A 144,179-nucleotide genomic window follows, 5' to 3' on the forward strand; every position below is an offset into this window, starting at 1 on the left:
GGTCTGTGCAGGGGAGCATTTCAACCATCAGGCTCTTGAACCAGAGGGGATAACTTTACTTAAATTCACTCAGCCCATAACTGAACTGTCACCATTACCTATGGACTCAGTTTCAAGGACTTTTCACCTTATGTTCTGATAATAAATTATTGCTTGCTTATTTATCTATCTGTCTGTCCATTTTTATTTTATTTATTTCTGTAATTAATTAATAATCCCTCTGTTTGCATTTGCAGTTTGTTGTCCTTCACACATTGGTTGATACCCTGCCCTGTTGGTGTGGCCTTTCATTGATTCCATTGTGTTTCATGTATTTACTGTGATTGCCCACAAGAAAATGAATCTCAGGGTTGTATATATGTACTTTGATAATAATAATTACTTCCAAGTTTGAACTTTGAACTTTGTATCTTTAAAATTTCACTCCCCAATCATGTCATGCTTGGAGGTTTGCTGGCAGGAAGTTGTTTGTATTTCCGTGTTACTTAAGCTGGAGTAATTTTATTTTTTCCCTGTGAGAAAGAAACCAATTAAACTCCAAAAATCTGGCATGCTCAGGATTTCAATGGTGCTGATCTGGTAGGATTTCAATATTATTGAATGTTATTTCTAGTAATATTATTCCAACATACTTTCAAGCATTTTATTTGGTGAAACACAGGACTATAATAAGTATTTCAGGAAAAATTAAAGTGGAACATGCAAAGCCGTCGGGTCAGGGAGTGGAAAAGAAAATGTGGCAATATCACTTGGTGAGCCAGGTGTCAAACAGTGGGGACCTCTGAGTCGTTGCGTGGTAGATGATCCGATATTCGACAGTTTCCTGGTGGTTGTGCATCATTTGGAAAATTTGAGCAGACACTTCCTGTCATTGAATAGCCACTGCTTGAGAAATAGAAGTAACTTTTATTCATTAAGCAATGCTGTGGTAGAAAAGAATCTCAGAGAAAGGCGTGAACTGGAATAAGGAAAGCGTTTTCTTAAGCACACTGAGGAAAGTTCACCACAGTTTCTCTCAGAAAGTTCATGACATCAGTGATGTAAATGATCAAGAGTTGAACTGCACTGCCAGAGCAAACACATATTCATTTCTAGCGGTAGAGAATATAAGAGCAGGGATGTGATGTTGAGGTTCGAGAAGGCATTCGTGAAACCACACTTGGAGTATTGTGTACAGTTCTGGGCTCCTTATTTTAGAAAGTAAATACTGACATTAGAGAGGGTTCAGAGAAGATACATGAGAATGATTCCAGGAATGAAATGGTTACCGTATAAGGAACGTCTGGCAGCTCTTGGGCTATATTCCCGAGTTCATCTTGGCCAATCGAGTCTCCTTTGCCATTCCATCATGACTGATTTATTATCCCCCTCATCCCAGTCCCCTACCTTCTCTCTGTAACCTTTACACCCTGACTAATCAAGAACTTATCAGGCTCCGCTTTCAATATGCTCAATAACATGGCCTCCACAGCTATCCATGACAATGAATTCCATTGGGTCGTCATCCTCTGGCTAAAGAAATTCCTCCTTATCTCTGTTCCAAATAGACGTCCCTCTATTCTGAGACTGTGCCCTCTTCTAAACTCCAGTGAGTATAGGGAAGAGCCATCAAATGCTCCTCATACATTAACCATTCCATTTCCGGGATCATTCTCGTGAACCTCCTCTAGACCCTCTCTAGAGCCAGCATGCGCTTTCTTAGATAAGGAATGCTCCCAATACTCCAAGTGTAATTACCCAATGCCTTATAAAGTCTCAGCATTATATCTTTGCTCTTATATTCTAGTCCATGCAAGATGAATGCTAACATTGCATTTGCCTTCCTCACCACTGATTCAACCTTCAAGTTAACCTGCAGGGAATACTGCACAGGGATACCTACGTCCCTCTGTACCTCTGATTTTTGAACTTACTCCCCATTTAGAAAACAGTCTAAGCCTTTAGTCCTTCTACCAAAATGCATGACCATACATATCCCTGAATTGTGTTCTATCTGCCACTTCTTTAGCCATTCTTCTAATCTGTCAGTCCTTCTGCAGACTCCCTACTTACTCAACATTACCAGCACATCCACCTTCCTTCGTATCATCCACAATCTTGGCTACAAAGCCATCAATTTCTTTATCCAAATCATTGGCTTATAACATGTAAAGAAGCAGTCATCATACTGACCCCTGTGGAACACCACTAGTTACTGGCAGCCAACCAGTAAAGTCCCCCTTATTGCAACTGTTTGCCTTCTGCCAGGCAGCAAATCTTCGATCCATACTCATATCTTTCCTGTAATACCACGGGCTCTTCTTAAGCAGCCTCACGTGTGTCCCTTTGTTAAAGGCCTTCTGAAAATCCAAGTAAACAACATCCACTGACTCTCGTCTGTCGATCCAAAGTTTAAAGTAAAATTTATTATCAGAGTGCGCACACACACACACACACACACGCACGCACGCACGCACGCACGCACGCACACACGCACACACACACACACACACACATAAAACCCTGAGATTTTTTTCTTGCGGGCATACTCAGCAAATCTGCTTGATGTTTGAAGGATCAGTGTAATCTCTCTCTCTTTCTCCCTCCTCCCTCCCCTCCCCTCTCTCTCCTCATTTTCTCTCCCTTCTTTCTCTCTCCCCTCTCTCTTGTTCTCTCTTCTCTCTCCCTCCCTCTCCTGTCTCTTTCCTCTCTTATCTCCTGGAAGAAGGTGCCTGTATTTGACTGGTCTCTCTCTCCCCCTTGCTAGATGGTGATGAGGCTTGGGTCTTGGGCAGGGTGTAATTGACACGGTTTGTGATTGGATTCTGTAATTTATGTGATGATGTTTCTGGTATTAGGTTACTCCTTTTTTTAAATTGCTATTTTGTGTGATTTTGATCGATCTGGACTGCCTCTGTGGCCTGTAGTCAATGAGCAACTCAACACTAAATTGAACTAAACTGAACCCTCCGAGACTGTTTCAATAACTGTATAGTCTGATGTTTTATCTTCTGTGTCTTTCACTCGATTTTTGACATTTGTGCGATTTTTTCTTTTTTTGCACGTTGGGTGTTTGATGTTTTTTTTGAACAGGTTCCCTGGTGTTTCTTTGTTTCGTGACTGTCTGTGGGAAGATGAATCTCAGGGTTGTATTCTGCATACATACTTTGATAATAAATCTACTTTTACCTTTGAATCCTTCACAATGGATTTCAACATTTTTCCACCACTGAAGTCAGGCTAATTGACCTATACTTTCTTTCTTCTGCCTCCTTCTCTGCTTAAAGAGTGGAGTGACATTTGCCATTTTCAGTCCTCTGGGCTTTACAGAACCTAGTGATTCTTGAAAGATCAGTACTAATGCCCCCTCAATCTCTTCAGCTACCTCTTGCTGAACCATGGGGTGTTATCCATCTGCTCCAGTTTATGTCTTTTAACTCCAAAACATAAAAAACAAATTGAAAGCCAAAACAGCGAGCTGGGAGTGCATTTCTTATTTTTGTTTTTACTTTCAGTGAGGCGCCCATGTGACGTGGTGGCTGGATGGTGGCTATTCACGTACTATTACATATAACCCCTAATGAACTGTTTTAAACAAGCAGGATGCTTAATCAAAGTATATTTACAACATTACTGAAATATTAAATAGACAACACTTATCCCTGCTTATCTATAAACATTGCTGAATACATCACAACTATATATACAGTTCACTATATAACACAGCTCCTACATCCAGGCAAACTGAGCATAGTGAATTGTAAAGTGTCCCATTCAGGCCTAATGATTTAATCGCTGAGGAGGCTTACTTACTCTTGTGGGATAAGATCTTTCCTGACAAGGGGGACCACTCTGCTTGGCAGGTGAGGCTTGTGGCTGGTTCTAGGGCTTCCTCTGTGGTGGTTGTAGAGTTGAGTCTGGGACTACAGGAAGTGGTTCTGATAGCAATAGTGAACTTTCCTCTCTAACAATTGACTCTGCTCTCCTCAACTGACCGATGTATCCTCTCCAGATGGAATCAGACAAAACCTCTACCGTGTGGGAGAGCAGTCCAATTCTGGCCTTAATATTTCTTAGTACCCACCCCTGACCACCTCTATAGTCCCTCTCCAGAATCACTCGTCCAGGACTGAGACATTAAACCTCCTTGTTTGAGGGCCTTCAATTTGACTCGGCTACTTGTCCTGTACACTCCTCACATGATGTTTGAGGAGATCCAAGTGTGAGTGCAAGTGACAACCCAGGAGCAGCATAGCTGGTGAGTTGTTGGCTGTGCAGGGGGCTGCATTACATCGATGGGGATGGGAGAGGTTCTGGAGGATTGGAGCGTTGCGGATGTTGTTCCTTTATTCAAGAAAGGGAGTAGAGATAGCCCAGGAAATTATAGACCAGTGAGTCTTACCTCTGTGGTTGGTGAGTTGATGGACAAGTTCCTGAGAGGAAGGATTTATGAACATTTGGAGAGGTATACCGTAATATGATTAGGAATAGTCGGCATGGCTTTTGTCAAGGGCAGGTCGTGCCTTACGAGCCTGATTGAATTTTTTGAGGATGTGACTAAACCCATTGATGAAGGAAGAGCAGTAGATGTAGTGTATATGGATTTCAGCAAGGCATTTGATAAGGTACCCCATGCAAGGCTTATTGAGAAAGTAAGGAGGCATGGGATCCAAGGGGACATTGCTTTGTGGATCCAGAACTGGCTTGCCCACAGAAGGCAAAGAGTGGTTGTAGATGGGTCATATTCTGCATGGAGGTCGGTCACCAGTAGGGTGCCTCAGGGATCTGTTCTGGGACCCTTACTCTTTGTGATTTTTATAAATGACCTGGATGAGGAAGTGGAGGGATGGGTTAGTAAATTCGCTGATGACACGAAGGTTTGGGGTGTTGTGGATGGTGTGGAGGGCTGTCGGAGGATACAGTAGGACATTGATAGAATGCAAAACTGGGCTGAGAAGTGGCAGATGGAGTTCAACCCAGATAAGTGTGAAGTGGTTAATTTTGGTAGGTCAGATGTGATGGCAGAATATAGTATTAATGGTAAGAATCTTGACAGTGTGGAGGAGCAGAGGGATCTTGGGGTCCGAGTCCACAGGACGCTCAAAGCAGCTGCACAGGTTGATTCTCTGGTTAGGAAGGCGTATGGTATATTGCCCTTCATCAATAATGGAATTGGATTTAGGAGCTGAGAGGTAATGTTGCAGCTATATAGGACCCTGGTCAGACCCCACTTGTAGTACTGTGCTCAGTTCTGGTCACCTCACTGCAGGAAGGTTGTGGAAGCCATAGTCAAGTCCAGTCAAGTCAAGTCAAGTCACTTTTTATTGTCATTTCTACCATAACTGTTGGTACAGTACATGGTAAAAATGAGACAACGTTTTTCAGGACCATGGTGCTACATGAAATAGTACAAAAACTACACTGGACTATATAAAAACAACACAGAAAAAAACTACACTAGACTACGGACCTACCCAGGACTGCATAAAGTGCACAAAACAGTGCAGGCATTACAATAAGTAATAAACAAGACAATAGGCACAGTAGAGGGCAATAAGTTGGTGTCAATCCAGGCTCTGGGTATTGAGGAGTCTGATGGCTTGGGGGAAGAAACTGTTACATAGTCTGGTCATGAGAGCCCGAATGCTTCGGTGCCTTTTCCCAGATGGCAGGAGGGAGAAGAGTTTGTATGAGGGGTGCGTGGGGTCCTTCATAATGTTGTTTGCTTTGCAGATGCAGTGTGCAGTGATTTACAGTGTGTAAATGTCCGTGATGGCGGGAAGAGAGACCCCGATGATCTTCTCAGCTGACCTCACTATCCACTGCGGGGTCTTGTGATCCGAGATGGTGCAATTTCTGAACCAGGCAGTGATGCAGTTGCTCAGGATGCTCTCAATACAACCCCTGTAGAATGTGATTAGGATGGGGGGTGGGAGATGGACTTTCCTCAGCCTTCACAGAAAGTAAAGACACTGCTGGGCTTTCTTTGTGATGGAGCTGGAGTTGAGGGACCAGATGAGATTCTCCGCCAGGTGAACACCAAAAAATTTGGTGCTCATAACGATCTCTATTGAAGACCCGTCAATGTTTAGCGGAGAGTGGTCACTCCGTGCCCTCCTGAAGTCAACAACCATCTCTTTTGTTTTGTTCACATTCAGAGACAGGTTGTTGGCTCTGCACCAGTCTGTTAGCCACTGCACCTCCTCTCTGTATGCTGACTCATCGTTCTTGCTGATCAGACCCAGAATGGGCATGTCATCGGCGAACATGATGATTTGGTTTGAGCTGTGTGTTGCAGCACAGTCGTGGGTCAGCAGAGTGAACAGCAGTGGACTGAGCACACAGCCCTGGGGAGCCCCCGTGCTCAGTGTGATGGTGTTGGAGATGCTGCCCCCGATCCGGACTGACTGAGGTCTCCCAGTCAGGAAGTCTAGGATCCAGTTGCAGAGGGAGGTGTTCAGGCTCAGTAGGCTCAGCTTTCCAATCAGAAAGGGTTCAGAGGAGATTTACCAGGATATTGCCTGGATTGGGGAGCATGCATTATGAGAATAGTTTGAGTGAATTTGGCCTTTTCTCCCGGGAGCGACGGAGGATGAGAGGTGACCTGATAGTGTGTACAAGATGATGCGAGGCATTGATTGTGTGGATAGTCAGATGTTTTTTCCCAGGGCTGAAATGGTTGCCACAAGAGGACACAGGTTTAAGGTGCTGGGGAGTAGGTACAGAGGAGATGTCAGGGGTAAGTTTTTTACTCAGAGAGAGTGATGAGTGCATGGAATGGGCTGCCGGCAACAGTGGTGGAGGCGGATACAATAGGGTCTTTTAAGAGGCTTTTAGATAGGTACATGGAGCTTAGTAAAATAGAGGGCTATAGGGAAGCCTAGTAATTTCTGAGGTGGGGACATGTTCAGCACAGCTTTGTGGGCTGAAGGGCCTGTATTGTACCGTAGGTTTTCGATGTTTGTAAGGTGTGAGGAGAAGTTGGAAAGTTTCTGATTCAGTGTTGGTGTAGTGTGTTCTGCTGACATTGCTTGCAGTGTGTTCTTTAAACTGTGAACAAAGCTTTCTGCCAAGCCAATTGTAGTTGGGTGGTATGGTGCAAATTTAATATGTCTTATTCCATTCATTTTCAGGAATGACTGAAACTGTTCTGCAACAAACTCTGGTCCATTGTCACTGACGAAATGTTTTGGAAGACCAGTCCTTGAGACGAGGTGTCTCAACACATGAGCAGTGTGACAGCCTGTAGTGGAGGTGATTGGGAACACTTCTGGCCACTTTGTAGCTGCCTCCACCTCATCCAAGAAATTAGTGCCCATGAATGGTCCAGTAAAATCCGGATGGATCTTCTGCCAGGGCAGCACAGGCCGATCCCAGGCTGGGAGAGGGGCTGCTCTTGCATCTTCTGGACGTGTTGGCATCCCGAATGATGCATGACAAACCATGCAATGTGCCAGCAACACTTTCATTTTGACTACACCAAGACAGAGTCATAGAAAAGAACAGCACAGAAACAGGCCCTTTGGCCCATCTAGTCAGTCCTGAACCATTAAAACTGCACTGGGACCAGAGCCATCCATACCTCTACCATCCATATACCTGTCCAAACTTCTCTTAGGTAGAGAAATCGATCATGTATGCTCCACTTGTGCTGGCAGCTCATTCTACAAAAGTTCCCCTTCATGTTCCCCTTAAACTTTTCACCTTTCACCCTTAACCCATGACCCATAGTTGTAGTCCCACCTAACTTCAGTGGAAAAAGCCTGCTTGCATTTAACCTACCCATATCCCTCATAATTTTGTGTATCTAATCTCCCCTCAATCATCTACATTCCAACGAATAAAGTCCTAACTTAATCAATCTTTCCTTATAACTCAGGTCTGCCAGTCCCGGCAACATCCTTATTAATTTTCTCTATGCACTTTCAACCTATTTCCTGTAGGTAGGTGACCAAAACAACTCACAATACTCCAAATTAGACCTCGCCAATGTCTTACACAAACTCAGCATTCTCTCTCCTGTACTCAGTACTTTGATCGGTGAAGGCCAAAGTGCCGAAAGTTTTCTTCATGACCCTATCAAGCTTTGATGCCACTTTCAGTGAGTTATGCACCTGTATTCCCAGATCCCTTTGTCCCACAACATTCCTCGGTGCCCGTCTGTTCACTGTGTAACTCTGGTTTGTCCTACCAAAGTGCAACACCTCACATTGTCCACTCAATTCCTCCTACCATTTCTCAGCCTAGTTTTTCAGATTTTCCGGCAAGCTCAGATGGTCTTCCTTGCTCTCCACTACAGCCCCAATCTTGGTGTCATAGAACAGAGTAATCCAGCACAGTCCAGGCTCTTCGGCCCACAATGTTGTGCCGACACTTAAACCCTGCCTCCCATATAACCCCCCCATCTTAAATTCCTCCATATGCCTGTCCAGTAGTCTCTTAAATTTCACCAGTGTATCTGCCTCTACCACTGACGCAGGCAATGCATTCCACGCACCAACCACTCTGAGTGAAAAACCTTCCTTTAATATCCCCCTTGAACTTTCCTCCACTTACCACACAAACTTCTGTCACCTTCCCTGTCTCATTCCTTAATAGCAGATCAATAATTGCACGTTCTCTCATTGGGACTTCTATGTACTGATTAAGGAAAGTTTCCTGAAGACAGCTGACAAACTATCCCATCTAGTTCTTTTACAATATGGGATTTCCAGTCAGTATGCGGAAAGTTAAAATCAACTACTTGTCAAAAGGGGGGTGTTAGGAATGGACCCACATGCAGGACACAGACTCTGAAGTACTAGGAACAGGGTAGGACACAACTAAAGGACGGGACAGATCGCAGACTAGGCTAGGGAAGCAGGACCAGGACAAGAGACTGGGAACAAGGAGCCTGGGGTGGACTCTGAGCCCGAGACTGGACAAGGAACCAGAACCTGGGTCTTGACTCAGGCTTGGACCCCAAACCAGGTGAAGACATGACAAGGCCTGGGTTCTTGGGTCTTGAGGCTTGAATAACTCGGAGGCTGGAGCTTGGAGGCAGACTAGGAACTGTACATCAAGATAGAGCTGGGACTTACCCTTCGACAAGCCGCAACTCCTCTTCAACAAGACACTAACATGAGACTGGACAGTACATAGACATAGAGCCTTGACTTATCCTTCGACAAGCCGGGACCCAACTTTCACACCACACCAAGGTGGGGCAGGTCCATCTGTCAGGTAACAGCAGAATGGCCTGACTTACCCAATAGAGGCAAAGACAAGACAGATTCCTCCATAGGGTAACAGCAGAATGGCCTGACTTACCCAATAGAGGCAAAGACAAGACAGATTCCTCCATAGGGCAACAGCAGAACAGCCTGACTTACCTCACGGGGCAAGGACAGGAGAGATCACCCCACAGGACAACAGCAGAATGGTCTGACTTACCCCACAGGGAAAGGACAGGAGAGATCACCCCACAGGACAGCAGCAGAATGGCCTGACTTACCCCACGGGGCGAGGACAAGAGAGATCACCCCACAGGACAATAGCAGAACAGCCTGACTTACCCCACGGGATGAGGACAAGAGAGATCACCCCACAGGACAGCAGCAGAATGGCCTGACTTACCCCACGGGGCGAGGACAGGGAGAGACAAACACTGAAGAACAGCAGACAGTTCCAACCCTGCATCGAGGTTGCTCCGCATCGCAGTTAAGGCCAGCAACCTTGTCTGGCTACAGAAACAACCGGATCCCTGCCTAGCTCAGAGAGGCTGACGGCCACCCAGCTGGCCCGGGGAACAGCCAAATCCATACCGCAATGACAGCTCCAACTACTGACAGCAAGGCTCCAAGAAGCAACGGTCCTCCAACACAACCTAAAGATGGCAAGTGGCCATTCTAGCCTTCCACCAGCCATTTGCTCCCAGGAATCTTGACAAGACAACCCCCCCCAACCACACTGAATCCCAGGGCCACTTATATTCCCAGCCACAAGATGAGCATCAGGTGCTTATGATTAAAGTCCAACCAAAACAAGGGACAGCTGGAGGACACGGAGTCTGCGGACCAGACCGTGAACCGGAATGCAGACTTCGGACCGGACCATGACACTACTATAACAATCTCATGTTTCCTTCAACAGTCTGTGACCTCTCTACAAATTTGTTCCTCTAAATCCCTGGGACGGTTGGGTTGTCTGTAATATAGACACATTAACGTGGTCATACCTTTCTTATTTCTCAGTTTCATCCATAACACCTCACTAGTCGAGTTCTCCAATCGGCCCTGAGCTTATCTGCCTTTCCTACAATACTCATTGCATTGAAATATACACAGCCCAGGACATTAATTGCACTATGCTCAAGATTTTGATTCCTGATTGTGTCTGAGGTCTTAACATTATCTGTCTCCACAACCCTTCCTCTACCTGACATCTAGCCATTCACCCTCCCACTTAAGGATGCTGAGGGTTTGATCCGAGAAGTCCTGAATCTTGCTCTCATTCACAGAAGCTCCTTTTTATTCCCCTAATTAATGATTTCCCTATCCTACAGCTCACCGCTCTCTCCTCCTCCTCCTTCCCTTCTGAGTCACAGAGCCAGGGACCTGATGGTTGGGACTTTCCTCTGTTAGGTATCTCCATCAACAGTATCCAGAGTGATATACCTGTGGTTGAGGCAGATGGCCACAGGAGTACCCTGCGCTGGTTGTTGAATCCCTTTCCCCTTCCCGATTGTCACCCATCTTCCTGTGTTCTGCACCTTGGGTATAACTACCTCTCTATACGTGCTATATATCACCTCTTCAGCCTCCTGAATGATCCAGAGTTCATCCAGTTCCAGCTCCAACTGCTTAACACAGAGTGTTAGAAGCTGCAGCTGGATGTACTTCCTGCAGGTAAAGTCGTCAGAGACACTGGGTCTCTCTGCCTTCCCACATCCCACAAGATGAGCTTTCGACCATCCGGCCTTGTATCCCTACTGTTCTAACTGATCAAACAGGAAGAAAGAGAATCAATAAGTAGACTGTGGGGGAGAAAAATCTACATACAGCTTTTTCACCTTCTCTCACTCAAGCCTCTGGTTGTTGAAGCCTCGAAGAACTGTTGCCTAAAAACCCCTCTCTAACCCTATCCACCCCAACTATGGCCACTCCACTTGCTCTTGCCTTATTTTAATTTGTTCTTGCCGATCAATCTGGCACGTAGTTCCTTCAGCTCTCAGCTCGGATGGTGCAATAACTCTCAATCCCCACACAAGGCAACCCCGGTGCTGGTAAAAATGTGGACCTGGGATTTCTGCTGCACATTTCAGCCATTTTGGGTGGCCACGTAGACCTGAGACAGCATGGGGTCTTTTCTGGTTTCCCTGTGTATCATCTCTGCCTCAACAAGCAGACTTTCAATTTGCTTCAGGGAGAATGCGTCAAGAGGTGTGTCTCTGTAAACGGGGCAATCCAGCAGAATTTCCATGCTTAGCCGCTATCTTGAATTCAATCTTGTAATTGTGTCCTCCAAGAGACAGAGTCCATCTCTGCCATCGTGCTGCTGCTGTCAGTAAAACACCCTTCTACAGATTGAAAATGGACACTGGTGGTTGATGATTGGTAATAAAGGTAAACTCTTTCTCTTACACATACTGATTGAAACATTTTACATCCCAAACAGGACTCTGTTAATCTGTGCATAATTTTTCTCTGCAGTGGTAAGGGAACATGATGTAAAGCAGGGGTGTCAAACTACTGGCCTGTGGGCCGCATCCGGCCCGCGAAGTGGTCCGACCCAGCCTGTGGGATAATTGGGGGTAAAAAAGTATATTCGCGATCATTTATTAGGTATCTGTACAGCAGCCGTACAATAGGCGGCAGTTAACCACCCACTGTGCATAAGCACTGACCACCCTGCACTGAAGATCTCTAGGGCCTGGTGATCTTATGTCGTCAGACACAGTATAAACACAGAGTACTCGGGTAAGTAATACCTGTAGCAAGGTGACTGTTTGCTGTTGTGGTTCAAAATGCTTTCCAAGAAAAGAAAAGTTGACATCGAAGGTTGGATATTCAACGATAATTGGAAAGATCGTTTTTTCTTCTGTGAGGTCAACGGCAAACCTGTGTGTCTGATATGCTCGTAACAAGTGGCTGTGGCAAAAGAGTACACCATCAAACGACACGCGGAGAAAAATATGACAAGTACGCAGGACGACTCAGAATGCAAAGCGTACCCGAGGTTGAAGCAGCTCTAGAAAAACAGCAATCAGCGCTCACCAAAAGTCGAGAGACTCATGATGGAGCTGTCAAGGCCGGCTGTATTACTGCCAACAAAATAGCTGCTGTGTCGAAGCCATACTCGGGGGGAGTTCATCAAAGCATGCAGGCTGACGGTGGCTGAGCTGGTGCGCCCTGAGAAGAGACAGGCTTTTGGTAATATCAGCTTGTCAAGAAATACTGTGGCAGAGAGAATCGGGGACCTTGCAGGAGATTTGAACAGTCAACTAAAAGACAAAGTGAAATCATTCATTGCCTTCTCTATTGCAATTGATGAGAGCTCAGTTGGGAATATTTATTCGTGGTGTTGATGCATCTTTGACCGTCACCGAGGAGTTTGTGGAGATGGTGCCCATGACAAACATCACAACGGCGAATGACATTTTCTCTAGCTTAACTGAGGCCTTGGACAGACTGGGGGTTGACTGGAGTCACTCTGTCACTGTGGCAACAGATGACGCACCGTCCATGGCCAGGAAAAAGGCAGGTGTTGTTGTGAAACTCAGAGAGAAAGTTCAGAGAGAGAATCCAGAGCAGGAATTCTGGAATTTTCATTGTATTATACACCAAGAGGCATTATGTAGCAGGAGCCTGAAAGTGGACAATGTCATGGATGTAGTAACCAAAACGGTTAATTTTATTAGAGCCAAGGGACTCAACCATCAGCAATTTGACACTCTTTTGTCCGAAAGTAATATTGGACACGGCCTACCCTACCACACTGAAGTCCGTTGGCTAAGCAGGGGGGCTGTGCTCAAACAACACACACAAAATGCTGGTGGAACACAGCAGGCCAGGCATCATCTATAAGGAGAAGCACTGTCGGCGTCTTGGGCCGAGACCCTTCGTCAGCACTAACCGAAAGGAAAGATAGTAAGAGATTTAAAAGTAGTGGGGGGAGGGGGAATTACGAAATGATAGGAGAAGACCGGAGGGGGTGGGATGAAGCTAAGCGCTGGAAAAGTGATTGGCGAAAGTGATACAGAGTTGGAGAAGGGAAAGGATCATGGGATGGGAAGCCTCGGGAGAAAGAAAGGGGGAGGGGAGCACCAACTTCCGTTAATGCCCCTCCTCCCCTTCTTACCCCATCCCTGACATATTTAGTTGTTTGTTTTTTTCTCTTTCTCTGCCCATCACCCTGCCTGTTCTCCATCTCTCTCTGGTGCTCCCCTCCCTTTTTTGACTACATGGTGACATTCTCTATTGCCCTCAACCTCCATGTTTGCTAGCATTCAGGATTGTTGCCATTGTGGGTGAAAGTGCATCCTTGAGAGATCTCATCCCTTGGAGAGAATCAGAGCAACAGAGCACAGCTGTCTTAGGACAGGAGCAGTGAGTCACACTTTCTACCAATAAAGAAGGCACTTAAAAGTAAAAATAGAAATGTAATTTAATTCTTTAATGTAAACGCTAGAGAACAAGCAACTGAACGGGGTACAGAGAGTACAGGTTCCCTTCTGTTCTTTAGTGGAAGCATCTAAACTGCTTCTACTTCTTCACTTTCTGGTCATACGTTCCCGCACCCTGGTAATTTGCAACGTAACCTGTATTTTCTGCTGTGTACTCCCTGCCACTGATCCCTTTGCCTTTTCCACTTTCATCAAAGCGTTCCTTGTGGGAACCCGTGTACTTAGAGGTGTCTGTCAATCTTTCAACAGCACCTGCTTTAGTTGCAACCTAGAAGGAGAAACAACATTGAAAAGGTTAGATATTTCTTTAAAAATGTCTGTCATTTTCACCATAAATTTGCATTGAGGTCACTGGTCCAATGGGTGAGATTACATTTTTATGTCCAAAACAGGTAAGAGAAACTACAAACTGCTGCATTCATACAAGTTCCACAGGAGATTGTGATTACATTTGAGGAAAGGTTTGAAGAGAATGGAAGTATTAGGACCTTGTGCTTCACCAGGGTTATTAAAATGGGAATAAATGATGCAAGAGCCTCGGAAAGTTAAAGCAACTTATGAACAAGGGAAAGTTTGGGCCAATCAGCCAAATATTCTGGTCTTTGAATGCAGCCAATGAGTAAGGAGGTATTCAAACCCCACCTGCCATTGACAGTACTAGGGTGAGCCTTCAATGTCCAGTGTCCGGATCAATATTGTGAGGAGAGATTGAGAGACTGAATGGAATATTCCATCCACTAGTCTTTCAGGAAGTGTAACATGTGAAACGGAAAAAATATATTTGGAATATGCTGCAAATGAAACGGTAGGAGTCAAACAGTGAGGTACTGTACTTAACGAAATTGACCGGAGCTAACTCAGAGTGATATCAGGAAGTTTTTATTCCCGTGCCAAGCCTAGTCAGCATTTGTAAGAAAGAAACAACATTATGTGGCAATGAGCGAATTGAGGGTTTTGAATGAATAAATTAAAATGATCCATGACATTTTTAACCCCTCACTGCTATGGGTGGAAGTTCCCACTTGCTTTAAAGAGACAACAATTATACCAGTGCCTAAGAAGAAGAATATGAGCTGCCTAAATGACTATCGCCTGGTAGCACTCACATTGACAGTGATGACTAGACTGAACTCCTGCCTCAGCAAGGACCTGGACCCATTCCAATTTGCCTATGGCAACAATAGGTCAGTGGCAGATTCAATCTCAATGGCTCTTCACACAGTCTTAGACCACCTGGACAACACAGACACCTATGTCAGGATGCTGTTCATCGACTATTGCTCAGTATTAAAGAGAGTCATTCCCACAATCCTGAATGAGAAGTTACATAACCTGGGCCTCGGTACCTCCCTCTGCAATTGGTCCTTGACTTGCTAACCACAACTTGAAGACCACAATCTGTATGGATTGGTGATAATATCTCCTTCTCGTTGACAATCAACACTGGTGCACCTCAGGGGTGTGTGCTTAGCCCACTGCTCTGCTCTCTATATACCCATGACTGTGTGGCTAGGCATAACTCAAGTAGCATCTATAAATTTGCTGATGATACAATCATTGTTGGTAGAATCTCAGATGGTGACGAGAGGGCGGACAGGAGCGAGACACCCCAACTAGTGGAGAGGTGTCGCGGCAACAACCTTGCACTCAATGTCAGTAAGACAAAAGAGCTGATTGCGGACTTCAGAAAGGGTAAGACGAAGGAACACATACCAATCCTCATAGAGTGATCAGAAGTGGAGGGAGTGAGCAGTTTCAAGATCTCTGAGGACCTAACCTGGTCCCAACATATCGATGCAGTTATAAAGTAGGCAAGACAGCGACTATACTTCATTAGGAGTTTGAAGAGGTTTGGTGTGTCAACAAATACACTCAAAAACTTCTATAGATGTACTGTGGAGAGCATTCTGACAGGCTGCATCACTGTCTGGTATGGGGGGTGGGAGGAGTGACTACTGGACAGAACTGAAAAAAACTGCAGAGAACTGTAAATTTAGTCACCTCCATCTTGGGTACTATCCTACAAAGTACCCAGGATACTTTCAAGGAGCAGTGTCTCTGAAAGGCAGCGTCTATTATTAAGGATCCCAGCACCCAGGACATGCCCTTTTCTCACTGTTACCATCTGGTAGGAGGTACAGAATCCTGAAGGCACACACTCAGCAATTCAGGAACAGCTTCTTCCCCTCTGCCATCCGATTCCTAAATGGACATTGAATCCACGAACACTACCTCACTTTTTCCAATATATATTATTTCTGTTTTTCATGTCTCCCTGTCCCGCAGATGAACACATTCCCATCTTCTTCAAGTCTTTACACTGCCTGGGTGGAAGTTGCTTAAGGACCATGGCTCAGTTGCTGGTCAACAGGTGAGGAAGAAATCAATAAAATCAGTCAACCTTCAGTTTGCCTGATGTACTATTTGTGGATAAACTACCGGCACCCCTAGTTGGTAAAAGACCATGAAATGTTAATGCACTGCAATTTGTTACTTTGCAAATGTACTGATGGGCCTACATTTTGTCAGGGGACTGTCTACTGAAGCCATGCGTTGGACCATTGCCCGTTACATATGGCGTCCTGAAGAATACTGAGCATGTATTCAAATCAAAACATACAATTGCAGCAGGTTCAGGGACCGACAGTGGTTCACTGCTAGGTGGGATTGCTGGGTCACACACTTGTGTTCCTCTATCAAACATGTATAGTTTCTAATGTTGATCCTCTGCAAGGATAATGCTGCAAGTAGCGGGGGATTCTTTCTGTCCAATATACCTGTATTTCATTCTCCAAGTAGTGAGCTGACTAAGATACTGAGTGAGTGGTCGGTGGAAGTGGCTGAAAGAAGCAGAGAATCCCTAAGCTCATGCCAATCATTAGCCTTTTCTTTCTTCTAATATCTGACTTTCCAGTTGTATTTTTTTTCTCCCTGACTTATGAGTCTGCGAATCTGCTGTTCAGCACCCTGGAGAATCTTCCCAAAGCTTCGCTACACTGCATGTTTACTTGGCTGCTTCCAGAAATATGCTTTTGACCATCTTGGTGCCAAAGATAGTTTGTCCTGAATGAAACATTTCATGGTAAAACATGCAATGGCAAGAGCACAGTCCAGGGGATTCAGGGGCGGGATGAATTCAGCAGCACATGAATTTGGACGGACTCACGGAGGTGGAAAGGAAAGTTCTAAGCTGCTTTCTGGAAGATATATTACAGGTACTCGTGAGCAAGTATTCCAATGGACAGACTCGATCTTCAAGCAGCCACCTACCACACGTGTTGCTTTGTGAAACCACAGAACTGTAGCCTGGTGGAACCATGCAGTTACCAGAGTAACTAGCACTTGTTTGTGGGATATTACACACTATGGTCATGTGGAAGCTGGGAATGGGAAATATTGTTGTTCCCGAGCGGGATATCATTTAAGTGGATCTGCACATTTCCACTCCCAGGCCCACACACTTCAACACTGCTGAAACCTCGAACACGTTGTGGTAAACCATGTATACCCGTCTGGACACGCCCCTGCTCCTCCCACAGACCCCTGTATAAAGGTGATTGGGGCACTGCTCCCCCCTCAGTCTCCGAAATGCCGTGCTCCATTTTGCTGCTAATAAAAGCCTATCGTTCACCTCCAGTCTCCTAGAGTTATTGATGGTGCATCACATGTACACACAGCCAATGAAATCACTTGGTTTGGGAAGAGCCACCAGCATTGTGAAAGTGGTGTAGATGGCCGGTTTCCATGGCAAATGACCAACATTCTTGGCCTGACTAATCAATGCATCCGGCATCTTATGTGTTACAGCTGTCAACAGTGATATTTTACAGATAATTCCTAACCTTTCCATGGACAGAAAATGTAACAGAGAAGAAAAGCACTGAACTGAAATGTCCTTGTACACAAATTAGATTCAGAATCTGGATCTTGGAGGCTGTGCTGGTCTTAGATCCCAACCCATGTGTTGTTGCAGAGCCCACTGTCATCTTGGACTGTGTTCTCAAGAATTCAAGAATTCAGGGTGATTTCATTTAAAATGTCTTCATTGAATGCCTGTCCTGAGGTTCATGTGCTTGTCCCACAAGACCTTATGTTCTGTTGGCTGAAACACCTGCGGTTACCATTGAATCTTTGACCACTTGCACCCGAAATGTTGGAGGAACTCAGCAGGTCAGACAGTATCTACAGAAGGGAATAATAAATTAACATTTCGGACTGAGACTCATGTTCATGAGTCATGTTCATGTTCATGTTCATGTTCATGAGTCCTGATGAAGATCTCAGCCTGAAATGTCGATACTTTACCTGCTGAGTCCTCCCACATTTTTGTGTGTTACTCCTGATTTCCAGCATCTGCAGAGTCTCTTGTGTTTTTGACTAATTGCAGTTGCTGGCAAATACTCCCAAGTGATTTGAGCTTTAAGAATTCCTTCAAAGTGAAGTCAAAGGATGGCAACAAGTACACTCAAAAAAGTCTTGGAACATTTAATCGCATATTGTCCTGGGCAGACTTTTCAAGAAGGAGTACACAACATATTTTGAGTAATTACTGTTCAGATGCTTTGACTCCATTGAGGGTGGGAGAGTACATCAGTCATACAGAAGCTCAACACAGTAGCAACTTTCCTACAACTCAAAGAGCAGAGTACACTGGTGCAGTGGGTAGAGCTGCTGCCTTCCAACGCTAGAGACCCCAGTTCAATCCTAGCATTGGGGTATTTGTCTACACTCCAGGTGCTCTGCTTTCCTCCCACATCCCAAAGTGGATCAGAAGATTAAGTGGCCATCACTAATTGCCCCTAGTATGCGTGAGAGAGTGAATGTATCCAAGCAACACAGGGATAATAGGATTGATTAGGATTGGAATTACTGGGTAGTTTATGATTGAAGCTGACCTGATGGGCTGAAAGGCCTTTATTCCTGCTCTGAACCACTTTGTAACATGCTGGACTGTAGTGTGTCCTGGGTGTAAACCGGCTAAGTTACCAATCCACTTGGAGGGACTTCATCTGCCCATCATGAAAAGCCTGCCATAGCAGCAAGTTTGATGGTTTGACTTGAATGGAAAATAATGGCCCCAGATGTCTCTTGACAGAGGGATTGATTTAAGCATTTCATAAAAAATAAGTTCCAAGTCTCATTTCAAGCTCTCTGCTAGAGAGTGCTCTCCAGTTGAACATTTCATCCATTAGAAATTAAGATCGCGGAACTGATCTGCCCAGTATTTTGCTGCAAACACACATGGTTGCTTTGAACTGACACCATATGCAAACATATCTGTAACAGAAATATGTTTCTGTGAGCACATACAGATGTACGAATGTGTGTGATGTGATCTGTACTATCTCTGTGTTCTGAGTATAAGTACTGTAGATAATATGCTCAGGAAGTCTATGACATGGCTGACAATTTCTAACAGAAATGAACCAAAGTTTGCTTCACTCATATTGGTTCCAGTCAGAAGAAGAGAATGATTTCGGAATTTTAAGGGTTCAGTATCTCAATATAAAAGCCAGAAACTCGAGGGAAATTAATGGAATCTTATGGATACATTTGAAACCAAATGATTCAACTTCAGATCTAAGTTTGTAATTAGATGGGGTCAACACACTTACTGTTATTCCAAGGTTAGCTGGGTCTTTTCCAGCTATTAAACCATAAATTGACTGAAGTGCATCTTCTTGACTTTGTCCTTTGAACTTCTTTGGAGCGAGTTCTCTCAGAGCTGCTTTAAACTCTTCAAAGTTGATCACCCGAGCTGATTTGGCCCTGGAATTAAAACATAATTGTAGATTAACTTTCTCTAATTGTTTCCAGATTGGACTGGCATTAAAAATTGTAAATACAAAGCAGGAGATATTGAAACTACTGAGCAGGTCAAACAGTGTTTATGGAGAAAAAAACTGAAATATGATTATTGCTCAAGAATCTATAACGTTAAATCTGTTTCTCTTTCATTTGATGCAACCTGATATATTGAATGTAACCAGTAGTTCTAGACTCATTTTTCTAACATCTACAATAGAATTATTGTTCAGCAACTGGACAAAGCAGCAAGGCCAATATTTATTGTAAATCCCTGTTGGCCATTCAGAAGTTACCTTGTTGAAATGTTGCAGTTCTTCTGGCGATGATATTCCAGCTGTGCTGTTGGATAGGGAGAGCCAAGATCCAGCTGCACAAAAGAAAGGTCAATATGTTTCCAAAGCATGTTGCTGTGCAATTTGCCAGGGAACCTGGAGTTTGAGATGTTCCCATGTGACCAATGCTCTTGTCTTTCATGGAGACAGAGGCAGCCTGTCTGAGAGGTGCAGTCAGAATAAATTAGAGCAGTAATGACTGTACTTTCATGGAACTTTCAGTAACGACTGATCTAATCTTCTCTGGACAGACTGTATCCTCTATGAGACTATTGTTATTCCTCTATGCGCCTTGTGGCGCATTGGGTGACAACCTTGCTGTTTTCTTGTCTATTTGTCTATTTATATGAGATCGAGTCGCTAGCTTGACGCTCAACCCAGCATGGATGGAACCGGCTGGATTTGAACCTTGGACCATTCACCTCAAAGTCTGGTGCTGATGCCACTACACCACTGATCCTGTGGCAGAGGGAATAAATATTTAAGGTGCTGATACAGAACTAATCCAGTGAGCTGCTTAGTGCTGAATGTTGTTGAAAGTCTTGAGTGTTGTTGGATTTGCATAAACCTTGCTACTTTCTGGTAGATGATGGAAGGACCTTGGTGTATCAGAATGTGTTTTGATTGTTGGCTTCTGATGAAGGGACCTCTTGAAGTGTCTCAGCTCAAAACACAGATGCTTTATTCCTCTCCACTGATGTGCCTGAACGGCTGAGTTGCTCCAGCATGTTGTGGTGTGTGTTGCTCTGGCTTTCTAGCAACTGCAGAATCTCCTGTGTTTATTAACTTTTTAGCCTGTTTGCACAGTTCTAGTATTCATGTGGCTGATCAAATTGAGTCTCTAATTGATGACGACCTCCAGCATATTGATGGCAAATGGGTTGCTGAAGATAATGCCTTTCGATGTCAAAGGTAGATGATTAGGCTCTGTATATGGGAGATATTCATTGCCAGGTGCTTCAGTAGCATAAATGTCACCTGCTACCTGTGCCTGAAGGTTATCTAGATCTTGTTGTGTACAGACAAGGATTATTTTGTATGCTGAGGAGTTGTGAATGGAACCGAACATCGTGAGGTCAAATGGACCTCCAGACTTTATAAGGAATGTCTTCAAGGAAGCTGTTGAAGATGGTTGGGTTGAGGACACTCTCCTGCAGAGATACCCTGGCACATCAAAATTTTCCTCAAGCTGCCCTGGTAATTTTTTGCCAATGCCTTAAATATTGAACCATCTGCTAATGGAAATAGCTTCCCCATATTTACCTTATCTAAACCAGATTAAACCTTGTACACCTTTAACAAATGTCCTCTCCACTGAGGGCAGCACCACCAATTCCTTCAGTAAAATCTTGAGGCCAAAAGTCCCTCATCCCTAGAACCATTCCAGTAAATCTCCTCTGTATTTTCTCCAGAATCTCCATATGTGTGGTTATCAGAACTAGATGCATGATCATAGTTGTGACCTAACTGGTGTTTTGTACAGTTCAACGTTGCTTTGTATTGCTCGAAGAATTCTGAATCACGGACATTTACCGCTCTCAAGAATCGGCAGCCATGTTACACTCAGGTCCTTTGGTTCCTGCATATCCCTTTGAAACCTGGCTGGATTTATCCCTGTAGCCTATCCTTACTCCCCAGACACAGTACTAAAATAAATGATGTTACATAGTACAGGTGTATATGCTGACAAGTAAACACACTACAGCGTACATTAAAGGGAGTTTTTCTGATATTTCATAGTCTGCATCTTTGCTCACTGTCCCTATAGTTCTAACACTGAATATTTTATGTGACCGAACGTCCAAATCCCTAAAGCTTTCCTGTAGTCCACAAGGCACAATCAGATGATCAGTGAAGCAAGGAGGTTGGCACCATCCAAGACAAGGCGACTGACAGTTTGCTCTCTCAACTCTACACTGTCGTCATTGATCTTGATGTTCAGTTGATTGCTTTGCTGGGGTGGGGGTGGATTAAAATGATGGATGGGTAAACTTTGAGAAGTGAAGTAATTTTATTATTTACTTTCCTCATTTGTTCCTTTCTGTTGGGTGTCCTTCAATTGTTCTGACTTTATGATTGTCTCAGGGCCCCTGGGAGTGGCAAACTACTGTGACTACAACATTTAGTCCAATCTGTGGGGATGGAATTGTAAGTGCTATCCTCGAGGATAAACTGGATGATAGAGAATTATGTAATAACATTTAATTAGTATTTGTTACTGTCACATGTACCTCGGTAGGTACAGTGAAAATTTTGTACCATCCGTACAGATCATGTCACTATAACAGTACACTGAGCGAGTGTCAGGAAAACAGAAGATGAATCATCACATTGCAAGATCCAAGGTTTGCATTGTCAAACTGGCTTGTTGTACTTTCTATTGTGAGAAAATTTAAGCAAATTTATGCAATAAAATGAGTACAAGCAGTTTTATTGAGCTTCACCCAGGGCATGCCCTTTTCTCACTGTTACCATCAGGTGGGAGGTACAGAAGCCTAAAGGCACACACTCAGTGATTCAGGAACAGCTTCTTCCCCTCTGCCATCCGATTCCTAAATGGACATTGAACCTGTGAACACTACCTCACATTTTAATATACAGTATTTCTGGTTTTGAATGTTTTTAAAAAATCTATTCAATATACATAATTGATATACTTGTTTATTTATCATTATTATTTTTCTCTCTCTGCTAGATTATTTATTGTATTGAACAGCTGGTACTAAGTTAATAAATTTCACGTCACATGCCGGTGATAATAAACCTGATTCTGATTCTGGAAGTGGCTGCTACCTACTTTACTTTCGAAAATAGAATATCCACATCAGTTGAGGTGACTGTTTTACCATCGATTACATTGCAGTCTTTGCACAGTTTGGACCAGTTTTTCCCATTCATTTCATTCCCAGTTGACTTAGTATCCCCATGCATTGCAAATTTTTTGAAAGACTCATGCAGAGCTTGCATATTTGTTGATGTTCCCGCCATTCTTCAGTTTTTGTGATTTATTCAGTTATCCTGTATAAAATAAAAAGAGGGATTTGAAAGGAAATTATCTAAAACTATTGGAAAAGAAATTGCATTCTACAACTGAAGATATGAGAAATATTTCCGATCTTTACACTGAAATTGCTTTACTGAGTAGGGAGTGCTTGATAAATGGGAAATACTATCCCCTCAGCCAAAATAGCTGATTAAACGTCAGCAAAGTTTAAAAGGCATTTAACAGACACATGATCAGGTATTCCTTGAAGGGTAAGATGTGACATTAGAATGGCATTTCAAACTACTGAATAGATGTATGTTAATGGGAGGGTTATGGGTCATATACAGATGGATGCACTGTTTAAATTAGCGTCGTGGTTGGCACAGATATTGTGGGCAAATGGCCTGTTTCTGTACTGTCGTGTTCAGTATTTCGTGTTCTGTGTTAACTGCTCAGACCTGTTAGAATGAGCAAGTACATGAGTGAGGAGCTTCCCTGCATTCCTTTGCTATTCAGCAGTGTTTGAAGAATTCTCAGACTCAGCCAAGCCAAAGAAAAACTACAGTATAACTTAATTCTTTAATTTTAAAACTGATAAACTTGAACTTTATTTTATACCTCTGAAATAGCTCACCTAATATCCTAAAGCGTCTACAGAAGGATCCTTCCTCTTGTTTGAATTTTTAAGGACAGCATTGACTTTACATGCTTCTGCAGCCATGGCAACACCAAATCTGACATCAAAGCTGTGCAATAAGTCAACAATGCCAATTGTCATCATCTGAATCCTGAGATCTAATTGGTGGAAGGATATTTTTCTAAATACTATGATTTGATTTTCGCCAAATAATTTTCCATGTTGTATAATATTTAATAATGATAATGGTGATAAAGTCAAAGGTCACTCATTAACCTTCAATGAGCCCAGTATTGTTAGTAATCACTACAATGTTCAATCTCCTTACTTCACTGCCCAGAGAGGTTATTGTAAATCAAATTGAGGGCTTATGCACTTATTTGGTTTTTGTAAAAAAGGTGTACCCTGTTACTTAGTAGATAGTGCAGAATGTAAGCTAGGAAGCTAATGAGCTCCAAACCCCTCTACATAATAACAAAATCAACTCCATTGTCATAGTCATCTCTGTATACCCATGACTGTGTCGCCACCCACAGCTCCAATCTGCTAGTTAAATTTGCTGAAGACACTACACTGATTGGCCAAATCTCAAATCATCGTGAGGCAGCCTACAGAGGTCATCACCCTGACACAGTGGTGTCAAGAAAACAACCTCTCCATCAATGTCACAAAAACAAAGGAGCTGGTTGTGGACTACAGGAGGAATGGAGACAGGCTAACCCCTACTGACATCAATGGATCTGGGGTTGAGAGGGTGAACAGCTTTACATTCCTCGGCATAAACATCACTGAAGATCTCATGTGGTCTGTACATACAGGCTTTGTTTTGAAAAAGGCACCACACACCTCTTTCATCTCAGACGGTTGAAAAACTTTGTTATGGACCCCCAAATCCTATGAAATTTCTACAGGGTCACAATTGAGAGTATCCTGACTGGCTGCATCACTGCCTGGTCTGGGAACTGTACTTCCCTCAATCACAGGACTCTGCAGAGAGTGGTGCGGACAGCCCAGCACATCTGTAGATGTGAACGTCCCACTATTCAGGACATTTACAAAGACAGATGTGTAAAAATGGCCCGAAGGATCACTGGGACCAAGTCACCCCAACTACAATCTATTCCAGCTGCTACCATCCGGGAAGCGGTTCCACAGCATAAAAGCCAGGACCAACAGGCTCTGGGACAGCTTCTTCTACCAGGCCATCAGACTGATTAATTCATGCTGATACAATTGTACTTCTATGTTATATTGACTATCTTTTTTTTTCACTCCTCGTGTATTTGAAAGATGTAATTAATAAAGTCAATTCAATTCAGTAAACCATGTGTCAGATGACCATTTTTTCCCATCTGCACTAATCCTCATTTGCTGTACTGCAGGTCCAGGTGCCTCTGTGACCTGCCGTGTCTAAGTACCTCTGAAACAGGATTACTGCATCCAGATACACTGCTTTCCGTGACAGTGTGTTCCTGATATCAATCATTAACTGTATATATAAAAAAACTTCCTCCTCAGATCTCCTTTAACATGCCTTCCTCTCACCTTAAACCTACGCCTTCTTTGTTTTGATACTCTGTCGATGGGAATATCTACCCTATCTATGCCTCATAATTTTATATTCTCCAGATACATACACTCAAGATTATTCAGAACTTGATCCCTGCATACAGAAGAAGCACTGAAATGGAGTAAATCAATTACATTGAGGAAAAATTACTTCACGCTTGATTAATCTATCAATAGTGTAATCATTTTTCAGTCAGCTTGTATTGAAATTCAAAGTTTCAAAGGTCAAGTTTAATGTCAGAGAAATGTATACAATGCACATCTTGAAATGCTTTTTCTTCGCAATTGGTCACTATAATAGCTATGACAGCCTGCAACATTTTAGTCGAATTGCCAGAAAGGAATCAAAAGGATAATTTTTTTACTTTCATGGTTTACAATGGCACAGAGAGCATTCACCCTCCTGACTTTCTATAGCAAACCCTTTACCCCTCTAACCTATCCTCCCCACTTACCCATCCGTTCCCCACAGATTTCAACATTGTAGTCACGCACTAGGTGTGATTTACGGGGCCAGCTAACCTCCCAACGAGCCGTCTTTAGGGCATGGGAGAAAACATGGGAGATGATGCAGACAACTGACCAGAGTGGAGGTCAGGACTGATTGTAGATCACCGGAACGGTGAAGCAGCAGTACTACCAGCCACTCCGCTCCTCCACCCATGACCAGAGCGGAGGTCAGGACTGATTGTAGATCACCGGAACGGTGAAGCAGCAGTATTACCAGTCACTCCGCTCCTCCGCCCGCGACCAGAGCGGAGGTCAGGACTGATTGTAGATACCGGAACGGTGAAGCAGCAGTACTACAAGCCACTCCGCTCCTCTGCCCATGCTCACATTGAAAAAATTCCAAAAACTGAGCTTAGCTAAAGAATCATCTCTTTTTCTCTCCAGTCCTGCCGAAGGGACTCGGCCTGAAACGTTGACTGTACAGGTGTTGCCTGGCCTGCTGAGTTCCTCCAGCACTTTGTGTGCATTGATCAGAATCAGAATCAGGTTTATTATCATCAGCATATGTTGTGAAATTTGTTCACTTAGCGGCAGCAGTTCAATTCCATACACGATAATATAGAAAGAACAAAAAAGGAAATCAATTACAGTAAGTGTATATCGTATATTAAATATTTAGATTAAAAATACTGCAAAACAGAAATAATATACATTTTAAATAAGTGAGCTGGTGTTCATGGGTTCAATGTCCATTTAGAGATCTGATGGTGTAGGGGAAGAAGCTGTTCCTGAATCGCTGAGTGTGTGCCTTCAGGCTTCTGTACCTCCTACCTGACAGTAACAATGAGACGAGGGCATGCCCTACATGGTGGAGGTCCATGTCCTACATGGTGGAGTCACCGCTTTTCTGCGGCAAACGCTCCTTGAAGATGTTCTGGATACTACAGAGGCTAGTACCCAACATGGAACTGACTGATTTTACAACTTCCTGTAGCCTCTTTCAGTCCTGTGTAATAGCCCACCCTGACACCAGACGGTGTGGCAGTCTGTCACAATGCTTTCGTAGAAGTTTCCGAGTGTTCCAGCTGACAGGTTTTGTTTTTACATTAATGCTCATCAGTTGTAGTTTTTTTTCTTTTGGTTGATGATCACAGTCATCTTACATTACATTTGGCAGCAATTTTTACTGGCAGCATCTCGCGTAGTCATCAACCACCTGATACGCAAGAGAAATGAACAAATCGTGCTGTGAAGGAAGATATTGTGATGGACGAAGGGGTAATATTGGCTTTTTGAGTCTGGAAACCCATTTGCAGTTTACTTTGTTACAGATTTGGCCGAGTTTTCAGCAGAGATGATTCTTAGAATAAATACTTGCAGTTGCCTATCTTGTAAGAATTAGACTCTGGGATATGAAACAAGCTGTTTGTTAATACAAAGTTGTACACAGGACTGAATGTTTAACTTTTGGCTGTTGTTATGGGTATAGTTTATCACAAGAGAACTAGCATATCTAATTCACAAGGTTAATCAAACAGCCTTTGCTTTGGCAATCCATTTGTACGTACATAACAGGAGCTGTGCTCTCTGTATTATTTTGTGTTCAAACCCACTGTTAGAGGTCCCACTCCCCACGATATCGTGAATAAAGCTCTCTTTACTACATAGACCATGTCTAATTTACTTGTGATCAACTTTAATCAAATTTCCTTAGCAAATTAATTTCCCTAACATGTGCAAGCAGTAAAAATCGAGCGAGAAACTCAGAATAAAAACCATCAAATCTCAGAGTCATTGAAACAGTCTAGGGATGCTGGTGGAACACAGCAGGCCAGGCAGCATCTATAGGAAGAAGCACTGTTGACGTTATGGACCGAGACCCTTCGTCAGGATGGGTCAGTAGGGATGTTCAGTTTAATTTCATGCTGTGTTGTTTGTTGACTGCAGGCCACAGAACCACTCCACCCAGATCAAAATAGCACAAAATGGCAATAAAAAAGGAGTAATCAGAAACACATATAACGAACTGCAGAGTACAAACCACAAACCATGTCAGTTAAACCTTGCCTGAGACCGGGAGCTGTGAGTGAGAGCGAGGGAGGGAGACCTGTCAAACACAGGCAGATGCCACTGAACACCCACTTGCTCAATCTTGCTCAACACTTTAATTGGCAAGAAATGGAGTTGATCATGGGTTGCCACCTCATCTCTAGGCTTCTTGGTCTCCAGACCGTTCACGTTGCTCAAAACCTCACCAAACTCCCTCGGAGACAGCAAATCGCCAGATTGCTCAATTGGCCAGAAAACACACCATCAAAATGTAAATCGCAGGTTCCAATTGCATGCAGCTTAGTGGCAGAATCATATTTGAAAGAAGATGTCAAAGTAGTTTTGCAAACTGTCTGAAGGGAGTTGCCTTTGGTCATGTTGTTTTTAAGCACCATCTTCTTCCACATCCAGAGAGAAGACCTAGTCTTATGCCTTCATTGACCAAGTGTGTTCTTCACAATGCATTTTCACTTGTGTTGAGAATAGTTAATTAAAAAAGTGGAGACAAATATGTGAATCATAAACACAAGGTAGTCTGCAGATGCTGGAAATCCAACATCCATAGCCTCCTCTTGTGCCAAGGTGTGGCCACACTCACGGTGGAGGAGCAACACATCATACTCCATCTGGGTAGCCTCCAGCCTGATGGCAAAACATCGATTTCTCCTTCAGATAAATAAATATGCCTTCCCATTCCCCTCTCTGACCTTTTCCCTCTTCTCACTTGCCTATTACTTTGCCCTGGGTCCCCTCCTCCTTCCCTTTCTCCAATGGTCCTCTCTATTCTCCAATCAGATTCCTTCTTCTCTAGCCTTTGACCTCTCCCACCTACCTGGCTTCACTTATCACCTTCCAGCTTTGAACTCATCTGGAAGCGAAGCCCTACTGTTCCCCTATGCCACTTGCTTTAAGAATTGATAACATTCAAGGCCTGCCACAGCTGTCGAGCATCTCTCATTGGTTCAATTTTGGTCGTGAATTTCCACTTCACCTGTGAGATGGCTTTCTGCAGATCATATCCGTAATTTTTGTAACTTTCTTTGTCTTCAGATTCTGGCAAATGTCGTGGAATTTGTTAACTTAGCAGCAGCAGTTTAATGCAATACATAAAATTGAAGTAAATAAATAAATAGATTACTGTATATGCATATTGGAAATTAAAAAATCTTGCAAAAATGGAAATAATGTATATTGAAAAATGAGGTAGTGTTCATGGGTTCAATGTCCATTTAGGAATTGGAGGACAGAGGGAAAGAAGCTGTTCTTGAATCGCTGAGTGTGTGCCTTCAGGCTTCTGTATCACCTACCGGATAGTAACAGGGAGAAAAGTGCATGCCCTGGGCACTGGAGGTTCTTAATAATGGATGCTGCCTTCCTGAGACATTTCTACTTGAAGGTGTCCTGGGTACTTTGTAGGCTAGTACCCAAGATGGAGCCGACTAAATTTACAACCCTCTGCAGCTTCTTTCAGTCCTGTGCAGTAGTCCCTCTTCTCCACCCCCCCCCCCCCATACCAGACAGTGATGCAGCCTGTCAGAATGCTCTCCATGGTACAACTATAGAAGTTTTTGAGTGTATTTGCTGACACACCAAATCTCTTCAAACTCTTAATAAAGTATAGCCACTGCCTTGCCTTCTTTATAATTGCATTGATATGTTGGGACCAGGTTAGATCCTCAGAGATCTTGATACCTAGGAAACTGAAACTGCTCACTCTCTCCACTTCTGATCCCTCTATGAGCATTGGTACGTGTTCCTTCGTCTTACCCTTCCTGAAGTCCACAGTCAGCTCTTTTGTCTTACTGACATTGAGTGCAAGGTTGTTGCTGTGACACCACTCTACTAGTTGGCATATCTCATTCCTGTACATCCTCTCGTCACCACCTGAGATTCTACCAACAATGGTTGTATCATTAGCAAATTTATAGGTGTCATTTGAGCTATGCCTAGCCACACAGTCATGGGTATATAGAGAGTAGAGCAGTGGACTAAGCATACACCGCTGAGGTGCGCCAGTGTTGATCATCAGCAAGGAGGAGATGTTACACAAATCCATACTGATTGTTGTCTTCTGGTTAGGAAGTTAAGGATCCAATTGCAGAGGAGGTACAGAGGCCCAAGTTTTGTAACTTCTCAATCAGGATGGTGGGAATGATGGTATTAAATACTGGACTATAGTCGATCCTGACATAGGTGTTTCTGTTGTCCAGGTGGTCTAAAGACATGTGAAGAGCCATTGAAATTGAATCTGCCGCTGACCTATTGTGGCCATAGGCAAATTGTAATGGGTCCAGGTCCTTGCTGAGGAAGGAGTTCAGTCTGGGCATGACCAACCTCTCAAAGCATTTCATCACTGTCGAAGTGAGTTCCATGGGGCGATGGTCATTAAGGCAGCTCACATTATTCTTCTGAGGCACTGGTATAATTGTTGGCTTTTTGAAGCAAGTGGGAACTTCTGCCTGTGGCTGTGAGAGATGGAAAATGTCCGTGAATACTCCTGCCAGTTGGTTGGCACAGGTTTTCAGAGCCTTACCAGGTACACGGTCGGGGCCTTCCACCTTATGAGGGTTCACCTTCTTTGAAGGCAGCCTAACATTGGCCTCAGAGACAGAGATCTCAGGGTCAATGGGTGCAGCAGGGATCTTCACAGCTGTAGTTACATTCTCCCTTTGTAATATGATGTTGTAATAGCCAGGAAGAAGCTATTGAATGTTTCTTAAACACAGACAAGGTATTTCTGACCTGTTAAAACATAGAAACATAGAAAACCTGTAGCACAATACAAAGTCGGTGATTGGAAATTTCTGTTCCAAATTTCACATATGTTGCTGAGTAATTTCAGGGATACTTTGGCTAGAATTATTGCCTTACCACAGACTTTATATAGAGGAGGAAGGAGCCTTCACAATTCCTTTTGTAAATGGTCTGTTGAATGTGTATTCAGAGCCTAAAGCAAAGACATAATGCTAATGATTTATGAGGCATTGGGCAGACAGCATTTGGATTATCATAACCAGTTTTGGGCCCCTGATTTAAGAAAGGATCTGCTGGCATTGGGGAGGATCCAGAGTAGATTCACGAGAATGATCTCAGGAATGAGAACTGTTTGATAGCTCTTGGCCTGTGCTCACTGGAGTTTAGATCTCATTGAATCCTATCAGCTATTGAAAGGCCTAGATAGAGTGAATGTGGAGAGGAGGTTTCCTATAGTAGGGGAGTCTAGGGCCAGAGGGCACAGACTTGGAAATGAAGGACATCCCTTTTGAGGAGATGTGGAAGAATTTCTTTAGCCAGTGGGTGAAGAATCTGTGGAATTCATTGCCACAAATGGGAGTGGAGGCCAGGTTATTGGATACATTTAAATTGGAGGTAAATGGGTTCTTCATTAACGGGGGTGTCAAATTTTATGGGGAGAAGGCAGGAGAATGAAGCTGAGAGGGAAAGTAAATCAGCTGTGATGGAAAGGCAGAGCAAACTTGATGGGCTGAATTGCTTAATTCTTCTCTTTTGTTTTATGAATTACTGAACACTTATAGATATTTGCACCATTGTTATTGTTCTGATGAGAGGAAGGTACTTTCCTGAAGGAACTGCTGAGTCTATTAACCATCTATCCAGTCATTCACAAACTGGAAGCCAATTAATTCCTTTGTACACCATCAAAGTAGCTTGTGTAAAGTGATTAAGCAACATTTAGAAGTGAACACACTCCAACGTTATTCACGGTAGTTTTCTGTTTTCCACTTAGCCATTTATCTGAAATATTGTGAACTCTAGTGTGAGAAGAACAAACATCATTCCAGACTGGTCAGCAGACATCTTATCAGATCCTTGAGGAGTTTAATGTTGTGAAATAATTGATTACTTTTCTTGTTCCCACCAAAAAAATTACAAGGTTAAAAATTGTACATTTTGACGTTTTTTTTATTAGCTGGTTATAATGGATGGATAAGAAAAGATATTGTTTGACTTGTGTATTGAATAAGTCCTTCCTTAAGTCAGTTTCTGTACTGTTTGAAACAAAGAAAACTTTATTCACCATGCTAGTGTAATTGTATAGTCCTAGGAAGCATTAGCCAGTTAAAGTCAATGTTGACGTTTATTATTGTACATCATAGCACAGCAACGACAGTCTGCAAACAACGGGTACTTTGAAACCATTCTCGGCTGTAGGCTAAACTTTATTAAAAACAGCTGTTTTATTGTTTAGATGAATGTGCAGTTTCCATGGAGAAACATGTGTTTACCAGAGTCACAGCCTGGACGTAGCTGAACTTTCATTTCCTTTGGGTGCTTCACCCATAAGTATCAAAGATGCCAAAGAATCTCATACACTTTATTGATTCTTCAAGTATCTTATCTTTGAAAAATTCTCCAAGAACAAGATATATTTAGCTTTAGGCTGACACTACAGTCGCTGGGTTAAATTTTCCCATTCTGGATGCCATGATGAAATCACAAATGAACTGCCAAGGGTTTCCCGTAAGCTGCCTGCTGCCTGCAAGGAAGTGTTCATGATGGATAACGACACCACAATGTAAATTTATCCTTCTGTCATGTGAACATTTCCAATCATTTGTAAACAACAAAGAAAACAATCATCATCAATCTAGGTTGTTAGAAACAGGGGAAGAACTCTTGGTAAATAGTACTGTGGTTTATTAGCATCATAGTAATTTTTGAGCGTGTCATTTTTTAAATTCAAACTTTTTTTAGATGAATAATATTACGTAAGCACCCATGCAGTTCATTATACTGCATGCTGTTTTAGCTTTCTGTCCATGTGATGTTATGGAATCGGATACGTGGTGATGGTAGAGGCAGATATACTCGAGACTTTTCAGAGATGTTTAGAAGGACACATGAATGTGGGAAAATGGAAGGAGACAGACATTGTGTGCACAGAGAGGATTAGTTTAGTTAGTCATTTAGATTACTAATTTAATTAGTTTGGCATAACATCACAGCCTGATCCTGTGCTGTACTGTTCTCCGTTCAATGTATTCTGTAGTTTTACTCTTTACACGAAGCTTTAAGGACGTGCAACAGAGCAGTCTATTTCCAAATTTAAAGTGTGCCAAGGAGGGTGGAAAGTACTTGTACAAGGTTTCAATGCTAAACGTACGAGGGGTGATTGACAAGTTCGTGGCTATGGTCGAATGAATCAATTTTAGAAAATCTAGCACATTTATTTTTCAACATAATCCCCTCCTACATTTACACACTTAGTTCAGCGGTCGTGGAGCATACGGATCTTGGACCTCCAGAAAGTGTCCACAGCAGGGGTGATTGATAAATTCATGGCCCAAGGTAGAAGGAGATGTGTTATACAGCTCTCATTATATGCACATGCAGTTCAACACTGAGTGATAATGCAGAAAGTTTGAAGTTAATAACTCATCTCCTTCTAAGGCCACGAACTTATCAATCAATCCTGATGAGTTATTAACCAACCTTTCTGCATGATCACTGAAACAGTTGACCTGCATGTGCATGTAACAAGAGCTGTATAACTGATCGCCTTCTACCTTAGGCCACAAACTTATCAATCACCCCTGTTGTGGACACTTTCTGGAGGTAAAAGATCCGAATGCTCCACGACCGCTGGACTAAGTGTATAAATGTAGGAAGGAACTATGTTAAAAATAAATGCACTAGGTATTCTAAAAGTGACTCCTTCTACCTTAGCCATGAATTTATCAATCACCCCTCATATCAATTGATCCTACTATGCTCCTATATTGTTATCAGTAAAGATTTAATTTTGCATAAAAACAATCACTATCAAAAATCTCATTAAAATAGCATAACTCATTCATCTGCCAATAATCTTATGAGCTGGGTGATGTCAGGTTATGGTATCTCACTAAGTCCCAGTCATTTACAGAGGCATACTTATGAGGTTCCCCTCCCGGTGATTTCGGGTGATTATTCATTACACAGTGGTTAGAGCATGAAATGTCTGCTTTGGTATCCTGTGCTGTACCCTTATGTGGTGTTAATCTAAAAAGGGTGCAAGAAGTAAAGTGAGGACATTAAAGCCTTTAGCTCCAACACAGGCCAAATAATGATAGAGGCTGGATAAATTTAAACACACTGTTTCCAGTTTGAAACTTTGATTTATTTCCTTGGTGCTGATGTATTGAGAATTTTGAAGCTATCATTCAGTATTTGCAGGGACTTTGTTGGCATCGACAAATATTAAATAAGAAACAAAGGTTTGAAATCGTGCACTCAAGGATTTGACACTGAGATTCATGAAGTTTCTATACTATAAAATTTAGCAGCTCCAGCTTGCAGTATGTTGCCACATAGGCCATTGGCTGGAATGCTACAAAGAGCTCCAGCAATACCAGCCTATCAAAGCAAAACTGCTTCTGAACTTGGAGCCTTCACCTTACAGTTAGATAAGTAGCTAAAAGTAAACATCAGTAATCTAAGTAAAATATTAAAGTAATTATTTCCAAGTTATGTTTAAAACTATAAGTATATTCTTTTTTATAATGGAGATATGAAATGCATTTCCATTATGTACTTTACCAGATAAATTGTAATTAATACCTTTGTGCTTATTTTCTCATTCTTATGTAGCTGCAGACACATGATTGTGTTAACACAAAAATTCTGTTAATGCTTTGGAGCTTGGGGTTGTGGAACAGTTACGCGTGGAGTTTAAATGCCAGACTAAAAAAGTGAGCGGGGCCTGTCAGAACTAGAGATCTCACTTGGTCACACTTAGTCACTTGACCAGGGCCAACAGAAAGAAGTTAGGTTTAACTGTGGGAGTGGCCAGTGTTGGAGTGGGCCATTGTGGGAGTGGGCCATTGTGGGAGTGGGCCAGTGTTGGAGTGAGCCAGTGTGGGAGTGGGCCAGTGTTGGAGTGGGCCAGTGTGGGAGTGGGCCAGTGTGGGAGTGGGCCAGTGTTGGAGGGGGCCAGTGTGGGAGTGGGCCAGTGTTGGAGTGGGCCAGTGTGGGAGTGGGCCAGTGTTGGAGTGGGCCATTGTGGGAGTGGGCCAGTGTTGGAGGGGGCCAGTGTGGGAGTGGGCCAGTGTTGGAGTGGGCCAGTGTGGGAGTGGGCCAGTGTTGGAGTGGGCCAGTGTGGGAGTGGGCCATTGTAGGAGTGGGCCAGTGTTGGAGTGGGCCAGTGTGGGAGTGGGCCAGTGTTGGAGTGGGCCAGTGTGGGAGTGGCCAGTGTTAGAGTGGGCCATTGTGGGAGTGGGCCAGTGTTGGAGTGGGCCAGTGTGGGAGTGGCCACTGTGGGAGTGGGCCAGTGTTGGAGTGGGCCAGTGTGGGAGTGGCCACTGTGGGAGTGGGCCAGTGTTGGAGTGGGCCAGTGTGGGAGTGGCCACTGTGGGAGTGGGCCAGTGTTGGAGTGGGCCAGTGTGGGAGTGGCCACTGTGGGAGTGGGCCAGTGTGGGAGTGGCCATTGTGGGAGTGGCCAGTGTTAGAGTGGGCCATTGTGGGAGTGGGCCAGTGTGGGCGTGGCCATTGTGGGAGTGGGCCAGTGTGGGAGTGGCCATTGTGGGTGTGGCCAGTGTTTTAGTGGCCATTGTGGGAGTGGGCCAGTGTTGGAGTGGGCCAGTGTGGGAGTGGCCACTGTGGGAGTGGGCCAGTGTTGTAGTGGCCACTGTGGGAGTGGCCAGTGTTAGAGTGGGCCATTGTGGGAGTGGCCAGTGTTAGAGTGGGCCATTGTGGGAGTGGGCCAGTGTGGGAGTGGCCAGTGTTGGAGTGGGCCAGTGTTGGAGTGGCCATTGTGGGAGTGGGCCAGTGTGGGAGTGGCCAGTGTTGGAGTGGGCCATTGTGGGAGTGGGCCAGTGTGGGAGTGGCCATTGTGGGAGTGGCCATTGTGGGAGTGGCCATTGTGGGAGTGGGCCAGTGTGGGAGTGGCCATTGTGGGAGTGGCCAGTGTTGGAGTGGGCCAGTGTGGGAGTGGCCACTGTGGGAGTGGGCCAGTGTGGGAGTGGCCAGTGTTTTAGTGGCCATTGTGGGAGTGGCCAGTGTGGGAGTGGCCATTGTAGGAGTGGGCCAGTGTGGGAGTGGCCAGTGTTTTAGTGGCCATTGTGGGAGTGGCCAGTGTTGGAGTGGGCCAGTGTGGGAGTGGCCATTGTGGGAGTGGACCAGTGTGAGAGTGGACCAGTGTGGGAGTGGGCCAGTGTGGGAGTGGGCCAGTGTGGGAGTGGCCATTGTGTGAGTGGGCCAGTGTGGGAGTGGCCATTGTGGGAGTGGCCAGTGTTAGAGTGGGCCATTGTGGGAGTGGGCCAGTGTGGGAGTGGCCATTGTGGGAGTGGGCCAGTGTGGGAGTGGCCAGTGTTTTAGTGGCCATTGTGGGAGTGGGCCAGTGTTGGAGTGGGCCAGTGTGGGAGTGGCCATTGTGGGAGTGGACCAGTGTGGAGTGGACCAGTGTGGGAGTGGCAAGCTGAGGCTATGGCTCAAGAAGTTTTTGCAAGGAGAAGCAGAGGCTGAGGCATATTTTCTTTCCATCTCTCTCTCTCTCTCTCTCTCTCTCTCTCTCTCTCTCTCTCTCTCTCTCTCTCACTCTCTCTCTCTCTCTCTCTCTCTCTCACTCACTCTCTCTCTCACTCTCTCTCTCTCTCTCTCTCTCTCTCTCCCCCCCCCACCCTCCAGTAGAGCTTCTCCTGCAGGATGTGGGAGAGCATGGAGACCTCCAGTGTCCTGGGCAACTACACCTGCAAGAAGTACATCCAGCTGCAGCTTCTTACAGACCGTGTTAGGGAACTGGAGCGGGACAGCCTTCTGATTATTCGGGAGAAGGAGGGGCTGATTGACAGGAGATACAGGGAGATGAAGTGCAGGACACAGGCAACTGGGTGACCATCAGGAGGGGGGAAAGGGGAGAGGGAGCCTGTGCAAGGCATTCCTATGGCTGTTTCCATCAATAACAGGTTTGGGTACTGTATTTGTCACTGAATCTGTGTCTGTACCTTAGAAGCAAAGTGGGAAGGGAGTTAAGAGGCAAACAAGTGATAGTGGCTTCATTGGTTAGGGCAACAGACAGGAGGTTACATGGGTAAAAACAAGATTCCCAGATAGAAGGATGCCTCACATCTCAGATCAAGTCCATAACTTTCTTAAGGAGGAGGTACCAATGACATGAGCAGGAAGGGTGATGAGGTCCTGCAAACTGAGCTCAGGGCGTTAAAGGACATGACTTCCAGAGTACTGATCTCAATGTTGCTACCGATGCCATGTGCTAGTGAGGCTGGATATAGGAAGATAGTGTGCGAGGGGGTTTCAGAGTTTTGGAATGGGACTCTCTTCCAGGGGAGCTGGGACCTGTATAGACGGGGTAGTTTGCACCTGAACCGGAGGAAGGCCAGTATCCAATGAGAGCTGCAAAGGGATGGGAAGCAGAGTGCCAGGGGAGGTAGAAGAGTGGCTGTGGAGAAAGTAGATGTTCAGCCCACGTACAACGACAGGTACTGAAAGATCAAATGTGGCACGAATAATCCTGAGTTGCACCTATTTCGATACAGGGAGCATTGTAAATGAGACAGGTGAGCTTAGTTGCATGACAGATAGATAGGGCTGTAAGATCTTCTGTTACATCGGCTTTCATAATTCAGAGTACTGTGTCTAGGAGTTGGGATGTTATGTTGAAGCTGTATAAGACATTAGTGAGGCCATATTTGGAGTATTGTGTGCAGTTCTGGTCACCGACCTACAGGAAAGCTATCAATAAGATTGAAAGAGGTCAGAGAAAATTTACAAGGATGAGGACCTGAGTTATAGGGAAAGGTTGAATAGGTTAGATTTTATTCCCTGGAGCATGGGCAAATGAAGAGAGATGTGACAGAGAAATACAAAATTATGAGGGGGTATAGGTAGGGTAAATGCAAGCAGGCCTTTTCCACTGGGGTCAGGTGAGACTAGAACTAGAGGTCATAGGTTAAGGGTGAGAGGTGAAATATTTAAGAGGATCTTAAGGGGGAGCTTTTTCACTCAGAGGGTGGTGCGAGTGTGTAACGAGTTGCCAGCAGAGTGGTGCATATGGGTTCAATGGCAGACTAACAGTTCAGTACAGACTAGATGGGCTGAAGGGCCTGTTTCTGTGCTGTAGTGCTCTATGACTCCAGCACTCTATTCTGCTGATGCTGGAAATATTGAGCAATGCACAAAAATTGTTGGAGGAACTCAGCAAGTCGGGCAGCATCCATGGAGAGGAATTCACAACTGACATTTCGGTCTGAGAGTCTTCATCAAAACAGACCATCAGTCCTGTTGAAGGATCTTGGCCTTAAACATCGATTGTTTATACTCCTCAAAAAATGCTGGCTGACTTGCAAAGCTCCTCCAATAGTTTGTGTGTGTTGCACAAAAATATTCCATTTATGTTTAACATAGGCATTAAATGTTTATTTTTAAAGGACTAATTTCTACATAAATTATATAAAGATTTAGCATAAATCTGGTGTTTCCATACTGAAAATCATGTTATATATTATAGTTACTTTCAACTAAAAGCTCGTTAAAGCTGAATGACTATATATTTTACTAAGTCTTCAGCAGGTTAACCAAACCATTTCCCCCATTTATAACAAGCCAAATAAACCAGAAATAACTTTTAACATGATTTCCCTTTTGCCTTTTCATCATATGTTCCAGCTCCTTTGTAGGCTCCCACATAACCTGTATTCTCTAACATGTCCTCTCGACCAATCTTCCCTTTGCCTTTTCCACCTTCATCAAAGCGTTCCTTGTGGGAGCCTGTATACTTGGATGTGTCAGTCAGCCTGTTAACAGCACCAGTCTTCGTTACTTTCTAAAAACAAAATAAAACTTTGTTAAAAGAAGAAAATTAAGTTAGAAGTTCATTTCATCCACTTTGTTATTTTCTGATGCAGTCAGGCCCACACCTGGGTTCATGACCAGCTCACAAGACAGTGACAATTATAGAATCATCATAATCAGAATCGCCTTTATTAACTCCGACATATGTTGTGAAATTTCTTGTTCTGTGGCAGCATTTGGCCCTTTGAGACTGTTCCACCATTGGATATGATCGATAATTCCAGATTGATTATTCAGTCAACTGATAAGGGGTTTTGATCCAAAATGTCAACTGTTCATTTCCCTGCTAAGATGCCACCTGACCAGTTGAGTTCCTCCTGCAATTTGCTTCTTGTTCTAGGTTCCACACATCTGCAATCTTTGTGTTGCTATTCAAATTCTGTAATGTATGTATTCCGTTTTCTTCCTGTATACCTTGACCCCTCTAGCCCCAAGGAGAATATTTAATTTCTTCTTAACTCTGTTCAATGATATGATTTCATTGCGGAATTCCATACTCTCTGAACAGCCTGTCCTCATTCAAATAACAGATGGAATGTACATGCATGTTAATCCATTACTCATAGGGATTTTATTAGGAAATACAATGTCTGTGATGAAATCACATAAAGAATTGGCAACAAATGTCACAGATACATGATTTTTTTGTTAATTTGTTTTTTATTCAAGTTCATCATCAAACAAACATTTCCATAAGATGTATTTCAGATACAGTACATATATATCATATATTCATATTTCCCACAAATCTCCACATAATATTTATCTGAGCTATACACTTATAGAAAAGTGTGGAAAGAAAGAACAAGCAAAAGGAGAAAACTGTGCATAAGTAAGGAGTGATTTTCTTCATACAACATAATCATTGATATGTGAGAATAAAATCTGGCTTATGAGATGTTAAGTAGTTAAACCATTTTTCCCAGTATATATCAAATTGTTCCAATTTATGATTAACAGATGCTGTTTGTTATCTTCTCCAATTTGTAAATGTCCATTGTAATTTCCATCCATGCACTTAAGGTTGGGCTCTCCTGTGATAACCATCTCCTGGTCAGAGTCTTTTTATCAGTCACCAGCAGTATATTCATTAAATATTTATCTCTTTTCAACCATTCATGAGGTATATACGCAAAATATATAGTCTTACTTTCTAAGGGTAGTTCACATTTAAAAATGTCTTGTAGGGTATTGTGTATCCCACTCCAATAGTCTTTGATAACGGGGCAATCTCAGAAAATATCATAGTGTTTGCATTTTGATTTCCACAATTTCTCAAGCAAACAGGGAGGTTACTATCATAATGGGATTTCTGAGAGGGTGTAATAAAATATTTTATCAAGTTTTTCCATCCGAACTCCCTCCATTTCTGTGAACTGGTACACTTCCATTGATATTATTGCCCATGCTTCCTCAGATATAACTATCCCTTCTTCCTTCTCCCTTCTCCCATTTTGTTTTAATGTATGAAGTCAAATGTGTTTCAAGATTTGACAAACCCTTATGCATGCTTGAAATGATTCTACTACCGCTATCTGAATAACGTTATCCTTTTCTAAATAGCTCTATCAAACATGTACTTGCCTTAGTTACATTTTTAACCCTCCTATTAACATACTGTCGCATCTGCAAATAACGATAAAAGTCTTGTTTTTCTAATGTGTTTCTCTTTAAGCATTTGAAAACTAAACAGTGTTCCTTCTTTCATTATATTGCATAGAACTGTTTTTCCTTTAGCTGTCCAGTCCTTAAATCTAGTGTTACGTACCCGTGACACATGACAGTGGTGTACTTGTCACGTGACAGTGGTGTTGAAGCTATACTGCACTTAAGGTAGTGGTCTCGTGATGGTGGAGTGATGTTATTTTCCCGCCAGTAGAGGTCATGTGACAGTTTTTTTTTACAGGGTATAAAAGGAGGACCCCTCCCTGTGAGGAGGGGCAGTTTGTGGCTGGATTTGCCATTTTGACTCCATGCCACTGCATGGTCCAATATTATGACGCAGTTTGGTTGAAAGATGGAGTTTTATTTAATGCCTAAAGTTTAAAAGGTCACTGCTGGCAATTTCTTTATAATACTGCCAGTTAAAAATCAGTGGAGAGTGAAGATCGGAGTTCAGGAGCTAAAAGATCGAGGAAAGTCGATTTCGACGGTGAAACAGGTTCGACCTTGTTTGATCCTCATTCAGAAGGAATTCGTTGGCTGTCCCTCTGATAACCCCTGTGAATAGCAGAAAGGGTTTGGGTACAGTTTTATGAAGGAAAGGTCAGTGCCTTTAAGCCGTTTCATTTTCATCTTCGTAAATTCTCCATGGGAAAAGTATAGTTCGACTGGGAACCACAACAACATGACATGAAAGAGAATTTAAATCATCTAAAAAGTCTCTCCTTTAATGGACTGTAAGCATTTTGAACTTTTGCAGGACTACTTTGAAGAACTGTTTTTGCAACATCGCCTTAAGAACTGTTTAAGCTGATTTCCGGTTACGTTAGTGGTTTGTTTACTTTTGGGGGGGGTTTGTTTTTCAGTGTTTAATAAATGTTTTATTTGTTATAAAAACCCCTGCCTCACTTATATATTTATTGTTGCTGAATCCGTAACACTAGCATTCGGTTTATTCAGAGTAAAATCCGAGTCATATGCACACCATTTAAGAATTGCAATATCTCCCTCTAGTTTATATTCTTTTATAATAGTTTTCCATATCTTAAGAGTCCATTTCACCCATAGGTTATCAATAGTATTTATGTAACTTAGTAGGTTATCAGCCAAAATTGCCTGTATGGGGATGGAAAGTATCCTCTCCTCAATGTTTTTCCATTGAGTGTCATATGATGGGTTGCACCAACATATCACAACTCTCAACTGTGCTGCAAAATAATAATCTCTAAGAGAAGGTAGGCTCCATTCCCCCTTTTCCTTGGCTAATTGCAAAGTTTTGAGACAAATTCTAGGCCTTTTACCTTGCTGTATATATCTTGATAACATCTTGTTTCATTCATTGAATTGATTTTGGTTGATCTCTCTATTGGTAGGGTCTGAAAGAAATATATTAGTCTGGGCAATATATTCATTTTAATGGATTCAATCCTTGAACTGAGACTAAAAAAATGAATTAGGTTCCATCCTGTTATATCTTCCTTAATTTTTTTATATATAGGCGGATAATTGCATTCTGATAATTTTGCCAAATCTTTTGGCATAATGATGCCCAAATATTTGAAAGACTGTTTGCTATGCCCAGGGATATCTACTTTCAATTTCTCTTGGTGGGCTATAGTTATATGAAAGTAAATGGGTTTTATCTATGTTGATCTTGTATCTTGATAATTGTCCATATTGTTCAAAGGATTGCATCAATTTAGGTAAAGAGTATATTGGTTGCCCTAGATAGATCAAAATGTCATCCGCATAACAGGCCAATTTATGCTCTGTCCCTTTAATAGTGATTCCGCTGATACCTTCATTTTGTCTGATATATTGAACTAGTGGTTCCAGATATAATATGAAGAGTAGCGGTGACCATGCACAACCCTGTCTTGAGCCCCTTTCTAGGGTAAAACTATTCAATAGTTATCTATTGATTTTAATCCTAGCAGTGGGGTTGTCATATATATAGTTTTAATAATTGTGTCATGTAAACCAAATCTATGTAAAACTCTGTAAAGAAAATTCCAATTAACCGAATCAAATGCCTTTTCAGCATCCACGCTTATCACTATTGCTTTAATTTTATTTTAGTGTCCTTCGTATATTGTCTTGTGTTTGGCGTTGTTGTATAAAGCCTGTCTGATCATTATGTATCAGCGTGGGTAGAAACTCTTCTAATTGATTGGCCATGATGGAGGTAAATAATCTACAACCTACATTAAGAACAGATATTGGTCTAAATGACCCACATTCCATTTTTTCCTTGCCTTCTTTCAGTGTAGCTGAGATTATCACCTCCTTCTAACTGGGTGGTGTTTGCACCTTTTTTAAAGCCCAGTTCAGCATGGGGAGTAAAACAGGAATTAACTCATTTTTAAATTCTTTGTACCCCACTGCCATATATCCATCTGATCACGGTGACTTGCTTAATTTAAGCCTACTAATTGCAGTTTCAACTTCAGTTATGTCAGCAGTCATCATTCTATTTTGTTCTTCACTTAAAGTGGGTAACTCTAGAGAATTCAGGAAGGTATCAATTTGGTTTATGCTTCCCCCTGGAACTTTGGAATATAGAGTTTTGTAAAACACTTCAAAAGCTTCTTGAATTTCACTTAGCTTATTTTTTTTATCACTTTTGTTCTTGGATCCCTAATTCTATGAATTGTATTTTCTGTTATCTTTTTTTTTTTCAGTCTCCACACCAGTATCTTCATAGAGTTAGATCCACTTTCATAGTGTCTCTGTTTCAGAAACATCAGATTTTTCCTGATTTCTTGTGTAGCCAAACTATTAATTTCATTCCTAGTTTAAAAAAAAAATCCTCTAATGTGTCTTGTGCCAAACTTAATTTGTTTTTTTTTCTAGCTCCTTCAACTTATTTTGTAATTCTTCTAATGCTTTATTCCTTACTTTTCTCCTAGATGAAGTTATCACTATAATCTTCGCTCTTAAGACAGTCTTCAGAGTCTCCCATAGAATGGGAGGTGAAACCTCTCCATTATCACTGAATTCTAAGTAAAGACCAATTTCTTCTTTAATTTGTTCCTTAAAATAGGGATCATTAAGTAGACTTGAATGTAGTTTTCGAACAGTATTCTTTGGTTGTAGGTCAAAATCAACAGATACATATATAGGTGCATGGTCAGTTACATCTATTGTCCCAATTCCACAGATGTTTATTTTGTCTTTATCTTTTCCAAATGTTATGAAATAGTCTGTTCTTGAATATAAAGAACAGGGAACAGAATAATGAGTGTAATCCCTTCTGTTGAGGAAAAGGTCCCTCCATATATCAATTAAACCAACATCCTCAAAATGTGTGTTAAATTTCTTATGAAAGGACTTTGGTTCATAGGCTTTTCTATTGGAAGAGCCTAACTTCAGTGTAATTGTAAGTTTAAGTCTCCCTCACATATCAAGAGACCTTCTTTTCCCTTTACCATAATATTAGTAATTTTCTGGAAGAAACTAATATTACTTCCTGGGGGGGGAGGAGGGGGGAGAGGAGGGGGGAGAGAGAGAGGGAGGGAGACTGTTTCCATCTATATTCCCCCTTATCAGAATATATCTGCCCTCCTTATCTCCCATTTCGAATACTTCAAAATTTAGCTTGCTTGAGATGAGAATAGCAACACTTCGCTTATGTCCTGATTTATATGAGGAGAAAAACAAATTAGTGAAGTCCATTCTCTTTAGTTTTCCATGCTCATTATCACTTCATATACTGTAAATGTCCTGTAAATATACTACATGGGCTTGTTCGTTCTTCATTTTTGATAAGAGTTTTACTGTATTTAATTGGATTTAACAGCCCATTAATATTAAAAGAAATAAATTTTACTTTGTCCTTAGCCATGTGTATTTATCTGTCAGTATATCATTAAAATTAGCAAAATACAACATAATCGATCTACGCCCTGAACAAATAAGAACCAAGAAACACGAATGAAAAAAAAGACACTGAAGGTGTGATTCCAAGGCTGAGGTCTCTAGTAGATGAGCCTGAGTCTAGCCGTGGGGGATCGCCTCTCCTACCTGTAAGTTGAGGGCCCCCACTGCAGTACCCATAAAATTAAGTGAACAAATCTGTGTCCATTACATAGAAAAGACTTCCCTGTGTATTCCTCCCATGTATATATTCTTATATAGGTGGGGAAAAAGGTGTGAATAAATGAATAAAAAAATAAAATAATTTAGTAATATAAAATGCAAATTGCGTTATGTACTACTTGAGATAAGTATAGCACCGTCTATTTTTGCTTCTGTTTAGTTTATCAACACTTTTGAAATTAGTCAGACCTTATGGCTCTTCTGGAGGGGGTGTCATCTGAAAACTCACAGTCTCTTCCTGATATTCTTCTCTCGCCCTCCTCCCGTCCCCTGCTTTCTCGATTCTCTCACTATTTCCTGAGCAGAGTGGGATAGCTGCTCAGCCAGGCTTTCCCTCGGTTTGATCACGCTGACAGGCAACCCTCTGGCCTTCATGTCTGCAGTCGCCTCTTCCATTGTCTGATACAGCCACGTCCCATCTTCATAAAACACTCGCAGTTTAGCAGGGTATGGAGTCTGGAGTCTAATCTTTCTTTGCTTTAACTCGCTTTGCTTCAGAATATTCTGTTCGGTTCTGCAGGACTGCTGGGGGGTAATCTTGATCAAAATATATTAATTTCCCATTCAAAAATACCCTCTTCTTCCCCCAGGCCCTGCGCAGAATCTCTGCTTTGGTTTTGTACCGAAGGAATCTGATTACTATTGACCGTGGCTTATTTCCCCTGTTTCCAGAAGGCCTCGGGACGAGCGCGCGGGGTGCTCTCTCAATGTCAAGTGCCATGGTCAGGAGAATCTCCAGTGTGTCCCATAGCAAGTTTTCTACAAACTCCACCATAGACAACCCCTCCGCTCCTTCAGGGGTATTATATATCCTGATATTCTTTCACCGTGACCTTCCTTCTTGGTCGAGTGATTTATTTTCTTGTTGATTTAACATTTATCATCTTACTTAACGTCCATTCCACATTTTGAACATGATCTTCCACCTTTTCAATTCATGTCTCTGCCGCCGTTATTTTTTGATAAACGTTGGTGAACTCTGACTTGATATCGTTTAATTGCTGTTTAATGTCTTTTTGGAATTCTCGTATCTCTTCCAGAATTTTTACTAAATTCGCCGCTTTGCCTGAACGAGGCCCAGCGTCAGCCTCGCTATCACGTGCTCATGTAGGAGAGCCGCTCGCTGCACCCTCCTCGTCCACGAGCTCCACAGTGATGTTTTTTTACCTCCATTCCTTTTCCCCATTCTTGCCCCCCTTATCAATTCAGATATTTTCAAGAGATCTAGTACTTGGCGGATTAAGAGGATGAAATAAACATTTTCCCGGAGGAGCTATTATTCTAGGCTGCCGTTCTGAACCATAACATCACTGGAAGCTGATACATAGTTTCTAAAACTGACCAGCCTTTAGCAACTTGCAATTTTAATTTAAATAATATCTAGTCTTATTTTAACATGTGAATGAATTGAACACACACATGAATGTTTGAGGAACTCAACAGGCAAGGCATCAATGGAAAAGAGTAAACGGTCGACGTTTCGGGCTGCGACTCTTCATCAGGATTTCCATCATCTGCAGATCTTTTTGTGCTTGTTGTCATGATTTGACATTTTTACACTGTAACCAACAGAAGAGATCCAGTTTTGATCAATGCAATTTTAGTTATATTTCACATACATGAATACGTTCAGTTCAGAGTAACCAATCATTTAAACACAAATAAACAGAAGAGATTCTACAGATGCTGGAAATCCAGAGCAGTACACACAAAGTGCTGGAGGAACTCAGCAGATTAGGCAGCATCTATAGACAGAGTAAACAATTTCATGCCAAGATCCCTCATCATTATTTAAATATATATTCACGTTTGCCCAGACAATGATGTGCAGGTTATATTTCCTCTAGCTGTAAGAAAACAGCAGAGAACAACAAGAGAACTGAAGCTCAGTGGGCCAAAACTGAAACAAGATGCATGTTTCAGCTCCAAAGACCTTCATCGGAACTCAGAACAACAAGATCAGTTTGTTCTGAGTAGTAGAAAAGATGACGGGAGGATGGGTAGAGCAAGGGGAGTCTTTCCGACAGGGAGAGAGAAAATTGATGAACTTGTGCTTTTTTGTCTGTGTGTTGTATTGTTAATAGTGAGGTCATTGAATATGCCCAAAAGGACATATTCCTTCTGCTTTCATGCTTAAGAAGTCCTGGAAAATAAAGGAACTAAAAACAAACCCCCTGTTAAAGATTAATCACTCCCAATAAAATTGCTGTTTGCTGATAAAAGGGAGGATTAGATAGCCAGAAGGCTAGATACTGTTCTGACCTGAAAAAAAAACCAATACTACTCAGGCAACAACTCTTCTGTGGGTCAAAATGAAGGAGATGTCTTGTGCTGTGGCAACCACCTTATGCAGGCACCCAGAGACGAGATGGGTGAAGGATGGCCCACTATAGACAGTGGAAGATCAGCAGTTCCATCAGAGGGGATTTGGGGTGAGTTAACATTCACTTACTTTTGGGAAGATCGTAATGTTACATAATCTGGTCACAGTGCTCGTGGTGTCAGCAGGCGGCAAGGATCATGAAAGTGTCAAGGTAGACTGGTGACGCCCACGTTGCCACTCACCTGGTTACACCTACCATCTGCCAGCTTGTACCCATTCCCCTACCCCCAGCTTCTCATTCTGACTTCTTCACCCTTCCTTTCCAGTCCTGATGAAGAGTCCCGGCTCGAAACTCTGAACTTCCATTCCCTGCCGTAGATGGTGCCAGACCAGCTGAATCCCTCCAGTATTTTGTGTGTTGTTGGTGGGAGGCTCCATAGATACCCAGAGGACAGTCAGAGTAAGTCAGTTACACGGGGACCAACCCATCAGTTCCAGGCGCCAAACTCCGCTGCCTCCGCAGCCTCAGGCACCTCATGAGGCCGTTATTCAGACTCAGGCTCCTGATGAAGGGTCTCGGCCCGAAACGTCAGCTACTCTTCTCTCACGGATGCTGCCTGACCTACTGAATTCTTCCAGCGTTGTTTGCAAGGGGGACGGAATGGTGTGTTTAAAGCAATGAACCTGATTGCAGTTATATGTTTGTATGGATGTAAACTTACAAAAAGACAAGGCAAGATTGTTTGTCAGCCTGTTCTTTTCCAGCTAAATACCATTAGACAACAGTTATCATACATGTGCAGATTCACTGTTCATCTTTAATATAGAAATGGACAAGTTAATGTCTGGAAAAGATATAGTGTACATAAAATTAAGATAAAACTAGATAAATCAATCACGATTAATGTGGTGTTACTTTGATCATCTTGTGAATTTTTCTGCACAAAACCATTCAAGGTATTTTTGTTTGCAACCGCAGAGGGAGTGGATCATCAGAAATTCAGATGCTCAAGGCACTAAGGCAAATAAGGACTGTAGTCAGAAATTCAAATGCACAAGGGATCCAAGACATTGCGGGGCAGTTTTGGAGAACCGCCTTACGTTTTCCTGCCTTATTTTTTAATGTCGCCTCATCCCCTGTCCTCAGCAACAACGTCCTGTGTCTGGTGATCGTATGATGCATGAAACATGCGAGGTGGCATTTCTTCCCTCGCTGGGGGATTTCTGCAGATTCACTCACCGTTACACCAATATTTGCTGGATCTTTCCCTGCAACCAGCTTGTAAGCAGCCGCGGTAGCTTCCTCCTTAGTGTGGCCTTTGAATCTCTTTGGCGCCAGCTCTGCCAGAGCACTTTTAAACTCTTCAAAGGTGATTATGCGAGCTGTTTTGGCCCTGTGTGTATATGTAATTAAAATACTTCATTTCTCATTTTAAAAATGGCCATAAGAATTAAATCATTATATCATTATACCGTGTTTAAAATGTGCATCAGTTAAACTTCCTCATATGTAGAATTTGGAATTTGCAAATCACTTGAACAGTTAATACTGTACTTTTCTTTATTGTATACACTTTTCAAATGAGACATCCATAGAAACATAGAAAACCTACAGCACAATGCAGGCCCTTTGGCCCACAAAGTTCTGCTGAACATGTCCCTACCTTAGAAATTACTAGGCTTACCTATAGCCCTCTATTTTACTAAGCTCCATGTACCTATCTAAAAGTCTCTTAAAAGACCCTATTGTATCCACCTCCACCACCATTGCCGGCAGCCCATTCCATGCACTCACCACTCTCCGAGTAAAAAAACTTAACCCCTGACATCTCCTCTGTACCTATTCCCCAGCACCTTAAAACTATGTCTTCTCGTGCTAGCCATTTCAGCCCTGAGAAAAAGCCTTTGACTATCCACACGATCAATGCCTCGCATCATCTTATCATCTATCAGGTCACCTTGCATCATCCATCACTCCAAGGAGAACAGACCGAGTTCACTCAACCTACTCTCATAAGGCCTGCTCCCCAGTCCAGGCAACATCCTTGTAAATCTCCTCTGCACCCTTTCTATGGCTTCCACATCCTTCCTGTAGTGTGGCAACCAGGAATGAGCACAGTACTCCAAGTGGGGTCTGACCAGGGTCCTATATAGCTGCAACATTACCTCTCGGCTCCTAAATCAATTCAACAATTGATGAAGGCCAATACACCGCACACTTTCTTAACCACAGAGTCAACCTGCGCAGCTGCTTTGAGTGTCCTATGGACGAGGACCCCAAGAACCCTCTGCTCCTCCACACTGCCAAGAGTCTTACCATTAGTACTATATTCTACCATCACATTTGACCTACCAAAATGAAGCACTTCACACTTATCTGGGTTGAACTCCATCTGCCACTTCTCAGCCCAGTTTTGCATTCTATCAATGTCCTACTGTATCCTCCGACAGCCCTCCACACCATCCACAACACCCCAAACTTTCGTGTCATCAGCGAATTTACTAACCCATCCCTCCACTTCCTCATCCAGGTCATTTATAAAAATCACAAAGAGTAGGGGTCCCAGAACAGATCCCTGAGGCACCCCACTGGTGACTGACCCCCATGCAGAATATGACCCGTCTACAAACATTCTTTGTGTTCTGTGGGTAAGCCAGTTCTGGATCCATAAAACAATGTCCCCTTGGATCCCATGTAACCTTACTTTCTCAATAAGCCTTGCATGAGCTACCTTATCAAATGCCTTGCTGAAATCCATATACACTACATCTACTGCTCTACCTTTATCAATGTGTTTATTCACATCCTCAAAAAATTCAATCAGGCTCATAAGGCAGTACCTTGACAAAGCCAAGCTGACTACTCCTAATCATATTATACCTCTCCAAATATTCATAAGTCCTGCCTCTCAGAATCTTTTTCATCAATGTACCAACCACTGAGGTAAGACTCACTGGTCTATAATTTCCTGTTCTATCTCTACTCCACTTCTTGAATAAAGGAACAACATCTGCAACCCTCCAATCTTCCGGAACCTCTCCCGTCCCCACTGATGATGCAAAGATCATTGCCAGAGCCTCAGCAATCTCCTCCCTCGCCTCCTACAGTAGCTTGGGGTACATCTCCTACAGTATTCCTACAGTAGCTTGGTCCTGGTAACTTATGCAACTTAATGCTTTCCAAAAGCTCCAGCACATCCTCTTTCTTAATATCTACATGCTCAAACTTTTCAGTCTGCTGCAAGTCATCACTACAATCACCAAGATCTTTTCCATAGTGATACTATATCTGCAGCACTATTATAATATAGTGTTGTAGTATTATAGTATTTGAAGTTTTAAGGAATATTATCTGATGTATAGATATTGACCCTAATGTAGAGATGAAGGGGTAGAATCTGAGGGGAGATTATGGGAATGTGGAGAGAAAAGGTAAAGATTAAAAACCTTTAAAGATTAGCTTTATTTGTGTAAGGGAAATTAATTGCTAAGGAACTTCAATTAAAGTTGGTCACTAATAAGTTGGATATGGACATTGAAGTGATTAGAGAATACCTTTATTCGTGAATAAAGGAAGAATGATTCTCTAACAGCGCGATTGACAAGTCTTCGAAAGAAAGATAGTCGCAGTTTTTTTTATACTGTGACGCACACAGAAAATCAATTACAAAGGTTAAACAAAGTTAATCCTGTGTGTTTGATCAATTCCCATGAAAATGCTGGAGACTGTCTCTTTTCTGCCCACAACACACACAGATAGGTTGTCAGAACAGCTTTGAAACTAGGATAGATTATTGCAAGCATCCTGAGAACACAGGCTGAAAGGTGAGTCTTTATTTATGACATTAAGAAGGTGTATTAAATCCTTAGACCCAGTAAGTCATTAAAGTACAAAAGTATAATTTGTTTTATATGTTTGTACTGGATATATGAAGGAAAACCATACTGTTTAATTGTCAGGAACTTGACTGCCTACAGGGTCCTCCCTACAATGTATGGTCATCTCTGTCTCCATCTTGCTTATGCTGATGTTCTGCACTAAGATCAGCACCAGGCATATTGTCAATTAAACAAAGGAGCGGGGTGGCAACAACTCAGATATTTTAACCCTTTATTCAGAATTTTCTTCCACAATTAAGTCACGTAGCCTCATGGTGTACAACAGTCGGCTAGAAAGTAGTACCACATAGGCTTGTGTTTACAGCGGTAGGCTAGAGGGCAGTACCATGTAGTCTTGTGTTTACAGCAGTAGGCCAGAGGACAGTACTGTGTAGTCTTGTGTTTACAGCAGTAGGCCAGAGGACAGTACCGTGTAGTCTCGTGTTTACTGCAGTAGGCCAGAGGACAGTACCGTGTAGTCTCGTGTTTACTGCAGTAGGCCAGAGGACAGTACCGTGTAGTCTCGTGTTTACTGCAGTAGGCCAGAGGACAGTACCGTGTAGTCTCGTGTTAACAGCAGTAGGCCAGAGGACAGTACCATGTAGTCTCGTGTTTACAGCAGTAGGCCAGAGGACAGTACCGTGTAGTCTCGTGTTTACAGCAGTAGGCCAGAGGACAGTACCGTGTAGTCTCGTGTTTACTGCAGTAGGCCAGAGGACAGTACCGTGTAGTCTCGTGTTTACTGCAGTAGGCCAGAGGACAGTACCGTGTAGTCTCGTGTTTACTGCAGTAGGCCAGAGGACAGTACCGTGTAGTCTCGTGTTAACAGCAGTAGGCCAGAGGACAGTACCATGTAGTCTCGTGTTTACAGCAGTAGGCCAGAGGACAGTACCGTGTAGTCTCGTGTTTACAGCAGTAGGCCAGAGGACAGTACCATGTAGTCTTGTGTTTACAGTGGTGGGCCAGAGGACAGTACCGTGTAGTCTCGTGTTTACAGCAGTAGGCCAGAGGACAGTACCGTGTAGTCTCGTGTTTACAGCAGTAGGCCAGAGGACAGTACAATGTAGTCTTGTGTTTACAGCGGTGGGCTAGAGGGTCAGTATCATGATTCGCTGCTGATGTAAGCATTAAGCAATACAGGCACTCAGTTCTATAGTCTCACAAATGTATTTACCAGAATCAGTTGGCCAAAATCCTCCATCATTTGTCTGATGTACGTCAAAACGCGTCATTTACATCAAATCAGATCAGTGAGGATTGTGTTGGGCTGCCTGCAAGTGTCGTCATGCTTCTGGCAATAGCAGCTCACGCCCACAGCTCACTGACCCTAACCGTACATCGTTGGAACGTGGGAGAAAGCCAGACACATTGGACTGTTGACACTGACTGCCCCGCTACCAGGGAAACATGGTGTGGGAATAGAACTCCTCTGCAAGTTAACATAGTCAATGGGCTGAATGGCCTTCTGTGGTGTTAGAAGGAGATACAGAAAAGTGAACTCGGCTATTGCATCAGTCATGATTGACTTTCATGTTAACCTGAGTAAGTGTGGATATCAGTCTGTTTGGTAACAGGGAGAGAAGGTGCATGCAATGGATATTCTTAAAACACATCATGCTGAAAATGTACAGAGGGTCAGGCGTCATCTCACAGAGGAAGGGGGATTATTTCAGCAGATAATTCTCTGCGCTTTGCCTTTTCAGACTCACTGGAGCAGGAACTGCTTTGGGGCAGCTGCTGATATTTCTGTTTGAGCCTTTAAGTTACATGAAGTACTGGCAATACAGAACAGACAGAGCACGTTTTATATTTTGGGTGGTGAGTTGGAGAGTTATCTCTACCGTAAGACATAAGAGCAGAATTAGGTCATTTGGACCCTCAAGTCTGCCCTGCCATTTAATCATAGCTACAGTGATCATTTTCCCCCTCCTCAGCCCCACTCCCCAGCCTTCTCCCCATAACCTTTAATGACACGTCCAATCAAGAACTGATCCAGCTCTGCCTGAAATGCACCCAATGACCTGCCCTCCACAGCTGCCTGTGGTAACATATTCCACAAATTTACCACCCTCTGGCTAAAGAAATTTCTTCGCATCTCTGTTTTAAATGGATGCCCCTTTTTGTTGAGGCTGTGCCCTCTTGTCCCAGACTCCCCCACCATGGGAAACATCCTTTCCACATCTACTCTGTCTAGGCCTTTCAACATTTGAAAGGTTTCAATGAGATCTGCCCCCCCAATCACTCTAAATTTCAGCGAGATACAAGGAGGTACAAGGTGCCTCTCCCTCCATTAGCCTGCAGGTCTCCCTTGTGCAAGGAGCAGCAGTTGTTTAGCCCTCACACCACAAAAAAATCAGGGTCACATGAAGCCGTGGGAGCAGGTGGTGGACGGTCATATGAGCAGCTGGTGCACATCACAAGTCCTGGTGATGTGACCCCTGACGCCAGGCAGACAGTCTCTGAAGAGTATTGATAATGGCTGCGATTAACTGACTTGCAAAGGCACTGCCCAGAAGAAGATAATGGCAAGCCACCCTATAGAAAAATTTATCAAGAACAATCATGGCAGGACGAAGGGTTTCAGTCTGAAATGTCAACTGTACACTTTTCCTAGGTGCTGCCTGGCCTGCTGAGTTCCTCTGACATTGTGTGTGTATTGATAGGAGAGGAGATTAGGTCATGGGAGAAAGGAAGGAGGAGGGATATCAGAGAGAGGTTAGAAACATAGAAACATAGAAAACCTACAGCACAATACAGGCCCTTCAGCCCACAAAGCTGTGCCGAACATGTCCCTATCTTAGAACTACCTAGGCTTTACCCATAGCCCTCTATTTTTCTTATCTCCATGTATCCATCCAGGAGTTTCTTAAAAGACCCCATCGTTTCCGCCTTCACCACAGCTGTCGGCAGCACATTCCACGCACTCACCACTCTCTGCGTAAAAAAATTACCCCTGACATCTCCTCTGTACCTACTCCCCAGCACCTTAAAACTATGTCTTCTCGTGCTAGACATTTCAGCCCTGAGAAAAAGCCTCTGATTATCCACACCATCAATGCCTCTCATCATCTTATCATCTATCAGGTCACCTTGCATCATCCATCACTCCAAGGAGAACAGACCGAGTTCACTCAACCTACTCTTATAAGGCCTGCTCCCCAATCCAGGCAAATTCTTTGTAAATCTCCTCTGAACCCTTACTATAGTTCCCACATCCTTCTTGCAGTGAGGTGACCAGAACTGAGCACAGTACTCCAAGTGGGGTCTGACCAGGGTCCTATATAGCTGTAATATTAACTCTCAGCTCTTAAGCTCAATCCCATGATTGATGAAGGCCAATGCACCGTATACCACCTTAACCACAGAGTCAATCTGCACAGCAGCTTTGAGAGTCCTATGGAGTCAGACCACAAGATCCCTCTGATCCTCCACACTGCCAAGAGTCTTACCACTAATACTACATTCTGCCATCATATTTGACCTACCAAAATGAACCACTTCATACTTATCTGGGTTGAACTTCATCTGCCACTTCTCAGCCCAGTTTTGCATCCTATCAATGTCCCACTGTAACCTCTGACAGCCCTCCGCAGTATCCACAACACCACCAATCTTTCTGTCATCAGCAAATTTACTAACCCATCCCTCCACTTCCTCATCCAGGTCATTTATAAAAATCACAAAGAGTAGGGGTCCCAGAACGGATCCCTGAGGCACCCCACTGGTGACTGACCCCCATGCAGAATATGACCCATCTACAACCACTCTTTGCCTTCTGTGGGTAAGCCAGTTCTGGATCCACAAAGCAATGTCCCCTTGGATCCCATGTCACCTTACTTTCTCAATAAGCCTTGCATGGGGTACCTTATCAAATGCCTTGCTGAAATCTATATACACTACATCTACTGCTCTTCCTTCATCAATGTGTTTAGTCACATCGTCAAAAAATTCAATCAGGCTCGTAAGGCACGGCCTGCCTTTGACAAAGCCATGCTGACGACTCCTAATCATATTATACCTCTCCAAATGTTAATAAATCCTGCCTCTCAGGATCTTCTCCATCAACATGTCAGGAGCAGGGATAGGAATGGACCCAAATGCAGGATGTAGGCACTGAAGTACAGGGTAGGATAGGAGGGGGATGCCATGGTATGCAATGGGTAATGCTGGGGCTGAAGCAGAGAGTCTTAGTCGGGCAGGCAGAGCAGGATCCCAGAGTTCAGGCAGACAGAGCAGGATCCCAGAGTTCCAGCGAGGCAGAGCAGGATCCCAGAGTTCAGGCAGACAGAGCAGGATCCCAGAGTTCCAGCGAGGCAGAGCAGGATCCCAGAGTTCCGGCGAGGCAGAGCAGGATCCCAGAGTTCCGGCGAGGCAGAGCAGGATCCCAGAGTTCCGGCGAGGCAGAGCAGGATCCCAGAGTTCAGGCAGACAGAGCAGGATCCCAGAGTTCGGGTAGACAGAGCAGGATCCCAGAGTTCAGACAGGCAGAGCAGGATCCCAGAGTTTGGGCAGACAGAGCAGGATCCCAGAGTTCAGGCAGACAGAGCAGGATCCCAGAGTTCGGGCAGACAGAGCAGGATCCCAGAGTTCAGACAGGCAGAGCAGGATCCCAGAGTTCAGGCAGGCAGAGCAGGATCCCAGAGTTCCAGTGAGGCAGAGCAGGATCCCAGAGTTCCGGCAAGGCAGAGCAGGATCCCAGAGTTCAGGCAGACAGAGCAGGATCCCAGAGTTCCAGCGAGGCAGAGCAGGATCCCAGAGTTCGGGCAGACAGAGCAGGATCCCAGAGTTCAGGCAGACAGAGCAGGATCCCAGAGTTCCAGCGAGGCAGAGCAGGATCCCAGAGTTCGGGCAGACAGAGCAGGATCCCAGAGTTCCGGCAGACAGAGCAGGATCCCAGAGTTCCGGCAGGCAGAGCAGGATCCCAGAGTTCGGGCAGACAGAGCAGGATCCCAGAGTTCCGGCAGGCAGAGCAGGATCCCAGAGTTCAGGCAGGCAGAGCAGGATCCCAGAGTTCAGGCAGACAGAGCAGGATCCCAGAGTTCAGGCAGACAGAGCAGGATCCCAGAGTTCCGGTGAGGCAGAGCAGGATCCCAGAGTTCCGGTGAGGCAGAGCAGGATCCCAGAGTTCGGGCAGACAGAGCAGGATCCCAGAGTTCCGGTGAGGCAGAGCAGGATCCCAGAGTTCCGGCAAGGCAGAGCAGGATCCCAGAGTTCCGGCGAGGCAGAGCAGGATCCCAGAGTTCCGGTGAGGCAGAGCAGGATCCCAGAGTTCCGGCGAGGCAGAGCAGGATCCCAGAGTTCCGGCAAGGCAGAGCAGGATCCCAGAGTTCCGGCGAGGCAGAGCAGGATCCCAGAGTTCCGGCAGACAGAGCAGGATCCCAGAGTTCCGGCAGAAGGCAGGGTCTTGAGGTACATGGCTTGGCTGGAGGAGAGCCCTCCCGACGGAGGCAAAGGGGTAGAACAAGGACTATGTCTAGGGTGACCAGCATGACAGCCATGATTTCCCCGGTAACTCGGGAGAGGCAGACAGCGCGAGCGAGGCAAAACGGGCGGTGCAGTGGGACCAGCACATACAAGAAAAAGCAGAGGAACAAGACAAACCTGGACAGAACAAATACAGAGCAGGTCAGAGCCCGGGCAGGGTAAACAGGATGCGGAGCAGAATACAGAACCCGGGCAGGGTAAACAGGATGCGGAGTAGGTCAGAACCCGGGCCGGGTAAACAGGAAGCGGAGCAGGTCGGATCCCGGGCAGGGTAAACAGGATGCGGAGCAGGTCTGAACCAGGGCAGGGTAATCAGGATGCAGAGCAGGTCAGAACCCGGGCAGGGTAAACAGAATGCGGAGCAGGTCAGAGACCGGGCAGGGTAAACAGGATGCGGAGCAGGTCAGAACCCGGGCAGGGTAATCAGGATGCGGAGCAGGTCAGAGACCGGGCAGGGTAAACAGGATGCGGAGCAGGTCAGAGCCCGGGCAGGGTAAACAGGATGCGGAGCAGGACAGAGTCCGGGCAGGGTAAACAGGATGTGGAGCAGGTCAGAACCCAGGCAGGGTAAACAGGATGCGGAGCAGAGTACAGAACCCGGGCAGGTAAACAGGATGCGGAGCAGGTCTGAGACCGGGCAGGTAAACAGGATGCGGAGCAGGTCTGAGACCGGGCAGGGTAAACAGGATGCGGAGCAGGTCTGAGCCCGGGCAGGGTAAACAGGATACGGAGCAGGTCAGAGACCGGGCAGGGTAATCAGGATGCAGAGCAGGTCAGAACCCGGGCAGGGTAAACAGGGTACGGAGAAGAGTAAAGAACCCGGGCTGGGTAAACAGGGTACGGAGAAGAGTAAAGAACCCGGGCAGGGTAAACAGGGTACGGAGAAGAGTAAAGAACCCGGTCAGGGTAAACAGGGTACGGAGAAGAGTAAAGAACCCGGGCAGGGTAAACAGGGTACGGAGAAGAGTAAAGAACCCGGTCAGGGTAAACAGGGTACGGAGAAGAGTAAAGAACCCGGGCAGGGTAAACAGGGTACGGAGAAGAGTAAAGAACTCGGGCAGGGTAAACAGGAGGCGGAGCAGAGTAAAGAACCCGGGCAGGGTAAACAGGATACGGAGAAGAGTAAAGAACCCGGGCAGGGTAAACAGGATGCGGAGCAGGTCAGAACCCGGGCAGGGTAAACAGGATGCGGAGCAGGTCTGAGACCGGGCAGGGTAAACAGGATGCGGAGCAGGTCAGAGACCGGGCAGGGCAAACAGGATGCGGAGCAGGTCAGAGACCGGGCAGGGTAAACAGGATGCGGAGCAGGTCAGAACCCGGGCAGGGTAAACAGGATGCGGAGCAGAGTAAAGAACCCGGGCAGGGTAAACAGGAGGCGGAGCAGAGTAAAGAACCCGGCAGGGTAAACAGGATGCGGAGCGGGTCAGAGACCGGGCAGGGTAAACAGGATGCGGAGCAGGTCAGAACCCGGGCAGGGTAAACAGGATGCGGAGCAGGTCGGAACCCCGGCAGGGTAAACCGGATGCGGAGCAGGTCAGAGACCGTGCAGGGTAAACAGGATGCGAAGCAGAGTAAAGAACCCGGGCAGGGTAAACTGGATGTGGAGCAAGTCAGAACCCGGGCAGAGTAAACAGGATGCGTAGCAGTACAGAGCCCTGGCAGGGTAAACAGGATGTGGAGCAGGTCAGAACCCGGGCAGGGTAAACCGGATGCAGAGCAGAGTAAAGAACCCGGACAGGGTAAACAGAATGCGGAGGAGCTGGTCAGAGACCGGGCAAAGTAAACAGGATGCGGAGCAGGTCAGAGACCGGGCAGGGTAAACAGGATGCGGAGCAGGTCAGAGCCCGGGCAGGGTAAACAGGATGCGGAGCAGGTCAGAGACCGGGCAGGGTAAACAGGGTACGGAGCAGAGTAAAGAACCCGGGCAGGGTAAACAGGATGCGGAGCAGGTCAGAGCCCGGGCAGAGTAAACAGGATGCGGAGCAGGTCAGAACCCGGGCAGGGTAAACAGGATGAGGAGCAGATCACAGCCCGGGCAGGATAAACAGGGTACGGAGCAGGTCAGAGACCGGGCAGGGTAAACAGGGTACGGAGCAGAGTAAAGAACCCGGGCAGGGTAAACAGGATGAGGAGCAGGTCAGAGCCCGGGCAGGGTAATCAGGATGCGGAGCAGGTCAGAACCCGGGCAGGTAAACAGGATGAGGAGCAGGTCACAGCCCAGGCAGGGTAAACAGGGTACGGAGCAGGTCAGAGACCGGGCAGGGTAAACAGGATGCGGAGCAGGTCAGAACCCGGGCAGGGTAAACAGGATGCGGAGCAGGTCTGAGACCGGGCAGGGTAAACAGGATGCGGAGCAGGTCAGAGACCGGGCAGGGCAAACAGGATGCGGAGCAGGTCAGAGACCGGGCAGGGTAAACAGGATGCGGAGCAGGTCAGAACCCGGGCAGGGTAAACAGGATGCGGAGCAGAGTAAAGAACCCGGGCAGGGTAAACAGGAGGCGGAGCAGAGTAAAGAACCCGGCAGGGTAAACAGGATGCGGAGCGGGTCAGAGACCGGGCAGGGTAAACAGGATGCGGAGCAGGTCAGAACCCGGGCAGGGTAAACAGGATGCGGAGCAGGTCGGAACCCCGGCAGGGTAAACCGGATACGGAGCAGGTCAGAGACCGGGCAGGGTAAACAGGATGCGGAGCAGAGTAAAGAACCAGGGCAGGGTAAACAGGATGCGGAGCAGGTCTGAGACCGGGCAGGGTAAACAGGATGCGGAGCAGGTCAGAGACCGGGCAGGGCAAACAGGATGCGGAGCAGGTCAGAGACCGGGCAGGGTAAACAGGATGCAGAGCAGGTCAGAACCCGGGCAGGGTAAACAGGATGCGGAGCAGAGTAAAGAACCCGGGCAGGGTAAACAGGAGGCGGAGCAGAGTAAAGAACCCGGCAGGGTAAACAGGATGCGGAGCGGGTCAGAGACCGGGCAGGGTAAACAGGATGCGGAGCAGGTCAGAACCCGGGCAGGGTAAACAGGATGCGGAGCAGGTCGGAACCCCGGCAGGGTAAACCGGATGCGGAGCAGGTCAGAGACCGTGCAGGGTAAACAGGATGCGAAGCAGAGTAAAGAACCCGGGCAGGGTAAACTGGATGTGGAGCAAGTCAGAACCCGGGCAGAGTAAACAGGATGCGTAGCAGTACAGAGCCCTGGCAGGGTAAACAGGATGTGGAGCAGGTCAGAACCCGGGCAGGGTAAACCGGATGCAGAGCAGAGTAAAGAACCCGGACAGGGTAAACAGAATGCGGAGGAGCTGGTCAGAGACCGGGCAAAGTAAACAGGATGCGGAGCAGGTCAGAGACCGGGCAGGGTAAACAGGATGCGGAGCAGGTCAGAGCCCGGGCAGGGTAAACAGGATGCGGAGCAGGTCAGAGACCGGGCAGGGTAAACAGGGTACGGAGCAGAGTAAAGAACCCGGGCAGGGTAAACAGGATGCGGAGCAGGTCAGAGCCCGGGCAGAGTAAACAGGATGCGGAGCAGGTCAGAACCCGGGCAGGGTAAACAGGATGAGGAGCAGATCACAGCCCGGGCAGGATAAACAGGGTACGGAGCAGGTCAGAGACCGGGCAGGGTAAACAGGGTACGGAGCAGAGTAAAGAACCCGGGCAGGGTAAACAGGATGAGGAGCAGGTCAGAGCCCGGGCAGGGTAATCAGGATGCGGAGCAGGTCAGAACCCGGGCAGGTAAACAGGATGAGGAGCAGGTCACAGCCCAGGCAGGGTAAACAGGGTACGGAGCAGGTCAGAGACCGGGCAGGGTAAACAGGATGCGGAGCAGAGTAAAGAACCAGGGCAGGGTAAACAGGATGTGGAGCAGGTCAGAGACCGGGCAGGGTAAACAGGATGTGGAGCAGAGTAAAGAACCAGGGCAGGGTAAACAGGATGCGGAGCAGGTCACAGCCCGGGCAGGGTAAACAGGATGCGGAGCAGAGTAAAGAACCAGGGCAGGGTAAACAGGATGTGGAGCAGGTCAGAGACCGGGCAGGGTAAACAGGATGTGGAGCAGAATATAGAACCCGGGCAGGGTAAACAGGATGCGGAGCAGATCAGAACCCGGGCAGGGTAAACAGGATGCGGAGCAGATCAGAACCTGGGCAGGGTAAACAGGATGCGGAGCAGATCAGAACCCGGGCAGGGTAAACAGGATGCGGGGCAGAGTAAAGAACCCGGGCAGGGTAAAAAGGATGCGGAGCAGATCAGAAACCGGACAGGGTAAACAGGATGCGGAGCAGATCAGAGCCCGGGCAGGGTAAACAGGATGCGGAGCAGAGTACAGAACCCGGGCAGGTTAAACAGGGTACGGAGAAGAGTAAAGAACCCGGGCAGGGTAAACAGGAGGCGGAGCAGAGTAAAGAACCCGGGCAGGGTAAACAGGATACGGAGAAGAGTAAAGATCCCGGGCAGGGTAAACAGGAGGCGGAGCAGAGTAAAGAACCCGGGCAGGGTAAACAGGATACGGAGAAGAGTAAAGAACTCGGGCAGGGTAAACAGGAGGCGGAGCAGAGTAAAGAACCCGGGCAGGGTAAACAGGATACGGAGAAGAGTAAAGAACCCGGGCAGGGTAAACAGGATGCGGAGCAGGTCAGAGACCGGGCAGGGTAAACAGGATGCGGAGCAGGTCAGAGACCGGGCAGGGCAAACAGGATGCGGAGCAGGTCAGAGACCGGGCAGGGTAAAAAGGATGCGGAGCAGGTCAGAACCCGGGCAGGGTAAACAGGATGCGGAGCAGAGTAAAGAACCCGGGCAGGGTAAACAGGAGGCGGAGCAGAGTAAAGAACCCGGGCAGGGTAAACAGGATGCGGAGCGGGTCAGAGACCGGGCAGGGTAAACAGGATACGGAGCAGAGTACAGAACCCGGGCAGGTAAACAGGATGCGGAGCAGAGTACAGAACCCGGGCAGGTAAACAGGATGCGGAGCAGAGTACAGAACCCGGGCAGGGCAAACAGGATGCGGAGCAGAGTACAGAACCCGGGCAGGTAAACAGGATGTGGAGCAGGTCAGAACCCAGGCAGGGTAAACAGGATGCGGAGCAGAGTACAGAACCCGGGCAGGTAAACAGGATGTGGAGCAGGTCAGAACCCAGGCAGGGTAAACAGGATGCGGAGCAGGTCAGAACCCAGGCAGGGTAAACAGGATGCGGAGCAGGTCAGAACCCGGGCAGGGTAAACAGGATGCGGAGCAGGTCTGAGACCGGGCAGGGTAAACAGGATGCGGAGCAGGTCTGAGCCCGGGCAGGGTAAACAGGATGCGGAGCAGGTCGGAATCCCGGCAGGGTAAACAGGATGCGGAGCAGGTCAGAGACCGGGCAGGGTAAACAGGATGCGGAGCAGGTCAGAACCCGGGCAGGGTAAACAGGATGCGGAGCAGGTCAGAGACCGGGCAGGGTAAACAGGATGCGTAGCAGGTCAGAGACCGGGCAGGGTAAACAGGATGCGGTGCAGGTCAGAGCCCGGGCGGGGTAAACAGGATGCGGAGCAGGTCAGAGCCCGGGCAGGGTAAACAGGATGCGGAGTAGGTCAGAACCCGGGCAGGGTAAACAGGATGCAGAGCAGAGTAAAGAACCAGGGCAGGGTAAACAGGGTGCGGTGCAGGTCAGAGCCCGGGTAGGGTAAACAGAATGCGGAGCAGAGTACAGAACCCGGGCAGGGTAAACAGGATGCGGAGCAGGTCAGAACCCGGGCAGGGTAAACAGGATTCTGAGCAGATCAGAATCCGGGCAGGGTAAACAGGGTACGGAGCAGAGTAAAGATCCCGGGCAGGGTAAACAGGATGCGGAGCAGGTCAGAGCCCGGGCAGGGTAAACAGGATGCGGAGCAGGACAGAGCCCGGGCAGGGTAAACAGGATGTGGAGCAGGTCAGAACCCAGGCAGGGTAAACAGGATGCGGAGCAGGTCTGAGACCGGGCAGGGTAAACAGGATGCGGAGCAGGTCTGAGCCCGGGCAGGGTAAACAGGATACGGAGCAGAGTACAGAACCCGGGCAGGTAAACAGGATGCGGAGCAGAGTACAGAACCCGGGCAGGTAAACAGGATGCGGAGCAGAGTACAGAACCCGGGCAGGGCAAACAGGATGCGGAGCAGAGTACAGAACCCGGGCAGGTAAACAGGATGTGGAGCAGGTCAGAACCCAGGCAGGGTAAACAGGATGCGGAGCAGAGTACAGAACCCGGGCAGGTAAACAGGATGTGGAGCAGGTCAGAACCCAGGCAGGGTAAACAGGATGCGGAGCAGGTCAGAACCCAGGCAGGGTAAACAGGATGCGGAGCAGGTCAGAACCCGGGCAGGGTAAACAGGATGCGGAGCAGGTCTGAGACCGGGCAGGGTAAACAGGATGCGGAGCAGGTCTGAGCCCGGGCAGGGTAAACAGGATGCGGAGCAGGTCGGAATCCCGGCAGGGTAAACAGGATGCGGAGCAGGTCAGAGACCGGGCAGGGTAAACAGGATGCGGAGCAGGTCAGAACCCGGGCAGGGTAAACAGGATGCGGAGCAGGTCAGAGACCGGACAGGGTAAACAGGATGCGTAGCAGGTCAGAGACCGGGCAGGGTAAACAGGATGCGGAGCAGGTCGGAATCCCGGCAGGGTAAACCGGATGCGGAGCAGGTCAGAAACCGGGCAGGGTAAACTGGATGCGGAGCAGATCGGAACCCAGGCAGGGTAAACAGGATGCGGAGTAGGTCGGAACCCGGGCAGGGTAAACAGGATCCGGAGCAGGTCAGAGACCGGGCAGTGTAAACAGGATGCGGAGCAGAGTAAAGAACCCGGGCAGGGTAAACAGGATGCGGAGCAGGTCAGAGACCGGGCAGGGTAAACAGGATACGGAGCAGGTCAGAGACCAGACAGGGTAAACAGGATGCGGAGCTGAGTACAGAACCCGGGCAGAGTAAACAGGATGCGGAGCAGGTCTGAGACCGGGCAGGGTAAACAGGATGCGGAGCAGGTGAGAGGCCGGGCAGGGTAAACAGGATGCGGAGCAGGTCGGAACACGGGCAGGTAAACAGGATGCGGAGCAGGTCAGAGCCCGGGCAGGGTAAACAGGATGCGGAGCAGGTCAGAGCCCGGGCAGGGTAAACAGGATACGGAGCAGGTCAGATACCGGGCAGGGTAAACAAGATGCGGAGTAGGTCAGAACCCGGGCAGGGTAAACAGGATGCGGAGCAGGTCAGAGCCTGGGCAGGTTAAACAGGATGCGGAGCAGGTCAGAACCCAGGCAGGGTAAACTGGATGCGGAGCAGGTCAGAGCCCAGGCAGGGTAAACGGGATGCGGAGCAGGTCAGACCCCAGGCAGGGTAAACAGGATGTGGAGCAGGTCAGAACCCGGGCAGGGTAAACCGGATGCGGAGCAGAGTAAAGAACCCGGACAGGGTAAACAGAATGCGGAGGAGCTGGTCAGAGACCGGGCAGAGTAAACAGGATGCGGAGCAGGTCAGAACCCGGGCAGGGTAAACAGGATGCGGAGTAGGTCAGAACCCAGGCAGGGTAAACAGGATGCGGAGCAGGTCAGAACCCTGGCAGGTAAACAGGATGCGGAGCAGAGTAAAGAACCCGGGCAGGGTAAACAGGATGCGGAGTAGGTCAGAACCCAGGCAGGGTAAACAGGATGCGGAGCAGGTCAGAACCCTGGCAGGTAAACAGGATGCGGAGCAGAGTAAAGAACCCGGGCAGGGTAAACAGGATGCGGAGTAGGTCAGAACCCAGGCAGGGTAAACAGGATGCGGAGCAGGTCAGAACCCTGGCAGGGTAAACAGGATGCAGAGCAGGTGAGAGGTCGGGCAGGGTAAACAGGATGCGGAGCAGGTGAGAGGTCGGGCAGGGTAAACAGGATGCGGAGCAGGTGAGAGGTCGGGCAGGGTAAACAGGATGCGGAGCTGAGTAAAGAACCCGGGCAGGGTAAACAGGATACGGAGCAGGTCAGTGACCGGGCAGGGTAAACAGGATGCGGAGCTGAGTACAGAACCTGGGCAGGGTAAACAGGATGTGGAGCAGGTCAGAGACCGGGCAGGGTAAACAGGATGCGGAGCTGAGTACAGAACCCGGGCAGGGTAAACAGGATGCGGAGCAGGTCTGAGACCGGACAGGGTAAACAGGATACGGAGCAGATCAGAGACCGGGCAGGTAAACAAGATGCGGAGCAGGTCTGAACCAGGGCAGGGTAAACAGGATGCGGAGCAGGTCAGAGTCCGGGCAGGGTAAACAGGATGCGGAGCTGAGTACAGAACCCGGGCAGGGTAAACAGGATGCGGAGCTGAGTACAGAACCCGGGCAGGGTAAACAGGATACGGAGCAGGTCAGAGACCGGACAGGGTAAACAGGATGCGGAGCTGAGTACAGAACCTGGGCAGGGTAAACAGGATGTGGAGCAGGTCAGAGACCGGGCAGGGTAAACAGGATGCGGAGCTGAGTACAGAACCCGGGCAGGGTAAACAGGTTGCGGAGCAGGTCTGAGACCGGACAGGGTAAACAGGATACGGAGCAGATCAGAGACCGGGCAGGTAAACAAGATGCGGAGCAGGTCTGAACCAGGGCAGGGTAAACAGGATGCGGAGCAGGTCAGAGTCCGGGCAGGGTAAACAGGATGCGGAGCTGAGTACAGAACCCGGGCAGGGTAAACAGGATGCGGAGCAGGTCTGAGACCGGGCAGGGTAAACAGGATGCGGAGCAGGTCAGAGACCGGGCAGAGTAAACAGGATACGGAGCAGGTCAGAGATCGGGCAGGGTAAACAAGATGCGGAGCAGGTCTGAACCAGGGCCGGGTAAACAGGTTGCGGAGCAGGTCAGAGTCCGGGCAGGGTAAACAGGATGCGGAGCTGAGTACAGAACCCGGGCAGGGTAAACAGGATGCGGAGCAGGTCTGAGACCGGGCAGGGTAAACAAGATGCGGAGCAGGTCTGAACCAGGGCAGGGTAAACAGGATGCGGAGCAGGTCTGAGACCGGGCAGGGTAAACAGGATGCGGAGCAGGTCTGAGACCGGGCAGGGTAAACAGGATGCGGAGCTGAGTACAGAACCCGGGCAGGGTAAACAGGATACGGAACAGGTCAGAGACCGGGCAGGGTAAACAAGATGCGGAGTAGGTCAGAACCCGGGCAGGGTAAACAGGATGCGGAGCAGGTCAGAGCCTGGGCAGGTTAAACAGGATGCGGAGCAGGTCAGAACCCAGGCAGGGTAAACTGGATGCGGAGCAGGTCAGAGCCCTGGCAGGGTAAACGGGATGCGGAGCAGGTCAGACCCCAGGCAGGGTAAACAGGATGTGGAGCAGGTCAGAACCCGGGCAGGGTAAACCGGATGCGGAGCAGAGTAAAGAACCCGGACAGGGTAAACAGAATGCGGAGGAGCTGGTCAGAGACCGGGCAGAGTAAACAGGATGCGGAGCAGGTCAGAACCCGGGCAGGGTAAACAGGATGCAGAGCAGGTCAGAACCTGGGCAGGGTAAACAGGATGCGGAGCAGGTCAGAAACTGGGCAGGGTAAACAGGATGCGGAGCAGGTTGGAAGCTGGGTAGGGTAAACAGGATGCGGAGCAGGTCAGAACCCGGGCAGGGTAAACAGGATATGGAGCAGAGTAATGAACCCAGGCAGGGTAAACAGGATGCGGAGCAGAGTAAAGAACCCAGGCAGGGTAAACAGGATGCGGAGCAGAGTAAAGAACCCGGGCAGGGTAAACAGGATGCGGAGCAGGTCAGAACCCAGGCAGGGTAAACTGGATGCGGAGCAGGTCAGAACCCGGGCAGGGTAAACAGGATGTGGAGCAGGTCAGAGACCGGGCATGTAAACAAGATGCGGAGCAGGTCTGAACCAGGGCAGGGTAAACAGGATGCGGAGCAGGTCAGAGTCCGGGCAGGGTAAACAGGATGCGGAGCTGAGTACAGAACCCGGGCAGGGTAAACAGGATGCGGAGCTGAGTACAGAACCCGGGCAGGGTAAACAGGATACGGAGCAGGTCTGAGACCGGGCAGGGTAAACAAGATGCGGAGCAGGTCTGAACCAGGGCAGGGTAAACAGGATGCGGAGAAGGTCTGAGACCGGGCAGGGTAAACAGGATGCGGAGCAGGTCTGAACCAGGGCAGGGTAAACAAGATGCGGAGCAGGTCTGAACCAGGGCAGGGTAAACAGGATGCGGAGCAGGTCAGAGACCGGGCAGGGTAAACAGGATGCAGAGCTGAGTACAGAACCCGGGCAGGGTAAACAGGATGCGGAGCAGGTCTGAGACCGGGCAGGGTAAACAGGTTGCGGAGCAGGTCGGAACACAGGGAGGGTAAACAGGATGCGGAGCAGGTCGGAACACGGGCAGGTAAACAGGATGCGGAGCAGGTCAGAGCCCGGGCAGGGTTAACAGGATGCGGAGCAGGTCGGATCCCGGGCAGGGTAAACAGGATGCGGAGCAGGTCAGAGCCCGGGCAGAGTAAACAAGATGCGGAGTAGGTCAGAACCCGGGCAGGTTAAACAGGATGCGGAGCAGAGTAAAGAACCCGGACAGGGTAAACAGAATGCGGAGGAGCTGGTCAGAGACCGGGCAGAGTAAACAGGATGCGGAGCAGGTCAGAACCCGGGCAGGGTAAACAGGATGCAGAGCAGGTCAGAACCTGGGCAGGGTAAACAGGATGCGGAGCAGGTCAGAACCTGGGCAGGGTAAACAGGATGCGGAGCAGGTCGGTAGCTGGGCAGGGTAAACAGGATGCGGAGCAGGTCAGAACCCGGGCAGGGTAAACAGGATACGGAGCAGAGTAATGAACCCAGGCAGGGTAAACAGGATGCGGAGCAGAGTAAAGAACCCGGGCAGGGTAAACAGGATGCGGAGCTGAGTACAGAACCCGGGCAGGGTAAACAGGATACGGAGCAGGTCTGAGACCGGGCAGGGTAAACAAGATGCGGAGCAGGTCTGAACCAGGGCAGGGTAAACAGGATGCGGAGCAGGTCTGAGACCGGGCAGGGTAAACAGGATACGGAGCAGGTCTGAGACCGGGCAGGGTAAACAAGATGCGGAGCAGGTCTGAACCAGGGCAGGGTAAACAGGATGCGGAGCAGGTCAGAGTCCGGGCAGGGTAAACAGGATGCGGAGCTGAGTACAGAACCCGGGCAGGGTAAACAGGATGCGGAGCAGGTCAGAGAGCGGGCAGGGTAAACAGGATGCGGAGCTGAGTACAGAACCCGGGCAGGGTAAACAGGATGCGGAGCAGGTCTGAGACCGGGCAGGGTAAACAGGATGCGGAGCAGGTCGGAACACAGGCAGGGTAAACAGGATGCGGAGCAGGTCGGAACCCGGGCAGGGTAAACAGGATGCAGAGCAGGTCAGAACCTGGGCAGGGTAAACAGGATGCGGAGCAGGTCAGAACCTGGGCAGGGTAAACAGGATGCGGAGCAGGTCGGAAGCTGGGCAGGGTAAACAGGATGCGGAGCAGGTCAGAACCCGGGCAGGGTAAACAGGATACGGAGCAGAGTAATGAACCCAGGCAGGGTAAACAGGATGCGGAGCAGAGTAAAGAACCCAGGCAGGGTAAACAGGATGCGGAGCAGAGTAAAGAACCCGGGCAGGGTAAACAGGATGCGGAGCAGGTCAGAACCCGGGCAGGGTAAACAGGATGTGGAGCAGGTCAGAGACCGGGCATGTAAACAAGATGCGGAGCAGGTCTGAACCAGGGCAGGGTAAACAGGATGCGGAGCAGGTAAGAGTCCGGGCAGGGTAAACAGGATGCGGAGCTGAGTACAGAACCCGGGCAGGGTAAACAGGATGCGGAGCTGAGTACAGAACCCGGGCAGGGTAAACAGGATACGGAGCAGGTCTGAGACCGGGCAGGGTAAACAGGATGCGGAGCAGGTCTGAACCAGGGCAGGGTAAACAGGATGCGGAGCAGGTCTGAGACCGGGCAGGGTAAACAGGATGCGGAGCAGGTCTGAGACCGGGCAGGGTAAACAAGATGCGGAGCAGGTCTGAACCAGGGCAGGGTAAACAGGATGCGGAGCAGGTCAGAGACCGGGCAGGGTAAACAGGATGCAGAGCTGAGTACAGAACCCGGGCAGGGTAAACAGGATGCGGAGCAGGTCTGAGACCGGGCAGGGTAAACAGGTTGCGGAGCAGGTCGGAACACAGGCAGGGTAAACAGGATGCGGAGCAGTTCGGAACACGGGCAGGTAAACAGGATGCGGAGCAGGTCAGAGCCCGGGCAGGGTTAACAGGATGCGGAGCAGGTCGGATCCCGGGCAGGGTAAACAGGATGCGGAGCAGGTCAGAGCCCGGGCAGAGTAAACAAGATGCGGAGTAGGTCAGAACCCGGGCAGGTTAAACAGGATGCGGAGCAGAGTAAAGAACCCGGACAGGGTAAACAGAATGCGGAGGAGCTGGTCAGAGACCGGGCAGAGTAAACAGGATGCGGAGCAGGTCAGAACCCGGGCAGGGTAAACAGGATGCAGAGCAGGTCAGAACCTGGGCAGGGTAAACAGGATGCGGAGCAGGTCGGAAGCTGGGCAGGGTAAACAGGATGCGGAGCAGGTCAGAACCCGGGCAGGGTAAACAGGATACGGAGCAGAGTAATGAACCCAGGCAGGGTAAACAGGATGCGGAGCAGAGTAAAGAACCCAGGCAGGGTAAACAGGATGCGGAGCAGAGTAAAGAACCCGGGCAGGGTAAACAGGATGCGGAGCTGAGTACAGAACCCGGGCAGGGTAAACAGGATACGGAGCAGGTCTGAGACCGGGCAGGGTAAACAAGATGCGGAGCAGGTCTGAACCAGGGCAGGGTAAACAGGATGCGGAGCAGGTCAGAGTCCGGGCAGGGTAAACAGGATGCGGAGCTGAGTACAGAACCCGGGCAGGGTAAACAGGATGCGGAGCAGGTCTGAAACCGGGCAGGGTAAACAGGATGCGGAGCTGAGTACAGAACCCGGGCAGGGTAAACAGGATGCGGAGCAGGTCTGAACCAGGGCAGGGTAAACAGGTTGCGGAGCAGGTCTGAGACCGGGCAGGGTAAACAGGATGCGGAGCAGGTCAGAGACCGGGCAGGGTAAACAGGATGCGGAGCTGAGTACAGAACCCGGGCAGGGTAAACAGGATGCGGAGCAGGTCTGAGACCGGGCAGGGTAAACAGGATGCGGAGCAGGTCGGAACACAGGCAGGGTAAACAGGATGCGGAGCAGGTCGGAACCCGGGCAGGGTAAACAGGATGCAGAGCAGGTCAGAACCTGGGCAGGGTAAACAGGATGCGGAGCAGGTCAGAACCTGGGCAGGGTAAACAGGATGCGGAGCAGGTCGGAAGCTGGGCAGGGTAAACAGGATGCGGAGCAGGTCAGAGTCCGGGCAGGGTAAACAGGATGCGGAGCTGAGTACAGAACCCGGGCAGGGTAAACAGGATGCGGAGCTGAGTACAGAACCCGGGCAGGGTAAACAGGATGCGGAGCTGAGTACAGAACCCGGGCAGGGTAAACAGGATGCGGAGCAGGTCTGAGACCGGGCAGGGTAAACAGGATGCGGAGCAGGTCGGAACACAGGCAGGGTAAACAGGATGCGGAGCAGGTCGGAACCCGGGCAGGGTAAACAGGATGCAGAGCAGGTCAGAACCTGGGCAGGGTAAACAGGATGCGGAGCAGGTCAGAACCTGGGCAGGGTAAACAGGATGCGGAGCAGGTCGGAAGCTGGGCAGGGTAAACAGGATGCGGAGCAGGTCAGAGTCCGGGCAGGGTAAACAGGATGCGGAGCTGAGTACAGAACCCGGGCAGGGTAAACAGGATGCGGAGCTGAGTACAGAACCCGGGCAGGGTAAACAGGATACGGAGCAGGTCTGAGACCGGGCAGGGTAAACAAGATGCGGAGCAGGTCTGAACCAGGGCAGGGTAAACAGGATGCGGAGCAGGTCTGAGACCGGGCAGGGTAAACAAGATGCGGAGCAGGTCTGAACCAGGGCAGGGTAAACAGGATGCGGAGCAGGTCTGAGACCGGGCAGGGTAAACAGGATACGGAGCAGGTCTGAGACCGGGCAGGGTAAACAAGATGCGGAGCAGGTCTGAACCAGGGCAGGGTAAACAGGATGCGGAGCAGGTCAGAGTCCGGGCAGGGTAAACAGGATGCGGAGCTGAGTACAGAACCCGGGCAGGGTAAACAGGATGCGGAGCAGGTCTGAGACCGGGCAGGGTAACCAGGATGCGGAGCTGAGTACAGAACCCGGGCAGGGTAAACAGGAGGCGGAGCAGGTCTGAACCAGGGCAGGGTAAACAGGTTGCGGAGCAGGTCTGAACCAGGGCAGGGTAAACAGGATGCTGAGCAGGTCAGAGACCGGGCAGGGTATACAGGATGCGGAGCTGAGTACAGAACCCGGGCAGGGTAAACAGGATGCGGAGCAGGTCTGAGACCGGGCAGGGTAAACAGGATGCGGAGCAGGTCGGAACACAGGCAGGGTAAACAGGATGCGGAGCAGGTCGGAACCCGGGCAGGGTAAACAGGATGCAGAGCAGGTCAGAACCTGGGCAGGGTAAACAGGATGCAGAGCAGGTCAGAACCTGGGCAGGGTAAACAGGATGCGGAGCAGGTCAGAACCTGGGCAGGGTAAACAGGATGCAGAGCAGGTCAGAGACCGGGCAGGGTAAACAGGATGCGGAGCAGGTCAGAACCCGGGCAGGGTAAACAGGATACGGAGCAGAGTAATGAACCCAGGCAGGGTAAACAGGATGCGGAGCAGAGTAAAGAACCCAGGCAGGGTAAACAGGATGCGGAGCAGAGTAAAGAACCCGGGCAGGGTAAACAGGATGCGGAGCAGGTCAGAACCCAGGCAGGGTAAACTGGATGCGGAGCAGGTCAGAACCCGGGCAGGGTAAACAGGATGTGGAGCAGGTCAGAGACCGGGCAGGGTAAACAGGATGCGGAGCTGAGTACAGAACCCGGGCAGGGTAAACAGGATGCGGAGCAGGTCTGAGACCGGGCAGGGTAAACAGGATGCGGAGCAGGTCTGAACCAGGGCAGGGTAAACAGAATGCGGAGCAGGTCAGAGACCGGGCAGGATAAACAGGATGCGGAGCTGAGTACAGAACCCGGGCAGGGTAAACAGGATGCGGAGCAGGTCTGAGACCGGGCAGGGTAAACAGGATGCGGAGCAGGTCGGAAGCTGGGCAGGGTAAACAGGATGCGGAGCAGGTCAGAGTCCGGGCAGGGTAAACAGGATGCGGAGCTGAGTACAGAACCCGGGCAGGGTAAACAGGATGCGGAGCTGAGTACAGAACCCGGGCAGGGTAAACAGGATACGGAGCAGGTCTGAGACCGGGCAGGGTAAACAAGATGCGGAGCAGGTCTGAGACCGGGCAGGGTAAACAAGATGCGGAGCAGGTCTGAACCAGGGCAGGGTAAACAGGATGCGGAGCAGGTCAGAGACCGGGCAGGGTAAACAGGATGCAGAGCTGAGTACAGAACCCGGGCAGGGTAAACAGGATGCGGAGCAGGTCTGAGACCGGGCAGGGTAAACAGGTTGCGGAGCAGGTCGGAACACAGGCAGGGTAAACAGGATGCGGAGCAGGTCGGAACACGGGCAGGTAAACAGGATGCGGAGCAGGTCAGAGCCCGGGCAGGGTTAACAGGATGCGGAGCAGGTCGGATCCCGGGCAGGGTAAACAGGATGCGGAGCAGGTCAGAGCCCGGGCAGAGTAAACAAGATGCGGAGTAGGTCAGAACCCGGGCAGGTTAAACAGGATGCGGAGCAGAGTAAAGAACCCGGACAGGGTAAACAGAATGCGGAGGAGCTGGTCAGAGACCGGGCAGAGTAAACAGGATGCGGAGCAGGTCAGAACCCGGGCAGGGTAAACAGGATGCAGAGCAGGTCAGAACCTGGGCAGGGTAAACAGGATGCGGAGCAGGTCAGAACCTGGGCAGGGTAAACAGGATGCGGAGCAGGTCGGTAGCTGGGCAGGGTAAACAGGATGCGGAGCAGGTCAGAACCCGGGCAGGGTAAACAGGATACGGAGCAGAGTAATGAACCCAGGCAGGGTAAACAGGATGCGGAGCAGAGTAAAGAACCCAGGCAGGGTAAACAGGATGCGGAGCAGAGTAAAGAACCCGGGCAGGGTAAACAGGATGCGGAGCTGAGTACAGAACCCGGGCAGGGTAAACAGGATACGGAGCAGGTCTGAGACCGGGCAGGGTAAACAAGATGCGGAGCAGGTCTGAACCAGGGCAGGGTAAACAGGATGCGGAGCAGGTCTGAGACCGGGCAGGTAAACAGGATACGGAGCAGGTCTGAGACCGGGCAGGGTAAACAAGATGCGGAGCAGGTCTGAACCAGGGCAGGGTAAACAGGATGCGGAGCAGGTCAGAGTCCGGGCAGGGTAAACAGGATGCGGAGCTGAGTACAGAACCCGGGCAGGGTAAACAGGATGCGGAGCAGGTCTGAGACCGGGCAGGGTAAACAGGATGCGGAGCTGAGTACAGAACCCGGGCAGGGTAAACAGGAGGCGGAGCAGGTCTGAACCAGGGCAGGGTAAACAGGTTGCGGAGCAGGTCTGAACCAGGGCAGGGTAAACAGGATGCGGAGCAGGTCAGAGACCGGGCAGGGTAAACAGGATGCGGAGCTGAGTACAGAACCCGGGCAGGGTAAACAGGATGCGGAGCAGGTCTGAGACCGGGCAGGGTAAACAGGATGCGGAGCAGGTCGGAACACAGGCAGGGTAAACAGGATGCGGAGCAGGTCGGAACCCGGGCAGGGTAAACAGGATGCAGAGCAGGTCAGAACCTGGGCAGGGTAAACAGGATGCGGAGCAGGTCAGAACCTGGGCAGGGTAAACAGGATGCGGAGCAGGTCGGAAGCTGGGCAGGGTAAACAGGATGCGGAGCAGGTCAGAACCCGGGCAGGGTAAACAGGATACGGAGCAGAGTAATGAACCCAGGCAGGGTAAACAGGATGCGGAGCAGAGTAAAGAACCCAGGCAGGGTAAACAGGATGCGGAGCAGAGTAAAGAACCCGGGCAGGGTAAACAGGATGCGGAGCAGGTCAGAACCCAGGCAGGGTAAACAGGATGCGGAGCAGGTCAGAACCCAGGCAGGGTAAACAGGATGTGGAGCAGGTCAGAGACCGGGCATGTAAACAAGATGCGGAGCAGGTCTGAACCAGGGCAGGGTAAACAGGATGCGGAGCAGGTCAGAGTCCGGGCAGGGTAAACAGGATGCGGAGCTGAGTACAGAACCCGGGCAGGGTAAACAGGATGCGGAGCTGAGTACAGAACCCGGGCAGGGTAAACAGGATACGGAGAAGGTCTGAGACCGGGCAGGGTAAACAAGATGCGGAGCAGGTCTGAACCAGGGCAGGGTAAACAGGATGCGGAGCAGGTCTGAGACCGGGCAGGGTAAACAGGATGCGGAGCAGGTCTGAGACCGGGCAGGGTAAACAAGATGCGGAGCAGGTCAGAGACCGGGCAGGGTAAACAGGATGCAGAGCTGAGTACAGAACCCGGGCAGGGTAAACAGGATGCGGAGCAGGTCTGAACCAGGGCAGGGTAAACAGGATGCGGAGCAGGTCAGAGACCGGGCAGGGTAAACAGAATGCAGAGCTGAGTACAGAACCCGGGCAGGGTAAACAGGATGCGGAGCAGGTCTGAGACCGGGCAGGGTAAACAGGTTGCGGAGCAGGTCGGAACACAGGCAGGGTAAACAGGATGCGGAGCAGTTCGGAACACGGGCAGGTAAACAGGATGCGGAGCAGGTCAGAGCCCGGGCAGGGTTAACAGGATGCGGAGCAGGTCGGATCCCGGGCAGGGTAAACAGGATGCGGAGCAGGTCAGAGCCCGGGCAGAGTAAACAAGATGCGGAGTAGGTCAGAACCCGGGCAGGTTAAACAGGATGCGGAGCAGAGTAAAGAACCCGGACAGGGTAAACAGAATGCGGAGGAGCTGGTCAGAGACCGGGCAGAGTAAACAGGATGCGGAGCAGGTCAGAACCCGGGCAGGTTAAACAGGATGCGGAGCAGAGTAAAGAACCCGGACAGGGTAAACAGAATGCGGAGGAGCTGGTCAGAGACCGGGCAGAGTATACAGGATGCAGAGCAGGTCAGAACCTGGGCAGGGTAAACAGGATGCGGAGCAGGTCGGAAGCTGGGCAGGGTAAACAGGATGCGGAGCAGGTCAGAACCCGGGCAGGGTAAACAGGATACGGAGCAGAGTAATGAACCCAGGCAGGGTAAACAGGATGCGGAGCAGAGTAAAGAACCCAGGCAGGGTAAACAGGATGCGGAGCAGAGTAAAGAACCTGGGCAGGGTAAACAGGATGCGGAGCTGAGTACAGAACCCGGGCAGGGTAAACAGGATACGGAGCAGGTCTGAGACCGGGCAGGATAAACAAGATGCGGAGCAGGTCTGAACCAGGGCAGGGTAAACAGGATGCGGAGCAGGTCTGAGACCGGGCAGGGTAAACAGGATACGGAGCAGGTCTGAGACCGGGCAGGGTAAACAAGATGCGGAGCAGGTCTGAACCAGGGCAGGGTAAACAGGATGCGGAGCAGGTCAGAGTCCGGGCAGGGTAAACAGGATGCGGAGCTGAGTACAGAACCCGGGCAGGGTAAACAGGATGCGGAGCAGGTCTGAGACCGGGCAGGGTAAACAGGATGCGGAGCTGAGTACAGAACCCGGGCAGGGTAAACAGGATGCGGAGCAGAGTACAGAACCCGGGCAGGGTAAACAGGATGCGGAGCAGGTCTGAGACCGGGCAGGGTAAACAGGATGCGGAGCAGGTCGGAACACAGGCAGGGTAAACAGGATGCGGAGCAGGTCGGAACCCGGGCAGGGTAAACAGGATGCAGAGCAGGTCAGAACCTGGGCAGGGTAAACAGGATGCGGAGCAGGTCAGAACCTGGGCAGGGTAAACAGGATGCGGAGCAGGTCGGAAGCTGGGCAGGGTAAACAGGATGCGGAGCAGGTCAGAACCCGGGCAGGGTAAACAGGATACGGAGCAGAGTAATGAACCCAGGCAGGGTAAACAGGATGCGGAGCTGAGTACAGAACCCGGGCAGGGTAAACAGGAGGCGGAGCAGAGTAAAGAACCCAGGCAGGGTAAACAGGATGCGGAGCTGAGTACAGAACCCGGGCAGGGTAAACAGGAGGCGGAGCAGGTCTGAACCAGGGCAGGGTAAACAGGTTGCGGAGCAGGTCTGAACCAGGGCAGGGTAAACAGGATGCGGAGCAGGTCAGAACCCGGGCAGGGTAAACAGGATGCGGAGCAGGTCTGAGACCGGGCAGGGTAAACAGGATGCGGAGCAGGTCGGAACACAGGCAGGGTAAACAGGATGCGGAGCAGGTCGGAGCCCGGGCAGGGTAAACAGGATACAGAGCAGGTCAGAGACCAGGCAGGGTAAACAAGATACGGAGCAGGTCAGAGCCCGGGCAGGTTAAACAGGATGCGGAGCAGAGTAAAGAACCCAGGCAGGGTAAACTGGATGCGGAGCAGGTCAGAACCCGGGCAGGGTAAACAGGATGTGGAGCAGGTCAGAACCCAGGCAGGGTAAACGGGATGCGGAGCAGGTCAGAACCCAGGCAGGGTAAACAGGATGCGGAGCAGGTCAGAACCCAGGCAGGGTAAACAGGATGCGGAGCAGGTCAGAACCCGGGCAGGGTAAACAGGATGTGGAGCAGGTCAGACCCCAGGCAGGGTAAACAGGATGCGGAGCAGGTCAGAACCTGGGCAGGGTAAACAGGATGCGGAGCAGGTCGGAAGCTGGGCAGGGTAAACAGGATGCGGAGCAGGTCAGAACCCGGGCAGGGTAAACAGGATACGGAGCAGAGTAATGAACCCAGGCAGGGTAAACAGGATGCGGAGCAGAGTAAAGAACCCAGGCAGGGTAAACAGGATGCGGAGCAGAGTAAAGAACCCGGGCAGGGTAAACAGGATGCGGAGCCGGTCAGAACCCAGGCAGGGTAAACTGGATGCGGAGCAGGTCAGAACCCGGGCAGGGTAAACAGGATGTGGAGCAGGTCAGAGACCGGGCATGTAAACAAGATGCGGAGCAGGTCTGAACCAGGGCAGGGTAAACAGGATGCGGAGCAGGTCAGAGTCCGGGCAGGGTAAACAGGATGCGGAGCTGAGTACAGAACCCGGGCAGGGTAAACAGGATACGGAGCAGGTCTGAGACCGGGCAGGGTAAACAAGATGCGGAGCAGGTCTGAACCAGGGCAGGGTAAACAGGATGTGGAGCAGGTCTGAGACCGGGCAGGGTAAACAGGATACGGAGCAGGTCTGAGACCGGGCAGGGTAAACAGGATGCGGAGCAGGTCAGAGTCCGGGCAGGGTAAACAGGATGCGGAGCTGAGTACAGAACCCGGGCAGGGTAAACAGGATGCGGAGCAGGTCTGAGACCGGGCAGGGTAAACAGGATGCGGAGCTGAGTACAGAACCCGGGCAGGGTAAACAGGATGCGGAGCAGGTCAGAACCTGGGCAGGGTAAACAGGTTGCGGAGCAGGTCTGAACCAGGGCAGGGTAAACAGGATGCGGAGCAGGTCAGAGACCGGGCAGGGTAAACAGGATGCAGAGCTGAGTACAGAACCCGGGCAGGGTAAACAGGATGCGGAGCAGGTCTGAGACCGGGCAGGGTAAACAGGTTGCGGAGCAGGTCGGAACACAGGCAGGGTAAACAGGATGCGGAGCAGGTCGGAACACGGGCAGGTAAACAGGATGCGGAGCAGGTCAGAGCCCGGGCAGGGTTAACAGGATGCGGAGCAGGTCGGATCCCGGGCAGGGTAAACAGGATGCGGAGCAGGTCAGAGCCCGGGCAGAGTAAACATGATGCGGAGTAGGTCAGAACCCGGGCAGGTTAAACAGGATGCGGAGCAGAGTAAAGAACCCGGACAGGGTAAACAGAATGCGGAGGAGCTGGTCAGAGACCGGGCAGAGTAAACAGGATGCGGAGCAGGTCAGAACCTGGGCAGGGTAAACAGGATGCAGAGCAGGTCAGAACCTGGGCAGGGTAAACAGGATGCGGAGCAGGTCAGAGACCGGGCAGGGTAAACAGGATGCGGAGCAGGTCAGAACCTGGGCAGGGTAAACAGGATGCGGAGCAGGTCGGAAGCTGGGCAGGGTAAACAGGATGCGGAGCAGGTCGGAAGCTGGGCAGGGTAAACAGGATGCGGAGCAGGTCAGAACCCGAGCAGGGTAAACAGGATACGGAGCAGAGTAAAGAACCCGGGCAGGGTAAACAGGATGCGGAGCTGAGTACAGAACCCGGGCAGGGTAAACAGGATGCGGAGCTGAGTACAGAACCCGGGCAGGGTAAACAGGATACGGAGCAGGTCTGAGACCGGGCAGGGTAAAGAAGATGCGGAGCAGGTCTGAACCAGGGCAGGGTAAACAGGATGTGGAGCAGGTCTGAGACCGGGCAGGGTAAACAGGATACGGAGCAGGTCTGAGACCGGGCAGGGTAAACAGGATGCGGAGCAGGTCAGAGTCCGGGCAGGGTAAACAGGATGCGGAGCTGAGTACAGAACCCGGGCAGGGTAAACAGGATGCGGAGCAGGTCTGAGACCGGGCAGGGTAAACAGGATGCGGAGCTGAGTACAGAACCCGGGCAGGGTAAACAGGATGCGGAGCAGGTCTGAGACCGGGCAGGGTAAACAGGATGCGGAGCTGAGTACAGAACCCGGGCAGGGTAAACAGGATGCGGAGCAGGTCTGAACCAGGGCAGGGTAAACAGGTTGCGGAGCAGGTCTGAACCAGGGCAGGGTAAACAGGATGCGGAGCAGGTCAGAGACCGGGCAGGGTAAACAGGATACGGAGCAGGTCAGAGACCGGGCAGGGTAAACAGGATACGGAGCAGGTCAGAGACCGGGCAGGGTAAACAGGATGCAGAGCTGAGTACAGAACCCGGGCAGGGTAAACAGGATGCGGAGCAGGTCTGAGACCGGGCAGGGTAAACAGGTTGCGGAGCAGGTCGGAACACAGGCAGGGTAAACAGGATGCGGAGCAGGTCGGAACACGGGCAGGTAAACAGGATGCGGAGCAGGTCAGAGCCCGGGCAGGGTAAACAGGATGCGGAGCAGGTCAGAGCCCGGGCAGAGTAAACATGATGCGGAGTAGGTCAGAACCCGGGCAGGTTAAACAGGATGCGGAGCAGAGTAAAGAACCCGGACAGGGTAAACAGAATGCGGAGGAGCTGGTCAGAGACCGGGCAGAGTAAACAGGATGCGGAGCAGGTCGGAACCCGAGCAGGGTAAACAGGATGCGGAGCAGAGTAAAGAACCCAGGCAGGGTAAACAGGATGCGGAGCAGAGTAAAGAACCCGGGCAGGGTAAACAGGATGCGGAGCTGAGTACAGAACCCGGGCAGGGTAAACAGGATACGGAGCAGGTCTGAGACCGGGCAGGATAAACAGGATACGGAGCAGGTCAGAGACCGGGCAGGGTAAACAAGATGTGGAGCAGGTCTGAACCAGGGCAGGGTAAACAGGATGCGGAGCAGGTCTGAACCAGGGCAGGGTAAACAGGATGCGGAGCAGGTCTGAGACCGGGCAGGATAAACAGGATACGGAGCAGGTCAGAGACCGGGCAGGGTAAACAAGATGTGGAGCAGGTCTGAACCAGGGCAGGGTAAACAGGATGTGGAGCAGGTCTGAGACCGGGCAGGGTAAACAGGATGCGGAGCTGAGTACAGAACCCGGGCAGGGTAAACAGGATGCGGAGCTGAGTACAGAACCCGGGCAGGGTAAACTGGATACGGAGCAGGTCTGAACCAGGGCAGGGTAAACAGGATGCGGAGCAGGTCAGAGTCCGGGCAGGGTAAACAGGATGCGGAGCTGAGTACAGAACCCGGGCAGGGTAAACAGGATGCGGAGCAGGTCTGAGACCGGGCAGGGTAAACAGGATGCGGAGCAGGTCTGAACCAGGGCAGGGTAAACAGGTTGCGGAGCAGGTCTGAACCAGGGCAGGGTAAACAGGATGCGGAGCAGGTCAGAGACCGGGCAGGGTAAACAGGATGCAGAGCTGAGTACAGAACCCGGGCAGGGTAAACAGGATGCGGAGCAGGTCTGAGACCGGGCAGGGTAAACAGGTTGCGGAGCAGGTCGGAACACAGGCAGGGTAAACAGGATGCGGAGCAGGTCGGAACACGGGCAGGTAAACAGGATGCGGAGCAGGTCAGAGCCCGGGCAGGGTTAACAGGATGCGGAGCAGGTCGGATCCCGGGCAGGGTAAACAGGATGCGGAGCTGAGTACAGAACCCGGGCAGGGTAAACAGGATGCGGAGCAGGTCTGAGACCGGGCAGGGTAAACAGGATGCGGAGCTGAGTACAGAACCCGGGCAGGGTAAACAGGATGCGGAGCAGGTCTGAGACCGGGCAGAGTAAACAGGATGCGGAGCAGGTCAGAACCTGGGCAGGGTAAACAGGATGCAGAGCAGGTCAGAACCTGGGCAGGGTAAACAGGATGCGGAGCAGGTCGGTAGCTGGGCAGGGTAAACAGGATGCAGAGCAGGTCAGAACCTGGGCAGGGTAAACAGGATGCAGAGCAGGTCAGAACCTGGGCAGGGTAAACAGGATGCGGAGCAGGTCGGTAGCTGGGCAGGGTAAACAGGATGCGGAGCAGGTCAGAACCTGGGCAGGGTAAACAGGATGCAGAGCAGGTCAGAACCTGGGCAGGGTAAACAGGATGCGGAGCAGGTCGGTAGCTGGGCAGGGTAAACAGGATGCGGAGCAGGTCAGAACCTGGGCAGGGTAAACAGGATGCAGAGCAGGTCAGAACCTGGGCAGGGTAAACAGGATGCGGAGCAGGTCTGAACCAGGGCAGGGTAAACAGGATGCGGAGCAGGTCGGAAGCTGGGCAGGGTAAACAGGATGCGGAGCAGGTCAGAACCTGGGCAGGGTAAACAGGATGCGGAGCAGGTCTGAACCAGGGCAGGGTAAACAGGATGCGGAGCAGGTCGGAAGCTGGGCAGGGTAAACAGGATGCGGAGCAGGTCAGAACCCGAGCAGGGTAAACAGGATGCGGAGCAGAGTAAAGAACCCGGGCAGGGTAAACAGGATGCGGAGCTGAGTACAGAACCCGGGCAGGGTAAACAGGATACGGAGCAGGTCTGAGACCGGGCAGGGTAAACAAGATGCGGAGCAGGTCTGAACCAGGGCAGGGTAAACAGGATGCGGAGCAGGTCTGAGACCGGGCAGGGTAAACAGGATACGGAGCAGGTCTGAGACCGGGCAGGGTAAACAAGATGTGGAGCAGGTCTGAACCAGGGCAGGGTAAACAGGATGCGGAGCAGGTCAGAGTCCGGGCAGGGTAAACAGGATGCGGAGCTGAGTACAGAACCCGGGCAGGGTAAACAGGATGCGGAGCAGGTCTGAGACCGGGCAGGGTAAACAGGATGCGGAGCAGGTCTGAACCAGGGCAGGGTAAACAGGATGCGGAGCAGAGTAAAGAACCCGGACAGGGTAAACAGAATGCGGAGGAGCTGGTCAGAGACCGGGCAGAGTAAACAGGATGCGGAGCAGGTCAGAACCTGGGCAGGGTAAACAGGATGCGGAGCAGGTCGGAAGCTGGGCAGGGTAAACAGGATACGGAGCAGAGTAATGAACCCAGGCAGGGTAAACAGGATGCGGAGCAGAGTAAAGAACCCAGGCAGGGTAAACAGGATGCGGAGCAGAGTAAAGAACCCGGGCAGGGTAAACAGGATGCGGAGCTGAGTACAGAACCCGGGCAGGGTAAACAGGATACGGAGCAGGTCTGAGACCGGGCAGGGTAAACAGGATACGGAGCAGGTCTGAGACCGGGCAGGGTAAACAAGATGTGGAGCAGGTCTGAACCAGGGCAGGGTAAACAGGATGCGGAGCAGGTCAGAGTCCGGGCAGGGTAAACAGGATGCGGAGCTGAGTACAGAACCCGGGCAGGGTAAACAGGATGCGGAGCAGGTCAGAGTCCGGGCAGGGTAAACAGGATGCGGAGCTGAGTACAGAACCCGGGCAGGGTAAACAGGATGCGGAGCAGGTCTGAGACCGGGCAGGGTAAACAGGATGCGGAGCAGGTCTGAACCAGGGCAGGGTAAACAGGTTGCGGAGCAGGTCTGAACCAGGGCAGGGTAAACAGGATGCGGAGCAGGTCAGAGACCGGGCAGGGTAAACAGGATGTGGAGCTGAGTACAGAACCCGGGCAGGGTAAACAGGATACGGAGCAGGTCTGAGACCGGGCAGGGTAAACAGGATGCGGAGCAGGTCGGAACACAGGCAGGGTAAACAGGATGCGGAGCAGGTCAGAGCCCGGGCAGGGTAAACAGGAGGCGGAGCAGGTCTGAACCAGGGCAGAGTAAACAAGATGCGGAGCAGGTCAGAGCCCGGGCAGGGTAAACAGGATACAGAGCAGGTCAGAGCCCGGGCAGGGTAAACAGGATACAGAGCAGGTCAGAGACCAGGCAGGGTAAACAAGATACGGAGCAGGTCAGAGCCCGGGCAGGTTAAACAGGATGCGGAGCAGAGTAAAGAACCCAGGCAGGGTAAACTGGATGCGGAGCAGGTCAGAACCCGGGCAGGGTAAACAGGATGTGGAGCAGGTCAGAACCCAGGCAGGGTAAACGGGATGCGGAGCAGGTCAGAACCCAGGCAGGGTAAACGGGATGCGGAGCAGGTCAGAACCCAGGCAGGGTAAACAGGATGCGGAGCAGGTCAGAACCCGGGCAGGGTAAACAGGATGTGGAGCAGGTCAGACCCCAGGCAGGGTAAACAGGATGTGGAGCAGGTCAGAATCCGGGCTGGGTAAACCGGATGCGGAGCAGAGTAAAGAACCCGGACAGGGTAAACAGAATGCGGAGGAGCTGGTCAGAGACCGGGCAGAGTAAACAGGATGCGGAGCAGGTCAGAACCTGGGCAGGGTAAACAAGATGCGGAGCAGGTCAGAACCCGGGCAGGGTAAACAGGATGCGGAGCAGGTCGGAAGCTGGGCTGGGTAAACAGGATACAGAGCAGATTACAGAGCTGGCAGAGAGCAGGATACAGCGCAAAAGAACCAACCACCTGGTCTCAGTCCCAAGGCCCTTATAAGCACCTGCAGCTGAATTGGCCACAGGTGTGCCTCCTTAAGCCAGAAGGATCCTAACTGGCTCAAGGCTGACGGGAGGGACAGCTGCAAGACCCAGAGTCCGCCGACTGGATAAAGACCCGGAACGTGGGCTCCGGTCCCCGATAACTTACCAACCACTAATCTAAGACTCACTGGTCTATAATTTCCTGGGCTATCCCTACTCCCTTTCTTGAATAAAGGAACAACATCTGTAACCCTCCAATCATCCAGAACCTCTCCCGTCCTCATTGATGATGCAAAGATCATCGCCAGAGGCTCAGCAATCTCCTCCCTTACTTTCCACGGTAGCCTGGGGTACATCTCTTCCGGTCTCGGTGACTTATCCAACTTGATGCTTTCCAAAAGCTCCAGCACATACTCTTCCTTAATATCTACATGCTCAAACTTTTCAGTCCACTGTAAGTCATCCCTACAATGGCCAAGATCCTTTTCTGTAGTGAATACTGAAGCAAAGTATTCATTAAGTGCCTCTGCCATCTCCTTTGGTTCCATACACACTTTTCCACTTTCACACTTTATTTTTCCTATTCTCTCACGTCTCATCCTCTTGCTCTTGATAGGCAGGGGAGGAGAAGTGGAGGGTAGGATGGAACCAGAATGGAGAATGGGAAAAGAGAGAAGGGGACGGAGGCAGAAATGAAAGGGAACCAGAGGAATGGATGTTTATGCATCAGGCTACCCAGAGAGAATATGAGATGTTGCACCTCCAACCTGAGAGAGACCTCATTGTGACAGTAGAGGAGGCCACGGACTGATATGTTGGGTTGGGAATGGGGATTGGAATTAAAGTGGTTGGCCACTGGGAAATCCTGCTTGTTGTGGATGGAGCCACAGTGTCCCTCTTACAGCAGCTGGTTGATACTTTTGCAAACGTTTAGCACTGGTAAAAGAGTAAACAATGGGTCTTCCTTTCAGCTGTTTTAACTGAACAAGCACAGTCTTATCAAATTTAAAAGTAGTATTTCGTATTGCGGAAGCTTGTAAAAAGACTTAGCACTGCCATGTGGGCAATACATCATTATTCAATGCAGGGAGTGATGTATTTCTGATTTGTACATTTATCAGCCACTTACTTCACTTTCGAAAAGACAATGTCAACGTCTGTTGAGGTGATGTTTTTGCCATCAACGATTTTGCAGTCTTTGCACAGCTTGGCCCAGTTTTTTCCAGTCATTTCATTGCCGGTTGCTTTGGTGTCTCCGTAGGCCGCGAACTTCTTAAATGACTCATGCAGCATTTGCATGTTCACTGCACCTCCCTCAGCCATCCTCCTGATAAATACAGAAAGAAATGAAACAGTCTACTGCAAAGCATACTGCCAGAAATGCACAAGGACATCCACTCTGTCAGATACCTCCTGGACCTAGTGAAGTGGCCATTGAGTGTGTGTTCATGGTCTTCTGCTGCTGCACCCATCCACTTCAAGGTTCAGTGTGTTGTGCATTCAGAGATGCTCTTCGACACACCACTGTTGGAACGTGTGGTTATTTGGGTTACAGTCACCTTCCTATCAGCGTGAACCAGTCTGACATCTCTCATTAGCATGTTTTCACACACAGAACTGACACTCATTGGCTGTTTTTAAATTGTAGAGACTGTTGTACATGAAAATCCCAAGAATTCAGTAGTTTCTGAGATACTCAGGCTACCCCATCTGGCACCAATGGTCAAAGTCACTTAAATCACATTTCTTCTCCATTCTGAAGCATGGTCTGTAGAACAACTGAACCTCTGGACCATGCTTGTATGCTTTTATGCAATGAGTTGCTGCCACATGATTGTCTAATTAGATATTTGCATTAATGAGCAGGTGTAGAGGCGAATCTGATAAAATGGCCACTGAGCATTGTGATGTGTGATGAGCAAACCAGGCTGAGATGGGGTCCAGAGTTGACCCCCCCCCCCCCCGTGAACTATGCTGCTAACGAGAGAGAGAGAAGAAGAGAGGAGAGGCATCCTGCTGCAGATGCTGAGAATGAGAGAGAGAGAGAATGATTTAGTATTATGGCTTCTTGGATAATTGTTGACTTTTGCTCCAAGGACACTTTTCCCTGCTTGTGTAGATTCCTGCTGAGACAGCAAGGCGGGACCAGGTGATGGACAGGATGGACGGCTGGCACCCAGTCAGGGGAGATAAAAAGCAAGTCTGCTGAGACACAAGCAGGCACAGCACGGGACACTGGAAGAGCATTGTGCACCCACGCGAAGGTGGGGGTTTGAAGGATCGATTCGGGGGAATCGATCAGAGGCTCACAGTGTGTGAAGGTAGACCGATGGGGGCTTGAGTGTGTGTCCACCCTCGCCTGGGTGACAGGCTCACCACTGAAGAATGGTCTGGCCTGGTACAGAGGGGTCACAGTCGGTGACCACAACAGGACAAGAAAGGCAATGGAAGGTTTGCCTGCAACTGTATCATACATATATCAACCTCTCCCTCTCCCTCCCTCTCCCTCTCCCCCCCTCTCTCTCTCTCTCTCCCCTCCCTCCTCTCTCTCTCGATACAACAGCAACTACCTCGACTTGAACTGAACTGAACTCTGCACCATCATAAGACTATTCAATAGAGTTTGGTTTGATTCCTATTTCCATACTTCTGTATATATCATTGCTAACCTCTTTTATATGTATATTTGCATTTTATAGTACTGTATTACTTTATTTACTAATAAACACTTTTAGTTACAGTACCACCAGACTCCAATGTATTATTCCATTTCTGTTGGTTTGGTAATCCGGTCACGGGGTACGTGACAGTGTAAAAAACTTATTTCACCGCCTTTCCAGTGACAAGTTGAATTTATTCAAGATCCGCAGAGTGTGAAGAGTTTGCTGTTCATTTGTCAGCAGGGAAGCATAGATCAGCTCAGTAGAAACGGAGAGAGGGTCAGACCCGGAGGACAGCACTAAAGAGAAGATCTCACCAGAACCCCAGCGGGGCAGTGGAGATCAGTCCTCGAGACTAGCAGGACAATAAGGGTTGGATCAGGAGATCACCAAGTCATTGATCGCTGCACTGGAGGTAAACTGTACCTTCATTATTTCTACCTTTCACCAACTGAGCTATTGAGAATAACCTAATAAATGCATCTTGGGAGGATAAGAACTAAAGCTTTTCTAAACAGAATGGATTGCAAACTGATGCAAGTTCAAACGTCACGGGGAGAGTAGATTTGAGCCTACTCCTCGTTTTACTGAGAGTCTGATTTCATTTATTGGATGAAACTCGATGTGATTCATGTTTGAACATATTTATTGCTCTGCTCAACAACAGCCAGTTTTCTAAGTGCAATCACTTGCTGGAAATTACTCTAAACTGGTAATCTCTTTTAATTGACACAACAGTGTGATGCTGTGCAGTGTCAGTGACCTGGGTTCATCGCTGCCGCTGTCTGCGAGGAGTTTCTACGTTCTCCCCATGACTGTGTGGCTCTCCTTGGCGTGCTCCAGTGAACTCCCACATACTGAAGAGGTAGTTAGTCACATGGTTGTAATTGGACAGCTCAGGGTCACTGGGCAGAAAGGGCCTGGTACCATGCCCTTCTCTAAATAAACAAAAATATTTAAAAATAAATAAAACTCGAGGGCCCTCAGTCTGGGCTGTACCTCTTCCATCTGTTTCTAACACGTGCACTGCTTCTCTCTACAAATTGTTGCTGGATCTCCAGAGTATTGCCAGCATTCCATGTCCAAATGGTTGAAGTAGCAGAATGGCCGGTATATATTTAACAACAGTACTCCCTAAGCTAACATGAATAACATAAGGATAGGACGTTCAGAAAGCATTGGCCATTTTATCTGCATTTAGCCTGCAAGCATTTTTGTCCCTCCAAGTATCATTTGCTTTCTAATGTACCAGGTATGTACATTTCGTAAGTGTGTACAGCACCCAGCAACAACTGCATGGTTACCGCTGCCAGTGAAATCACCCACCATCAACTGCATGCCCTCTGCTGCCAACAACATTGCCTGGCATCAACTGCATGCCCACTGCTGCCAATGTCTGTCCTAGTTTAAGAAGCAATGAATACACAGCACAGGAAACAGCCCCTTGGCCCAGCAAGGCTACACCAACCAGCAAGCACCTGCTCTCACCCCTTTTTAATCCTGCTCTCACCCCTTTTTAATCCTGCTCTCACCCCTTTTTAATCCTACTCTCACCCCCTTTTAATCCTGCGCTCACCCCTTTTTAATCCTGCTCTCACCCCTTTTTAATCCTGCGCTCACCCCTTTTTAATCCTGCGCTCACCCCTTTTTAATCCTGCTCTCACCCCTTTTTAATCCTGCTCTCACCCCTTTTTAATCCTGTGCTCACCCCTTTTTAATCCTGCTCTCACCCCTTTTTAATCCTGCTGTCACCCCTTTTTAATCCTGCTCTCACCCCTTTTTAATCCTGTGCTCACACCTTTTTAATCCTACTCTCACTCCTTTTTAATCCTGCTGTCACCCCTTTTTAATCCTGCTCTCACCCCTTTTTAATCCTGCGCTCACACCTTTTTAATCCTGCTCTCACCCCTTTTTAATCCTGCTCTCACCCCTTTTTAATCCTGCGCTCACACCTTTTTAATCCTGCTCTCACCCCTTTTTAATCCTGCTGTCACTCCTTTTTAATCTTGCTCTCACCCCTTTTTATTTCGTCACATTCCCATCAACCTGCTGCAGCTTCCACCACTCACTCACACACCAGGGGCAATTTGCAGTTGCCCATTGACCTGCTAACCTGCATGTGTTTGGGGAGTAGGAGGACATCCAAATGGTCATGGAGTGACTGTGAACTTCACAATTTAAACCACTTCTTATAATGCTGTTGATAGTGTAAGTACACAGCGGTATTGGTGTATTTATGCACACTTCACTTCATATCTCTACTTTAACTTCAGTTCTTTATATAATTCTTTATTCTAATCGTTGTTGAATGTTGGTTTTTGCTGCTTGTCATGCCAACATGCCACAGCAAATCCCTAACACATGTGAATGTGAAAGAGGAATAAAACTTGGTCCTTGATCCTAAAGGTCAGGTCTGAAGCAGAGCGGGGTCACCCCTCCTACCAGAACTGCTGTTCCTCTCCCCTTATCCATTTACAACATGAGCCATCAGCAGGGAAGGAGCCTGCACCACAACGGGCTGGAAAGGAGTGTTCTAACACCAGTCAGTGGGAGAAAATTTGGGCAGGATGGGTCACTGGTGCGGAAAGCTTCATCCAGATTTGCTTCCTGCATTCTGTCCTGGCAGTCCTTAACAGACATGCATTAAAGGTGAAACTCTACCTCCGTGTAGCTGTTGGAGGATCATAAATAGCAGTTGACTGATGTGCTCTGCAAGTTCAGAGAGTCTGCTGTAAATACTCTGGGCACAGAGTAATCACGGGTTCTCAGAAATGATGGGCTTTCTGGAGCCAGCAGCATTAGACTAGGTACATTCAGAGGGAAATCAGATAAGATTATGAGGAAGAATTGAACAGAGGAGGCAGATATGGTAACTGGAAAAAAGTTTCAAAGTGACCTTAAACACCACCCTGGATTGTTGACCCAGAGTGTCTTGTTCCCAGCTCATTCTCTCTGACAGGTTCAGATCCATTTCATTTACCTGCATCTAAAAACTCCAGCAAGTCTAACATTACTTCCTTTGCTACTGGTGATGTGGTTCAAGAATAATTAATGAGAAAAAAATAACCAAAAAGAATCAAATCAATTTCCCAGGCTGCAGATATTCCTCTCCCCCTCTCTCTCACTCTTCCTCCTTTTCTCCCTCCCTCCCTCTCGCACCCTCCATCCCTCCCTCTCTCATCGCTCGTTATCTGAGCAACACCAGGAAGGTGCAGAACTTTTCAAAGGCAGAGCAGCAGAGAGCTGGGTCCGGTTATGGGGAGAGAGGAACAGTATCAATGCTTCTGTTTCAAACCTTTGTGTCAGAACTCTCCTGATGAACGATCAATGATCCAAAACATTAACTCAGTGTCTTTCTTCACAGCTGCTGAGTATTTCCAATATTTTTTATTAATTGCACATTGTGTAATAAACAGTAAGATGGTATCATGTGTTTAAATATTACCCTTTCAGATATCTCAAAGCTTTTTTTATTCAGTAAAGTACATTTTAAGTCATAGGGTCAGACAGATTAGAAACAGGCATTTTGGCTCCACGAGATATTCCTATCTCTCATAGCCCCATCTGCTACATTTGGTTCTTCCAAAAGTTCCTTATCCTCATGATGTAACAATACAAGTGCCTTTCAATGTGTGGTTATTGGCCTAATCGAGGAGACAGAGTATCTAGTTATTTAAAGACAACCTTCCATAAATTTCAACGTGACAGTCTGTTTTTGAGATGCAGTTGAAAGATAAACATGGGTCCATGCAGCAGTAAAATAGTGCAGGGGTCTCCAAGGCCATGCTTTATATTCACTGCCAAGTACACCAATTCTGTTCACGTAATCTGTGCTCATACAGCACAGACCCCGGACAGTAATCGGTGACTGCCCAGACAGTAATTAGTGCTTGTAAGGCGCAGTCCCCAGATAGTAATCGGTGCTTGTTCAGCACAGCCCCCGGACAGTAATCAATTTGCCATTTCTTTGTCCATTCTTCTAATCTGTCCATGTCCTCTGTAGTCTCTCTACTTCCACAAAACTACCTGCCCCTCCACCTACCTTCATATCGTCTGCAAATTTTGGAACAAAACCATCAATTCCAACATCCAGTCATTGACATAAAACATAAATAGAATTGTTCCCAACACAGACCCCTGTGGAACACCTCTAGTCAATGGTAGCCAACCTGAAAAGACTCCCTTTATTTCCACTCTTTACCTCCAGCCAACCAGCCATTGCTTTATCCATGCTAGAATCTTTCCTGTATTACCATGGGCTAGTAGCTTGTTAGGCAGCCTCATGTGTGGCACCCTGTCAAAGGCCTTCTGAAAATCCAAGCACGCAAAATCAGCCAGTTCTCCTTTGTCTGTCCTGTTTGTTATTTCTTCAAAGAATTTCAACAGATTTGTCAGGCAAGATTTTCCCTTGAGGGAACCGTGCCAACTAGAGCCTGTTTTATCATGTGCCTCCCGGTACCCTGAGACCTCATCCTTAACAATCAACTCCAACATCTTCCCAGCCACTAAGGTCAGACTACGTAGCCTTTCTTCTGCCTTTCCACCTTCTTGAAGAGTTAAGTGACATTTATAATTTTCCGGTATTCTGTAACCATTCCAGAATCTAATGATTCTGGAAAGATCATTGCTAATACTGTTACGATTCAGCAACAATGAATATAGAATTGAGACAGGTTTTTGTAACCAATAAAACGTTTATTAAACACTGCTAAAAAATAAAACCCAAAAGTAAACAAACGACTAACTTAACCGGAAGTGAACTGCTATACAGTGGCTCGAACAGTTCTTAAAACGAGAAATGCGAATGCAGTTCTTAAAAGTAGTAAATGTAAAAGTCCAAATGATTTACACAGTCAGGAGAGATTTTTCTAGAAGTAACGAATTCCTCAATGTCACGATGTTATTGCTGATCCCAGCGGAAATATGCCTCGCTCGAAGGATTTACGATGAAGGAAGTAAAACGGCTGAAAGGCATTGACCTTTCCTTGGCGAAACCCTGCACCAGTCCTTTCTGCTCTTTAGCAGGGACTATCTTGGATTGCAGGTTATTAAATTCCTTCCAAATGAAGATTAAATACTGTTTTACCGCTGACAACACCAACTTTTCTCAATCCTTCAGCTTCCCGAACTTCGATAATTCTTCACTCTCCAACTGGACTCTAACTGGCGGTGATTTTCAGAACTGCCGGCACAATGATTCTTACAGTAGAAATTAAAACTCCACTTTAAAATGAAACTGCATCATGAAATCAAATACACAGCAGAACGGAGTCACTGACGAATTAAGCCATGAACTGATCTGTGTCACAGAGAGGCCTGCTCCTTTTATACCTGGTGAAACAGGCCATCTCATGACCTCTCACCGGCGGGAAAATTACATCACCCCAGCATCACAAGACTATTACATCGTGCCCAGCAGAGCCTCAATTACATCATGGTCACATGACAGTCACAAGGTACCCACGGGGTTATGTAACAATACCTCCACAATCTCTTCAGCCACCTCCATCAGAACCCTGGCCTGCACACCATCTCACCTACCTGACGTATCCACCTTCAGACCTTTCATTTTCCCAAGAACCTTCTCTCTAGTTCTGATAACTTCACACACTTCATGACCCCTGACACTTAGAACTTCCACCATACTCTTAGTGTCTTCCACAGTGAAGACTGATGAAAAATACTTATTCAGTTCCTCTGCCATTTTGTTGTCTCTCATTACTATCTCTCCAGCATCATTTTCCAGTGGTCTGATATCCAATCTCACCTCTCTTTTACACCTTATGGATCTAAAGAAACTGTTGGTATCCTCTTCAATATTATTGTTAGCTTACTTTCATATTCCACCTTTACTTTCTTAATGACGTTTTTAGCTGCCTTCTTTTGGTTTTTAAAAGCTTCCCAATCCTCTCGCTTTCCATTAATTTTTACTCTATTATTTGCCCTCTCTTTGGCTTTTATGTTGGCTTTGACTTCTCTTGTTAGCCACGGTTGTGTCATTTTTCCTTTAGAATACTTCTTCCTCTTTGGGACGTATATATCCTCTGCCTTCCGAACTGCTTCCGGAAATTCCAGCCATTGCTGCTCAGTCGTCATCCCTTCCAGTGTTCCCTTCCAATCAATTTTGGCCAACTCCTGTCTCATGCCTCTGTAATTCCCTTTACTCCACTGTAATACTGATACATCTGACTTCAGCTTTTCCCTCAAATTTCAGGGTGAGTTCGATCATATTATGATCACTTCCCCTCAGGGTTCTTTTACCTTAAGATCTCTAATCAATTCTGGTTCATGGCACAGCACACTACCCAGAATAACTAATTCCCTAGTGGGCTCCCCCATGAGCTGCTCTGAAACACCATCTCATAGGCTTCCTAGAAATTCCCCCTCTCTGAGTCCAGCACCAGCCTGATTTTCCCAATCTACCTGCATATTCAAATCCCTCATGTCTGTTGTGACATTTCCCTTTTAGCATGCATTTTCTATCTCCCATTGTAAATTGCAGACCACACCTGACCACTGTTTGGGGGTCTGTATACAACTCCCATCAGGATCGTTTTTTACCCTTGCAGTTCTTTAGCTCTATCCACAACGATTCAACACCCTTCCACCCGATGTCACCTCTTTCTAATGATTTGATTTCATGTTTTACAAACAGCAACGCCACCCCCTCTGTCTTCCTGCTTCTCCTTTTGATACAATGTGTATCCTTGGACATTAAGCTCCCAGTTATAATCGTCTTTCAGCCATAATTCAGTGTTGCCGACAACATCACACATCACTGTTACTGTGCTGCAAATTCAGCTACCTTATTCCGTGTACTGCAGGCATTCAAATATAACACCTTCAGTTCTGTATTCACCATTTTCTATTTTGTCTGCCTTTTACATTGGAACTCATCCTATTGACTGCAATCTTACCCTGTCAACAGCCTCTCCCCACGATACATTGCCGCTGTTTCTAAGCCCAGATACCTCATCTTCAGCACTATCATCCGCATTTCCTACGATACTTCTTGCATTGAAATATATGCAGCTCTGGATACCAGTCACACCAGGCTCAACCTTTTGATTCCTAACTTCGTCTGAGGTCTTATCAACATCTGCCTCCACAACCTCTCCACTAACTTCTGGCACTCTGGTTCCCATCCCCCTGCAACTCTAGTTTAAACCCCGTTGTACAGCATTAACAAACCTTCCCGCTAGGGTATTAGTCCCCCTTCAGTTCAAGTCCAAGTTGTCCCTTCTGTACAGGTCCCACCTTCCCTGGAAGAGAGTCCATTGATCCAAAATTGTGATGCCCTCCCTCCTACACAAATTAAACTATGTGATCTTCCTAGTTCAGGCCTCACGAGCATGTGGCATGGAAGCAATCCTGAGATCACAACACATCCATAAGAGGAGCACTCAACTCTCCTGCCTGGCATCTCTACTGTCCTAAATGAGCAGATATAAAGAAGGGAAGGAGAAAAATAACTGAACCTGGAGTTTTTCTTTGCTTTCTTTGACTGAGGCCTCTCTCTGCTGAAGCATCAAAGAATTATTACCTTAGTTATGATCAAAAGCATAATCTGTCATGATTTGGTTGCTGCTTGTGGCTCCTTTTAATATGGTCTCGTTTGTTGTATGACCTGGGGTCCACAGATCCCTTGCTTAATGACATAAAAAAGGTTGGGAACCTCTGTTGTATAACAACAGTGATGAGACGTTAAAAACACTCATGCTTAGCGATGTCCTGATTCTGGTGCAAACCAGAGGGAAGCAATTTCTTTTCATTGTGTTACACCATCACTTCACTAACTACAAACAACACTGGGGTCAAAGGACTGCGACCTGTGGGAATTGGGACACATTTCAGCAAATGTTGGTGGAAGTGTTACAATGCATGAAAAACTGAGACAATGGCACAAATCTTCGAAGGAAGAGATATGAAAAGATCAAACTCAGCATAAAATAATCTGAAACAGCAAAAAATAAGATTTGCTCTCAAATCTGAAAACAAATCAATGCTCCTTAATCTTTCTTTCTGTACAAACCCTACCTGATCTGGCTACAGTTAACGTATTAAATAAGGAGGAATTACTGCTCTCACCTTTGAGCTCTTTCTGTGTTGTCCTGATAATCTCTCCAATAAGTTCTGCTGTTCCCGTTCAGTTACAAAATGTTCCTCTAAAGTGAAGGGATGTTATTTTCTGTTTTTCCTGTAGCCGTAGCAACAAGCTGTGTAACATCAAGAGGGCGTGATAAAATAGCACAACACAAAGTGACCAGGTCATTAGTTACAGTTATAGTAGCAACAGCATTGTTTTGGTAGAATAGTAATTCAAAGGATTACACTTGATTTAAAGGACACGTATATACAGTATCATTGGAATCTTAACATAAAGGTCAGGTTAATGGACTGGTAATTTAGAGGCCTAAATCACTGATCTATAGACATTCAAATCTCATCACAGGAACTTTAATAATTTTATATTTAAACAAAAGATTGCACCAGTCATGAAACCACCAAATAGCTTCTTTATTCGCAATGTTATTCCTAATGTCTTTCGGGGAAAGAAATCTGCTAAGTTCGTGCAGTCTGACCCACAGCAGTGTGTACTGCCCACTTAGAAAAGCTAGATGTCGATCAATGAGCGTGGGCGTTAAATGTTGGCCTTGCCCGTGATGTCCAATATCCCAGGAATGAACTAACTGAAAGGGAACGATTGCTTGGTTTGGTTTAATGACATTTTATCCATCCCCTCCCCATGGCAATCAGAGCAATGGGATTTTATAAAAACCTGTCCAACTGAGTTATCGATTCATGAACCACAGCCTCTAATGCAGGATGATGTCATAAAAGAATATTAGAATCAAAACAAAAGAGAAAAAATATAATTTTATTATGACTTTTCCTTATTAACTTTATCGGCCGTAACAGTACAGAAGACTGCTCCCATAGACAGAACTGCGATGCCAACAAAGCAGAACTTGACAGTGAAAGCTGGGCAGCGGATTTCTTGCAAGTAGTCAGTGTGACCTACAGCTCCCTCCTGTTTGTCGGGGCTGGTTAAGGTAAATACTCCGGGGAGAGAAGCAGCAGATTACCACCTCAGAACCGGAGGGTTTCCCCTTCAGAAGGGGGCCTGAAGAGGAGGCTCCTCTTTGATTACGCACAGTGTGTGTGTCCAGTGCCTCTGCGTCAGAGGTCCCCAGGCAAGCAGCTGCTTTATAAGGTGCAGTCCTGCTCGTGGGCTTCTTGTTGTGTCACCATGGCCGAGTTCCATTTAGTCTGGGAAGATGAGCGTGTCTAATGGGGCCTTTTCCTTATTGCTCCACCAACCTGGGTCTGATCCTGACTTCTGTCGGAGTTTGCACACTCCCCCCACCCCCTGTGGGTTTCCTCCACATCGCTGGTTTCCTCCCACATCCCAAACATGTGAACATTGGCAGGCTGAATGCCTCACGTGCGCAGGTGAATCAGGGGGTCTGTGAGGGGAATCAAATAGAATCTATTTAATGTCAGTTTACTCTAAATGGGCGTGTGATGACTGGATTGAACAGCCTGATTGCACGCTGCAGGACTCGATACGTTGTCCAGAAAACGTGTAACATTGCCTTGACTTCAGACTTCCCATCCTTTTTTCCCAGTCCTGACGAAGGATCTCGGCCTGGAACGTCGACTGCTCACTCTTTTCTGCTGAGGCTGCCTGGCCCACTGAGCTCCTCCTGCATATTCTGTGTGTTCCTTGACTGTATGTTTTGCTGTCGGTGTCTGGGGGAATCACAAATGAGCAGAAGGATAATGTGACTTGACTATTTCTAATCTATATTAATGACTTAGATGAAAGACGAGTGTTTTGCAGCCAGATTTGCTGATGACACAAAGATATTTGAGGAAACCAGTAATGAGGAGCACAGAGTCTGCAAAACAACATAGGCAGATCAGCAAGTGGGTGAACAGGTGGGAGATGAAGTATAATGAGTGGAAATGTGAAATTATTAAAGTAAATAACAAGCAAACTCCTCCTCTTTTTTCTCCAGTCCTGCCAAAGGGTCTCAGCCTGAATTGTTGACTGTACTTTTTTCCATAGATGCTGCCTGGCCTGCTGAGTTCCTCCAACATTTTGTGTGTGTTGCCTGAATTTCTAGCATCTGCAGATTTTCTCTCAGTTGAGAGAAAAGATAATATTTGGGTTGAATGTCACATGGGAGGGGTTAGGATCTTGTGGACAGAATTCTCCTTGGAGTGACGGAGGATTAGAGGTGACCTGATAAAGATGTTGTAAAATGATGAGAAGCATTGGTTGTGTGGATAGCCTGAGGCTTTTTCCCAGGGCTGAAATGGCTAATGTGAGGGGGCAAAATCTTAAGGTGCTTGGAAATAGTTTTAGAGGGGATGTCAGGGGTAAGTTTTTCCACACAGAGAGTGGTGGGTGCACGGAATGCACTGCAGGCAATGGTGGAGGTGGATACAATAGGATCTTTTAGATAGGTACATGGAGATTAGAAAAATAAAGAGCTATGTGGTAGGGAAATTCTAGGCAGTTTCTAGAGCAGGTTACATGGTCAGCACAACATTGTGGGCTGAAGGGCCTGTAATATGCTGTAGAGTTCTAATTGAGAAAAGTAACTTGCAAGTAAAACAAGTAATAAGGTGGGGAAATGCAATGTTGCACTTTGTTCTAAGCAAGGATTAAAGTATAAAAGCAGGGAAGTTTAGCTACAACTGAATACAAGACCAGACCAGAGTAATGTGTTCAGTTCTGGTCCCCTTATTGAGGGAGGCATAGACTTACAGCAGAGACAGTTGAGGGAAGTTTGACCAAGTTGATTCCTTGGCTGAAGGGTCTGCAAGGAACAGTTAAGCACTTTGGACATCATTCTTGCAGGCTGAGATGTTTTCTATGTGAAATGAAGAGAAATATCTTTACAAAGAGACCAGTGTATCTCTGGGATTCTCTACCCAAGAGAATGAGACACTGTGCAAATTCAGCACAGAATTCAACAGATCCTTGGGTATGAAGTGAATCAGGGAACAGGGGGTTGATGAGGGAGGTGGTGCAGAGGAAAATAATCACTCATGATCTCATTAAACAGCAGAGCACACAAAGGGGCCCAAATGGCCAGTTACTACTTCTATGCCTAATGTATTGATGTCTCAGAGGGCTGACGGAGTGTTTGCCCTCTTTATGGGATCTAGAGTAAGGGGACCTAGTCTTAGTATTGAGATGGTGGTAGGGATCAACTAGTTTTACACCATCAGGACAGATGGAAATGGTATTATTAAGGGGTCAAAGACTTTGGGAAACAGGCAGGGTAGAGTAAATGAGGCAAGGATCATTGTCTTTCTGAGTGTAAGAGCTTGCTGGAGGAAATAACAACCTACTCCCGAATCTGTTCCAAAGCTCCCAACTGGGACAGGACAGCTTTCTTTGTCCTCATCCCCTCTCTTGTCTAACATTGATCCTTACCTCAAGGATACAACGATGACTTTTACTTCATCAGGCCGAGAATGTTCAGAGTGTATAAAACAGAAGTGCATTTCGCAGTCGCTGGGAATTGGGGTTGATTTGCATGTGAATGAGCAGACACCATGAGAGCGAGACACACACACAAAATGCTGGAGGAACACAGCAGGCCAGGCAGCGTAACAACCTGTGACTGTAAGGTTACGCCTTTATCTAGAGCATAACACTGATAGAACTGGAAAGTCAAAGTGTCTAGCATCAGCAGAAGAAAATTAAGAGACACCTCCTTTAAATCAATGAGATATAAATGTAATTAAATCATAGAAAATATATTTTTATAATGTAAATGGCATCTTGCAAGAATATGGCAGATAGAAATCATAGAACACCTCAGTAGAGAAACACAGACATCTAGTCCGTGCTGATCTGTTATTCTGCCGAGACCCATTGACCCGCACCAGGATCTCCATACCCCTCCAATCCACGAACACTTCTGCTGGTAGCTCATCCCTCACTCACACCACCCACTGAGTGAAGACATTCCACCTCAGGTTCCCCTTAATAATTTCACCCTGCACCCATATCCTATGACCTTTAGCCCTAGTCTCACCTTACCTCAGTGGAAAAAGCCTGCTTGCATTTACTCTATCTATATCCCTCACAATTGTATCTCTTTTTCAAATCTCCTATGCTCCAGGGAATAAAGTCCTAACTATAAAGTCATAAAGAACATGGTAACCTGCCTCAATGACTCTTTCCAGTAGTATGTACACCCATGATGACGAGGTGCTTTGAGAGGTTGGTGATGAAATATATCAACACCTGCCTGAGGAGCAACTTGGACCCTACGGCAGCAACAGGTCATCAGCTCTTCACTCAATCCTTGGACTCTGGACAGTGAAGATGCATACATCAGGATGCTCTTCACTGACTACAGCTCTGTATTCAACACCATCATCCTCTCAAAACTAAACTATACGCTTCATCAGAAAGGAGAAACAGAAGCCTCAGGTCCCACCCTTCCAGGTTTAGCAATTGCCCTCAAACATTAGTTAATTCCCCTCAAACATCAGGCTCTCGAGCCAGAGAGGACAACTTCACTCACTCCAATACTGAACTGATTCCATAACCTATGGAATCACTTTCAAGAACTCTACAATTCAAGTTCTTAGTATTTATCACATAAATTAAAGATCAAAACAGAAAATGAACTGGTGTTCAGTTCACTTCTCCATGTCAACCATGTTCGGGAGCAGCTGTTGCCCTGCAGTGAGCGATTCCCAAATGTTTTTATGCCATGGACCCCTACCATTAACCGAGGCATCTAGACCCCAGGTTCGGAACCCAGCCTGCAGCCATCGGGCACCTCGACCAGCTTCACTCACCTCAACACTTAACTGACTCCACTCTTGACTATACCTCTTTCCACCACGTCTCCTGTAAAAATGCTATTCCCTTTCCTCAGCTCCTTCATCTGCACCACATCTGTTCCTAGGATGAGGCTTTCCTTTCCAGGACATCAGAGATGTCCTCCTCCTTTGTCTGCCTTTGATGCTGCCATCACCTGCATCTCCTCCATTTCCAGAACATCTGCCCTAACTCAATCTTCCCTCCACCGTAACAGTGATAGAGTTCCTCCTGTCTTTACTTACCACACCATGAGCCTCTGCCCCAACACACCATTCTCTGCAACTTCCGCCGTCTCCAAAAGGATCCTACCAGCAACACATCTTTACCTCTCCACCTCTCTCTGCTTTCCACAGGGATAGCCCCCTCCATGATTCCCTTGTCCATTCGTCCCTCCCCACTAACCTCCCTCCCGGCACTTATTCCTGCAAGCAGACAAAACACTACACTTATCGATTCACCTCCTCGCTCACCTGCACAGGGCTCCAAACAGTCCTTCCAGGTGAGGCAGCACTTCACCTGCGAACCTGCCCAGGTGGTCTATTGTGTCCTGCGCTCCCGATGCAGCCTCCTCTGCACTGGTGAGAGCAATCGTACATTGGGGGGAACAGATGCGTCGAGCACCTCTGCCCCATCTGCTGAAAGTGGAAATTCCCAGTGGCCAAACATTTGAATTCTGATTCCCATTCTCATTCCGACATGTTGTCCATGGCCTCCTCTTGTGCCATGATGAGGCCACCCTCAGGATGGAAGAGCAACACTTTATCTTCTGTCTGGGTAGCCTCCAACCTGATGGCATGAATATTGGTTTCTCCTTCCAGTAAAAACAATTACCTCCTCTCCTCCCTCTATTCCCCACTTCGGCCTCTTACCTCTTCCCTTTCTCCTGCGGTCCACTCTCCTCTCCTATCAGATTCCTTTATCTCCAGCCCTTTACCTCCCCTACCCACCTGGCTTCACCTATCACCGTCTAGCTAGCCTCCTTCCCCTTTTAATTCTGGTGTCTTCCCTCTTCCTTTCCAGTCCCGAAGAAGGGTCTCAGCTGAACCGTCGACTGTTCTTCATTTCCATGGATGTTGCCTTCATTGCTGAGTTTCTCCAGTGAGTTGCTCTGTATTTGTTTACTTATTTTCTTTGCATGATTTGTTCTTTTTTTTGCACATTCGAAGTTTGCCAATCTTAGTTTTATATGGTTTTCCATGGATCCTATTGTGTTTCTTTGTATTGCGGGTGTTTGCAACAAGATTAATCTCAAGGTTGTACTATTTATTTTAAACTTTGAAGTACTCCTTTAGGACTGGGTGAATGCTTGATTGACTTTATTCAATTCAATAAAGATAAGCACAAGTGAGCAGAAGGCAGAGTTATGTCTCATGGTTAAAGCTGTGTAAGTTTGTTAGAAAATGGACATCATAATGACAGTTTGTGGTATTTCATGCTTTTTGTAATGATCATAGCAGACCCTAACAGACGACCAGGGCCAGGGGTCTACTTGTTCCTGCCCCACCGAATGTATACCAGCAGACCTTGACTGGGTTTTATTCCCCTGGTTCAGTCCCTTCCTACCTGCATACATGATACTTCACATGCTCTTTATCTCGTCAATGGAAAAACTGCTTTTTGTAATAAGAAACAGATGAGCCCATGGATTAGAAATAACACTGAGAATACAAGGTCTGGTTCCATTCCATTGTTTTTGTGCATTCATTCTGTGGGACAATATGCTCTTTTTGAATTCATCCAAGATTTGAAATAAAGATTACAGTGTGAATTCAGAACTCACCACTACAAAGAGAAAATCCAACATCAGCTGAACGACTTGGCATTTGCAGAACTGAATGTGAGAAGACAGGAGCTGCTGTGGGCAACTTCTTGTTTCTCCATTGAGTGTCATGTTGGGAGTTTCTTTGGTGTAATGTGAAATCAGTTGATTGACAAGAATATTAATCATTCAAACATTAAGTTTCATAAAACAACAAATCTGACATCATACAGGACAGTAATAATAAACCCGATTCTGACTGCAATACTGTGATTTCTGTATATGATGTAACTGAATTTTCAATAGTTTGCTAAGGCATAATTACTGCTTGGAAACCTGTCTGGTCAAAATACTAATTTTACATGTGTGGAATCCTTCATAATTGCTTCAAAATGTTTAAAGAATTTTGAGAATTCATCATAGCTTTCATCCATGAACACAGTTTAACATTTACTTTAATCATTTCAAAATGATTGTCAAGTTAAAGAGTAATTTATTTCTTCCTAGTTAGTTGCCTGTGAAAATTATTCATCGGCTGCTCAGCCAAATTGTCAGCAGGACTACTGTGAACATCTCATTTTTCTTACAACACGGAGAATGCCCCATGTTTCCCCTTAAACTATTCTTTCTTGAAATGCTGATCAACTCGATCCTGATTCCACCTAGCTGCGGAAACCAATCAATGTACCAAGTACCATATCACTAGGAAACCTGAGTGACTGGGGAAACTCACGCTATCACAGAGACAGTGCAAACTCCATGTAGAGCGCTCCTTTCAGCAACTGATGTCAGGGATGAAATCAAATGAAAAAGCAAAATCTTCATCACAGATTTGGTCAATCCTTGAGAGCAAACTTCTTCCAAGAGCAATAATAGATCACAGAACAGAGCAGCCCACGTTGTGTCGAGCTTTTAAACTACCCTGATATCAATCCAATCCTTCCCTCTCACATAGCTCTCTATTTTCCTTCATCCATGGTCCTAAGAGTCTATTAAATTTCCCTCCATCATCACACCTAGCAGTGGGTTCCATACACCCACCTCTCTCAGTGTAATAATACCTCCCCTACCCTCCTCTGGCATCTTCCCCTTCCCCATCTCTACTTTCCTCTAAGCACCTTACAATTATGCCTCCTCACATTGTCCATTTTTGCACTGGGAAAAGTCTCTGGCCGTCCACCGGATCTATGCCTCTATCATCTCTTACACCTCTATTAAGTCACCTCTCAACCCCCTTCTCTCCAAAAGGAAACACTCTAGCTCACTCAATCTTTCCTCTTAAAACATGCTGTCTAACCCAGGCAGCGTCCTGGTAAATCTCCCCTGCACTCTCTCTAAAGTACCCACATCCTTCCTATAATCAGGAAGCCAGACTGAACACGATACTCCGACCAGTGTTTTACAGAACTGCAACATGCGTCACTGCCTGCGACAATCAGGTCATCACACTGAAAATTCCACTTACACTAGTTACGTGGAAATCTCATTGATGCACTGGGGCAGAGCTGTACATTAAAATGAAATTCAGTGGCTCTTCAGTTCATTAGCAATTACTTGAAGCTTCAATAAGTATGCTGGAACTTCATGAGTGCTGAATTAAACCTAGTTTCTAACAAGCCCTAGAACAAATTCCTTCACAGAATTGAAGCAGCTTTAGCTGCAAATCCTGAAATAGTTTGAATATTACTGTGAAACTGCTCAACACATGTTGCCATACATGGTTAATTATCAAAGTGATGCAGCAAAAAATTCCAAAGGATCTTATTTGTGGAGGTGTCGCCAACAACACATAAATCATGCAAGGCTTAGAGCTTACATAATGTCTGAATTCAGCCATCTCCACGGGCATTGCATGTGTTGATCACTGTCAATAGAAGGTCAACAGTTATTGTTACTAAGGCAGAAAGATGAGCACAGAAATAACAAGGGCATTATAACCCAACTATTCAACTTTGTGATGATCTTTGGAGACAGCCAGGTCGGGCAGCAAGTGCACCATACAGCGTAAAGAGCACCCGAAATAACACCCATAGTGTTACAGGTTTGAAGTGTAGCATGTGATATATCTGCACATATTTGTGATGCCAGAATCACAGCTAATGTCTGCTCGATATATGCAGAGCAGACAGATCATGTGTATTATTGACCACACTGCCATATTGGAACTCAATATCCAACTAATATCCTTTTCTCAATCAATCATGTGACAACTGGGTGAATTGTGTAAAATTTCTTCACTGGAAGCTGCCACCTACTGTAAACACGATTACACCCACTAGATGGCGCAAGGACCCAGTTGCTGCAGCATGTACAGGTGACCACTGACTCAGACCGACACAATAACAACCATAGGGACCATATTGCTAGTGGGTGTCAAGGTAACTGTACACGCAGGCTTCCATCAGGCTGGATATTCAGAACATTTGCCATTTCCTTTGACCATTATTATATAACTGGGTCATTGAGGCCTGTTTGCAAAGGAATTTAAATAGATTTCATGCACTCTTGCCAAAGCAGTGTCAGTACTTGTTGGGAGTATCGCTGACTTCCCACACTGAAGGGTGACTCTAATGATACACAAATACTCGAGTCACAAACGTTTACTGTACAAGCGTGCAGTTCAGGGGAGGATCTTCTGTCTGATGTCACTTGCTGCCTTGCTGCAGCAAAACAATTTATTTCACGTCACGTCAGTGATAATAGATGATTCTGATCTCCCGACACTTCAGTGCAAACTACCACCTGCATCTTGAGAAATCAAAGAGTAGATAATAATGTTATGTGCAGAACACATGGTCTATTACTCTGGAAACAAGCATCTCTGGGTATCTGATAGTACATATGCAACAAAAGGCCATGCAGCCCCTTGGTGTAACAGAACTCTGGATTGCTAAAATAACGGTTCCACTATCTGAATGGTTCACAGAAATGTCTGGCCGTTTATCCCATTGTAAAAGAGATACCCATCCAAAATTCACTTTTCAGTTCGGCAGCTCTGGCCTGTAGGTTACTTATTCTAAGTCCCAGTCTCCTACCCTCAAACTTTTCTTCCAATACCCTTTAATTGTTTTACCTATTAAATTAGTTCTGGTCATACATAGTTTGGCCTCCTTGCCAAAGGAAATTTATTGCTACAAACAACTCCAACAGTTATTATTTAAGCTGTTATCTGACATCAACACATGCATTTCCAGCAGGAGTTTGAGCGCACATCAGAAACCCTGTCTGATTTCTCCCCTTTCTGCCCATTTGATCCTACAGAGGCAAATTTCAGAATATCCACCACCACTTGAGAGCTGTTAACGCAGCACAGATTTCAGCAAGGAAGCTGGATCTCTTCTGATCTGCCCGGCTTAATCCCATGGTATAACAAGTTAAATCTTCCCTAATTCCTCATCAGGCTAGATGCTATCCATAATTGTTAAGAGCCATAACTAGATCTCTTCCCATCTTCTTATCGAACGGTGATAACAACATAGATCTGGTTTGCCTAATGCCAGTCATGAGATCTGGGAAAGATCTGGGAAGCCACCTTTAATGATATAGTCAAAAGTTTGACTTTCTTTGCTACAATCACAACAGGACCATTTGCAAAAGATCCCCTGTTGTTACAAAATTGAAATGAAAACAGAACGCTGGAAATACGGGAGGTCAGGCAGCATTATTCTGGGAATGAAGGGGTTAAGCTACCAACTATTGAAAGAACTAGATAGCATGGATGTGAAGCAGATGTTTCCTGTGGTCGAGGTATCCAGAGCCAGAGGGCACAGCCTCAAAATTGAAGGGTGACCTTTTAGAACAGGACGAGAATTTCTTTTGAGCCAAAGAGTGGTGAATCTGTGTAATGCTCTGCCACAGAATGTAGTAAAGGCCAGGACCGTGGACATACTCAAAGCAGTTGATAGATTCCTGATCAGTCAGGGCATTAAGGGATATGGCCAGAGGGCAGGTGTATGGGGTTGAATGGGATTCAGGATCAGCCATGATGGAATGGCGGAGTGGTCTCGATGGGCTGGATGGCCTAATTCTGCTCCTGTGTCTTACGGTCTTATCTGTGGAGAAACAGATTCAATGCTTCAGGTACTAAGAAACATTTGAGATTAAGCATCGCTTACGTTGTTAGATTTAGATTTTTTTGAAGAATTAGAGACATAGCTCGGTAACAGCCCTTCCAACCGATGAGCCTGCACAGCCCAGTTACACCCATGTAACCAAATAACCTCATAAACTGTATGTCTTTGGAATGTGAGAGGAAACCAGAGCCACTGGAGGAAATCCACACTGTCCTTACATACAGCACCATGAATTGAACTCGGGTCTGTGGCGATGCAAAACAACACGCTGTTATGCTACCTTGCCGCTCGGTTGTGAAATGAAAATGAGAATGCTTGTAACAGGAAGGAAACCCTGCCAATGTGTATCGCAATGGCTTAGTAGGGCTTCTACTGGGATAAATGAGTTACATCCTCTTTGTATGGTTTGTAACAAATTTAGAGCCGTTTATATTTCATTCATGATGTTGTTCCAGACAGACCTCCAATAAATTGGACACAAGGCTGGAATTTCTCTCACCATCATTGTTTTGATTTAGTCTGTTAATCCTCACACGTTCTCCATCCTACGATGAGACAAGAGTGTTTGCAGGAATATAATTAATGCAGCAGAAAACAGATACTTCACTTCCAGAATCTATGTTTGCTACTGTTAGGAGACAGTCAGTGGCTGTTGTATGCAGTGCTTTGATCTCAGCAACGTGGCCTTGTTTAGTTCCACAAGTGGAGTCTTGGAGTGCTGGCTGCCTTTCTGTTGAGGTGCACCACCATTTGTGATGGAGCAATACCAATCTCTGCAAACTGAGTTGAGGGGAAAAGGTTTCAGTGTACGGTGAGGAGATGAAGGTGTTAAATTTGTCTTCCAGTGTGGAGGCTTAATAGAAATAACCATAATGATGTGTATAATACATGGCATTTTAGTAATGTTGGTATTCCGCAGTAATATTTCAATAAACTCCACAAGGTACGTATATTTTAAAACAATTTATTTCAGTACAGAATCAATGTTGTAGTCTTAAAAGAAAAATTCAAATTATATCTATAATACTTTTGGCACTTCAGAGATTAACTATTAGATATCATACAAATAAAATTTCGATAAAGCAAGAGCAATGTCACATTGCCATTAAAAGATTGCCAAGGCCACACAAAATAAATGCTGTGGTTTTAGGAAAGTGTTTAAAAGAAGCTGTTAAATGGTGTTTTCTCCCCCTCAGATTGTCACAATCAACAATTTGTTAATTGGACGGTAAACAGAATGTTAAAAAACAACTGATGTGACACTTAAAAATCGTCACACTGAACCAGTCCCTGAGAAGCAGTTCCATTTAAGAAATGGCCTCATAATGTAGATAGATATATGCTAAGTGATAAATAACACTCATACAAAAATACCAGAATGAAATCTATTCAATCTCTTTAGGAGTGATGACCAACACTGGGACCCAGCTTTAACATCAAACTCATTCAGATGCTGTGTGTACTTTATCGTCCAAGTTATCCTTGTCATGAGGAAAGAATCTGGATATTCTCCAGCTCACAAATCCAGGTTTAGGCCCTATCTTTATTTGGGAAGAGGCATTTCATCACTCTTGTGCCTGTCATTCACAGGTGGATCTTTGTAAAACTGTTCAACGCTTGGATCCAAGCCTTTCAATTTTTTGCTTGTAATTGGCTGATCTGGTCTTCTGGTGTGGTGCTTTTTGGAAATCGCAGACAGAAGAGAATTTGCAAAGGAGTCCTCTGTGCTGTGGAAGGTTGTGCTGGTCTGCATGGCCACTGCTGCACTGCCGAGTCTTGTCTGGACCACCGGGATTTCATCCAGACTCTGCAGAATCTGAACGGTACTCAGCTGGAAGTCCTGCAGCCCACACGGATCGTTCAGTGCGCGCTGATAAAGCAGACAGATAATCTATCGATGGGAAGGATTGGAGAGAGAGCACTGAACTCCGAAAAGCAGCAGTGAGAGCTGTGGAATGGAAAAAGCAAGTGGAATTAAAGATTCAAAGCATGCATAAATAATACAAACTAGAGAATTGTCTGCTTGCAGGCAGCCGCAAAGTGAGAAACCCGAAAGAACCCAACTGAAAAAAATAAAGACCAACCTCCCAACATGCAGAGACAAAAATAACAGAAATCATGCAAACAATGGAAGCGAGCAACAACAGCAGCATTCTGAACCAAACTGAGTTTTGAGATCCAAATCTCCAGAGTAGCCCGGAGTAGGCCCAAAGGACTGATGAAGGGTCTCGGCCCGAAACGTCGACAGTGCTTCTCCTTATAGATGCTGCCTGGCCTGCTGTGTTCCACCAGCATTTTGTGTGTGTTGTTTAAATAAAAGGTGTCAGGCTCCGATGCTGAACCTGGCAGGATACTGAAAACCCATGTCAGCCAACTGACTGGAGTGTTCAAGAACATCTTCAAACCTCTCATTGTTACAGTCAGCTTAAATAGGGCATTTATCGTACTGGCATCCAGGAAGAGCAGGGTGAGTTGCCTCAATGACAACTGCAAGGGAGCACTCACGTTTACTGTGATGAAGTGCTTTGAAAGATTGGTCATGGCTGGAGATAACTCCCGCCTGCACAAGGAGCTGGACCCATTGCAAATTGCCCACCACAACAACAGATGCAATTGCACTGGCTCTTCCCTTGACCTTGGGTCACCTGGACAACAGGAATACCAACATCAGAATGCCGTCTGTCATTTACAGCTCAGCATTCAGCATCAACTCCCTCTCAATACTAATCAACAAACTTCAAAATCTGATCTTCTGCACCTCTCTTCAGCAACTGGATTCCTGACTTCTTCATCAGGAAACTACAGTGGTGCTGAATGGTTGTAATATCCCCTCCTCCCTCAAAGAATTCATGCTCAACCCACCGCTCTACTCTCTGCACTCATGACTGTGACCGGGCAGAGCTCCAATACTGTCCTTAAACTTGCTAAGGACAGGTTGTTGGCTGAGCCTCAGATGGCAACAGGGAGGTGTACAAGAGTGAGATGGATCAGCGGATCGAGTGGAGTCATAATAACAACTTTGCGCTCAATGTCAGTGAGACCAAGGAAGTGATTGTGGACCTCAGGACAGGGAAAGGGAGAACAAATACCGGTGCTCATCGAGGGGCCAGCAGTGAACAGCTTCAAGCGCTGTGGTGTCAGTATTGCAGAGGATCTATCCTGGCCCAACATTAATGTAGAAAGCACACAAGTGACCATGCTCCATTAGGAATTTGAGAAGATTAGGAATGTTACCAAAGACTCTGGCAAATTACTAGTGACAGCATTCTGACTCGTTGCATTACCGTCTGGGGTGGAGGCTCCAATGTACTCAAAGAGACTGCAGAGGGCTGTTAGACTCAGTCAGCTCCACTGGGACAACTCTGCCCACCGTTTCAAACGGTGGGGGCAGCATCCATCACTAATGAGCCTCCTTATCCAGGACATGCACTTTTCTCATTACTGCCAGCACATTCAACATTTTAGGAACAGCTGCTTGCCCTCCACCATCAAATTTTTGAACGGTCCTCACTATTCCTCTTTTGCACTATTCATTAGTGTAACTAGTAACAATTTCATGTCTTGCACTGCAATGCTGCCACAAAAGAATGAATTTTATGACATACATCAGCGATAACAAACTTCTTTTTGATCATTGACAAATATTACATCATTAACAAATGACATGCAAAACTGCATTTTGTAGTAATCATTTGCAGACTATTTTACAAACCTGCTTGACTATTTACTAAGTTGTACGACGAAGCCTGTTATCTGTCACAATGGAAAAGCACACAACTTCAGCGAGGATGAGACTGGACCTTAGAAACTGTAAATCAGCACCCAACTCAAGGCTGCCTGCTTCGCTTGTTCATTGATCTGGTAGAAAATGAGTGACTGACTTGCCATCATCCACCTGATGCTATAGTCAAGACCAAGTAACTGCAGCCCCGATAGTCACAGATTACACTGCTGACAGCCTTGATGCTGATTGCCTGGTTTTCCCCATCTCACTTTCAGGTTCTGCTATGAAAATTAGTTTGCAGTGCAAGAACTGATTTATCCCAATCAACTCTGCCCTTCACTGGTGAACCTATAATAGTACCATAACAGCACTTTAGAGTTTTGTCAGTAAACGGGAACAGAAAATGATTGAACTCGGAGCTCTTGTCTGGAGACAGGACAGACTGCAGATGCTGTAATCCAAAGCAAAAGACAAACTGCTGGAGGAACTCAGCAGTTCCAGCAGTAGCAGTGGAAGGAGCACACCTCACAAACTACCTGCCTCATCAGTGGAAAAGTTCATTGGCCACCTCCAAAGACACAGAAGTGGAGAGGAAGAAACTCATCCTCATAAGGACAATCCTAATTCCATCTGTGAGATCCCTGTCCAATCTCCATTCACTACAACAGTTCTGCAACATCTTAGTACTGCACCTCCCTCCTGTTCAAACTACTTCTCTCACCCTGGCCTGGCACAGCACTCCTCGCCTCATATTGAGGATCCTTAATGGATGAGGTGGAAATGTTTAGCCATTTAGCATCTGATCTGGTTAAACTGGATGCAGAATTATTTCACCCACTGTGTAGCTACTAAAACTTGTCACTACTCCAAAAATCATTCTGCGGTGTGAGGATAACCTCAACTGTTTTCATCCTGTGCAAGTTGTCTTATTATGCCCCTCTTAACTATCTCCTTCACCCTCAACTGCAAAAAGAGCTTATAGACTCTTCTGTCATGAGGTGTCTTACCCAGTCTCCTAGTTCTGCTGCTTCCCTTCCCTCCTTCACCAAACCAGGCACATTCCAATAACCCTGCATGGTCTTTACTCAAACACCTCTCTCGTTCCTCCTCTCTCCTTTCACACTCCACCAAAGTCAAGTCAACTTATTACCAAAGAATGTATATGTTAACTCTGCCATGGAAAGTCCCAAGCCCGGCTGCAGGAGGAGGGTTGGGGATCGGACTGGCAACCTCATTCCATAAAAACCCAGTGCTATAGAAATGCAGAGTTGTCGAGTCCTTGAAAGGGAGTCAGTAGGTCGTGGAATCAGTTCAGAGTTGAGGTAAGTGAAGTATTCCATGCTGGTTTAGGAGCCTGATAGTCATAGTGTAATAACTGTTCCTGAACCTGAGCCTAGTGCACCTCCCACTCTGAACCTGGTGGTGTGGGACCCCAGCACACCTCCCACTCTGAACCTGGTGGTGTGGAACCCCCAGCACATCTCCCACTCTGAACCTGGTGGTGTGTGACCCCAGTGCACCTCCCACTCTGATCCTGGTGGTGTGGGACCCCAGCACACCTCCCACTCTGAACCTGGTGGTGTGGGACCCCAGTGCACCTCCCACTCTGATCCTGGTGGTGTGGGACCCCAGCACACCTCCCACTCTGAACCTGGTGGTGTGGGACCCCAGCACACCTCCCACTCTGACCCTGGTGGTGTGGGACCCCAGCACACCTCCCACTCTGAACCTGGTGGTGTGGGAGCCCAGCGCACCTCCCACTCTGAACCTGGTGGTGTGGGAGCCCAGGACACCTCCCACTCTGAACCTGGTGGTGTGGGAGCCCAGGACACCTCCCACTCTGAACCTGGTGGTGTGGGACCCCAGCACACCTCCCACTCTGAACCTGGTGGTGTGGGACCCCAGCACACCTCCCACTCTGACCCTGGTGGTGTGGGACCCCAGCACACCTCCCACTCTGACCCTGGTGGTGTGGGACCCCAGCACACCTCCCACTCTGACCCTGGTGGTGTGGGACCCCAGCACACCTCCCACTCTGAACCTGGTGGTGTGGGACCCCAGCACACCTCCCACTCTGAACCTGGTGGTGTGGGACCCCAGCACACCTCCCACTCTGAACCTGGTGGTGTGGGAGCCCAGTGCACCTCCCACTCTGAACCTGGTGGTGTGTGACCCCAGCACACCTCCCACTCTGAACCTGGTGGTGTGGGAGCCCAGCACACCTCCCACTCTGAACCTGGTGGTGTGGGACCCCAGTGCACCTCCCACTCTGAACCTGGTGGTGTGTGACCCCAGCACACCTCCCACTCTGAACCTGGTGGTGTGGGACCCCAGCACACCTCCCACTCTGAACCTGGTGGTGTGGGACCCCAGTGCACCTCCCACTCTGAACCTGGTGGTGTGTGACCCCAGCACACCTCCCACTCTGAACTTGGTGGTGTGGGACCCCAGTGCACCTCCCACTCTGAACCTGGTGGTGTGGGAGCCCAGTGCACCTCCCACTCTGAACCTGGTGGTGTGGGAGCCCAGTGTACCTCCCACTCTGAACCTGGTGGTGTGGGACCCCAGCACACCTCCCACTCTGAACCTGGTGGTGTGGGACCCCAGCACACCTCCCACTCTGAACCTGGTGGTGTGGGAGCCCAGCACACCTCCCACTCTGATTTTATTTGCCGTAAACTAATGAATCCGCAATCACCCTTCCTGCTTCTAGTGCTGGTCTTTTGTGGATAGTTCTGGTCCCTCAGCTACAATGCTCTTTTATTAAAACATGATACTCATAATTCCAAGTCCCTCACTCTTTCTTTGTCAAACACCTCAGCTCCAGCTGCCCTTTCCTTTCCAAAGTTTGAGGATATTTGGGCTTCCTACATCTCCATCAATCTCACTTAGACCTTGTTATCCACCAAATCAAATTCCTACCTGTGCCACACTATTGCTAAAGTTCTGATCACTACTATCATCCGATTTGATTGAAACAAGAACTTGTATCCTTCCTTCTCAACTTGTCTGCAACCTTCAATGTCGATCTCACTTTCCTTTTCCTCTATCTATTCAGTGTTTTCAGATGAATGGAATCACATTCACCCGCTCTCACCAGACTGCCATCAGCAGTAGAATTTTGTGCAGCACTTGCATCATTTGCACCGTTACCTCTGGTGATCACATCTCCCCCTTCTCTCTGTATCTGCATCTTGTCAACATTATTTGAAATGACAACCTCAGTTTATACACAGATGATACCCACTTTCACCACTTGACAACTTCTCTTGACCCTGAACTTTCTTAAAATTAATAGACTGGCCTTTTGCATGTCATTAGTAAGATGTCCTGTATTCCCCTCTATTTATGGACATTCCCTCATCCCTGTCAAATCTCTACCACTCAAACCTCTTTCTTTGTTATCTGTACACTTGATGAAGCCCAAATAATTCCTGGCCTGTCTTTCTTCTCCATAAATATAATCATTCAGAGTTCTGTTGTCTGTACTTCATACATCCTTTACTCTTGCTTCTTGATTTATGGTAAAGCAATATCTCAATTTCATAAATGTTTGTTTTTCATAATCCTCTAGTCATTTCTCTCTTGCAATCTCATCAATTATTTACCATATCTGCACTCTTCTAAGTCTAGCCTCTTGAAGATCTCTGTATTAACTTCTCCATGACTAATATCAATGCTTTCTGTCAAAGTTCTCTCTCTCTCTCCCCCCCAGCTCTCTCCCTTCCCTCTCTCACCCTCCCTCACTTCTCCCCCATTCAGACAGTTCCAGATCCACTACTCTCTGTGTAATAGTGTTTCTCCTTATATCTCTCCTTTACTGTATTTCCCTTTCACTTCAACGATATCTGTGCTCCAACCAACACTCCCTCCAAAACAAGATCCTTGAATCATATTTTAGTGAGAGAGATTTTCTTGGTTTTATCCTAAAATTGGTCATTGTCTTGTACAGCTCCATCAAGTGTCCAACTGGTCATTGTCTTGTACAGGTCCATCAATTCGCTAGCTGGTCATAGTCTTGTATAGGTCCAACAAATATCCAACTGGTCATCATCTTGTACAAATCCATCAAATGTCCAGTCAATCTGCTTTAATGTGAGGAAAGTTATTCCAGCTTCTCCAATCTCATCTTGAAGCAAAAACCACTTATTCCTGGAAATTTTCCAGTAAATCTCTTCTTTGCCTTTGAAGGCCTTCGCATATTTTCCCAGTACAGTTACCAAAACTGGATACTATACTTCAGACGTACAGAGGGGTTATGTTGAATTTTCATGCTGTGATGCCCCTATTTATGAAGGTGTTCTCCCACATGTTGATGGAAAGCACTAGTGACAGCCTCTTGATTCAGGAAGTCACTCTGTTAAATGAGATAGGGTTTTCCAAACAAAAGGAGAATAAGGGTATGGCCTAATGAATCTTGCTGAGTGCCTGGGGAAAAGGAACACGGCTGGTCACTTGACACCACTGAATGGGCTTGCAACCCGTGGACGTAACAAAGGAAGCTGTCGCTACATGCTTCATTTGCCAGCAGGTTAAAAGGACAGCTCTCCCTGAAAGACCACTACTCCCACCACACTAAAAGGGAAACTGGTTCAGCCCTAACATGGCAGATGGATTAAATCGAAGCCCTGCCACAGCAACAACGATGTAAATACTTGCTCACCATGGCCGAGACATACCTGAGTCTGATCAGGACCATATGCTGAAGGGACCCGTTGTGGGGACCCGCAAGAAATACAATCGGATAACGGGTCTCATTTTGTGGGACAAGGGTGCTCTGGTTTCCTCTCACAGTCTAAAGAGGTACCAGTTAGCAGGTTAATTGGTCATTGTAAATTGCCCTGTGATTAAGCAGGTGTTAAATCGGTGGGTTGCTGGTTGGTGCGGCTTGCTGAGCCAGAAGGGCCAGTTCCGCGCTGTATCTCTAAATAACAAGAGCCTGAAAGACCGGGCCACCAGCAACGGTGTATCACATCCTCCATGACGGCCCAAGCAGCAGGGCTGATTAACAGGATGAATAGACCTTTGGAGAAACAAAACTGCCTCTTAAAACCGACCTACACCTGACAGGGGTGGCTGGCTTTACTAACTGAAGTGTGACAGCACCTGAGAAACAGACCCTCGCCTCAAAGATCAACTACAATTAGAACGATCAGGAATGCCCCAGAACCCCGAGGAGAAAGTGGTCACAATAGAAAAGCTTCCAGCAGTGGGTGGGAGACTATGGCATATGTACAAGGGAAGGGACTATCTGGAACGTGGGGAGCCAGAGTGATTTCTTATGCCCTGCCCCTTACCTACAATGGATGAAGGTCAATAAAACTACAGTGAAAGAAACTAGTTGAGTAATTCAGCACAAGATGAAAATCAACATGACTCAAATAGCTGAATATATTTCAGAAGACTGAAATAAAGTGCAGTAAATATGATGCTTTAGCTATCTATTAGCTAAAATCAATAGACTTTTACATTAACTTTGTTGCAATACATTGATACCATTTAAACAAATGTTTTTCTTTTGATAAATAGATTAGTTAATTTCAAATTATTAAAATTTAGAAAATCAGGATATGAGGACAGTACAAAAATTCACAAGTCCTTCAATTTGTTTTAAGTACTGTTACGGATTCAGCAACAATAAATATATAAGTGAGGCAGGGATTTTTTTTATAACAAATAAAACATTTATTAAACACTGAAAAACAAACCCCCCCAAAATTAAACAAACGTCTAACGCAACTGGAAATCAGCTGCTGTGCGGCAGCTTAAACAGTTCTTAAAGGGATAAAGCGAAAACAGTTCTTCAAAGTAGTACTGCGAAAATTCAAAATGTGTACAGCCCATTAAAGGAGAGACTTTTTAGATGATTTAAATTCTCTTTCTCGTCGTGTTGCTGCAGTACCCAGTCGAACTATTCTTTTCCCGGAGAATTTACGAAATGAAAATGAAATGGCTTAAAGGCACTGACCTTTCCTTGATGAAACTGTGCACCAAACTCTTTCTGCTCTCAGCGCAGGGGCTAACGCGGGCACAGCCAACGAATTCCTTCCAAGTGAGGATCAAACAAGGTTAAACCTGTTTCACTGTCAAAATCGACTTTCCTCGATCTTTTAGCTCCTGAACTCCGATCTTCACTCTCCACTGACTTTTAACTGGCAGTATTATAAAGAAACTGCCAGCAATGACCTTTTAAACTTTAGGCATTAAATAAAACTCCACCTTTCAACCAAACTGTGTCATAATATCGGACCACACAGTAGCATGGACTGCCACGAACTGCCCATCCTCACAGGGAGGGGTCCTCCTTTTATACCCTGTAAAAAAAACCTGTCACATGACCTCTACTGGTGGGAAAATGATGTCACACCACCATCACAAGACCATTACCTCAAGTCCAGTATAGCTTCAACACCACTGTCACGTGACAAGTACAAGATACTCACGGGTACGTAACAGTACAAACTTTAAAAAAAACTTTTACTTTAGGTAATAACTATTTAATCCTTACCTGGTGGTAGTTGAGAAGGTCGAAATGGTCTTTTAGTGGTCCTGATTGCAGCCTTCTGTTTAAATCTACCTGCAGACATTTTACGTCTTCGTTTCTGCTTCAACAACAGAAAGATTAATATCAGTTATTCACCGAATGTAAAACTCTGCCAGAAGGATATCTGTGTTCCATTCAGAAACTGACAGAGCTGTTGACATGCAAAGTACTACTTTAATTACGTCCAGTAGACACGTTATTAGATACATCTGTACACCAGCTCGTAAATACAAATATCTAATCAGTCAATCGTGTGGTAACAACTCAATGCATAAAAGCATGTTGACATGGTCAAGAGATTCAGTTGTTATTAAGGTCAAACATCAGAATGGTCAAGAAATGTGATTTAAATGACCTTGATCATTCAATGATTGTTGGTGACTGATGAGGTGGTTTGAGCATCTCTCAGAAACTGCTAATCTCCTAAGATTTCTGCACACAACAGCCCTTAGAATTTACAGAGGACGGTGCAAAACACAATAAGCATACAGTGAGCAGCAGGTCTGCAGGTAAAAACACCTTAATGAGAGAGGTCAGAGGAGAATAGTCAAACTGGTTCAGGCTACAAAGGGATAATAATCACACCAATGTTCAAGAAGAGAAGGGTGAACTGCCTCAATGACTATCACCCATTGGCACTCACATTTACTGTGATGAACTGCTTTGAGAGCTTGGTCATGGCTAGAACCAACTCCTGCCTCAGCAAGGACCTGGATCCAGTACAACTGGCCTATCACCACAATAGGTCTACAGCAGATGCAATTTCCCTGGCTCTTGGTACAATAGCAATACCTAGCTCAGGCTGCTGTCTATTGATTATGGCTCAGCGCTCAATGTTATCGATAGCACGCTCTGTTCTAATGAACAAACTCCAAAACTCGGGCCTCAGTACCTCCCCCTGAAACTTCCTCACCAGGAGACCACAGTCTGTGCAGATCAGAAATAACATCTCCACCTCACTGAAAATCAACAATGGTGTGCTTCAAGGATACGTGCTTACTCTCCCTACACCCACAACTGTGTGTGACTAAGCACAACTCAAATACCATCTATCAATTTGCTGCAGACGCAACTACTGTCAGCAGAATTTCAGATGGTGGTGAGAGGGTGGATGATTGGTGGTGTGTCAACAACCTTGCACTCAACGTCAGTAAGACCAAGGATTAAATGTGGACTTTAGAAAGGGCAAGTTAGCACAACATAACACCAATCCTCATAGACGGATCAGAAGTGGAGAGAGTGAGCAGTTTCAAGTTCCTGCGTGTCAAGATCTCCGAGGTCCCAATATATCAATGCAGTTATAAAGTAGGCAAGACAGTGACTATACTTCATTAGAAGTTTGAAGAGATTTGGTGTGTCAACAAATACACTCAAAAACTTCTATAGATGTACCATGGAGAGGATTCTGACAGGCTGCATCACTGTCTGGTATGGGGGGGGGGGGGGCGGTGGCTGCTACTGCACAGGACCTAAAGAACCTGCAGAGGATTGTAAATTTAGTCAGCTCCATCTTGGGTACTAGCCTACAAAGTACCCAGGACACCTTCAAGGAGCCGTGTTTCAGAAAGGTATCGTCCATTATTAAGGACCTCCAGCACCCAGGGCATGCCCTTTTCTCACTGTTACCATTGGGTAAGAGGTACAGAAGCCCAAAGGCACACACTCAGCAATTCAGGAACAGCTTCTTCCCCTCTGCTATCTGAGTCCTAAATGGACATTGAATCCGTAAACACTACCTCATTTTTTAAATAAATATGATTTGTTTTTGTACGATTTTTAATCTATTCAATATACATATACTGTAATTGATTTATTATTATTGTATTATTTTTTCTTCTTCTGTATTAGATACTGCATTGAACTGCTGGTAAGTTAACAAATTTCACAACACATGCCAGTGATAATAAACCTGATTCTGATCAATATCTCTGAATATCTATCCTGAATTCATTAATTATAAATACTTTGAAATGTTCTGTGCATCAGCCTCCTTTACCTGTGAAATCCTTTTTATCCTGGCTTGACTACGATCAGAAGCAACTGTTGGGAAAGTTTCATCCTCTATCATGACAGCATCCTGATGATACCCTGATGTTGACCTATGAAACAGATGACAGGAAACAGTGGTAAGGTGCAAGATTTTTCACACTAGTAAAGAGGGAAATGACAGATAAATTCACCTTGTTGTCTGATAGTTATATATATAAACATGTAACCTGACACATTCAATCCTGTGTCTGGTCTAACTTTACCGATATGCATACATCAGTCAAGCATTCTTTTGCTGCTGACTTTGTTCAATGCTGTTAGTATTTCTGAGTCTTGATCTCACAAACTTTATTATAGAGTCCAACTACTGATGTTAGGCTAACAGGTTGGTGTATCCGAGTTTTCTCTCTTCCCACCTACTAAAGTCTATCTTGCCATTTCTATCACTTCCCATTTAGGTATCTCACTGTATTGTTCTTCTGATGTACACAAAATCTCAGGCACCTAGGAACAGAACAAAATCAGTTCTTCTATACCCTACTATGGTTGCCAGTACATTTTTCATAACTGATTTTGATTGCAGAAAACAGCTAACACCTCCAAATTAAAAAAATATATCTGCTTCCTGGCCCAGTACCAATATTGATCAAAGGACTATCATGTATACCGAATCAGGCATTCACTATAAACATGTCCACAGATTTAAATATACTTGAATTCCAACAAGCCTATTTAAAAAAATACTTTGTTGTAAAAAATATACACCCTATTTCAATAATACATGTACTGCAGGGTTATAGTTAGATAATGTGAGCAAATTAAGATGTTGCATGCTGGTATAAATAAATACTGTACATGAAGACTCAACTTGGTGGTCTATGTTCGATATGGAGGGGCCACTACACCGGATTGAAAAGAGCTGTCGAATGCTGAAAACCCAGCCAGCTCCATCATGTGGCACTCACCTCCCCAGTATCGAGGACATCTTCAACATGTGATGCCTCAAAGAGGAAGCATCCATCAATAAGGATCCCCATCACCCAGGACATGCCCTCTTCTCATTGCTACTATCCAGGGGGAGGTACAGGAGCCTAAAGACAAACACTCAACGTTTCAGGAACAGTTCCCTCTCCTCCACCGTCAAATTAATTTGAATCGATTTGATTTAATGTTGTAAATTAACATAATGCTATTTTATGGACTTATTCTAACAATTCTTTTAAAATGATTATTAGTTTAGCTTTGGATGCTGAGAAAAGTTAGAACGAGTAATTATTCATTTGTTACTGACCCATCTGTTGAGGTGCTCTCAAAGTGAACGTGAGTATTACCCTTTTGATGAGATGCCGCATTATTAGTATTCTGGAAAACAGAAGGGTTACCATACCACTTGAGCTTCCGTTTAAAAAAAAATACAATCTTCACTACAGACATGCTTCTTTCAAAGTGGTCCAGGTAGAAACACACATTTTTGCCAATAAGCTTTTCATTACTGGTCTCTCGGGATGGAAGCAAAACGTTTCATCAGTACAACCAAATGTTAATGATTATACAATTAAAGGTAAAAATGGCAGAATTTAAGTTTTCTTTAAGGTTTAATGACAAATATACTGCTAGGATCGGTACAATTTTGTAAAGTCATAAACCAAGCCTGCTAAGCTCAAAGCTAAACTGTCAATCGTAAGAAGCTCTGCTGGAAGATGCACATGTGTGGAGGGCTGACATTGGGTGCAACCTGTCCAGATTAAAGAATATTTGCCCTTGAAACTGAATTCTCACCAAGTCATTATATTTAGAAATGGCATAAAGGGGATAAAAGTAATTTGTCCAACTCAAATTGTTATACTGGAACTTAACTGTCAATATTTGAAAATTAAAGATCAAGTTCACAACCAGTAACTGCTTTATCAATAGCCAAAAACTGAAAATAAAAGTACATCATACGATTTCAGCCAATGATAGTGCTTCATCAGATAGAAAAAATTACTTTTATTCTGTTTAATTCCCTTTGGCCACTTCCTCCAAGAAGCTTATCCAATTTACTTTTAAACTGAGTTACAGATTGTACAAGAGAGACTTTTCATCCTGCCTTTAAATGGTTGATTTCTAATATTAAAACCTTTTATTCTTGATTTCTTTATTGTTGCTTCTACTTTATTTTCAAACCAGGTGGAATTCAAAGCCCTGGGTTTGTTGGAACTCAAATTGGCAGTGGAGTTCGAGGTCCAGTGCTGCCTGGGCTCATTGGAGCTGGAGCTGGCAGTGGTGGAATCTGAAGTTTGGTGCCACCTGGGTACATTGGAACTGGAGTTGGCGGTGGAGTTTGAGGTTTGGTACTGCCTGGGGTCATTGGAGTTGGAGTTGGCAGTGGTGGACTCCGAGGTCCAGTGCTGCCTAGGTTTGTTGGAACCTGAGTTGGGACTGGTGGAATTTGAGATCTGGAGCCACCCGAGTTCATTGGAGCTGGAGTTGGCGTGGATTGTATCCCCAGAATGGAGGTGTTTGGGCTGTTGGAATCAGGGTCAGAGTCGGCGGGATCTGCGGTCTGGAGTATGGAGATCTGATCCTTCTTGGAAGTGAGGAAGGCAAAGAACTGGCAGTTGAAGGCATAGATATGGTGGAGGATGAAATGTTGGACAGGTCCATGGTAGGTGAAGGAGAAAGAGGCCTGCAGCTTTGGTAGAGACTGAGACAGGACCTGCAGGTACCTCAGCAGAGTGGAGAGGGTTTATGTGACAAATAGACCTGTTTCAGATTTGATCTTTTTGTACGATCACCTTTAGATATGTTTGCCAATCTCATCCCCTTAAAGCTGTATCATTTAGGACATACTCTAATATATTTTCCTAACATGGTCCTTATATGGCCATTAACAAACTTATATCATCTTCACTTGCACCAATGCTCATATTAAAAAAAGTCTCGGCATTGATACTGTGGGTCACTAATACACATACTAAACAAATCTAAAGAGCAACAAATTTACCCAGCTATTTTCCCAAAACCAACTACTACTACTACGTCGACTCAGACCTGGTGGGGGGGGGGGGGTCAGCATCTGGCAAAATCAACACTTATCTCTTACGTAGCAACTTATCAACTCCCTTTGAATCCTGATAAAGATACCCTGAAGTAAAAAGAGAATTCCTCTAATTGTTCCTCAGTCAACATCACTTAAATTTATTATTCTACCACAATCTCAGTGTTGATCTCACCACTGTACAAGAAACTTGCCATGTAAACTCTTTTGAACTCTCCTCCCCCTACACCCACCATCACTGTAAAGCTATCCCTCTTAGCATTTAACATTTCCCTCTGAAACAAAGACTGTTGAAGGGTCTTGGCCTGAAATGTTGACGGTTTAATTCCTTCTATAGCTGCCACCTGACGTATTGAGTTCCTCCAGAATTTTGTGTGTTGTTCAGGATTTCCAGCAACTGTAGAACTCCCTTATGCTTCTGACTATTTAAATTATCTATGCTTCACAAATTTACATTGGAAATTGGTTTATTATTGTCCCATGTACTGAGATACAATGCAACACTTTTGCTTCAGTGCCAGACCAACACGTCATTCCATTCAGACCGCATACTTCAGTCAGGTCTTCCCTTCAGCCTCTGACAGTACAAAAACAAAGTTCAAGCTTGTTCATCCTCTCCTTACAGCTGATCTCTTTAATCCAGATGACATCCTGTGAACTCTTCTGTACCCTGTTCAAAGCCTCTACATCTTTCTTGAGCACAACTGCACACAATTCTCCAAATTGTAGCATATCAGCTGCAAAATGACTTCACCACTTTTACACTGAACACCACTGCTGATGAAGGCAAATACGTCCTGCCTGCTTTATCACCTTCTTACAACAGGTGCCACTTTCAGGGAGCTATGCACATACTCCAAAATGCCTCTGTATATCAAGGCTGTTAAGAATTCTCCAAAAAACTCAGTACCTTCATCTTACATGCAAACTCCCAAAGTGTAGCACCTCACACAGGTCCAGATGAAGATCCACCCATCATTTCTCTGACAATATTCCTGATTGGTTAAGCTGCTGCTGAATCATTTGTCAACCTTCCTTTTCTGTTTTTTAGTATTTTTATTACTAAGAAAAAACAAGATTTACACAACATAAGTTGTGTACATTCATCTATTGTAATAAAATTGATCAAAATGTTATAGCATATCACATAAAGGTATACCACTCCATAATCAAAAATTTAAAGATAGGTCATACATCATAAAGGAAGTTTTTTATATAAAAAAAGGTCAATCCCCTACCAAATACCAAAGAAAAAAGCTGATGGATGATAATGGATAATTAGAAAAAAAACATATTTGCTTAAGAAGAGAAGATAGAAATATACATAAAAGTCTGTGCACTGTTAAGCTTTATAAATTGGAAAGTAATTTAGGAAAGGACCCCAGATATCATAAAAAGATTGTTTCGAATTTAAGACTGAGCAGCAGATCTTCTCTAAATTTAAATACGACATAATATCACGTAGCCATTGAAGATGTATAGGAGGGGTAGACTCGTTCCATTTAAGCAAGATTGCTCTCCTTGCTAAAAGAGAGGTAAAAACTAAAACCTGTAGTTTAGGAGTATTTAAAGTTATATCTTCATTTGCAATAATACCAAACAAGGCGTTAAGGGGATTTGGGTTTAGTTGGACCCTAAAAAGTTGTGAGAAGGTATGGAATACTTCCCGCCAAAACTTTTCAATTTTAGGACAAAACCAAAACATATGAATTAAAGAGGCATCAGCAGAGTTGCATTTATTACAAAGTGGAGAAACGTTCGGATAAAAACTGGACAGCTTAGTTTAGAAATGTAAGCTTTATGAACCACTTTAAATTGTAGCAGAGAATGACGAGCACAGAAAGATGATGTATATGCCTCTGTATATCAATGCTGTTAAGAATACTCCCAAAAACTCTGTACCTTCATCTTACATGCAAATTCTCAAAGTGTAGCACCTCACACAGGTCCAGATGAAGGTCCACCCATCATTTCTCTGACAATATTCCTGACTGGTTAAGATGCTGCTGAATCATTTGTCAACCTTCCTCCAGTTCATAACTGGAGCACAGACGTACTGTACATGTTTTCATGTTTCTTAGCATGATGTCTGAATGTTTAGTGGACCTCCACATTACTATTTTTCACTTTTACTCAAATCTTCCTAGACTATTTATATCCTAAATTCCAACCCGTCATTTTATTAGTTAGAATCCATTAACTTCTATTCATTTCTCTACATACAAAATACTTCCTGTTTCTGCCACTCTTTCATGATTCACAATCCACTGTCAATATCTTAGTCAGCTTAATCCAAGAACATAAGCAAAGTTTTCTGAACAGGCACAGGACAGTACAAGTTATAAAATGTACATATCATTTATAGAAAACTGACACCTTGCTACCTGATTTGATTTCAATTGTAAAGCTTCTATATCATCACTTTGTGGTGAGACTTTCGACACTCGCCATTCACGGCTGAAAAGTATACATTCGTAAGTGCTTATTTGTTTCCACACTGTCAGAAAAAGAAAATATCCAAGTTATGTGCCACCTGCAAATTCTACACTGAATCTCTAACAACATCTTGCAAAATGAGTAATACGATTAAATGCATTTTGCATGTTAGTGGTGGGCTTTGGACAGAAATGAAAATCAAATTTAGAAATAAAATTTATTAAGATAGCAACCTGAAAAATACATGTAAAATGTTTTAAAAGCTTTTGATACTTTAGAAAGAAAATCAAAATGTATTTTTTAATGCTGAACACCATTAGAACCAACTTTTATCAAGAAAACATTGAGAAGTTTATCTGATAAATGTTAAAATGTTCATTTTTGCTACTATGCGATGTATCAGTAGTTTTGGATGCATGTACAGTTTTTGCAATTATTCTTAAAGCCTGCTTTCTAAATTGCCAAGCATATTGCTTTCATATAAAAATGCAATTAGGTGGAATATTACCAAGATATTTTCCAGTTATATGCTTGTGGATGGAGAATTGGCACACATGCATGCGGTATATCTTGATAAACAAAAAGGCAACTCTGGCCATAATTTAATGGACGGAAGAAACACAGGCAAAACATGTCAGCCTTCAGTAAAACAGAAACCCAGAAGAGATTGTGCAGATGCTGAAAATCTAGAACAATGAAGACAAATGCTGGAGGAAGTCAGCAGGCCAGGCAGCATCTTGGAGTGGAACAGATGGTTGATGTTTCAGGCTGAGACCCTTCATCAGGATTAGATGTGGGGGGTGGGAAGAAGCCAGAATAAGGTTGGGGGGGGGGTGATAGGTGAAACAAGGGGAGGGAGAGAGTAAACGGGTTGGGGAAGAGTAATGATAGACAAAGAGATTGGAGGTGACAGATGGAAGAGCGAAAGACAAATGCAGTCTGATTGGAGAGGGCAGCAGACCATAGGAGAAAGGACACCAGAGGGAGGTAATGGGCAGGTGAGGAGAAAAGAAAGGGCAATTGGAAGCCATATTCGGGAATGGAAGAGGGATGGGAGAGCAGGAGAAATTATCATAGGTTAGAGACATTAATGCCCATGTCATCAGGTTGGATCCAAAAAACTTTCTGAAATAAAACTTGTATTTCTATAATTACCCCAACTACTGCATTCTAGAATTATTCAATTGTCTTCGTTATTACCCAAGGCTGTGAAAGATGGTACAAAAAACATCTGCTTTTCTATATCCATCACATCATTCTTCCTAACTTCTGCCCTCTTCAACACGATCCGAGCACTAGGCACATCTTTACCTCTCCTAACTCTCTATTTTCCGCAGGGATCTCTCTCTACATGATTCCCTGGAGCACTTACTCCTCCCCACTCATCTTCTTCCTGGCACTTATCCCTGCAAGTATGACCAGTTCTACACTTGCCCCTACACCTCCTCCCTCACCTCCATTTAGAGTCCCAAACAGTCCTTCCAAGTGAGGCGACGTTTCACCTGCAAATCTGTCAGGGTCATCCACTGTATCTGGTGCTCCTGGTGAGAGTTGATGTAGACTGAGTGGCCACTCGATGAGCACTTTTGCTCCATCTGCCACAAAAAGATGGGATCTCCCCTTGGGCAGACATTTCAATTTCATTTCCCATTCCCATTCCGACATGTCAGACCATGGCCTCACATACTGTCATGAGGCCACTCTCAGACTGGAGAAGCAACAATTCAGATTCCTTCTTGGTAGCCTCTCCAGATGGCTACAGAGGCCAGGTCAATGGACATATTTAAAGTGTAGTATGATGGTTCTTGATTAATCGGGGCATTAAAGGTTATGGGGAGAAAGCAAGAAAATGGGGTTGAGATGAAAAATAATTTAGTGATGATACAAAGGCAAGCAGACTCATTAGCTGAATGGCCTAATTCTGCTTCTCTGTCTTATTGTCTTCAATTACTATATTTTGATTTCTATAATACATCAATTTCTTTATTTGAAAAAATTCAATCTCAGAATGTCGACTCTGCTAATAATGAATTGGCTTTGCAATCAGAATACAACCAAGAGCTACAGAACTATGAAACATAAATGATCTAACGGTCAATTGAATGTGTATGAGAAGAGCAAAGGCCATTTCTATTTACCTTCATTTCTACATTCTTTGAATCTGTTCCAAAATTTGAACCTGTCCTGTCAGAATCAGGAATGATTAACTGTGTTTGTTCAAGTATCAGACTTCTAGATTAGTTTCGTTTGTTCGCTCATTTATTCTGTACTGTGTCAAATGAGCTGTGGGATCATAACCTTTCTATGACCACAATTGTTCTTGGTAGATTTCTCCACAGACATGGTTTGCTATTGCTGCCTTCTGGGCAGTGTCTTTACAGGACAGATGATCCCAACCATTATCAATATTCTTCAGAAGTTGCCTGGTGTCAGTGGTCGCACAACCAGGACTTATGATATGCACCAGCTGCTCAAATGACCTTCCATCACCTGCTCCCATGGCTTCATGTCACCCTGATCTTGGAGTGGAGGGGGGGGGGTGCTCTAAGCAGGTGCTACACCTTGCCCAAGGATGACCCGTAGACTAGCAAAGGCAAGGAGTGCATTACATCTCCTTTGGTAGAGTCAATTCTCCACCCCACCATTCACCTGGATTAGTAATCCATTTAAATATTACATTTATGCTGCTCTCTGGGTGAGATTAACTGAGTACCCGTCATCCTTTCAATTATTTCATGAAAATAAATGTAAAGAAATGCAAGGTTTGAGGTCTGCACCCTTGAAGCAGAACAGAAGTGGTAAAACTAAAACTATGGAGCAGTACCCTGTTGCTGATAATTACAAGGAACTGTCCAGGACAACCAACTTTCTATTTAATAAATGGAGTTTTCTATTGGAAAGGTAGGATTAGTCTGCTCGACTGTGGTTAAAACCATATGCTAAGCCTATTTTATTGTCTGTCATATTTTCTATGATCTGTCAAAGTAGATACTTTCCATAGTAGAGAACTGATCAAGTTCAACTTTTAAACAATCATTTGCTCGTAATACAATCTTTAAGACATAATTTAAAGAGGTCTTAATTCTTAATTTCTTTTAAAAAACAGTATACTAGTGGTGAATCTTGCTGACATTAAAACTGGAGCAGACCTTTTGTACATTACTTACTAAGGTAGAAGTGGAAGAACAGAAGATCGCACAAAACTATCAGTGCAGTCAGACTTAGTTCAACAGTGACCCCAGCGAGAACAACGAATAGTAGTTATATTTGTACGAACGGGAAAATATGGCAGAAATACAAGCCAGTTATCTGCATCATTTACCACTGTTGGAACAAAGAGTACGTTTAAACTTGATGTAAGTGCTACCAGTTGTTTCCCAGTCAACCCTTTTATAAAAAGGTTCCAAGTATATTTCTGAAGATTCAGAGCAACAGAACCTCTATTGACAATCAGCCTGTCCGATTCGATAAAAAAGAATTAAACTGGATAAAAGCCCTTATCCTTTTGTGAAATGTGCTTGGTGTATAAAACTATCAAACTTAATCTACAATGCACGTCCTTTTATCCACATTTCTACAAACATAACTAAAGATTTCAGACTTTTTGAAAGCTCAATGACTTTCTAATTTTTATAAAGTACATAAAGTGATAAAATAATTCCATCAGAGCAATAAAATCAGTGGGACTTACAAATGTTCAAAGAAAGTAAATACACTAACATGATATAAGCTTTTTAGTCACTCTGGGAAGGTGTATAGACACTAAAATGCAATAATATTTCAGTCACTCTGGGGGAGTGTATACACTGTAGAATCTAATATGCAATAATATTTCAGTCACTCTGGGGGGTGTACACTGTATACACTAATGTAATAGGGAGGGTAGACTGTATACACAAATATGGAATAATATTTCAATTTTCTGTTGAGAGTCAAGGAATTATTATAACTATGAGAAATAACGGAGTATAAATAACTGAAGAATTGATAATGTAGTGTTCTTGCACATAATTGCATGAAAGCCAGATACTCCTTTACCTTAGATAATATGGATCTCCAAGACACACTTAGATCAAGATCCTAGTGTATTGCTTACCATTAATATTTTAAAATACTTTTGCTCAAAACATTAACATAATTAAGAATTTCAATTCAGGATTTTAAATATTTCTTTACAGTATGTATTCAAATTATCAAGTCATTTCAATTAAGTGATAAAAAACCTTGAGGTGGTATTAATTTTTGAACGTTTAATCCTATGGCAAAGTAGAACTGTTGCATCTAGCAAATACAAGCAAACTGGAGTTTATCAAGATGAGAGCCTGTTCAAAACCTCATTTATTGTGGGATAAAGTCGGAAAATTATAAATATGCATTAGAATCGACAATAAAATTATCTTTTTTCTAAATCTGTAGCTGGTGAATACAGGCAAACCTATGTTATTTGGTGGGGACATGGTGGAGTTAGGGTTTGCTCCTAGAAAACAGTCCATATCTCTATCCTACATAATACAAAGCCACAGTATCTAAACATGCATAAAGAAGTGAGAGATGAATATCATTCCTCATGTTTGCCATCCCCACCATACATGTATTTCTTAAGAGTAAATTCTTAGCCCACATTGGATTTTAGGGTGACGCTTATGAATTCTGCAAGGGAGAGTTTCCATTACCCAAACCGACCTAACAAGTGGTGCCTACGTGGGGCTGCAATACACTCATTCCCCTTGTCAACATAATGGTCTGAATTTAAAGTCACCAACCACAGAACTCACTGCTCCTCTCCAAGAAATATTTCCATAAGAATCAGAATCAGGTTTAATATCACTGGAGTACATTGCAATACATCATTATACAACTATAATTGACATGAGGTATATATACAGGACTGCGCAAAAGGCTTTGTATTTAGAACTATGTAAATAGGGTGCCTAATACTGTTGGACAGGGCTGTACCTGTCAACGTGGAGTGCTGAGCAAACTTGTAAATCTGCAGGGCAAAGGATGCTGGAAATGGTGAGGGGGGAGCACTGCAGGCGGGGTGTGGGACAGGTGGCAATGCAGGAGTGCTAGGGCAGGGGCTGACATGGCTGCAGACATACACAGCCCTGAGACACCAGACAAAGTCACTTGATTCCAAACAATTGGTTTATTGATCATTACAGAATCTCTCCCTCATGCTTCCTGCTCTCTTCTCTCTCTCCTCCCCTTTTCCCAAACATGATTCCCATCTTCCTGTCCCCTTCCCACTCTCAGTCCACAATAGGGACTCATGTCAGAATCAGGGTTATCACCACTTACATGTGTCATGAAATTTGTTATTTTTGTGGCAGCAGTACAGTGCAATATATAAGCTTAATACAGTATAGACACTCCAGCTATACACATGTGCCTAAGACTTTTGCACTGTACTGTAGTAAGTATATCTCTCTGTCTCGTTACCTATATAACTAAATTACATAAGTAGTGTAAAAAGTGAGGGAGGGCTCTTGGATTCATTGTTCATTCAGAAATATTTTAACAAAGGGAAAAAAGCTGAAACGTTGAGTTTGTATCTTCAGGATCCTGTACCTCCTTCTTGATGGTAAAAATGAGAAGAGGGCATGTCCTGGGTGATGGCACAACTTATGATGGATGCTGCCTTCTTGAAGAATCTATAAAGATCCCACAGCTTGAACCTCTTCTCTTTAGACATGTACAGGTGACCTTGCTTTTGGGTTACAAGCCACTTAGGTTACAGAAATTCACTTACAGATTTCACAAATCAGTATCCAAAATTTTTGAGATACAGAATAAGTTTAGCTCATACACACGTTATGTCAGGAAAAAAAATGTTTAAAAGAAGCAAAAGAATATTGTCAGTTTTTATTCACACAAAAGGGTGAGGGAATAAGATTTGGTATAATGTCAATTGCATTTAAAATTATTGACGGGTTCCTCCAGTCAGCTGACACGGGAACACACAGGTCAGAGTGCAGCGCTGCCAAGCTCAGCACCTGCAAAGCATTGTGGGAAGATTCAGTACCATGGCTATCTCATTAAACTACAATATTCCCAAAGCCTTTACTGCACTTCCACTAAGTCACAATGTTTGAACCCATTATCCCCCCACAATCTGCTTCTATTTCTTCCACGATCCCCAATCCTTGAATTTCATCCATTTCCCTGATAGCCCCATTTGCTGAACCCTTTCCTAATCCCTCAGCCTTATGCGCCAGGAAAAATGTGCCTCACAGAGGAACACAGCACCATGAAACACCTCTTGTCATCTTCGCATCCTTGGACTGGAGAGAGTGTGGCAAAGGAGAGACTGGCCTGTGACTGTTAACCCACTCAAAGCAGTGACTCGTGTCCAAATCTTATGGATCCACAGTACAGTGACCAGAAGTCAAACCTGACAATTTGTGTTGTTTCTTCCGCAGTAGTCTTGTTCAACCCCAGAGACTAATGTTAGCCTCAACTAATAAACAATGGCAGTGCGTTATTTTGCCCTCACTGATAAAATGGCTCAATGCAAGAGAAAGTATTGTGTAAGTATAGATCCCCACTTGTAACATGGGATTCAGAGAAACTACAGCATAATAGAGGCTCTTCAGAGCCAACTATTTAACCACAATCTAACCCTTCCCTCCTTCAATCATCCATGTGCCTTTCTAAATGTTGTTTAAATGCCCCTATTGTAGCTGCATCTACCACTACCCCTTGATAGGGGAACTGAAATCATCTCAGGGAAAATTAGCAAAAATAAGCTAATGGAACTGCAGAGTCATTATACATGGTCTTGGGCTCCTACCAAAGGGAGGCAAAAACATCAGACATCTCTATTCATAAACATAATTGTGTGAGCACACAGGGAAAAGATTCAAAATAGAAGTGACTCCTAAAAGAATTCTCACATCATTCAAACACAATTAAAACAGGTAGCAAAATAACTTGTGATGTACAAAGCATCCGAGACATAACATCACTGAAATTAAAATTGAGCAAATAAACTTACATCCAAATTCTGGGCTGCTTTGAAGCAGTTTTGGATTTATAAAGAATCCAACAAAGACAAAGCCTGAAATGGTGACAACTATCAGACAACAAAGGACAGCAGAGATAACACAGCCCAGAAAGTACCTACATGAGAAAGCAAATTAAAAACATCAAGTTAATGAGTTTTAAAGCATGTGGACTGTAAAGTCTTCAGTGACCTGAACTGTTAAAATTTTACTGATTTTCTGCTGTCAAAGCCTATTGAACAGGTGTGGTACAGAAGGGTTGGCTGAGCAATTTCACTATCACTGAATAAACAGTCAAACGATCCTGATGAAAGGTCTCAGCCTGAAACGTTTACTGTTTATTTCTCACCATGATGCTGTCTGACCTGTTAAGTTCCTCCAGCATTCTGCGTGTGTTACACCTTGATGCAACAAATGTACACCAGCTCTCCATTTACACCAGTCCTGCAGTACTCTCACTTTTCATTCTCCTCATATTCTCACCAGCTCCCTGGATTACATCTCTTACCTGCATATTAGGGGCAATTTACAGCAGCTCTTTAACCCACCTTTGGGATTTGGGAGGAAGTGGGATCACCCTCCTTTGATTTTGGTCATTGGCAAGAATCTACAGTGGTGAGGTCCACCTGACACAATCAGCATGGCAGACAATCTGATAACCTTCCAGTAGCTGGTTATTGCCTGTGAATATTCTCCTGAACCCTCTGTCACTGTACAGGAGAGCCGCCAGATCATCTGAATGCAACCCGGCTTGGCTTTGATTGCATAAACTGCAGAGAGTTGTGTTCACGGCTCAGCACATCACGGGAATCGGCCTCATCTCTATGAACTCTGTCTATACCTTTTGCTGCCTCTGTAAAGCAGCCAGCACAATCAAAAACCCCACCCACTCCAGGCATTCTTTCTTCTCCCCTCTCCCACTGGGCAGAAGATGCACAGGTCTGAAAGCAACTACAACAGGCTCAAGGGGGCTTCTATCCTGCTGTTACAAGACTGCTCCTTTGTAAAATAAAATGGACTCTTGGCTTTGCAATCTTCATTATGATACTGCACTATACGGCTTATCAGCACTGCACTTCCTCTGTAACTTTTTATTCTGTATCATTATATTGTATAACCTTGCTCTACTTCAAAGGATTTGACTGTATGAACAGTCTGCAAGACAAGTTTTCCTCTGTATCTCCGTACATAAACCAATAAGCAAAATCTGGAAACTGGAGCAAATGCTGAGATGGGTTGAGCTTAATCATGGAAAGCAAAATAATATTGAACTGAAAATGAAATGTTGTACTTGTTCCACAATCAAACAGGAGGTTAAATATTCTCATCTGGTGGTACCTGCAAAACTGATCTCAAAAGCAAAGAGGCATTTGTTTTCCAGATCTGATTCCCAATACAGTATTCAAAGCATTCAGTGCATAGTGAACCCTACATTCTGTAAATTTCCTTCTACATTATATTTCTGTGCACCCTCATAACAAACATGGCTTTTAAATGTCAAGATGCAAAGTACAGTTACATGAGTTTTGAACATACTTTGGAGATATATTTGGTACCCAGCACTCCCAAACATGAGTGAAACTGACAGCAGTGAGTCCAGTAACACTCGTTTAAATCATCTGCACTTTACTGAATTAAAACATTAACAGATATACTGAAATAAAGCTCTACGTAAGTTAGCACTCGGAATTAGGCAAAACCGTTGATACAACACCATTTAATATATCAGGACCATTATATCATACCTCCAATCAATAGCACATACGAAACTTACATTCACAGTGATGGTCAGGGTCTGGTCCAAAATTTAAGAACTTTAGCTTGGTTTGTGTTTTTAACTGGTTCTGATTGGGCCAAGTTTCAACTTAATGATGTTAAAACCAGACCCGACCACAGCCTCTAGTCAGGACCATGTGATTATCCATGGTCATAACAGTTTAATTCAATTTCTGTTCCACTCAAAAATATTACAAAATAGCTATGTGTATTTTTTCTTATTGACAAGCATACAAAAACCTGCCTTACCGGTAATTTCTGCCTCCTACACAGTTGTTGAGCCACTTACAGTGATGATCAAAATTACCTACACACTTCTTGCATCTATTGCAATGATGGGAATTTCGACTCCTTTGAATCAGAAATACAAGAAAATATATGATCTATCATCCCAAAATTATAATAAATATGAAAAAATAGGAACATCTAAACTTTTCCCACAAAGGGATAACTGTAGAGTCCTAGTGTGCTTCTGATCTGGTCTAAATACAAACAAATTACACTAACACTGCAGTGCAAATAGCCTACACATTGGCCAGCATTCTAAAACAGCATCTGTAGGGAAACTACATGGTGGAAAGGTGTAACAGATAAACAGTCAAAGTCTGAAGGAGAGCACAGATCAGAATATTCATTGGGGAGGGTCCAGAGGAGGTTCACGAGATTGATCCTGGGAGTGGAAGGGTTAATGAAGTGGAGTTTGATGGCTCTGGGCCTGTACTCACTCAAGTTTAGAAGAGTGAGGAGGAACCTCATTCAAATTTTGAAAGGTCTAGATCAGGCGACCCCAACCTTTTTTGCACCGCGGACTGGTTTAATATTGCCAATATTCTTGCGGACCAGCCAACGAAGGGGTGGGGGTGTTAAAGTAGGGTTGCCACCTTTCTCACTCCGAAATAAGGGACAAAAGTAGCAGTCAAATACGGGACACTTGTGTTTACCCCAAGAAAGACTACCATGACCATGAAGCCTTGCGTGAGCACCTGTGTTCGCATGCATGACGTGTGCATTATGTGACCTGTGCATACCTGTACGTGCCGATTTTTTTCACTACAAATCAGTTCTGGCTTAACCTTCCCAATTCTGTTAACTGAAACTACACTGTACATACATTATTTCTACTTTATATAGATTTGTATTTATCGTACCATTCCTGCTTTTACTATATGTCAGTGTTATTTTAGGTCTTTTGTGTTATTTGGTATGATTTGGTAGGTTATTTCAAGTTCAACAATGCATGACAGGGAATGACGAAAGGTGCAGCTGACTCATATCGGTTCATATTGTCAAATCATATCGTTTCCTCACGGCCTGGTAGCACATGCTTTGTGGCCCGGTGGTTGGGGACCACAGTATTAAAGGCCGTCTTTCACTCGTCCCCCTCCCTCACCCTGACTAGATGGCATGCGTTCCAAAGGTCCAGTTTTGAGAAAATGGTGGCTCCATGCGGTGGTTCAAAAGCTGAACTAATGATGGGTAAAGGGTACTTATTCTTCACTGTGATATTGTTTAGGCCTTTGAAATCAATACAAGGAGAAAGCGACCCATCCTTCTTTTCTACAAAGGAGAAACTGGCACCTCCGGGGGAAGATGAAGGTCTGATAATGCCCGCCACGAGGGACTCACTGATATACTTCTCCATGGTGTTACGCATCCCGTAACTGGATCACTTACCAACAAAGATAGAGAGGTCCGTTGAAGTCTGATGGCACTATTTTCAAATGTTTTTATTTAAAAAAGGGGCACAAGAGTAAGGTTAATAAAAAAATTCAGATAATGTACGTCGTCAATACTCAATCTAAAGCGCGGGTATAGTAATAATCATCATTAAGAAATAAGCTCTACTGTTGTCTAGGGGATAATACATTGTCCGTTGGAAATATAAAAGTCACTCAGAAGTCTGCAGGCTTCAGCCTTTTGGGAATCGCTGGGTTTCACGTATTGTGACAGAGAGAGAGAGATTGGTGAGAAAAGGAAAAACTTGCCGGGTCTTTATGAAGCATCCGTTGAATCAGGGGAGCGGGCTCCCCCCCCCCGATGTTAGTTAAAAGCAGTTTTCCGTGATTCCAGCCACAGATTCCAAGCCCGGAATCTAACACACGTGGCTTCCTTCAAAATGGCTTCCCGCTACGACGGGATCGCTATCGTGTCTTCTGGGTGCGTCTGAAGGGGCTGTCCCCCCACAGACCCTCCTTTATACTTCCTCACGGGGTCGCAGGTGTCAATCAGGTTGGGATGATGCAATCTCTCTCTCAACCAGCCCACATTGCCCGAGGGCTTTTCACGTGGTCTCCAGGAGACAATAGTCAATGTCGCCTTATTTTGCATCCCGGTGGAACGCGGTATTCGGCACATCTCTCTCTCTCCCACTTCCTGGGTCTACTGACCCCCCCTCAACTAGTGCTCTTGCGATTCTCACAAAGGAGGGGGCTGGGATCATAACAATGGCCTCTCTCTCTGGTCGGGAAAGGTTGAAAAGGTGACTGATGGGTAGCGAGGCTCGGGGAGAAGGTCGATGGCACAATCATATGGACGGTGAGGAGGCAGGGAAAGGGCCCATTGTTTACTGAATACTGGTCCCAGTGGTGACTCGGGACAAACCAAGGGGCTCTGGGGCAGGCGGAGTCGCGGTAGCTTCTCTAGGAGATGGGGCTGTTCGCAGACAGTTGGCGTGGCAAGACTGGCTCCATTTGGCTATCCTCCCAGTAGACCAGTTGATGTGGGGATTGTGTTGAGTCAGCTATGGATACCCTAGAACTACCGGGGCTTGAGGCGAATGAATGAGACTGAATCATACCTCCTCCCAATGGTTGCCAGATAGGATCAAGGTCAGGGGCGGCGTACTGTGGGTCAACCGAGCCAGCAGTTTTCCGTCAAGGACCCTGGCCTCCAGTGGGGTAGTTAGCGGCTCGTGAGGTATTCCAGCCTGGGAGGCTATATCTTTGTCCAGCAGGTTGCCCTCAGCACCAGAATCCACGAGAGCGGATAGGGACGGAGACTGTCGTTGGTAATTTACGGTAGCCGGGATCTGCATCCGAGTCTGGGGGACTGAAGGGAGTATCGTCCGACTAACCGTGTCCTCCTTTTTTCACTGGTGCCCTCCCTTTTGGCTGCTGAGGGCAGGTACCCTGAAAATATCCTGGCTGGCCACAGTAGAAACAATTCCCAGCTCTCCACCTCCAAAGTCGTTCAGCCGGGGAGAGCCGGTTCCGTCCCAGCTGCATCGGTTCCTCCCCCAGGCTGATGGGGACGGTCGGAGCAGGAGCTACACTTGGAGCAGCTGGGGAAGGGAGGCTGGCTGGGACTGATAAAGTGGACCGTGGGCTTCCCAGAGGAACGGGGCGACATGTTCTTTCTCTCAGCCGCTCTTGAAGTTGATTATCTAATCTAGTGGCGAGCGAGATCAGAGAGTCCAGACAGTCCATGTCATCCCTCGCTGCCAGTTCATTCTTTATCTTGTCCAAGAGACCCTGTCGAAACACTTCCCGTAGGACCTCCTCATTCCACCCTGAGTCTGCGGCTAAGGTTCGGAACTCGATGGAAGAACTTGCTACGCTTCGCGAACCCTGACAAAGAGTCAGCAAGCGTTTGGCAGCGTCCTTACTGCAAATGAGTTGTTTGAAGACCTTCCTCATTTCAGCAACAAAGGAGGAACAAACCTCTGGTCTGTTATCCCATATCGCGGTTGCCCAAGCCAAGGCATCCCCTCGCAGCAGCCCCATGATGTACGCAATCTTCGATTTATCTTAAGTGTAGGTACGTGGCTGTAGCTCAAAGAACAGAGCATTGTAACAGGAAGGTCTGTCACCTCCCTATGTCCCCAGCATAGGGTTCAGGCTCGGGGATGTATGGCTCTCAAGGGGACTGTGATGCTGCTCCCAGGGGTGACGCCATCCCGAGTGGTGTGGTTTGAGTCATTGGGATTCATCGAGGGGACAGAGAAAGAGAAGCCGAAACTCGATCCGCCTGCTCACTGACTTTCCGTACATTCGTACACAACGTCTGACGGTTTTCCATGACCTCCCTAAGTAGTTGGTCGTGGGCGCCCAGTAGATAGCCCTGACTGGCCAGGGCCTGTTGTACGGGATCCATGTCTGCTGGGTTCATTGTGGCCAGTTCGTTCTGTTGCAAGGACGAGGCTGAGGATGAACCCAAGTGCAGAACATGGGAGCAGAGGCAGAGTCAGGAGGCGTTCTTGACGTAGCGAGCGTGGAATCGGTATTCAGGAGTGATGCTAGACTTAGAACTGGCAGTCCTAAGAACCATGAAACAAGGTTACTCACACCAGAGTTGACCAACAAACTGGCAGCTCCACGCTGTGATCACAGGGTTTTTATACAATAGACAATAGACAGTAGGTGCAGGAGTAGGCCATTCGGCCCTTCTAGCCAGCACCGCCGTTCACTGTGATCATGGCTGATCATACACAATCAGTACCCCATTCCTGCCCTCTCCCCATATCCCTTGACCCCACTATCTATAAGAGCTCTATCTAACTCTCTCTTGAATGCATCCAGAGGCTTGGCCTCCTCTGCCTTCTGGGGCAGAGCATTCCACATATCCACCACTCTCTGGGTGAAAAAGTTTTTCCGCATCACTGTTCTAAATGGCCTGCCTCTTATTCTTAAACTGTGGCCTCTAGTTCTGGATTCACCCATCAGCGGGAACATGCTTCCTGCCTCCAGCGTGTCCAATCCCTTAATAATCTTATATGTGTCAATCAGATCCCCTCTCATCCTTCTAAATTCCAGTGTATACAAGCCCAGTCGCTCCAACCTTTCAACATATCACAGTCCCGCCATTCTGGGAATTAACCTTGTGAACCTATGCTGCACTCCCTCAATAGCAAGAATGTCCTTCCTCAAATTTAGAGACCAAAACTGCACACAGTACTCCAGGTAGGGTCTCATCAGGGCCCTGTACAGCTGCAGAAGGGCCTCTTTACTCCTATTCTGAATTCCTGTTGTTATAAAGGCCAGCATGCCATTAGCTTTCTTCACTGCCTGCTGTACCTGCATGCTTGCTTTCATTGACTGATGTACAAGAACACCTAGATCTCATTGTACTTCCCCTTTTCCTAACTTGACTCCATTTAGATAGTAATCTGCCTTCCTGTTCTTGCCACCAAAGTGGATAACCTCACATTTATCCACATTAAACTGCATCTGCCATACATTTGCCCACTCCCTCAACCTGTCCAAGTCACCTTGTATTCTCATAACATCTTCCTGACATTTCACACTGCCACCCAGCTTTGTGTCATCAGCAAATTTGCTAATGTTACTTATAATCCCTTCATCTAAATCATTAATGTATAATGTAAACAGCTGCAGTCCCAGCACCGAACCTTGCAGTACCCCACTGGTCACAGCCTGCCATTCCGAAAGGGACCCATTAATCGCTACTCTTTGTTTCCTGTCAGCCAGCCAATTTTCATTCCATGTCAGGACTCTGCCCCCATTACCATGTGCCCTAATTTTGCCCACTAATCTCCTATGTGGGACTTTATCAAAAGTTTTCTGGAAGTCCAGGTACACTACATCCACTGGCTCTCCCTTGTCCATTTTCATAGTTACATCCTCAAAAAACTCCAGAAGATTAGTCAAGCATGATTTTCCTTTCATAAATCCATGCTGACTCGGACTGATCCTTCTACTGCTATCCAAATGTGTCGTAATTTCATTTTTTATAATTGACTCCAGCATCTTTCCCACCACTGACGTCAGGCCAACTGGTCTATAATTCCCTGTTTTCTCTCTCCCTCCTTTCTTGAAAAGTGGGACGACATTAGCCACCCTCCAGTCAGCAGGAACTGTTCCTGAATCTATAGAACATTGGAAAATGATTACCAATCATTTGCTGATGGAAAGCAGGTGTGTGAGTTAGTGGAACCTTGGAATGACTGGAAACTAAACAAGGGGATCGAGGCCCAATTCCTGAGGTAAATAGCCAGGTGGGCGATTGCCAGAAGGGACCATGATACTATTCCTATGAGTAAATTTTGGCGATTTAATTTAACTCTGTTATCCAATGAGGACTTTTTAAAATTTATGAAGAATCAACTTACTCTCTTTTTTGGAAGAAAATACATCAGAAGAGATATCTAGTCTTATTATATGGGATACTTTTAAAGCATATATCCAGGGTCAAATTATTTCTTATACTGCAAACATCATTAAAAAAGCTAACAAAGAGAGAAACGAACTAGCTAATCAGTTAAAACAACTGGATCGTAAATATGCTTCGGTACCTGATCCTGAAACATATAAGAGACGTATTGAAACCAAAACTAAATGTGATCTCCTTTTAGCTTATCCAATTGAAAGTCAGCTTTTAAAAGATAGAAGTCAATTTTATTTTCACAGAGATAAAACTGGTAAGCTATTGGCTAATCAATTGAAACCATTTATAGCTAAGTGGCAAATTAAAGAAATACGTAAAATTAATGGGGATATGACAACTGACCACTTTGAAATTAATGACACTTTTAGGGAATTTTATTCCAAATTGTATAGCTCTGACTCTGTTAATAATAATACTGCAATGAATAATTTTTAGATCAATTAAATATTCCTAATCTTTTGATAGATGACCATAGGCAATTGGATCAACTCATTTCCCAGGAAGAAATTGGTCAGGCTATTCGAGAATTGCATTCTGGGAAATCCCCAGGACCCGATGGATTCACTGGAGAGTTTTATAAGGCTTTTTCCTCCTTACATACCACACTAATGTTCTACCCTTACAGATTCCTTCAAGGTAGGAAGATTACAGACTTGAAAATATTATATCTTTTATAGTTCCGGATGATTAAAAATCAATATTCCTATTTTAATATACAGCGTTTGTTAAATGTTATGCATTCTCCATCTAAGGAAATATCAGAATGTGTGATATCTTTGGATGCGGAAAAGGCATTTGACAGAATTGAATGTAATTATCTTTCTACATCCTTAGAAAAATTTAATTTTGGACCTAATTTTATTCATTGGATTACATTACTTTATTTACCTCCCTCTGCTCGGGTTCATACTAATCTTCAGAATTCTAAGGCTTTTAAACTCCAATGTGGAACTGGACAAAGTTGTCCTTTCAGCACTCTGCTTTTTGATTTGGCATTAGAACCCTCAGCAATTTTTTTTAGAGTTTAAAGAAATTACTGGTATCTTAATGTGGAATGCACTGCCTCGGAAGACGGTGGAGGCCAATTCTCTGGATGCTTTCAAGAAGGAGCTAGATAGATATCTGATGGATAGGGGAATCAAGGGATATGGGGACAAGGCAGGGACTGGGTATTGATAGTGAATGATCAGCCATGATCTCAGAATGGCGGTGCAGACTCGAGGGGCCGAATGGTCTACTTCTGCACCTATTGTCTATTGTCTATTAAGGAGAGATACTATTCATAAAGTGTCACTCTATGCTGATGACTTATTGCTTTTTATATCTAATGTTACAACCTCTTTAATTTTAGTCAGTTCTCATTGAATTAAATTTCCATAAGAGTGAACTGTTTCCTTTAAACAATTTAATACCATCCAATATTAACTTTCCTTTTAAAACTTTAAGAAAACAATTTACGTATTTAGGAGTAACCATCACTAAGAATTTTAAAGATGTGTTTAAGGAAATTTTTTTACTTTATTGAATTATGTTTAAAAACACTTTCTAATTGGTCACCTCTCTCTTTTTCACTGATTGGCCGAATTAATTCTATTAATATGAATATCTTACCTAAATTTATATACCCTTTTCAAGCCGTGCCTGTTTTTATTCCTCAGTATTTTTTTGACTCTTTGGATTCAATTCTCTCTTCCTATATATGGAAGAATAAAACACCTTGAATAAATAAAGTTCACCTCCAAAAAAAAAACAAACAGAATGGCGGCTTTGCCTCACCCAATTTTAGATTATATTGTTGGGCAGTTAATATATGAAATATTATGTTCTGGATATATTACATTAACCATAAGAATCGCCCCATATGGGTTTCTTCGGAAGTCAATTCTGTTATGAAATTTTCCATGACTTCTTTACTTGGATACTCACTTCCCCTATCTTTAAATAAACTAACTGACAGTGTGGTGGTCAAACATACTTCGAGGATTTGGTTACAGTTTAGAAAACATTTTGGTTTATTGAGGTTTTCCCTCTTGAGTCCCATCTTTTCTAATTGCTTTTTTAAACCATCTTTAATGGACCTATCTTTTAAAGAATGGGATAGATTGGGTATTAAACAATTTCAGGATTTCTTTGATGGAGGGAATTTTTCTTCTTTTGTGCAACTTTCTTTTCAAATATTTTTATTATATTATTCAAAAATAGCACAAGTACATCAAAGTAACAATACTTACAATACCTCAAGGAAAAAAATCTTATAGATTGAAAATTTTGTGAATAAAAAACCCTACTAAGCAAAAAAGTGAGAAAAAAACCCATTAGGTGTATAACCCCGGAGCCATGCGTTATACAAAAAGCTTCTAAAAATAAACATCAAACCGGCAACAAGAAAGAAAAATACATTAAAAAAATTTACAATTAGATTGTGGAGAAGATCTATCAATTAGCTCAAATGATGATAGAGAGCAAATGAGCCCCATCTTTTCTCAAAATCAAATAAAGGTTCAAAGGTTCGACTTCTAATTTTCTCCAAACTGAGACATAGCATCACTTGGGAAAACTATTGTGACAAAGTAGCAACTTTCAACAAAATTTAACCTTTCCAATACTCACTTTCTTCGATATTTACAGATTAGAGGTTTTTTAACATCCCAACTACATACATTTCCTACAAGCCCAGATAAGAATATAATAGATACAATTTTTAATCTGAAACCCTTTGAAAATGGTTCAATATCTCACATATATGGTCTGCTGTTGGGACTGAAAAAGGCCTCTTCAGATAAAATTAAAAGAGACTGGGAAAAGGATTTACAGGTTCTCATATCTGAAGAGAATTGGAAGACTATTTTAAAACTGATTAATTCATCATTATGTGCTCATAATTCTTTATTACAATTCAAAGTGGTACATAGTGTTTACATGTCTAAAGACAAACTCTCTCATTTCTACGCAGATATTTCCCCCTACTGTAATAAATGTACTAATGGAGTGGCCACACAAACTCATATGTTTTGGACTCGTCCGAGCCTTAAAATATTTTGAAAATATGTATTTCAAACTTTTTCTGTACTCTTCAATGTTAGTTTTAGGCCCAGTCCCTTGACTGCCATGTTTGGTATTGCTGAGGATAGTATTACAAAACTGAAGCCATCTAATTTGCAGGTATTGGCCTTTATGTCTCTTATGGCCAGGAGGGCAATCTTGCTCAAGTGGAAGGAGGCTGCCCCGCCCACTCTTGTTCAATGGCTACTTGAGCTTATGTTGTGCCTTGATCTAGAGAAGATTTGTTGTTTGATTTCTGATTCTAAACATGATTTTCTAATGTTTCTGAGTTATTTTCATAATCTTTGAACTGTTATTGAAGTATGGTTCTGAGCCATCATTATTATAACATTATATGGTAAGGTATTTTTTTCTCTTTTCTTTTTCACCAACTCATTTTGGTAGTCGGGTAGATTTTTTAAAAATAAAATACAATCATTCTACTTTATTTCATTTCATAATTCAATCTTTTTTATACATGATTGATTTGGAAAATGGGATACTGTGATCATATTACTGTGATTTAAATGTAATGTAATTCATATTACTTGTATCCTGATGAACTTTGTATTTATATCCATGCAATTTATATAATATTAATAAAAATATTGAAAGAGACCAGTGATTCCCGACTGTCCCACATGGAGGTGGCTACTTGCCCTAAGGGTGTATCAGGGTGTGTTGAAGATTCTTGGGCGGGGGGGGGGGGGGGTGGTAAGCGGCACCCTAACTTGAGGTATGCGACCTGACCGATCATTAGTAGAGCAGGCACTTCAAAAAAAAAAGGATAAGGCAGAAGAACACGGGAAGAACCATATCTCTGCAGGCGGTGAGCACTTGGCGTCACAACGCGTCTTCTGAAACTCGGTAATCTCATCCGACTTTACCGACCAAACAGACGTTATTGGTGATGCATAACTTAGCAACCATGATGCCCAACAGTTCCACTTGACTCGCGGCACGGAACTAGTTCATGCAATTTAACATTTGGTAGGTTAAGTACGCCCTCTCAACTTTCTCTACAGATCTACTGGAAACAGGTGAAATAGAACCAATCAGGGAACCTGCCAGCCTCTTGAGGTGTTTAAAGCGACCTCGGCTTCATATGTGCAGTGAACGACTATCTCATGATTTGATGAGACCTTACATGATTGATCTGTCGTGCTGATTGGAGTGGTAGAAAGGTAGCTTGCCAAACCCCAGCTCTGGCCCGGCTAACAGATTCCCATCTGAATCCTAGTCAACGTAATTTTCACTGTTGTGATCGTCTTCAACTTCACCTCGCTGTTCCTTTGCATGCTGCTACTATCATTTCGCCCATGCCAACTCACTGCGATCATCAACATCCAATAGCATTTCCAGTTTGTGTTCATTTTTAAAATTTTAGCTTATTCCTGATAACGATGGATAAATATCCTGCTGAGAAACAGAAGATGCGTCAATACAAAGTTACATACTTGGAGTATGGTTTTATTCCGTTCCCATCAGATCAGCAATGCTCCATGTGTCTTCTCTGTATTGCCTAATGAAGGAATGAAACCATCAAGATTGCAGGAACACTTCTGTAAAAGACACCCTGAAAAGGCCGCTTATGGTGTTACTCAGTTCCAGAAGATGAAAGAAGCATTTGAAAAGCTTTGAACACTCAAGTCATTTCCCAAGAAAGTTAAAAATGACCTTGATAGTGGTCTCATTGCTTCTTATAACATTTCCAAAATTATAGCAAAATGTGGAAAATCTCATGCAATTGGTGAAAGGTTAATAATGCCACTGTATCAGAAATGCTCACCCCTGTTTTCAAAATGGATACCAGTATTTTAAAATCAATTCCTCTGAGTAATAACTCTGGAGCTTGTCGTATTGACAAAATGAGTGAGAACATTGAGAATAATCTGTGCACAGAGCTACAAAAACAGAATTTCTGATACAATTGGATGAATAAACAGTGCAAGACAATGAGGCATTGCTAATGGCATATGCATGGTTTATCAAAATTGGAAACGTTTATGAAGAGATTGTCTTTTGGAAAAAGTTGGAAACAAATATCAATGGAGAATCAATCAAGAATGAGTCAAAATGTATATTGAGGATAAAAATATTCCAATTATGAACATGATTTTTTTGTGCAACAGATGGAGCACCATATATAACAGGGCACCATGCTGGTTTAGTGGCATTTATGAAAAAAGAAATTACATGTCATTTGCAATCCATTGTGTAATTCATTGTCATCATCTCCTAACCAAAAACCTCAGCCAACTTTTTTTAAACCGTTATCTGTTATCACAAAATTAAAGCTCATCCATTAAACAGTAAAATATTTCACCAGTTACCCTAAGACAACGTGTTTGAACACTTGCTTCTTCACACTGAAGTGTGTTGGTTGTCAAAAGTCTGCTGCTTTACACATTTCTATGATCTTTTTGACACGGTGGTTCAATATAGACAATAGACAATAGGTGCAGAAGTAGACAATTCGGCCCTTCGAGCCTGCACCGCCATTCTGAGATCATGGCTGATCATCTACTATCAATACCCGGTTCCTGCCTTGTCCCCATATCCCTTGATTCCCCTATCCATAAGATACCTATCTAGCTCCTTCTTGAAAGCATCCAGAGAATTGGCCTCCACTGCCTTCTGAGGCAGTGCATTCCGACCCCCACAACTCTCTGGGGGAAGAAGTTTTTCCTTAACTCTGTCCTAAATGACATACCCCTTATTCTCAAACCATGCCCTCTGGTACTGGACTCTCCCAGCATCTGGAACATATTTCCTGCTTCTATCTTGTCCAATCCCTTAATAATCTTATATGTTGCAATCAGATCCCCTCTCAATCTCCTTAATTCCAGCATGTACAAGCCCAGTCTCTCTAACCTCTCTGCGTAAGACAGTCTGGACATCCCAGGACATCTCGTGAATCTACACTGGACTTCCTCTGTAGCCAGGATGTCCTTCCTTAACCCTGGAGACCAAAACTGTACACAGTACTCCAGGTGTGTTCTCACCAGGGCCCTGTACAAATGCAAAAGGATTTCCTTGCTCTTGTACTCAATTCCCTTTGTAATAAAGGCCAACATTCCATTAGCCTTCTTCACTGCCTGCTGCACTTGCTCATTCACCTTCAATGACTGATGAACAAGTACTCCTAGATCTCTTTGTATTTCTCCCTTACCTAACTCTACACCGTTCAGATAATAATCTGCCTTCCTTTTCTTACTCCCAAAGTGGATAACCTCACACTTATTCACATTAAACGTCATCTGCCAAGTATCTGCCCACTCACTCAGCCTATCCAAGTCACCCTGAATTCTCCTCATCACATGTCACATTGCCACCCAGCTTAGTATCATCAGCAAACTTGCTGATGTTATTCTGAATGCCTTCATCTAAATCATTTATGTATATCATAAACAGCTGTGGTCCCAATACCGAGCCACTAGTCACCACCTGCCATTCCAAGAAACACCCATTCACCGTTACCCTTTGCTTTCTATCTGCCAACCAGTTTTCTATCCATGTCAATATCTTCCCTCCAATGCCATGATCTCTGATTTTACCCAGCAATCCCCTATGTGGGACCTTATCAAATGCCTTCTGAAAATCGAGGTACACTACATCCACTAGATCTCTCTTGTCTAACTTCCTGGTTACATCCTCGAAAAACTCCAATAGATTAGTCAAGCATGATTTGCCCTTGGTAAATCCATGCTGGCTCGGCCCAATCCTATCACTGCTATCTAGATATGCCACTATTTCATCTTTAATAATGGACTCTAGCATCTTTCCCACTACTGATGTTAGGCTGACAGGATGATAGTTCTCTGTTTTCTCCCTCCCTCCTTTCTTAAAAAGTGGGATAACATTAGCCATTCTCCAATCCTCAGGAACTGATCCTGAATCTAAGGAACATTGGAAAATGATTACCAATGCATCCACAATTTCCAGGGCCACCTCCTTTAGTACCCTAGGATGCAGACCATCTGGACCTGGGGATTTGTCAGCCTTCAGTCCCATCAGTCCACTCATCACTGTTTCCTTCCTAATGTCAATCTGTTTCATTTCCTCTGTTACCCTATGTCCTTGGCCCATCCATACATCTGGGAGATTGCTTGTGTCTTCCTTAGTGAAAACAGATCTAAAGTACTCATTAAATTCTTCTGCCATTTCTCTGTTTCCCATAACAATTTCACCCAATTCATTCTTTAAGGGCCCAACATTGCTCTTAACGATCTTCTTTCTCTTCACATACCTAAAAAAGCTTTTGCTATCCTCCTTTATATTCCTGCCTAGCTTGTGTTCGTACCTCATTTTTTCTCCCCGTATTGTCTTTTTAGTTAAGTTCTGTTGTTCCTTAAAAATTTCCCAATCATCTGTCCTCCCACTCATCTTAGCTCTGTCATAGTTCCTTTATTTTTAATGCTATACAATCTCTGACTTCCTTTGTCAACCACTGTGGCCCCTTTCCCCCCTTTGAATCCTTCCTCCTCTGGGGGATGAACTGATTTTGCACCTTGTGCATTATTCCCAAGAATACCTGCCATTGCTGTTCCACTGTCTTTTCTGCTAGGATATCCGTCCAGTTAACTGTGGCCAACTCCTCCCTAATGGCTCCATAGTCTCCCCTGTTCAACTGCAACACTGACACCTCCGAACTGCCCTTATCCTTCTCAAATTGCAGTTCAGTCTTTGCTCCAATTCAACAAGAGCTTTGGAAGCAAGATTGTACTTCTACATGGAGCTGTAGCATACCACACCAATCTGTGTAATCAAAATGAACACTCTAAATACGAAACTGTAGGGTGAAAATTTCAATTTAATCAAGGCAAAAAACACAGTGTCCACTGTGGGTAAGGAGTTGGAAATTTGGAAATAAATGAACAAAACATTGGGAGAAGAATGTTCTCACAGTTTCCGTGTGTGGAAAGTCTGGCACCCTCTTTCACAGATGCTGATTTACAAGAGTACTGCTTACACCTACAGTCACTGTAGAAAGATTTTCAGAATGGATTCAAGGATTTGAACGATCTGGAAATTCTGGACTGGGTAAATAACCTGTTTTTTTGCAAGATGGAAGAACAGGGAGAGTGCTTGCAAGAAGAAATGATCAAAATTAGGAATGATGAAGCAATTTTTTTCAAAAATGTTGGCTTTTATGGAGTGTGGTTACACTGTCATACAAGTTCCTAGTCTTTGGACAAGAGCCAAACTGCTCTTCATTGCATTTCCGTTCTCCTATCTTGTTGAAGGAGGCTTCAGTGCAGTGAACTACATACAAAGAAAAAAGAAACCGCTTGGCCATTGTTACGCGTGGGGATTTAAGCCTTTTGCTGTCACAACTTGAACCCGATATTTCAACTCTTGCTAAAAATGACCAAGCTCAAAGATCACAATGACATCGAAGATGCTGAACAACGTGGTGTGTAAGATAGGTTTAAAGA

The 144,179-nt window shown here is 45.8% G+C and overlaps 2 protein-coding genes across 4 annotated transcripts; both read right to left on the reverse strand.

Moving 5' to 3' along the window:
* Positions 1–13,721: 13,721 nt before the first annotated feature.
* Positions 13,722–23,489, reverse strand: LOC132407157 (tubulin polymerization-promoting protein family member 3-like). Of its 2 annotated transcripts, XM_059993453.1 has the most exons (4): positions 23,469–23,489; positions 22,580–22,731; positions 19,258–19,411; positions 13,722–13,910 (listed from the first exon to the last, which is right to left on the reverse strand). In XM_059993453.1, the coding sequence occupies exons 1-4, from the start codon at positions 23,487–23,489 to the stop codon at positions 13,722–13,724; spliced, it is 516 nt and encodes a 171-aa protein (XP_059849436.1). The 2 variants fall into 2 exon arrangements, with proteins under 2 accessions (XP_059849436.1, XP_059849435.1); XM_059993452.1 differs by lacking the exon at positions 23,469–23,489 and having other exon boundaries at positions 22,580–22,770.
* Positions 23,490–35,957: 12,468 nt separating this feature from the next.
* On the reverse strand, positions 35,958–92,580 carry LOC132406761 (tubulin polymerization-promoting protein family member 3-like). Of its 2 annotated transcripts, none has more exons than XM_059992705.1 (4): positions 92,461–92,580; positions 82,842–83,039; positions 47,606–47,759; positions 35,958–38,253 (listed from the first exon to the last, which is right to left on the reverse strand). In XM_059992705.1, exons 2-4 carry the CDS (start codon positions 83,033–83,035, stop codon positions 38,056–38,058), a joined length of 546 nt encoding a protein of 181 aa, XP_059848688.1. In that variant the 5' UTR covers positions 83,036–83,039; positions 92,461–92,580; the 3' UTR covers positions 35,958–38,055. The 2 variants fall into 2 exon arrangements, with proteins under 2 accessions (XP_059848688.1, XP_059848690.1); XM_059992707.1 differs by lacking the exon at positions 35,958–38,253 and adding an exon at positions 44,899–45,601.
* Positions 92,581–144,179: the final 51,599 nt, after the last annotated feature.

This window comes from Hypanus sabinus, chromosome 17 (genome assembly GCF_030144855.1).
Source record: "Hypanus sabinus isolate sHypSab1 chromosome 17, sHypSab1.hap1, whole genome shotgun sequence".
Classification (NCBI taxonomy): domain Eukaryota; kingdom Metazoa; phylum Chordata; class Chondrichthyes; order Myliobatiformes; family Dasyatidae; genus Hypanus; species Hypanus sabinus.

What these genes read in the sequence shown, in the direction of transcription:
- LOC132407157 (XM_059993452.1), bottom strand. Translation starts at nt 22,770, where the DNA reads ATGGCGGGAACATCAACAAATATGCAAGCTCTGCATGAGTCTTTCAAA. An exon ending in ATTCTATTTTCGAAAGTAAA is followed by an intron (nt 19,412 to 22,579) that starts GTAGGTAGCAGC and finishes TTTTAATTCCAG; the next exon opens with GGCCAAATCAGCTCGGGTGA. An exon ending in CAGCTAACCTTGGAATAACA is followed by an intron (nt 13,911 to 19,257) that starts GTAAGTGTGTTG and finishes TTCTCCTTCTAG; the next exon opens with GTTGCAACTAAAGCAGGTGC.
- LOC132406761 (XM_059992705.1), bottom strand. Translation starts at nt 83,035, where the DNA reads ATGGCTGAGGGAGGTGCAGTGAACATGCAAATGCTGCATGAGTCATTT. An exon ending in ATTGTCTTTTCGAAAGTGAA is followed by an intron (nt 47,760 to 82,841) that starts GTAAGTGGCTGA and finishes ATATACACACAG; the next exon opens with GGCCAAAACAGCTCGCATAA. An exon ending in CAGCAAATATTGGTGTAACG is followed by an intron (nt 38,254 to 47,605) that starts GTGAGTGAATCT and finishes TTTTGTTTTTAG; the next exon opens with AAAGTAACGAAGACTGGTGC.